The sequence below is a fragment of the Corvus moneduloides genome, chromosome 3 (genome assembly GCF_009650955.1).
Source record: "Corvus moneduloides isolate bCorMon1 chromosome 3, bCorMon1.pri, whole genome shotgun sequence".
NCBI lineage: Eukaryota > Metazoa > Chordata > Aves > Passeriformes > Corvidae > Corvus > Corvus moneduloides.
The window spans coordinates 119,727,498-119,871,676 of NC_045478.1; the positions used below are offsets into that span (position 1 = coordinate 119,727,498).

At 40.2% G+C, this 144,179-nt stretch overlaps 2 protein-coding genes across 5 annotated transcripts; one reads left to right on the forward strand and one right to left on the reverse strand.

Moving 5' to 3' along the window:
• The first annotated feature begins 33,054 nt into the window (after positions 1–33,054).
• FANCL (FA complementation group L) lies at positions 33,055–54,844 on the forward strand. Its single transcript, XM_032103781.1, has 14 exons — positions 33,055–33,188; positions 34,928–34,986; positions 35,980–36,040; positions 36,800–36,856; positions 38,456–38,553; positions 42,018–42,114; positions 44,731–44,799; positions 50,235–50,385; positions 52,109–52,192; positions 52,309–52,354; positions 52,444–52,525; positions 53,304–53,420; positions 53,714–53,785; positions 54,173–54,844. The coding sequence occupies exons 1-14, from the start codon at positions 33,096–33,098 to the stop codon at positions 54,206–54,208; spliced, it is 1,122 nt and encodes a 373-aa protein (XP_031959672.1). The 5' UTR covers positions 33,055–33,095; the 3' UTR covers positions 54,209–54,844.
• VRK2 (VRK serine/threonine kinase 2) lies at positions 54,009–91,403 on the reverse strand. 4 transcript variants are annotated; one of them, XM_032103779.1, is made up of 15 exons: positions 91,214–91,403; positions 90,938–91,078; positions 81,836–81,933; positions 81,279–81,348; positions 80,826–80,913; positions 80,581–80,689; positions 79,270–79,362; positions 72,583–72,715; positions 63,155–63,275; positions 61,285–61,343; positions 59,918–60,102; positions 56,809–56,982; positions 56,328–56,504; positions 55,553–55,644; positions 54,421–54,508 (listed from the first exon to the last, which is right to left on the reverse strand). In XM_032103779.1, exons 2-14 carry the CDS (start codon positions 91,071–91,073, stop codon positions 55,573–55,575), a joined length of 1,515 nt encoding a protein of 504 aa, XP_031959670.1. In that variant the 5' UTR covers positions 91,074–91,078; positions 91,214–91,403; the 3' UTR covers positions 54,421–54,508; positions 55,553–55,572. The 4 variants fall into 4 exon arrangements, with proteins under 4 accessions (XP_031959667.1, XP_031959668.1, XP_031959670.1 ...); XM_032103778.1 differs by having other exon boundaries at positions 55,553–55,647; XM_032103776.1 differs by lacking the exon at positions 55,553–55,644 and having other exon boundaries at positions 54,009–54,508; positions 91,214–91,400.
• Positions 91,404–144,179: the final 52,776 nt, after the last annotated feature.

Sequence of the window (144,179 nt, forward strand, 5' to 3'; positions counted from 1 at the left end):
TTTTACTATTTTACTATTACCATCTAGGGGCTTTTTACTATCACTTTTTTTTCCTACAATTACTATCTACTATTTTACTATTACTATATAGTTTTACTATTACTGTTATTTACTATCGAGTTTTACTGTACCATTTTACTACATAAAATGCTGCAACAAAGAGAGTGTGAGATGAAGATGGAACCTCTGCATTAAACCATGTGTGTACATGATGTAGAACCAGTGTCATCGTTCTGGAATATCCCTTTCTCACATTTGGGACTTACCCACCGACCTCTGGAACTCTCATCTACACACATGTTTACCTATGGGTAGTGCTGATAAGATCCAGTAGGGTCAAATAAGCACTAAATACAATCTAAACTGCCTTGTTTAATATATGTAATTGTCAGGACTCATTGTAAGTTTTTATGGTACTGCGACCTGACAATATTGAAAACAAAAGGATAAAAATGCCTCAAAGACAAACTGTTTGTGGAGAAAGGAGTCAACAGTGGAGAGAGTAAAACAAGGTAGATTAATCTGAGGGAGTAAATTCTTAAAGTCAATAGAAAAACAACTTTAAAACATGTAATTGTTTCATTATGCTGCATAAAAATCATCCTTAAACCACACAATTATACAACTATGTTCCACACAAGAACCATGTAAATATATTTAAATCCAGTTTATGGAAAACAGATAGAAAGAGTACTTGTAATGGTCAAATAGCTTTTATGTTTTAAACCCAACATAATGGTTTAAAGTTTCGTAAGCTTGCTTAGAGTTTGGAAAATTTGGAATAAGGTTTTCATATAGCAAAAAATGTTTTCCTCATATGCAATGTATTAGTCTGCACTATTTGTATGTGTGTTTTAATGATACATTTACCTTAAATAATAATAGTAACCAATCTGATTTTGAAACTTCAGGAGCCCTTAGGAGATATATCCAGTGTTTATCAATCTGCAAGTAGCAGATGCAATTTCAGATGGAATACAATGGAGAAAATGAATGATGAAGCTAAGTGCAAGGATCAGCACTTCCAGAAAGCCTCATGAATAATGACAACTAAGTTGGAAGCATAGCTTTAGAAAAGTATATCCAGGGAGACCAGCTGGACTGAGTTAACAAATACTTTACAAGAAACTTTCTAAGTCTCTGGGTTGAATTCAGCTGTAGTTAGCAGTGACCAAAAGGAGTTACTATCCAACAACTCTGTCTGTGGCCCAGATTAAGTGAGTTTTCTGGGTTTGATCCAATTCCTATCTCCCCAGTGTTCACACAGCAGGAATTACCACTGGAGTGGTCCGGGTTAGCATCCTTGCTGGAAGTCTCACACACGTATGGACTGACTGGGCACAGGGAATGAGCAGTGTTGGCAGCCGCATGTGGGCTCCTCTGGGTTGTGCTGGAGGCTCTGCAGAAGTGAGCAAACGGAGTTCCTGCCTATGCTCTACACTTACAGATAAATGGAGGTCATCAGCCTCCAGGATGCCAATCAGTGCCTTTTCTCAGCCTAGATTTCCCATTTACAGCTGGGATTCCTGGCTCCTAAAAGCCATGGACTGTTGGAGGGCTTCAGGTATTCATAGGAGCAAAGTACCAGAGAAATACAGGCAGTACGGAATGAGAAAACACTTAATATCTGTTTCCTTGAAAAAGGCTTTGTGACACTGTTGAACAGCCTTTGCTGCAATTGCTGAATTCAATACAGCCCGCATAGGGGTTTCTGCTGCGAAAGCCTCAGATCTCTGCCTGTTATGGGGCACAAATGACGCTGCATTGAAACTGTTTTTACAGCAAGGATGTAAAGTAAGTGAAGGTCACTTTAGTATAGTTTCAGAACAGTGTTTTTAAAACTTCATCCTTCAAACGAGTCCTCAGAGAAGTTCAGGCCCTTCTTTAATACACACTTGCACCAGTCCAAGCTACTGATTCTGTGGCATTGGCAAAGATTTTTCTTGGAAGATGTTCCACCCCCGATCACCACTTATGCAGGCCTGAGAGTTCTCCTGTGACAGCTGAGGATCAGGGCCATTGTGTGGTGCTGGGTTTTAGATTCTTCCCCAAAAAGTACAATTAAATGTATTAGAATAGATATAGAAAGAAAATCTCATATAAGGAACCTGAAAATGCACTGTATAAGATTCTATTAAAAAAGTAGTCCCATAAAGACTCATTGCTACAGCATATTTTCTTCATTATTTCTGCCTCATTGTATGTGAAACTATATTAGTATAATGAAGTGAGAAATAGTAGACTATTGGATATTATATTTCCTGCCTAGCAGTTTTAGAGAATTTAGCTCAAGGCAAGAGAAAATGCACCCTTTCTGCCCTGAAGAATAAACAAAAACCTGTTACAGAAATAAAAGTGTCAGTAAGAAATCAGGTGGTCTCTCCACATGCATCAGCACATTTCTTACCATGGCTTTAGAGAGACCTGCTTAGGGTTGGGTTTGGTTTGGTTTGGTTTGGTTAGTTTAGACACACTCAGGTCTGTCACACACTTATGTGTATCTTTCTCTTCATAAAGAATGGGGACATTTGGGATGTGGAATAACCAAGCTGCCATTTATCAAACTTGAATGTCAGAGGAATGTTGCAAAGCTCCCTGCTTTAGGACTTCAGGTCTCCTAGATCCCAATTAAGAAAAAAATTATTTCTTTTCCTCTCTTTTAGCCCCCATTCTTTATTTTTCTTTTTCTCTATGTAAGATGTCTGATATTTCAAAAATTGCTGTTTCTTTGGTGTGCCATTAGTCAGTCTTCAAACACAGAGTTCTTCCTCCACATAAATAGTAAATCCATCACAGTTTCATTTGTCAGCTATTTCACTTGCTTAAGTACACAAAGAAATCGTATGCAATCTGGGAGAGGAAGACCCCAAAGCCACAGATACCAACATTTGCATTTAACAGTAGAAAAATACAGCTATCCAAAATACAGGAACCAAATCACCAAATTACTGATAATTGCATAATTCTAGAAAATTACATACAAAAAACCAATTAAAGTTACAAAATAGCAGAGGATCAATGCTGTTGGATGAATATTAGTGGACAAAAGTCCTGTTTCTAGGAAACATACCTTGCACTCTTTTACATAAGCTATTTTTAATGTATAGCACTGGTAGACTCTCTCTTCAGCAGACTTATTCACTTAATAGGTTTAGGTCAGAGAGTTTCAACAGCTGGTGTTCAGAGATTTCATAACTTAGGAAGCTTATTAATTTACCAAATATTTGTTTAAAATGTCTCTTTTCCCTTTACCAGGCCTTAACAATAAAACAAAAATGTATTCTCAAAGCAGTGGATCTTCTACATTCCATTTCTACAGTGGAACTTTCTACATTATTAAAAAAAAGTAAAATGTCCAAAAAATGATACTCTTAAATTCTGATATTCTTAAATGTTAAATGCACTGACTTTCTGCTGAATCTTGGGCTTGGCCAAGTAAAGGCAGTGCACCTAGAAGAACACACAGACCTAAGCAGCCCTTTGGCTTGAAAGCTCACAGTTTATATAAATAAGTATATGAAACAAATTTATAGTATTCAGAAGCCAGCAAGGCAAGTAGCCCATGTCAGAGGTTGAAGTGAGGTGATTTTATTCCACTTCCAGGGTTATGTCTTTGGACCATGATGTCCACCCGAGCTGCTTTGGGAACCTGGACTCCCTTGAAATTGCTTGCTGATCTCTGGAAGCTCATCGTCTTTCCGGCCCCCTTTTTGCCTTTCAAAGAGAGATCCAAGAGTTACTGAACCTGGATCTCCTCCACTCCACTCTCCTACTGCTGGATATTTGCCCCCCTTACTCCAGTTCAGACTGCTGCAGTAAGACAGAAGGCCAACAAGAGCTCCCTTTGCATGAAACTGCAATCACTGGCATAGCTTTGGGCAACTTAAAATATAAAAAAATGGCTGTTCCTGCAGATGGAAACCACAAAGAATAAGGAAATGGCTGTTCCTGCAGATGGAAACCACAAAGAATAAGGAGTGCTCTTGTGACCTTGTTTTTCCCCTGCCATTTATTCTAGTGAAGCAACACCAAGATACCCTCATCCAAGGACTTCCCACTTATTGCTGCTTGAGGACATGTTTGGAGAAAAGGAAAATTACCCTAATGAAAGGCAGCTTCCAGCTCTGCACATCAAACTTCATTAACTGACATTTAAACATTTGCCTCTTTACTACAAACTGCCATTAATTTTCATCCTCTTACAGTTTGCTCTGTATTACAGCACAGTTAGCAGTTACTTCACTGCTTGGATCTGTCACTTGCAGTTTCTTGGTGAATTCACAACACATGTTGTACCAAAATTCCTTTGTTTTACCTTACAGCCCAAACTAAACCACTTTTAACAATATTTCCCAGTACAGATGCCAGTCTATTCTATTTCTCAATTGTGACCAAAGAATAGTACTTCAGCAGTTGCCTCCAAACTCCATGCTTTGCATATATCCCAGAAAGCAAACTTATCCTAGGAGTCAGATGATCAGTTTTGCAGGAAAAACTGTTTCAGCCTTCAGCTAAGGCTTCCTTTCTATCCAGAGCTCTGCTGTGAACTGAGTTTTCTTTCTGGTAACTTTTCAAATTGTTCTATATGACATTTCTGTATTTTCTCCTAACTCAATCATCCTATCTTTGTTGCAGGGATAAGAGCTGTAATATATTCTCATATTTGCCACAGAGCAAGCACAGATTCATCTAAGATGTGACAACCAGCAGGTTTTCTTATCTATAGAGAGGGTCATCTGTTGTGGTTAAGAATATGGTGCAAATGATTATACCAGTATATTGCTAATGCTTAAATCTACATTTCTATGTAAAATTAATTTTCTCTTTTGTCTGTAGTTGCAACTTGGAACGCCTTCCTTATATGCACTATAAAATGTTAATAGTAAAATTTAGTGTGACTTTATGACTGTGGTGTCATTTTTCTCAGCTTGATCAGCTCTTTCAAATGGCATCATTATGATCAAAGTTGTTTACAGTAATAAAACAAGAATAGTTCCAATAAAATAGTAGGTGCCTTTACAGTTAAAGAGTAGCTGGCATTTAAGAACACAGCAGCTCCTCATTCTGTGGGTGCAGAATCATACAAGTTCACAATATAGTAGAGTTAATGCATGTAATTACGAGATTGCCCCCCTCAGGATTTGAGGGCATTGAAAGAGACAACAGGAAATACATTATGAATCTGAAAGAGGGAAAAGTACCAAAATTACATATATATATTGACTGTGGAAGGAGAAACAACTGCATTGAAGCTTTGAAATCTCCAAAATTGTGGATTACTCTAATACAACATTATTGTTCACCAGTAATTTGTCACCAGTTATTGACTTCTGAGAATAAAGTGGTGACACTTAAAGGTGCATTTATAAATATTTCATCAATGTTACAAGATTAACAGAATACTTCAAAACTAAGTTATTGTAGGCATGTTTTAATATGTAGGAACACATATGAGTGATGTTTCAAAAGATGTTTCAGGAATGACGGTGTAACTACCAGCTGTAAACATTAATGCTCTGGGACATAGGAAGTAATTTATAAAGCATGGGTCTCTATAAAATCTTTAAAGAAACTTTGTAGTGGTAAGAACATAATCAGTGATGGTGCTTTACACCACTTCCCTCCTTGTCCAGAGTCAGCTTGGATATGGTGCAGCTCCGTAATCTGCTGGAAAAAGAGCTCAGGTGGGAGAAAAAGCTACAAGAGACCTCACAGGGGGGTTGAAAGCTGCTCAGGACAGTAATAGTGATATTTTCTTGGTTAACAGTGATAAGTGGTGAAGTTGGGATCAAGGTTAAACAAGTGAAACCTCACTTGGAGCGTTCATATCCTTGGCAGTAATTTATTAGCAAAGGTTTTACCTGGGACAGTAACAAGTAAATCCCAGAGTGATGGTTGCTCTCCTACAATTAAATCTAGTAGCAGTACTGATTCCATTTGAAGGCTGTACTTCAAGATTGCACTTCCCTGACAGAGAACTGAGGATGTGATTGATTTACATGACAGTGTTTTAACTGAGAACACCATCAAATAATTCAAAACCAGTTTGACATCTTGGAAGACAACCTTATATTAAGAAACGTCAAGATTGTAGAGCACTGAAAGAGAAGCCCATGATGTATTTTTTCAATGAATACCAGAAGTGGTAGGGATGCCTACCTATAAAACTCCTGAACAATGTGTTGCAGCACATTGTATCCTTGGAAAGGCCAATCAAGTAGCACATTATATGGTACTTGTGAAATGTTGCAAGTCTTGGAATGAGGAACAAAAATTTGAAACAGGCATATAAATCTGAGTCACGCTGTTAGGGCTGAAGAATTTTCTTTTATCTGGATTACCCTGCTGCTCTTATTTGATGTTGAAAGGTGTTTATAACTGTTAAACTGGGAATGAAAAATATAAGCCAAGATAATGTGATGTCACATTCACCCAGGAAGAAGGCTCATTGAGGAAATCAAAGTTATATTTGACTCACGGGATAAGAGAAGGAGATCTATGCCTGGAGAGGAGCAGATTCACATGTTTTAACCGGAAGAACAGCCTTGCTAAAATGATTGCCTCATGTTTTCTGGTGGTAAACTACATCCTTATTACATAATTGATTTTTGAAAATGTACAGTGCTGCCTTCTCTTTTAATCTTACAGATGTTGAGTGACTTTCCCTGCCTTTTAAAGCACTTTTAATCACTAGAGACTCATGTCTACAGGGTACGTAACACTGTGGTTACAACACATGGTGCCAGACAAACAGAATTATTCCTGTGCAAAGAGAGAACAAGTTCAGTTCTGAGCCTTTAGATGCTCATTATCAGATAGACTTAAACATATTATTGTCTATACACATGGCTGGCAGTTCCACCAAAATCAAGAGAGTTGCAATGCAGGGAGGTAAATATTTGCGTAAATCTTTGCAAGATCTGGGTCATAATAGCAAACTCACACTTAAGTATTGTTTTGAATAAAACAGCCTCATTTCATACAGAAGAGTTTTCTTCACAGAAAAAAACCCATCCAATCTGGTGGACTTCCCAGGTGGGACCTGATGTAGTTACACAGAGCAGTGAGAAACACACAGCTCCAAGAGCCAGTTTTCCTTCTCCTTTGCCCTGCTGTATTCTCTCTCTTTTTTTCCTTCATCCCCCTTCCCCTTCTTCTGGCTTGTGCAAGGGTGGGACAAAGGAACTTAAACTGATTAATCCTTTTCAGACTGGAAGGCTTTGCAGTTCTATTACAGGACAAAATTATTATGAACAGCTGAAACTGGAAATACTCTTTGATAGGGGGAAAAGTATTTAAAAGTTTGCCTGCCATGCCTGGTAAGGCCAGAGCTGGACTATTTGAATAAGCCCTTTGAAGCTTGCAGTTGCCTGAGTTCATTGTCATCCACAGCTACAGTCCAAGATGACTGGAGCTGCTCCAGGCTTTGCAAACTTATTACAAGCATAGGTGAGTTGCTGTCATCCAATTGGAGTGTCCATTAAAACTTCAAAGGAGAAGCTTGATCTAGTTTTCCTTCTCATAATGTGTAATACTTATTACAGAGAGATTTATTAAGCTGCTCTCATTTTCTATGTTGAATCTAGTGTAGGGCCATGGAACATATTAAGGTTTTGACCAACAGTAAAGAGATGAAATTTTCATATTTTGCTACTCATGACCTTGGGACTACCTAAAATGGCAGCCACCTTTAATTCAATGCAATCGTGCCTAAGCACATCCGTACTTTTCCTCTATTGATGTTTCAAGAGACAAAAAACCCATAAAAAGATGAATGTTGAGTGGGTTTAGAAGGCATTTTAAAAGCCAGGCACTATGCTAGGCCAAAAATGAGAGACCCTACCATGTAAAATAGTCTTACACTCATCTGGTAATGCTATAAATTGAGGAGAAAAAAATACATAATTCAGTAAATTAAGTTTGAGTGCTCTGTCCTACCCTGAACTAAGTCTGTCTCAGCGCTGCACATTAAAGACGTAGTGTGTGCCTGAGAAATCAATGTTAAAACAGTGAGGTTTTGTACATCCTTTAATGCTGCATTGGTATCTGCTCTAACATTACCAACCAGCTCAGCACAGCAAATCATCTCAGTTTTCCTGATGGCACTGACCAGAACTGCAGAGCAGAGGAGAGAAGTGCTTATATTGCTTACACTGGTGTAATCTATAAAAAACCAACCAACCAAAACAGAACCAACTGGATTTCTTCCCTTCTTTGGTTCTTTATGGTACCTAACAAAAACTCAGTAACAAGGTTGTTTCTGCTTATAAAAACTAAAACATTTGCAAGGGTTGCAAACCCCATCAAGTTTATGGGATAACCAGTCTATTTGACTTGAGCTGCTCCATTCAGAGAAGTTCTTACTTATGGTCACAGAAGATTCTACTCTCACCTCCCATAGCATAGGATAATTCTTCTTTAAACTAAGGAGTTATTGTGGATTTACAATAATGTAATACTCTATGAGCAGAGTATGAGCATGAATTTGTGTCTTACTCCACTATTTACATGCAGTTTTCAAAGTTTTGTTTTCACATGATTTGCTACATTGGGAGGGCCAGTGGTATGAATGTGGCAGGCCAACAGGGAAATACTCATCCTCCTGATATTTGGCAATAGCTGAGAATGTTGTCCCAGTGAGGAGGTCATTCTCCCAAAGCTTCCTGTAAAATCCATGTGGAAAGACAGGCTCCTCTGGAGAGTGTCAGAGAGCACCTGAATTAGGCTTCTGCTCTGAGCTGCTCAGTGAAGGGTCCTTTCACTCTGCTCATGTATAGGAAGAGTGCCTTCCCCCCCCCATATACATCAGGTGCCTAAATTTGCAGGGAGGGAATGACCTCCCTGGAAAATCTATTTTGTGGATGGATTTTTGTGCATAGACTACATGAGTAGTGGAAGAAAGCTTTTCATTTGGGGGGGTTAATTTGGACTGCAGTACAACTGTATTTAAATCTTTTTGCAAAGAACAACCTTTTGCCTACTGTCCTAAAGAATTTATTTGTTTTCATGAGTTTGTCTCAACCTTCAAGTTATTGTAACAGTTTTGTGTATTTAATATACAGTGTGTGTTAATATCACAGACAGTTTTATAACAGCATTATAACTTACACCATTCCCTCCAGCTTTTTATGGACATCTACGCTTCTGCATTAAACTACTGTAGCTTGTGGAATTTACAGTAGAAATCAAGAATGAAACCTGATGAAAAGCCTTTTAAATTGTGGTGTAGACATCCACTGCATCCACCTTGCAAAAGGACTAAAATGAAGAGAACTCTTATGTGATAATTTCTAGCAAGAGTACAGGATTACCATCCTGCTAGACAAACCATAAAGGAAAAATGATTGTGGTACAGTAGGAAGGCTAACTTCATCTTTTTATTTGAAGTCAAGTTTAATTATTTATGTTTTCTGAGGAAAATAAAAGCAGAATGGTAACTATGCATTCTTAGTTTAATGGAGGGCTCATTTTAGATTCTGCAGCATTAAAATATAACCAGTATATCCTATCTAGAAAAATAAAAGCAGAAAGGACCAAACAGATAGGCAGAAAAACAGACAGACAAATACCCTACTTCTGCAAAAAATTGAGCTAAACAGTGAGGAATTGTATAATTACAGAGTGGTCTAATTACTTACTGTACTTTGAAGATATATTAATTCTTAATTGAGAACTGCTATATAATTTTTAGTGTAAGCTACATGCAAGTGATTGAAGTTCTTATTATAGTACCAAGCAAAAAGAAAAGACACAAAAAAAGCTGGGATGTTCTTTTAATGTTAGAAATACTCTGAATTTCTACTGAAAAATATAATGGATGACACAATTTATACTTCACATTATCAGTAGATACTACCATAACCTCACCATGAGGCAGCACAGGTTGTCATATCCAGTTACTATTTTGTTAGGAAATAAATGACTTCTGGTTATCGTGGGCCGATGTGACATGACACTGTAAAATCATATTGCAGTCTATGGTGAGCAAGATGATAACATATGTCACCACTCCACTAAACCTGTGAAAATCCCTTGGAATTTCTATTTATTAAACCTCATGTTCACCACTCTGTACAGTGTAGGGCTTCTTCCCTGGTTACAGTGCAGCACTGCTGACTCTTAATTGCTTCTGCAGATTCCATTTCAATAGCAATCAACCTTAAACAGAGCAGTGAAAACTCTCCTTAAAGAAATGCTATGAGCATTCTTCAGGAGGGCTGGCATGCTGCTGAATTACCTCAAGGACAGCTCTTTAGCCACCTGTGTTGCTGCTTGCAGGCTACGGATTCAGCTGTATTTAGCTCACAATTAAAGCACAGCTGACCCATACTAGAAGTCCATTACCTGCATTTAGACTCTATTTACCTAGCAGTTCTTCTCCTCTCTATCACTCTTGCTCTCAGTTTAGTCTTCTCTGTCTTACTACAGATGTCCTTAATCATGAATTCCTTAATCAGGAATTATCCTGAAGGAATACTTTGAGGAAAATTATGATTAAAGAATCTCAATGTACTAGATAAAAGCAATTCCTGCAGAACTGTCTTTGTAACACAAAGCAAAGAAGCAAACTGAAAAATTTATCTCCAGAGTTTAGGACCTTTGAGTTCATATAAATGTCCAATCTCTTTTTTTACTTTTGCCAAACTAACATCCCACAGCAACAAGCTCCACATCGTTTGAGGAGTATGTCTTCTGCCTTAAATTTCCCTGAGTGTTCTTTATATGACAAGATCCTAACTCTCCTTATCAAAGTATTATTTCATGACATTTTATCATATCTACCATGAAGCCCTTCTGTGAAGCTGGTGATGCCAATTGTTCCAGTCTTTCCTCCTTATCCTTTGTATTCTTGCCAGAGAGAACTGAGCTGCTTCTGTTTCTGCAAACCTTGTGTTTGCAGCTGGTGACCATGATTGCACACAATATTTGAAATGCAGAGGACAACCAATCTAATGACATTAAAAATGAGTTTTTCATACTGTTCTTCCTTCCTGTACCAAAATTTTCTACTATAGCTGCATGCCAAGTGGAGGAGTTTATTGCATTCTTGACAATGCTCTCTAGGTCCTTTTCCTTTGATACAATTAATTTAGAACTTGCTAAGGTGTAAAAATAGATTTTAAAAACCCCAACCTTGTAAATTACCTTAATTTGTAATATCAACATGGAACTTAATCTGCCATCAAATTGATCATTCACCTAACTTGTTTATTTTCTTCTGAAGTTTCTTATTACCCTCTCCAGATTTGATTAACCTGAATAATTTTGTGTCACCTGCAAATTTTATCACCTCAATGCTCATCCCTTTTTCCAGTTCATTAAAAAATATATTAAACTATGCCACTCTTGACGCAGAATAGCACAGACTTGATGTCAAATTCTACTATGGTGAAAACTGAGAATTCATTCCTTCCTCCTTTTTATAGCTCCTACTTGGATTAATCCATGACAAAAATTAAGTGAAATCTTTTTTGACTGATACAGGAAGTTTGTTGGACATGAAATTTCTGGTTTTGTTTCCAGCTTTCTGACTGCTTAATTTCTTCAAATTTCCTGGGGGTTTGAAAGGTTAGACTTAAATGATTAGGCAGTTTACTTTTATCCATATTTTTATGACATTTTCAATGAGTTCTAATAGGTAAAGTGGTACAGGAATGTCTTGGTGCATATGGAAAATCAGAAAGACAATTTTTATTTACCAGACCAGGTTCATTTAAAAGTAGAGCTCTTTGAACACCCGAGAGCTCAATATGAAGAATGGAAATATTTTTACACGAAGGAGTCCTGTGTCTCTACCTCCTTGCTGGATTATCTGCTGTATATAAAATACTGTCAGAAAAATTCTTATGAAATGGCAGCACATGCCATTTCTTTGGTTCTAAATTCCTTGAAAATGTATATTGCATTATCCAATGGTTTCACAATATGTGCAAATATGTGCAGTGATTTTTTTTTTTTTTTTTTTTTTTTTTTGGTGATCTGATGATTTAAAATCATCCATTCATATGAGGACAGGCTGAGAGAGCTGGGGCTGCAGCCAGGAGAGAAGGCTGATGGGAGAATCTCAATGTGCATCAATATCTCAGGAGAGGGAATGAAGAATTAAGGAGCCAGACTTCTCTTGGTAGTGCCACTGACAGCACATAAGACAATGGTCACAAATTAGAAAATGTAAAATAGAGTCTGAACACAAGAGAACTCTTTTACTGTGAGGATGGTGAAACACTAGAACAGGATGCCCAGAGAGGCTGTGGAGGCCCTTTGTGGAGATGAACTTGATGGGAACAGTCCTGGGCAACCAGGTCCTCCTGACTCTGCTGGAGCGAGGGGGTTGGACTAGATGATTCAAGAGGTCCCTTCCAACCATAACAATTCTGTCTGAATGCATACAGAATATTTAATTATCATTATTTGAAATTATTTAATGTTACCCATGACTAGTAATAGTCTAAACACAGGAATTAATTAACAAGTCAAACAGAATCCAAAACCAGACAAACCAAACAACAGATGGGAGTGGCTGCATCTTTGGTGAAGCTCTGAATTTCCAAATCACTGAACTAACTCCATTTCAAGACAATCTTTCAAAACCTCTGAGATGCTTTGGTACATTTACAAAATGTATACCAACTGCCTCTTCTTCGTGCATAGATTTAGTCCAGTCATATATGTCCAGTGATAAATGTAAACTGTCAGAATTTCAAAACATCATGAACTGAATGCACTTCATGAAGAAGTGAGAGAAGTGATAAATCCACCCTTAACTGATTTGACCTGAAACAATTCAGTTCTTTGTGTCAGTGTAGTTAAATCCCCAAGACATGATTTTGTGGGTGAGAATGTGAGAAATGCTTTAATAGGAACTAATGCCTCATTATTTTTTCCAGTAAATTCGCAGAATGAAGTACTAATTAAATCATTAAACCCTTGTGCTCTTTTGTACAGACTACCTTTTTTCATAATACAAATGATGAAAATGTTTCAACAATGGGACTTGAAATACATTTTAAGGAATCTTTCTCCCATTGTTGCACGTTAGACATGTTTTGTGGTCTGTTAGTGTTTAGAGTATGAAGAAGAGACTTCTCACTTCTTCCAAAGCAACAGAAGGGACATCTTGAAACAGAACACAACAGAGAAAGGAAATGTTTATGACCAAGAGGAGCAGGTGCTACCAGCACCAATTTTAAGAGGTGTCAGATATTTCTGGTGATGAAAATCTTCTTTGTCTAAGGTGAAATGGGCTACATTCTGTTTCTTTTATTCCAAAGATGAGATGGATTTGAAAAACCTACCTGGCTCCTTGATGCAAGGATTCGCCACATGAGATAATCTCCAGCACATTACTATTGGCAAGCAGATCTTTCACCCTTTTTTCTCCATGCATTACAGAAAATATTAAATCAGTTTGGTGTCCATAAAACTTTTGATCCTAGGAACAGCCTAGGGTACTATCATTATCTTCAGGAGAACCATTTGTAGATCTTCAGTAGGTAGCACTAATTTAATTTCTTTGCTAGAGAAAAAGTGGCTGATTTTCTAGATCAATATTTGATTGAATATGTTTGAAATGTCAGCAGATAAAGGCCCCTTTTTCTGGCCCAAAGAGTTTTTGAACCACAGAGGTATACTGTTCTAGCTCCCCTGGGATCTGACTGCAAGGAGGTCTCAAAGATCTGTTAGAAACCTTCCCGCTGTTCCTTGTGTTCTTCCAGCAAGACTTTCTAAAGGTTGAGATGAGAAGAAAGAAGATCAAGAACCAGAATGTCTTTATATCCATTTTTTAATCTTTCCTGGTGCTTCTCTTAACTAAAAATAATCGTTTATAACACCAGTTTACAAAAAAACTCCTGTAATAGGATCATGTGAAAGAAAGAAAAAAACAGTGAGGGCCAGGCCTTCAGATTTGCTTTAAGAAGATGCTCCACCAACTTTTGCAAGCCGTTGACATTTGAAGGGCTTTTTCTCTTTCATGACACTAATTAAAGCAGAATATCAATGTATCATCATCTTGAAAGTGATCTATTAAAGAGATTTGCTCAAGGCTGGAAAACTAGGGCAATGGACACATGTTTTAGAACTTCAGAAGAAAAGTTGCCCAGTTATGTTAAATAACTAGAGAAAAGCATGAAAGTGAAAAGATATTCTTAAACAATGATAAGAGATGCTGTTAGAAAAGTGGCATGATGTGAGAGCCTGCATCCATATATTCCATAGAAATTCATGCCAAATACACACACACACAGAACTCCCCCCCCCGAGCCCCACACAGAACAGGGCACGTGTTCGTGCTGTGCAAATGAGGAGGTTTCTTTAAATCTTCAGGGCCTAGAGGTCCATTTCTCAGAATGAGACAATGAAATATTGTCAATGGAAACTTTTCATACAACTGAGATAAGAAATGCATCTGAAGAGTAAACCATATTGTCTATCTTGACTACATGTATAGCTTGATGTTACATGATTTACAGCACATGTGCTTCTGCATAATAAAATCCATTCATCTGAACATTAAAACATGATTTTTCCCTCATAATATATTACTTAGAGCTTTGATTTTATCTTTAAAATAAGTATGTTTAACTTGCTAATTATGTACATGCACTTTGTTAACATACAAATTAGGAAAACTGTATCGAAGATAGTGAAAGCATGTGGTACCCAATCAGTCCTGATGATAGCAGTTCTTACTCATCTGCTGCAGAGTCTAATATCAGTTTTCTGCCAGCTTTATAAATATTGTATCATCTGCAGAGATTCAAAGTCTCTGCTTTAAAAATGGCTTTTCAATTACTCACTATTTGAACAACATTGCATTCTACTTTATTTCACTGTGAAGTAAAACATATCCCTCTTAAGTCAAAACTGTGTAAGATACAGCAGTAGTTGGTTTGTCATTTCAGTGACCCTGGCAAAGACTTTCAGTCTTTTAATTTCTTTTAGAAGCCACAAAAATGCACCAACATTTCCGTTAATCTCTTGGGAAATAAAGAAAAAAAAATCACTCCCACTCTTGTATCTACCATAATTTAGAAAGGTCCCCTAGTAACTGCAGTGCCTTGTATGTAAATAAATTGTTGGTTGCTCATTACTTCATAAAAAAAAAATTAGCAGCTTTGCCACCCACTATTTCTGCATCACACCTAAATGAATAAATTATATCAAAAACACCTCATCCAGTTGCTGTACCAGGTTCTGCTAACCGAAACCATAAGCCTCCAACAGCGAAGTCAGATACCCAATAGTCTCTGCATGGATCAAAGTAAGCCAAACAAAATCTATGTTTTGTACCTGCTCCCAATACATCTGGGAAGCACTGTTAATGAAAAATGAGGTTGAGGTACCTATTGCACACTTTTGGATTATTGTTCACTACCATCAATCTGAAACCTAATGAAACAGAGACCACCTACAGTGGAGGGATATTGTGTCCATCTGACAAACTGCATCCAATTTACGAACTGATGGGATGGCATAAGCTGCCACTGGTCATATGATTTTCAGCTTCTGATTGGTCATACATTAAGTATTAGTAATGGGGCAATGCCATTTCCACTATCATTCTCTGGCAAGAGTAAAAGTATTACATAGTGCACCATAATTCTGTGATAATGATAGCATGCAATGTGCTGGTTTCTTCCCACTGTGGACACAAAAATTGTAGGAGACTTGGCTTCTCCAAACTGTCTTTATGGAATTAACAAAGAAATATGCTTGCCATGACATATATTGAACCTTTTCAGTGCCTTTCTGGGTAACTTTATGGGCACATGTGTTACGTATGTCACAACCAAACTCTGCAGGAAGACATAAAATAGTGCACACATCACACAATGGGTATAAGCAATGGGCAACCCAGGCTCCAACCTGCACAGTGCACAGAGGTTTTTTCAAAGAAAAATGCTGACTCTCTAAATGGAAGATGCTTTAGTTTCTGCACCTGTTTTGCTCAGTATCTTGTTAGGCTGCTTCTACTTCTACTATATGTCATACTAATAGGGAGAAGCAAAACAGGGAGAAATTATGATGGATATTAGTTGATCCTCTTGTTATTGCTAGAAGTGATTATTGCTTTTTCCTGCTTGGGCTCCCTCAGTGTACTCCTAACAGAGTGCAGCTTATTAAAAAGCTCTGCTGTTTAAGTTTTACTGACATAATAACCAGCTCTCTCTTTATGGTTGTTCTGAAGTCGATTCACTAGCCACCTGTCAGTTTGTGAAACAAATGTTAGATTTTCCTAATGACTATTAAGATTTTCCATGGATTTTTCTCCCATCATATCTCCCTGAACTTGTCCAGCGCTGTGTTTGTGTTTGTGATTTATGCTTAGCAGGTGTTTGTTTGCTATGGGTTTCTAAATGTTGGCTTCCTACTGTAAGGAAAGAATGGGAAGGTGGGAATGGGTTTATAATATTCTGTATATTGTTCTACAACTACAAAATGGATTTCCAGCTGACACCCTATGTGCTGCCACAAATTAAGCCACAAAACCCTATCTGTATCAGCAATATACCAAGTAATGCAAGTGAATTCACAGTTAAGACTGAAGCTCCATTATTAACTCACTATATTGTGCCTGGATATTGCTGTACATATTGTTTGGTACATTCCAGGATCACTGCAATAGGTAATCAAAAGCAGGTGAACTTACAATACAACTCCAGTCTTCCCTATGAGATTCTGTGCCTCATTGTTTTAACCAGACCTCGTTTTGTTTTTTGCTGAATTTTGGAAACATGAATTGTATCTTCTGCTATTTCAGTTGTTCAACTTTAAAATTTTTGTCGAGGCTATACAGGACCCAGTATAAAATATCCTTAGTGATCTCCTCTGCAACTGCGTTAAATATTTTTAAAATGTTTTAAATAACATTAAAAATAATTCTTTAGATCTACGATGCTAAAAAAAAAAAAATCATTGAAATTAGCTAGATTAGAGCAACCCAATTTTAAAATGCTTATTCCTTACTTGATACACTGTCCAAGATCTTATCAGAAACATTGCAGTGTTTGTTATAAATACTTTTTGCCCCTAATTCTCACAGCTGTTATTCACTTTAGAGAGGATAACTACTGCTGTGAAGTTGTGGACTGTTCAGTGTTATTACCAGCACTGAGATTTTCAATCCTGTAGCTGTACGAACACTGGAATCCTGTAGAAATCTTACCTTTTCTTGTGCTGCAGCTGTACAAATGGTGCAATCCTGGAGAAATCTTACCTTTCCTTAGTCCACAAAAGCTTCTGAGGCTGCTCCTGTCACCTGTGGGATCATTACCCAAAGTCTCCCAAGTCGCCAGAAAAAAAATGTATAGCCTTGGCAGGGCTTTGGATTATTCTACATTTTAACACACCTTTCCCAGCTGGGTTCACACATACACAGCTCCCCTTTTTCCCCAAAGACAGCTCCTACGCAGCATAGGAGTCATCATTTACTTCTGTCCTTCAGGGACTCCATTGCATTTTGGTCACCTTTTCCTCCCAAGTTAGGTCTTGTTTTTTTCCAGTGCTGCTGTCTGAGCATGATATGGAGTTTTCTTTTATTGTTACTTTCTCATCTTATCTCTCATGTTTACCCAAGTAGTCACTGGCATGATCTGTAGATTACTCTTATGGTTGTATAAAATTTTGACCTTTTCCTGGTGACTTACGATGGCATTGCTATACCATAAAGGTGAAGGAAGTTATTGCTCAGCTTTCTGGAAAAAAATTGAACTAACTCAACAAAAGATACTGCAAAAAGCTGCAAGTACTTTAGTACTGTGGGCTGGTTTTGATTCACCTTAAAATCATGAATCTAAAGGTTTAAATCAGCATTTCACTTGAAATTAGAGCCTTCTATAAAGAATTAAATCTTAACAACAAGCCAATACACTTCTTGGTGTTTGCAGGATTCTACAAAAAATTTTCTTTTAAACCATAAAAACTTTTTATCTGTCCTTTGCATGAATTTAGTTACTGGTCTTTATTCCTCAGCTATTCAGTGCGTTCAGAAATTACAATGCATACAATTTTATTTATCATATAACTTTCCTTTGGATCATTGAGATATGCACTAGAGCCAAGATTGGCTGTCATTTACCAACAAAAGGTTGTTATTTTTGTTGTTAAGTGTCTGTGTGCTGTTTTGACAATAACTCTTCTGTTTCCTTGTCTCCTCTGCTTAAACTTCATAGCACTTACTAGATAATTTAGAAGTTCTTCTGAAGACTGCTGCTTATCAATATTTGTTAGCTCCATTTTGTAATTCTCATTTGAGGAAGGTGTCATTTGATTTATTTCTTTATTTGGATATTTACTACCCTATAATAAGAGTACCCAGACAGTGCTCTGGGCTCTACTGACAACCTTTTAAATACACACATAAATAAATACAATTTCCAGTTGTCACAAGATCCATCAGAGCCCAACAACAAAATGTATATAACAAAAATAATTTGTCCCTACAAAGTGACTGATAGTTCTGGTGACCTCACTGGAACAGGAGCTGTACATCATTACCATAGAACCATAATGACTTCACCAATCCCTTCCACCTGTATTCTTGTAGGATAGGGACTCAAAATGGGCTGAAGGTGATAAAACACGATTTTATAATGCGAGGGAACGCACCTTGTAACAGTTATAAGAGAGGTGCTTCTAATATCTGTAAGGCAACCTAAGAGAAAAAAATCTGGCTGTAAGAGATCCTGATTACATCACTTTAATCATTAGTCTTAATCTTGTGCACCAATTCCTATGGGTTTTTCCATAATTTTATTGGTTTTTAAAAGGACACAGCCAAGCTTATAATAGGCCTAGTTAGCATTTAAAGAATACTGATGCAAACTATCTGCCAGACAGAATCACACATACATGTGTGGGGATGTAAAATCTGAGTTCTGGTATTGTACCAGTGGAATCCTTTTTATCTCACAAAGTCTGCAACAGTGCTCTGCAGCTCTTGAGAGAGGGACTTTTTTATATAGTATTTGAATCGCCTTCCTTTTAAAATGCTGCTAACTGTGAAATTAGTGTTGTCCCTCAAAGTGCATAAGAATAATTGTCAGTAATTGAACACAGTTTGGGGGCTAATTATATAGAAATTGATATTAAAAGAATACTACAGGATTGATCGAGTTTTGCAGTTCATATTTAGTTTTCAAATTACTGGAGTTGAAAGGCTGTGGTAAGAAACAATAAAAATCCATTCAAAGCTGCTAAAGCAAATTAAGGTTTACTAGTCCTCTGAAAGACAAGTGATCCAAGTGAGGTAATGTAGGGAGAACATTAAAAGTGTTCTTGAAATTTGCCATAAATTTAAAATATCAGGTGTTTTAGGATGATGTTATGTTGAACACATTTAATTTTTCCACCGAATTTCCATTTAAATGCTTGAGGTTTCTGGTTTGGGTTGTCTCAAAAAGGGAAGAAATGCCTTCTTTAGGTGCATAAGCTCCAGAATTTTGTTGAGGATCCATGTGAGTCAGAACATGCTGAGTTGTGAGAGGAGCATAGGCTGTCAGGACCTTGATCTCTGCTTTTGAATGGGAGCAGGAAATTGGTTTTGGGGAGAACTTTTTCAAACCCACTTGTTCTAATCATAAAGTCTCATAAGTAAATGGGATCTTGACAAAAGTAGAGAATATGAACTTACCATTGTTCCTCATGCTGGAAATAATCCTGTAACCCCAGGAGCAGTTGAAGCACTTCCAAATTTTCCAGGAAGAAGAACTTTAAAGCAATAAGAGAAAAGAAAGAGAAATCATGTACACTGTTGCATGTCATAAACTCAGAGGATTTCAAATCTATTGCATATTTCCCTGCAACCAGAAATTGCTGGAAATTGCTGGACAGTTAGGGGAAAAAACCAGTCAAATAAATATTTATCTTCCCCCCAAATTTATTGGAGTAGTAATATTTCCTTTTTAAAGTAGTAGCATGGAAAGAACACTAAGGGATATTTTAAACATACATGTGACAATGCAGAATGTCCAAGATGTGAATATCCTATTCATGAAACATTCCAAAGGCAGGCCTAAAACAATTTAATTCAGGGTTTGTTTTTTAATTGAAGCTTATAAGTATTGTGAGGAAGACTAAATCCTTTTCTGATTTGTCTGTTTTTCTATAAAAATGTCATTCTTTCTTTATAAAAAAATCTAGAGGAGGTTTGTAAGAATAATTGCTGATATTTTTCTCTTAAAATTACTATAAAAAACGATTACAACAAAATTTTAAATAAATACAATCTAGATAAGTATAAAACAAATATTCTCTTAAAATATATTTTTTTAAATCTGCGACATTTTGGGTTCCATATAATTGTTTGGAGGGTGATTATCTTGCTATAAATTTTAAGGATTATTGTATCAAGTAATTTGGATATTACAAAAACAGTGAATATTTACATTGATAACAAAAATGTTTCTAAAATGAAATAGCAAGCTTTGGAAAATAACTGAAATATATCTCAGTAAAAAAAAACCCAAAACAGTTTCCCTCAATTAAGACAAAATTTAAGGCTAAACGTTTAAAAAAAAATTCCAGAATGAAAAGCTATAGGGAAAGACTGCATAATACTTGCAATCTCTAAAAGATCATTAAGTAAGGAACTCAGAAATAGTTTATGATATTGGAAGAAGCAATAGTTTTGCAAGTCGTGTGAAATGCCACAGTGGTAAATATGTGCAGAAAAACTAACAGCCACCCAGTGCTCAGATACCAAACATGATTCATTAGTGAGCAATTAAAATGTTATGGGGATGAAGCATAAGTGTTCTTTCTTGGAGGAGATGCCACTGGCTAAAGTTACAGGCAGTGGAAAAGGAAGCACACTTAGATATAACAACCCACTGCAAATGCATATGATTAAACAAATTTATCTACCAAAATGGATGTACAAACTACAGTTAATGAGTCTGATGAAGGCTTTAATGGATAGGGGTGCATTAAATCTGTATCACATTGCTATAGGTCCCAATGAGCTTTCTGAAGCAGCTCTGCCACATAAAACCCAATTAACTCTCAGAGTTAAATACAAACTGAACTTCTCCAGATGGCCCAATCATTTGGAGTTAATTCAGACACTTCTGACTGGGTTAATAGTATGGTCACTGTGCTAAAATAACAAACAAACTTGTAAGAACTTTAGAGATAAGAAAGACAGGAATAAAGCAAACAAGCTACAGTGGTTCCCTAGAACAGGAGGTGAAGGGATCACGTTTAGACTCCAGAACACAAGACAGCTTTCAGTTTGGGCTATCAGCCAAGGAGCCTGGCAAGTCTAACTCTATAAAGAATTTATTCCTTCAGCTCTTTTCAGAAGAGGTTTGCAAGAATTAATATTTTTCACAATTCCATCCACATCTAATCTTTAGGAATATCTTGTTGCAGATTTTGAAGGGTATGGACAGCATGGAATCAAGTAATTACTACTCACCTGCTGGGCAGTGAGGTAGTTCAGCTCCCAAATTGGAATGTGGAATTTCTGTAAAGGAGAAAGAACATTAGACTCAACAGAAATGCACTTTTTCTTCAGCCTGGAAGAATTTGTTTATACAGAAGAAAATAGTGACAGAAAGCTAGAGTTGACCCTGTACAAATGGGTCTAAGTGTGTGCATGGAATACCCCATACTTGAACATATTCATCCATGACTTCTTATGGTTCGGTACTTCCTTCAAACAATACATAATGACAGCAGGCTGAATGGCAGAAGGAAAAGTCTTTGGAATACAGAAGACACGATTCTGCAGGTACTGCAATGCTTTGAGATTAAGCGTGGTCTGCAATCTCAACTGCGTTATGGACTATTTGAATATTTACTGACATGTGCTTCTAACCCTAAAAATGTAACAGAATGATCACACTTCTTTTAGTTCAGAAAGTCTCTTGCCCAATGCCTAAGAAATCAGTATTACTTTAAAATAAAAATATCCCATATACAAATGATGTTTTGATAAATCCTGCTGTCCTTGCTGAAAATTTATTGTATATTAACTCCTCTGTTTTGAAAAACTGGTGAATTATTGTGCTTTTTCTCTCTATCACTATCACTGCCATTTTAAAACATGTTAACAGAGATTTGAATGTTACATTCCTGGCAGGAATTTTCACTGCTGGGAATGTTGCCTTTGCTTTAGCTGCCTTAGAAATACGAATCCAAGGTCAATATGAAAACAGATTTTCCTTAAAAATAATCCTTCCTTACAAACAGCTCCCACATATTACTGAATAGTACAACATAACTGTAACATTGCAGTTTCACCAGAAAAATCTTTCAAGCTTTCAATAGCTTTGAGGCCATGTAGTTTGAAGAAGAAAACTTCAAAGATCAGCCCTAAATCCTAGTCCTTCTGTATGACTGCACTCTTAGCAAAGTTCCTCCCTATTTTCTTTGTAATCTTTCATGATTTAATTAGAAAAATCTTTAAAAAAACCTTTTTTTTTACTGTAGTAGTATAACATCTGCATTTTCAGCAGTATGCTGTTTAATCACACTGGGTTATAAAGTGAAATTCTTACTACTCAGTGTAATATCTTGTAGAACCATGTGTTTGGTCTTTTAGTGTCCCTGACTCATCATCTTATATTCTTCCATCAACATTTTAATAGCCACTCTTAAAAATGTAATTTGATGAATAATTCTCTAAACCTGTTTCAGTTTTGCTGTTTCTTTAAAAAGTTATGTCTCTGCACATGTTTTTTTTCTGTGATTACTGCACCTGAAACTAATTTCAAGCACTCAAACACAGCCCAGGGCCAGCATAAGCTCAGAAGTTGATAGAGCTATACCAGGTCTGTGTGTTTTGATTCTCAGGTAGGACAATTTTTTCAGTGTCAACTATTTCACTTTTAGCTCTATTGTATGTGAGCTAAATGTGTATTTATAATGTATATTTAATATCATATATCTAGTGTGTGGTATGTAGTGTCATTTGAGTGTAGGCAACTAAATCCTGGTTTAACCCTGTGTTCAGTTCATAAGTGCTTTATCCACAGCTCTTACAGTCAAGAGTTTCTGTCTTTGTTCCTTCCTAGTCTAAGCCAGTAAGTCTAAAATTGGGAATACTTATTCTTTCATTTTCAATTTGTAAATAGCTACCACAGAAACCAGGGTACCAGACTGACTGAGAAAGCCCAGAAGAGTATCAGTCATATTCTTCCTTTGACAGAGTTTGTCTTGTCTTCAAATTTTTTGGCTTTTTTTCCCCCCTAGGAAATAGGGAGATATGAACTACTCCCCTACATAAAGTGTTAAAAAAACCCCAAAACTATCACAAAATCAAAACCCTGAACAGAATAAAAAACTTTAAGTTGTCGGTGATTGTTACGGAAATTCCAGAAAGATAAATAACTTGAAAAACCAGAGGGGAAAAAAGGTGTAGATGCTAAATATATGATGGAGAGTCTAGACCTAAAACTTGAAGACATACTTTGAGTTCTGATTTGGAAAATGACTATGCAGTACTGTGCATTATGGAAGCCATATGCGCCTACTTGGGTTTTAAACCACATGCTGCAGAGTGGCCAAAAAATGAGAGTATTTTTTCCTCTGTGTTTAAAAAAACCCAGCCCAAACTGTACACAGATTTCAGCCAGATATTTAATGATGCACCAGAAAACTACTATGTTTCCATAAGGGAATGAACAGGGGGCAGGGCGGAAATCACAATTTTTTCCTTATTTTCAGGTGGTGCTGCTGAAATCCTCATGTCTTGCTATGCCCACCTTGTGCTTTCTTAAGCAAAATCTTTAAAGCACTTTGGTCCTTGAATCCGTGTTGGACTGGATGTATGCTTTTGACCCACAGGTGATAATTATGAAGCCTTGTTCCAAAAGTGGAAGGACTCTGTATTGCAACTTATATTACTAGTTAATTCTTTAAAATGTAATAATCAGAGCCATTGTCTGAACTCAATTTCATTACACATGAGCAAATCTGGAATAAAGTTACTGCAGTCAGGTTAAAGGCAATGAACTAGATCAGATTTATATTGGCTCGACTGAGATCATAAATTGGTCTTGTAATTGGACCTTTGGTTTTAAATAAAACATTTGCAATTGGCTATTCTGCCCAGGGAACAGACAACTGTATCTTGACAGAGTTCTGAACCTATTAGAATTAGTTGGGAGAGAGTGACTAGATGATGAACATCAAATTCCATAAAAGAGAGAGAAGTAAAACTGAAAATAGGAAAGCGCTGAATTTGAAGTAGATTATCCTTAAACTTCCATCTGCATTAGCAGACCAGGAGAAATGTGAATTTAAAGTAAAATATTGGTCGTGAGGGTATGATATCCGTGGCACTTTCTACTTTTTTCTATAGCTGGGTTTAAATGACTGAATGGGCATTTACAGCTGGAGTGCATTAGATGCATTTCAGCATTTTCCACTTGAGTTTAATCCAAAAGGAATTCGGTTCATGTGCTTCAATACCACATCACGATGTGAATCAAAGCACAGAACATCAGGACAATCGGAGATTCACTTCAAAAGCACAAATGCTGATCTGAACTAAAATGGCACTAAAATAAGAAGTACTCCCAGGTACAGAGAGTGATTTGTAGGCTTTGCTGAAGATTGTTTATACTCTCAGTGGAAACTCTCTTACAAAAAGGCCCTGAGTGAATTTTCAATGTTCTTTAGAAGAAGAAGACATGGCAAGAAGGCCTGTGAATCAACTGCTTTAAACAAAGAGATAAAATTATCTTGTCAAGATCAAACTATCCTTGCTGAGTTTTATCCAGCTAATATAAGAATGGTATATAAGACAACTTTTAGGACTGAATTTCTCCTAAATGAAATTATTCAGCAAGGAACAAGGATGTACTGAGATAACATCAACTTTCCTGCTGACCTTTAAGAGAAAACGTCAATTGCAGGGTAGATGCTTTTAGCCCAAACCAGTTAACCTGGCAAGGCTAAGGGCTGAAATACAGCTTTTGCTTCGTTTTACAGAACATCTTCCATGCTCAGTGCAGATGAAATCCCTAACGTGTTGATGCTGCCTTTATATCCTTTCCACAACAAGGTGTCTTACAAGTCAACTTGCAGAAGAATCCCACATTACTTGATAACAGAGCATCTTCAGGGCAAGGCAGGAACTGAGGAATCCTTCAAACAGATAAGGTTTGGTAGTGTGAGGATGCTCACACAGTGATAGACTGCCTTGCTTATGCACCTGCAGCAGCCACCTCAGCTCTGGATTTGTGCTTCCAGAGCTTTTCTGCAAAAGACAATGTGATCTGCTTTCAGTGCAGCTTTTCATGAGCAGGGTGTCTGTCTGTCTGTCCATGGCCTGAGAGAGGGGCACAAATCTGGGAGTTAACTGTGCACTGCAGAGACAGCCCAATGGGAATTAGTTCTTTTGTTTAAGAATAAACTGACTCTGACTGCTGCTTGGGCATGTGGTTCCTTCAAGACAAAAAGGCAAATAACTGGGTTACAGTTAGAAAAATGGCTTTAATGAACAGGAAAATGGCGTTTAATCTTTTGGTGCATTCTGCATTTTATGACTAAATTTCATGGGAAACTGTGTAAATGGAACATAATTATTTTTAAAATAGAATCCTTTGTTATTAGCTGTATAACTGTCGTGTGTACATAAAGCACCCTGCTGTACAGACAAAAGACTGGAAAAGTTTCCTGGAGAGTTTCTGCTATTGAAAGAATAAAAATTGAAGCAGTGGGATGAACTTTTGGTTCACAGACTCAAATACTGAATGTTAAACCTGGCTGAGAGAAAATCACTTTATTCTGATAACCGGATTAGTTAGAACAAAAATAGAGAAAATTAAGAACTGAAGAGCAGAAAATTAAGGTGGAATGCAATTTAAAGAGTAAGTAGATGATGTAGGCTTTCATTTTCATCCCCCCCAGTGTCCAGCTAATTAAAATTACAATCAAAATGAAAGTCTAAACTTGTAAATATCTTTAGCTAATGATTTTGTCTTTTTAATCATCTTCACATTCAAAGACTTTATTTTATTCATTTAGAGCCTTACAATAAAATGAAATTGTTTTCCTCTAGTAAAATCCTTTTAATTTTCGTTATCTGTTTCTTTTTACATCATACATTATGTATTTTCCTCTTTTCTTTCTAATTTCTGCACAGCATTCTCGACTCTTATAGTCTGTGCTCCTCTTAGGCATTTACTTAAAACTGTTATAAAGTTAAATGGAATAAAGTGCTATAATGTAAACTTTTTGCTTTGTGCAAAATCCCTGGAGTTGCATCTTCTGTCTTGAAAACTAATGTAGACAAACAGCAACTTTCTTCGTAAGGTACATCTACAATGAATTTTTAAGCCACTGATCACATAATACTTATTGTTCTGTCTAAATTTAAAATTTTATCTCCTTTGTTTCTAAGACAAATAATGGATTTGCCCCAATTTATTGACTGCTACTTGTGGATAATAGCTGGGTTTTTTCTGTGATTTGTTAGGTCCTTTTTGGTTTGCATGCTTATTTCACTGTGACATTTATAAAAGAACATACTTAGTTTTGCTTCAAAATTTGTTTTTATTATGCAACTTTTCTAAAGTGTGCTGAAGAAACCTTGAAACTGGTGGTTGGTGATACAGTTCTGTCTTAATGACTTCCCTCATTTTGGATAATACAAATTTCATTTTATTTTGCTAGACAACACTGCTTTAAAATGGGCACTAGGGTTATAACTCAGCCGTAACAATGTAACACCATACAGATACATTTATTTTGGAAATGACCTCATTTCAACCTTGGTGTTACTTGCATGATCCAGCTACACTGTAAAATCTGAGGATTCTGCACTGGATTCTGGGTGTCAGACTGGATTCTGAGCTATGCTGCAGAGATGGGTTTGTATTTTGTGTCTTGTAGTCAGAAAATCCCACAAACAGGTGATGCCTTAGGTTTTAACTTTCATATTTTTCAAATCCTGTACTGCTTAGTATGTAACTCTGAAACTTCGTACAGCCTGTTAGCTACTGTTCTCTCATGATGGTTAGACATAACAAACCCTCTCTGGGCTTGAACTCAAGGACACCTTGTTTCCCCAGGCCCCAAAATATGTAAACTAAAGTCTCTGATAGGAGGAGCAAACTTGGGGTGATTACATCACTACCTGAAATTATAATTGGAGAATTAACCCTGATATGCAAATGGACCAAACTTATAAAAGCGTGAAAAAATCTGTGACCCAGGGTCCATCTTGGGTAGAGTCCCTTAGAGGCTTTTGACTGCCCAAGGTGTACCTTTGAAGGCCCTTCAAATAAATACCTGCTTTTATTCTCTTAATCTTATCTAGCCTCTGTTTCCAGGTAGCCACTTGGAGGCATCACAGGCAGTGCCAACACCCAGGTGAAACACCAGAAGTTCAAAATACTCAGATTTGGTAGCTTCTGATGGACAAAAATGCAGTGTGAATGCATCTAAAGGTGCTCAACCTTTAGCTTTACAGAAGGGTGTTTCTCATCTGTAGTGGCTCTTCTGGATGCTTCAAGCCATGTGTCTACAGGAGGTTCATGGGTGGGTTTGCAATTTCTAACCTACCTTTTTTGACCTACCTGAGACAATTTACACGTCAATCATCACTCTGGTATCTGAATTATCCTCAGGTAAAACCTATTAGCAGCACAAAAGATCCTAAAACCTATCATAAAGCGTCTGACATGTTTTAGATGTTCTAAAACCTCTAGCTGGAAGAAAACATTTTCATTTGTTGATCTTTGCTTTTCTTGGACATTAAGAGGAAAGCATGCTAGCATTATACACTTTTTTGTAAGATAATGATCAGTTTTATACTGGTGGACATATACAGCTCCTGAAATAGTCCCATTTTACACAGGTAAAAGCAAGGCCAGATTTTGGCCCAGCATGTTTTGGAATCTCTAACAGCACACAGCCCCTGGTTCTGAAAGGCAACTTTCATCTGGCTGCTTGGAAGATCTCCAAGAGCTTGTGCTCTGCAAGGTTTGAAAGGGATTAACTGCATACTCTTGTGCCTTTAGAATCAATATAACATATGGATTGGCCTCATCTTCCTGGGCTGCCACTGACTGCAAAGGGAGTGTTTGTACAATTGGGGAAGATGTAATCGGGCTTAAAGGCTCTGTGTTTTTTATGTGCAGAGTTAATTTATGTGAATGCATTAATGTTCATACATCAGTCATTTTGCTGGGTCATCTGCCAAAAAGAGTGCCAAGACTTTGCCTATATATACAAAGATGAACATGAGCTTTGAGAGTCCTCTAGTCCCAAGACATTTTTAAAATAGCCCATGCTTACTTAATCATTTTATACTGTTACTAGATCAATCACTGCTCTTGGTTTGGGTATGATATTAAAGTTCTTTAAATACACAAGAATAATTGCATTCAAAATCATCAGAACAGAGGTGTTTGCTGCTTAGACACTCGTGTGAACAGCTGCACTGCTTTGCACTGAGGTGTTATGAGGGAGGTGTCCAGAGTCTCTGTCTGAGTTTGTGAGCTGTTAACAATGAAAAATGTTTTAATATAGCCAGAAATGAAAGTAGAGTGTAAGACAGCTCTATGCAAATAGGATCACAGAATGGCTTGGGTTCAAAAGGACCTTAAATACCATCTAGTTTCAAAACCTGTCATGGCTAGGGACACCTTCTACTATCCCAGGTTGTTCCAAGCCTTGTCCAACCTGGCCTTGAACAATTCTGGGGATGGGGCAGCCACAGATTCTCTGGGTAACCTGTGTCCAGGCCTCATTACACTCACAGGGAAGCATTTCTTCCTAACACCTAATCTAAACCTCCTCTGTCCCACTTTGAAGCCATTCTCCTTTGTGCTATCACTACAATTCCTGATGAAGAGTCCTTGTAGGCCCCTTCAGATACTGGAAGGCTACTATGGGGTCTCCACATGACCTCATCAAGAAGTATTTTGTAGCAAGAATTGCTTGGATAAACAAAGCAAGCAGTGTCTGTAAAAACTGTGCCAGTAACAGGTTGTGGCCTAGGAGGATGGTGGTAAAAAGGAAAGCCTGGTGGTTCTCACCTGTGTACTCTTCCACTGTCTGATCTAACATCTTGCTTCCAAAAAAGGGAGGTTTGGCTTGTGGATGTGCCATCCTGATGCTGTCTTCATGTCATCTCTTATGCTTCTGTCACAGCTTCAGCAAGCCAAGCCAGCCTAAAAAGGATTAAAAAAAACACATTAGCTTTTGGTCAGTGAACAAACTGGCCCATTGTACAAGGGCATTGATTGGGAACCAGAGCTGGCAGAAGGGAGAAGAGGCTGCAGGGACAGGAATGCCAGGAACATGGGGAAGGGGAGAGCACAACTGTCCTTGACAGCAGCAGGGAGCCTTTCGGGGGAGCAGCAGTCCAGTAAAAGCCTTTCCAGGTAACAACCATGGCCTCCTGCTTTACACACAGAAAACTTTAGCTAGTCCCAAAAATGGCTATTGGTGAGTCTGAGGTGTGCTTTAAAACAGTGGAAAACTGAAGCTCAAGAGAGGAAAACTCTGTAACTGGCTGAGGACAAGGCTGGAGTGTTTTTTTGGGATGGTCTTTTTTTTTTTTTTTTTTGCCTAGGGCCTCAGTTAAGTTTCAGTGGTTTTCTATACATACAACTTTGTAGCTTTTAGGCATGAGGAAGCAAATTTACCTTTATTAAAGAAACCTACAACTGCACAGTACTCAAAGTAGCATTTTGATATATTTAGTTATGAGTTCTTACATACTGTTTTACCTTTAAGAATTAATAAGGGCTGGAAATTTTAAACTGTGGTCTATAGTGTATTTTGGAGAGGCCTGTGATGTTGTTCCCTGGTTTTTAGGTCTACTTAAAAGATAAAGCCAGACTAGGAAAATAGTTGTTTGTAGGAAAAATATACTAAACACTGTTTATAACACCAGATTGTGTGACTGCTAGGTAGATGAGGAATCACCTCAGGAGAGAGGTGCTGCTCTCTGAAATAGAGATGCTTTGTATCAAAAAATAATCTAAACTAGAAAAGTTTGAGAACACTTGATTGATGGCTTTTTGCTCTTAGTAACATTGACCTTCAGTGGCTTGAGATACTATTGTAATTTTTCAATTTGCTATTCTAAAATCCAGATTTCATAAACATATTATTATCTTTCCATTATGATTACTTATTGCCTCCAAGGTCTACAATACTTTCCTGTAACATCTAAATGGAAATGGGATTAGGATGAGATTCTGTCACTCAGGGGATTTGTGGAAAAAGGTGGGGATGTGCACAGAAAAGGTCATTTCTTAGGGGTGAGATGAATGAAATGACACTGAGTTATGAAAAAGGACAGCAATAACAGTATTAGCCATTTTGCATGGGTTTAAATGGATTGTTTTATGTTGGAGACACCAATGCTGGAGAACAATGCACTGTTATTTTCTTGCCTTTCATAACATCCTTAAATAAATAAAAAAATCAGCTCTTAGAAAATCCACATTATTTCAGTTTGGTTCCATGTGCATTCTGAGTGATGAATGTACTTTCTTTCTGACTGTTTTTGGGATTACTTAACTAACAAAATTTAGACCAGAAATTGATGCTTTCAAGTGTTTGCTCTGTACACTGCTTGTTTTGCCAGCAGAGTCATGATTTTATTGATGACTTAACTGGCTGAATATGATATTTGAATGGACAAGTAATTAATAACATACTCCATTATGATTCTTCTGGCAAACAATAATTGTAATTAAATTGGTATATGTGGCCTGTGCCTGAAAGATCAGATCAGTACTCCTTTCCCTTGAGGAGCAGCTCTGTCCAACTTCTGACTGATTTTGTTTTTTAATTTTTCTGCTTTAAAAGTGCTGGTCTGGTGCCAGATCAAAGTAACATGATGCTTCAAGTAACTGTGGTTTTTTACAAAGTTTAAAAGTGTGCAGTATATACAGTATAAGATAATGATTAATGTTTTCTGGGCCCCAGTAGCAGAATATTTTATGCTTCTGGTCTTACAGTATTTTTATTAGATACATTACTTCGTAACTGCACTTGGCTAAAGTGACTTGACTTTTTTTTAATGCCAGAGACTCAGATAAACATGGCCAAAAAAAGAAGAAAAAACCCGCTGCCTTCAGTTTTGCACTTGATGCAATTAAGAAATAATCAGTGGACCTGGTAAAGTACAGAGCTACTTCACAATTAAATAAGGTAATTTCTAGTGCAATACATACTGAGAGAAAACAGCTCAAGAGGAGAAATGTTTGGTCAAAATTAAATTAATAGATAACATGAGGGATACAAATTACTATGAAGCATTGGATTAACTGCTCGTGGTGAGCCATGCTGGGTAGTGAAAGGCACAGGAACAGCTTCAGGGGGGCAAGCTATGGAGGGGCTGAACATGGTGTTATTTAAAACCTGTTCCTCCATATATTTCGAAAATGTTTCTTGCATTGCTAACAATCTTGCATTGTCCAAGGTTTTCTGGAGCAGAAAAGGGTGAGCGAAGCAACATTCTTGCAGAGAACCGAATCTGTCTTTCTCAGGTACATTGATAGTTTGCTGGAAGTCTGGGAATCACTAGTGACATTCCAAGGTATAAAAAAACGTTTAACAGTGGTGAGAATATATACTTAGTAGCACATATTCCTGAAAATCTTATGATGAGTTTACATGTCAAATCTTGGGATTCTCACCTATCTATTGCCTCCTAGTGCATTGTATATTATATTTCCAACAGCCTCTACAACAATATAAATCTGCAAAGGGTTTGACTGCTTTTGACTCTTCTATTTCCACACAATCCCCGTGTATAGCTCTCCCAAGCTAAGGGAACAGGATTTAGCTGCAGGTGTAAACATTTGTACTGTTTTCTTCATTTCTTTCAACCCACCTCCTGTCTCACAGGTATAGTTGCTTGTGCCACACACCTCCAAGGTGACTGCAGTGAGTCACCTATCTCTTCATAAAACTGTATTTTCTTCCTCAAATATATCTAATTAGGCAAAAAGCTGTGTTTTCTTTCTTAAACATGCCTATTTGGGTAGAAATTGAGTCTTGCATGATGCTCAGCCTCAGCGATATGCAAAGTTTTAATGCCTTCTGAAACATATGCAAAAAGCCCCCAAGCTTGAAGTTTCTCTCCTGCTGCTTTCCCACATACTGCGGCTGTCAGGTTCTGGCAGCAACCCGCCCAGAAAAGAGAGGAAGGTTTTATCCCAACACCTGTGTGAGAGGGCAGGAGGGCTTTCATGACCCTAAAAGCGTTATAGCAGGAACTTTTCTAGTGACTCCTAGAAAAGAATGCATAAATCGAGTAACCCTGGGCCCGGGTGGCAAGAAAATCTCCATGACACAGTCAGCTGAGCCTTACTTAATAGTTATCCTTACTTAATAGCTAGTCCTTACTCAATCCAGTCCCCTCACGACGTGCTGAAGAGCAAGGAAACCCCGTTTCTGCTCTAGAGAAGCCGTGCTCCTTCAGCGCTCTGGAAAAGCCGCTCCCCAAAGTAGAGGGAGCCCCTCCTTGCTGTGGAGAAGCCAGGGCTGCTCCTTGGGATTCTGGAAGCTGCTCCTCCAGAGCTCTGGAAGCCGCGGGGCGTCTCCCTCAGAGTTTCCCGCCTTCGAGACGCGCGCGCCTCCCCCGAGGGTGCGCATCCCTCAGCGCGGTGCGCTCCTCCCCTCAGGTGTTCTCCTCTCCATAGGTGCGCTTCCCTCAGTGGCACGCACCTCACCCCTCAGGTGCGTTCCTCCCCTCAGGTGAGCTTCCCCCTCCTCGAGTGTACTCCCTTCAGCGACACAACCCTCACCTCAGGTGTGCTCCCCTCATCGACACAACCCTCACCTCAGGTGTGCTCCCCTCAACGACACAACCCTCCCCTCAGGTGCTCTCCCCTCCCCACACGTGTGCTCCCCCCTCACGTGTGCTCCTCTGCTTGGGTGCGCTCCCCTCAGCGACACAACCCTCCTCTCAGGTGTACTCTCCCCTCAGGTGTGGTCCTCTCCTCGAGTGCGCTTCTCTCGGGCGCGCTTCTCCCCTCAGGTGCGCGCCCGCCTCAGCGTCGCGCGCCGCCCCTCACGAGCCCGCCTCTCCCGCCCTTCCCCTCAGGCGCGTGCGCCGCCCGCCGGCGGGGGCGGGGCTTCGCGTTCGAACTGCGGCGGCGGCGCCGGGCGGGAACATGGCGGGAGCGCGGGGTCTGCTGCGGCACTGCCCGCTGCTGCTGCCTCAGGACCGCCACGGCACCGCCTACGAGGGCTTTGTCACCGCCCAGGTACCGCGGCCCGGGCGTCGTTTGGCCGGCGGACCTTACTCCGAGGCGGAGGGGGGGGGGGGGGGGATGCTTCCCGCCCTGCAGGGTCTGGGGAGGGACCGCTTCCCGCTGTGCCGCGGCTGGGTCTGAGGGGGAAGCGCTTCCCGCCTTGCCGGGGTTCCTGACTCAGCCACCGGGAATGTGAATTAGGGAATGCCGTTTCCCTGCTCTGAGGGATCCCGCCGCCGTCCCGCGGGTTTGCCCAAGGAATGGCTTCCTGCTAACTTCTGGGCTGGGTTAGTTGTGCTGGCAAAAGTGGTTTGGGGGCAAGGTTGAATGTGCCCGCGTTCGTGGCCTGTGGTAAAAGTTGACATAAATGACTGATGGTGGGTGTGTCCTTCCATTTAGTTGTGAAGCTTCAGCTGAAGCGGCTGCATCGTCCCTCGGGATGAGGAAGGCGCGGTGCAGGGGGCAGAACATCGCCTGAGGCGATGCTCCCAACCCAGCTTTGCCATCGCTGACACTGTGCAGCTGTGGCTCTTTAAAATATCACATACATAGAGCTCTGAACGGGTGTATTCTAATCTAGAAATAGCGTGGGACTTTATTCTGCTAAGTAGAAGGCAAAAGACATGGGCTGTGTCCACTAGCTTTGTCAAAAATGTAGTTGACATTGAGATTGAAAGGGACTAGGTTGCTTTAGACCATTTGCAATTGGGTTGTGAATATCTCCATGCATGGAGAGTGTGCAACCTCTTAGATGGCCTGTTCCATTCTCTGACCCCCCTTCACTATTAATGAGGGGTTTTTTCATTCCGTTTAGGTGGTATTTCCTGTATTTCTGTCAGATCGGGCTGTACTTTTTATAGTCCTTCCCTGATCCTTTTCTCTAGACTAAACAGTCCCAGCTTCCTCAGACTCTCCTGGCATGAGAGATGCTTTGAGCTCTTGATCACCTTCAGAGCTCCTCCCTGGACTAACTCCAGTATGTCCATGCCTTGCTTGTGCTGGGGACCAGTGCTGCCTACTTCAAGGTGTGCTGAGCTGGGATGGGGTCTGGAATAAAAGCTTTAAGATAAGTTATCTGCCCCGTTTGCTTCACGGCTTCACAGACTTTCTTCATTTCAGTTCTATTTTGATCATCTCATAAGAAAGTAGAAGGAGGACCTCAGTAAGGGCTGAAAATACAAGTAGGTGGGATTTTGAAGCTGCCCCATGTGGATTGCACTAACAGGAAAAAAAATTCAATTTATATACTTGGGACTGTTTTTGTTTACAGTTGGTAAAACTCTGCTGAAATGTGCTGTGGATTAGTGCCCAAGGTTCTTTTTAGTGTAGTTACTTTGATGATAAGCGTCTGTTTTGACTTCTACTGGAGTTAAAGACAGACTTTCTTGTGCAGTAGCATGACTTGGATTAAATTATGTGTTTTAGTCTTGTCCAGATTTGGATAATGTTTATTTTTCTCCTGAAAGGTGTTATGTTTTCTTTATGAAATGTGATGTATGGAAGAGTTTTTACTGAATATTGTGAATTAAAGGTCAAGAGTATTTCAACTTCAGAATTAAGATCAACATTATTTGTACCTGTCACTGATGCTGCTTTTTATCCCTAAGGAAAGAGATTCTGAATAATATTCCTGAAAGACAGAAAAGACAAAGTTTCTTTCTTAGTAGCCGATCTGATGGGGAACCATTCCCACAAGTGTCTTAATATTTTTATTTTCTGATTCGCCTATTAACTAAATACTTCTTTTCAAGGGTAGAGACTTCCACATCAGGATACTGGTACCGGTGGATTTTCAACTGAAAAATGCAAGGTAAGAGAGTTTTATGACAGCAATTTCTGAGTCTGATGTAGCAAAGTTTGTTTTGATAAAAGCAATAATGGATATGAAAATGAATTATTGGGGTTTTTTTTTTCAATATCAGTGTTACTAATTAATTCTCACTGGTTTTAGCTTAACCTTGCAACAAAATTGCACAGCATCAGTGTTAATAAATGCTGACAATAAGCATTGCCTATATCAAAATATTTTGTTGTTAATTAACTTTGAAACATGTTGTAATTAATTGGTTGTATTTATATATATGAAGCAATGTACTTGGGAAAATATTATATTTTTTATATAATTTATAGATCATTTATATGTCACCATTTGGGAAACAGAAAATTCAGTGCAAAGTTGTAAATTTAGGCAATTATGTACTTGATGGTTAACCGAGCTTTTTAACTTCATTTTCTGTTCGCTGTTTCTGTGTAGTAATTTGTATTACCCAACTTTTCTTTGAAAGCTCTTTTCTTATTCCTGTATTTATCCCAGCAATCTGTGGGAAGTGGGGTGAAAGGGGCTAATCCACATATGTGGATGAGCCTTTAACTTTGTGTTCCATAATTCTGCCTAGGCCAGCCCACCCCAAACTGGGAGCAGATGTGATATTCCATAGCTTTATTACATTCTGGGTTGGGTAATTAAAACTGCATTACAGGTAACTTTGACATTTTCAGGTTATCACTTTTAAATATTAGTGAATTTTATGAAGTCACACTTGCTCGCAAGAGTTATGTTGTTGTTTTCAGCACAGAGCAGGCTTTTTGCAGGTAAATGCTTAATTTTTAATGGGCTTCAGCATAGTGACATTTGGAAGTTTTAAGTAACTTTGAACATGGAACTCAAAGAAGTTTTGAAGTACTGTTTCCTTCCTTTGTTTTTTTCCAAGAAAAGCTGTTGTGCTTTTGCTGTAGAAGGCTTTCTGCTGTCTTTTAAAAATCATGTACTGGGCATTTAAAACTTGTACAAAACACTGTCTAGGATAGAGTGCAGCTGGCATCTGAAGAAGATCCTGCACGGATATCGGCACATTTTAAAGCAGGTATACAAGTTTAAAACCACTTATTTTAATATTGTTACTAAACATTCTTAAATCTTTGTTCATGATTCTGAAAAGCTTGTGCTCATACACCTGTTCTTAAAGGGTTAAAGAACCCTCCTTTCATTGTAGCCAAGATTTATTTTTAAATGCCTGAGGTTTTACAAGTAAATATAATGAGAAATGGATAGAATTTAGTAAATAATTATTTTTATTCAGCCTTTATTCTTTTTTTGGAGATCAGGCTAGAACAATTTTTAATAAATGACTGATGACATTTTACTGGAATTTTTCTTTACTCTCTCAATTGGAAACAGATTTTGCCTTTTCTTTTAGCATATTTACTTTTTTAAAAGTTGTTCATAATGCAAAGAAGAGAATTCACATTAATTCTTGAGAGACTTAGTTCATTCTTGGGATCTAAATTGTATCTCAGTATCCAAAGGAAGCTTTGGAGTGAGGATACAGCAGCCTTAGAATACTTTGTTTCTAAGGAGGGGTCTTTGCCACATGTGTTGGTTGAGACACTGTATCTCATGGACCGGATTCATAAATATATAAATGAGTGATGTCATGTGGTGTGACCGAGGGGATGGTTCCTTATCAGTAAAGTTTCCTGGGAGTTCTCTTCTGTAATTGAAAAGTATATACACTTGGTCTTTTTAATGTTTGGTTTGACAATACAATACCAGAAAAACACTTGAACTGAACCACCAGAAGTTATGAGTTACAGAAGATTAACTAATCCTGTCTTTCCTTCAGAGGCTGCACAGCTGCCCAGATCTTGTCAGCTTTATGGTGGAGCTGAAAACTGTTTTGGTGAGTGGCAGAATATATGTGTGGCACATGGGATGTTCTCAGAGCTTTGGGTTTCACTTTCAGTTTTTTACAGGTTACTGTTCCATAGATTTATGGCTGGGGTTTTTTAAGAAAAGCTGATTTTGAATGTATGCTGTTCATGTAATAGCTGCATAAATATTCTTTAGGATTTTAAGTGACTGTTTCTCCGGAAGTTGGAGTGCTGCAAAAATTTAAGATCCCAGCAAGGAATCTCAGTGTAGAGCCATCCTCTTTACAGTGATTTTCTTGGAATTCCTGTTATTGTCCAGATGCTAAAGCAGGCTTGTAATCATACAAAGGGTTGCAGAGTCAGTGGATTGCTGAAGGTGCTTTCACCTGTCTGACAATTTGACAAATAAAAGCAGAAAGCTTTTTTTTCCCTAATAGTTCAGAGGCTGCTGTTTATTCTTCTTTTAAAAGTTTTTCAAGTCTGGGGTTGAAGAGTAGCAAACCCTTTAAAAAACTTGAAACTGGCAATTCTTATCTCTTAGTAAGACATTGTTCTATGAGCATTCTTGCTGATGAATACTTCACCCAACCTACTTAACTCTAGGAATAAAACACAGGAAGTATTCTTCAGAACAACAGCAGAAGTTCCTCCTGGTATTACACTGCTGCTCTGCTATGCTTGGAATAGGCCTGAATAAGAATATCTGTTTTGGAATATTGCACAATAGTTATTTCAATCTATTTGCCTACATACACAGGCACTCAGAAAATGAGAATGCAGTGAGTGTCTAATTCATTCAAAATAGCAAAATAGTGATCCTCAGTTAGTGCAGAGAGTGAAAACACAGAAGGTGGTGTGGGAGAACTGGGCAGAAATGATTGTTAAACTTGTCTTATTATAGATTATATTTTCCCATAAATTTATATTTTATTTTAAATTATTAATACTTTTATTCTAAATGTCATAAATTTATGTGTTCTGTAAGCATAATTTTAGCTTAAATGCACTTTTAAAGAACGTGTAGCACAACGCAACTGAAACACATGGTTTGGGCTTATTTTTCACAGTAACATTAACTTCTTGATAAAAACTTCTTTTTGAGACGTTACTACATGCTTGATGAGTGTCTGTACCAAAACTTGCTCTAAGGGATCATGTGATGTTACAACTGAGAAATGGATTTTGTTTTTTGATTGCTATATAAAGTTTATATATATATAAAATATGGGAGATTTCATAGATGTGTTGTCTTTGTGGCAGTGGAGCCCAGGAGACAGCTGTGGGCTTAATAGAACCTTCTTTTGAAATGTTCTTTCAGTCAAGATGCTTGACTTCAAATTTATTAGCTGAAAAAGAGGCACATTTGATATTTGCATCTGAAGACTCCGTTGTCAACATCTGTGGGGTTTTTTTAAATTGCAGATGTTTTCATTACCAGTATCTGAAGTAATTTACCAAACAGCTTCTTTGTCTGCTTTAGCTGGAGGCTATAACAAAACAAATGCAGTGTACAGTTAATTTTACATAAGCTTAATATTTTCAAATGAATTGCAAAAAATCACATGGCTAAATAGATGCAAAAATATTGAAATTGCTCTTAACGATGTTTTTAATGTTCTTTTAAACAGGAAATTGCTTTAAAGAACACACAAGACCTGCACATACCACGGCCTCCAGAATACTACTCCTGTCTTGTCAGAGATCTAGAAATACTGGGCTGGAATAAGTATGATTATTTTAGTTCTTAACAAACATCGTCTTTAGAATATCTGTTCCTCTTTTGTATTTGTGAGTTGAACATATCAAATGTACTTGTTCTGTTCATTTACCCTATTCAGAAACTGATTTTGCTTTGTTTTTAAATTAAAAGAACCCAACAAACCTGTGTCAACTGAAGGGATATTTTCTGTCTCAAATAACTGAGCTGAAAGGTGATACACTACTAAGCTTTGTACAGCTGGTTGTGACTATTCCTATAGATTATGGTTGATCATTGTGTACCTTTATGCTTTCAAAAAACATTTCATACTTTTTCAGAATTAGAATAATAATTTTTAAAGAACCTGCTGTTTACAGCACAAGGATCTTCTTACAGGAATTTAATATTTAGTCCACAGAAAAGTAAATCTACCCAAAAAAAATGCATGAGTGGAGGGGAGATTTGGAAAACTCTCAATCCAAACCTTTAGCAAATGTGTATTTTGTTAAATGAAATATAGAAGCCTTAGGTGTAAGAACAGTTTTGAGTTTTCCACCTGATTTCTATATATATGAACGACATGTGATTAACATTAAGTGGGAATTTGCTTTGAAGGCCCACTTTTATTTTAAGATTTAAAACACCCTTGTGAAACCAGCTGAAGTTTTTGTCAGTGGTTGCCGTTGTTAATATGTAATTGGGCCATACTCTATTTAAATTTCACAGGCTCACATCTCAGAATATTAGTTAAAATTTCTTAAACACGTGGGAAACAAATTTCCAATTATGCTTGCTCTCCCAAAATGGATAAAAAACAAAACACCAACCAAACAAAACAAACAAAAAAACTCCAAACCCCCAAAATCTTGAAAAAGGTTTGGGGAAGTCATTCATTAATCAAAGGACTATGCTGCACATAGGAAAAATCACATCGGGTTTACTCTGACTTGGAAGGAGAATAACCTAGATAGGCAATTTGAAGTCCCTTAGCGAGTCACACCTCTGATTTTAGAGTGCTTTTAACACTAAAGGGACTCTCTAAGAAAGCCTCTTAACTGAGACTGATTTTGAGTTATAGGTGATGCTTCTTTGCGTGTCAGTGAAGAACCTCCTGCAATGATGCTGAAAGGCAGAACTCCCTTGGTTTGGTGCTGGCAGTGAGGAGCCATCACTGCTCAGGCCTTGAGCAGCCTCCAGCTTTATTTAGCAGGATTTTTCTTAGGAAAACCCCTTGTTTGTTGTGTACCCCAGATTTACTCGTTTCTAGCAGGTTTGGGGTCATGCTGGAAGCTGACTGCACCCAAATCCTACTGAAAAATGGAAGGATATGGGTGGGAAAGAGAGATACACCTGCAGGAGTAAAGTTACAGGAAAGGCTCTTCTAATACTATCTCTTAATCAAGCTGGTTGATTCAGTGACAGTGTCTTGGGAAGGCAAATTATCATCTATAAAACACATGTAGGACTCTTATCACCCTCATGAGGATTCATAAAGGCTGCCAGTATCTCTTAAGTCCGTGGTCTTTCAAATCTCAAAGCTCTTCTGCTTGATATTTTCCCATTTTTTTCATAGAAAGTATCTTCTCCTCTTGCCTTCTCCATTTCCAGAGAATCCTGCCTGGGCCTGTGCTCTCAGTCATTTGTGTGTCATGCTGGACTTCAGAGATTTTCCTAAGGCTTTCCATCTTTATGCTGATTCCGTTTTTTTGTTGTGGTGATAAAATGATGGAGCCTACAGAGGAATAAAAGTCTGTAGAAGTGAAATATCACCTACAATTCCTTATGTGTTTATACAAATATGTGATTTTAAACTAAAATAATCCATACTTTTCTTATAAATCAAGATTGAAGTGGTCCAAACAAAGTGAATGTCAGAACAGGTAATTTAAGATCCCAGACACCTTGGCAGCATTCCTTTAGTTTTTCTGTTCTCCTTTGGTATGGAACCTCCCAGCATAGTGCTGCAGGCACCAGTTGTGCTTTGGTGTGGACACTGCTGCATGTTTCACTGCAGTATCCATGCAGTGCCTTAGCTGCTGCTCTAGGAATTCCCCAGCCCAGGAAGCAGTAGATGGAGGGGTGGTATAGAGGTAGTTTCTCACCTTTACAAAACTGACACATTTTTGAGGTAAAGTTGGAGCAAAGCAGGAGTAATGATTTTTTTTCCCCCAATTAGAGGAGGAATGCTCTAATTCTTTCTAAGTATATCAAGTTTAATGGACTTCAGTTGAATTATACTTTCATCAAGACTTGTCTTTCTTTCAGCTGTTGTGGAGAAATACTCCCAGAAATCTGCAGGTCTCTTTAATGTTGCATTAATCAGCATTAAACATGAAATAATCTCTCTCTCTCCCTTCTTACTACCCCTATCTGTATTTTTCAGTTCCCTCATATTGAGGCTATTTCATTTATGTAGGTAATTTTCTTTTTTTCACTTCCTTCCTAGGGATGTGCCACCCTTTGGTGTACATCTACTTTTTCTTCCAAAAGCCTCTACAACTCTGTTGCCAGTTTCACTTGAGAGAACCACGTGACTTTTTCTAGTATGTAATGGTTTAAAAAAATAAATGTTACTTAGGCCAGCAAGCAGATGCTCTCTCTGAACTCTGTTAGGCCTTTCCATCAGTCTGGGTGATAAGTCGTGCAATTATCTTGGACTGCTTTTTATCTTTACACAGGAATGACATAGTAAAAATGCCAAAATATCCACATGCCCGGTTTACTGGTAAATATATGGGGAAGTTTGAACCTTTTTGGCGATTGTTGAAGCTACTAAGCAAAATCCATCTTTAGAGAACAGTATATTTTACAATTGTATCCATCTTCATTGTGGTGGGAGGCATGCACCAGTGCCATCTTAAGCTAAGAGGCAGTGATTATGTCAGAAGTTTTAAAACTTATTCACATTTAGTATGTGCTTTCTGCTTGCTCAGGTGCATGAATACAGTGTAAAACTGTCATGAAATGGAGGCAAATCATCATAAATAACTCATTTTGTACCTGTTTGGGTACTATTTTCTGCAGAAAATCAATTTCAGAATATGAACCAATATGCACTGAATTTCCCACAATAATAGTATTGATAATAAAAGAGAACTTCATTGAAGAGAAAAGCAAATCAAGAGCATAAAAGTCTCATAGAGTAAGAAAGTGCAGAAATGGATCAAAGATTTGACAGGAAGTTTAATGTGTACATAAGTAGAGGCTGACAGGAACATGCTGTGTGTGTCAAAGGTTCCAGTGATGGAAAACTGCAACACGGTGCTCACTGACCACAGCGTGAGCCCTGACACACGTTGTAAATAACCCAGAGATATATGACTGCATTAAGCACTAGGCTGGTGTATTAACAGCAGTAAATCTGGAGCAGCAGAAATGCTTGGCATATAGGACTTCCTCTGATTAATATTTGTAACAGACTAATCAGAGTATTGCAAACCTTTCAATCTGCACTTCTTGCAGGGCTCTAAGAGTTTTCTTTTCTCTTCCAGAGTGGCCTATGTGGACACTGGGCTGACCACAGTCAGGTTAAAAGCTGAAGACTCGTGTGGTCGACAGCATCTCATCACTCTCAAGTTAAATGCAAAGGTAAATTGATGTGGGACAAAATACCTTGAGGCTTCCTTGAAATAAAACAAATTTTCTTAATTCGTTAGGATTTTAGAGTGTTGTTTTGTTTGCTGCTACGTCTGTTCTGCAAGGTAATAGGGCAGTTAAAAAAATTTTTTGGAGAGTTTTCAGACTAACTATATTTAAAATTAATACTGGATTATGGTTATCTGTAAGATGCAACTCTGCACCACATGAAAAACACTTTGATATTGCACTCATTTTACTGGATTACAGACAAAGCCATCTGGGAGACTTTCCTTCATTATCACTCTGTCCAGAGACTGTGCATAGAACAAGAATTAGAGGATGTTGGGTTGGTTATTAACAAGTCTTACTGTTAAAGTCAGAGATGTAGAGATTTATGAAAAACTGAAGTCAGTCAGAAAAATTATTTCTTTTTAGTCTAAATAAATGTCTAATTTTGACAGTACTTGCAAATCAAACCCATGGCATTTGCAGAAACAGAAAAATTTTAATTCTTCCTGGTACTTATCACTGAACTCAAATTGCAATGTTTCTTCATAGAATGTCTCGTTTCAAGGCATAAATCTCTCATCAGAGACTGTGGATATCCAGGCTGTGTGGTGACAATTGCATGGCAATAACTGTTGTCTTCAGAAAATCAGTCGAGGGAGAAAGGGATCTAAAAGTGTCTGAGTGTTGTTGTTTGGGACTATCTGTGGTCCATCATTTGGAGTTATAATCTTGAAAGCATGAGGCGTTGGCACAGTATTGTAAGATTAAATCCCACCTTCACAGGCATCCTATATTCCTTTAGAAACCAGGAGCTTTCTAGTCTTACATAACATGAACAAGCTTTACCTTTGAGGGGGAAAAGGAGGGGAAGAATACTGTTTGGGAATGAGTTGCTCAAGTGGATTTTAAAAAGAGTAAAACTGTTCTATGTGCAGCGAGTAATGAGTGCATAATTAATTTGCTAGTCAGTCCATTATTAAATACACTGATGGAAAAAATCCATCAGGAAGTACAATTATGGTCTATTTAATGTGCAAGGAGAGGAACCAGGTTGTGTTGTTTATAAGGGATAAATACAATACTTTGTATGACACCAGAAATTACATGCAGCCTGTTGCCCTAAGGTTTTCTTGCTCTTAGGACAACAGAAGTAAAGCATTTTAACTGTTTGAAAGTATAAAAATGCAGAAAAAATTACAGTGCAATATTCATTTTTCCCAAGCAGCTCCCATGGTCAAACAATGACGCTTGTGCATTGGCTGGTTCTGTTCAGCCTTAACTTTGCATTGTCCTGAGGGAATGGAGATTCCAATTTTCTGTCCTTGTACAAACTTGTGTGGTTTTCTTAAAGCAATAAAATAGCTGAATATTCCTCATAGCAGAAGAAAGCACCATCTAACAACAAAAGATGTACAAAATTAAAAGATGAGATTATCAGTCTTGTCTGATTTAACAAGTAATCATCTTTTTTTCTTTTTTTTCATTTTGTTTTCAACTGTTTGTTATGATGAAGGATCAATTGCTTGTCCTTTTTAAGCCATGTCTGGCATTTAAACTTGCCAGACAAAATTTGTGTGTGAAACATTGTTTTGGTGACATGGGGATTTGATTTGCCTTCATACACGCAGCCACTACATTTGGAAAGACTTGGCTGAAGTATTTTTTGGGAAGGCATTTCTTTTGATAACCTGCTTTAATAAAAGTGTGTTTATTTTTGTTATGCTGTTTCTTTGATTGAGATCAGTGCAGGAGCATTTCAGACCCCAAGGCTTCAAATAGGCCACTGCAAGGATTTGCCTGTTGTGTAGTAATTAAGACACTTTGGTAATTATCTGAATGATCTGGCAAGGGGTATGAAAATGCTTTCTCTAGATAAAGTTAGCTGCATGCTCAGAAAACCAACATAAATGTTGTATTTAATAATTGCTTAAATGGTCCTCAAGAATAATAGGATGATTTCTGACATACACTTTTGATTGTAACTGTAATAACTGAAGGTGTCATGGAGTTAGAAAACCTTTTATAGCTTCATTTTTTTTTAATACAGCCCTTTTAAAAATTTTTCTTATTGATGTCTCTTAATTTGGAATGAGGGTTTGTTTTAATTTTGGGTCTATGTTCACTCATCTCTTTCTAAATAGTTCTGTACTCTAGATTACTTTCAGTTTCAAAGCACAAAATGTTGCCAATCAAAACAAATAGTTTCACTCAAATGAAAATTAGCTCTTGACTCATGGAAAGGTTGTTTGATTTTTAAACTTTGCTATCCAGTATGTGTAATTGAGGAGAAATTTTTAAAAAATATTTCATGCTTTGTGTCTTACGGTTTCTTTAATGTGCCTCTGTGACCACTGAACACAGAAAATTGTGATTCTCCTGCCTTTACTAAATACTGATATAGAAAACATTTACATGTAGCTTTCTTCTTTAAATGATAATTAACACTCATAACTATTCCTGAAAATGCTTTACATACTGTTTCCTCTCAGAGCCAAGTTCTCAAGATGCTTGAAGTGCTCATATTTTGTTATTAAATTTGGCAGCTGAGTATCAGTCTGACTTTAAATCACTAAGAAAAAAAACCCAGAAAAACTGTATTTCCTTTCCCTCCCTCAGTATCCTACAGAACCACCAGATTGCCTTGTGGATTTTCCTGTTCCTTTTGCTGTTTCCTGGATGCCACAGGTAACTGCTGGACTAGGCAGCTTTTTTTAATAAAAAATACATATGCAGTGGAGGGGTGGAAACAAGGGGTTTGGTTTGCTTTTTAACTCCAGCTTTTCTCCCTGTGTGCATTTTATTTCTGTATGTGCTCATGAAAATGTAATAACACTGAACTCCATATTCCTTATTATAGTACCTTAAATATCTTCCTTGCCATGAGATGTTCCTTGCATGCTGTGCTTGTACTGGTTGAGTTTTTTCTAAGTTGTTTACATGACTGAAAATTCTCTAGGAGTTATGGTGGAAAAGTGAAAATGAAACGAAATGTATAAAAAATTATTGTCTTCTAGAAAAGAAACACCCTTTCAAGTTGACAGACACTGAAAAAAGGAGTTGGTTATCCTATAGAGTTTCCCCCAGTTTCTTATCCTATAGAGTATTCATAACTTAATAAAACTTTTCCAGTTATAATCCATACAGGAAAGTATTTAATGAAATTCAGATTTCTTAGTTTAACTGATATTGCTACTGTAAAGAACCACATTGTCTCTTGTTGGTCTCTCACATTATTTCATATACCTTTCTTCCTGAATACAGCATGTGTGCTTTTTAAAATGAATTTAAATATGACCACTTAGATACAAGTTAATTTGAAGTATATGTAGCAAATAATTGATATTTAATTTCTTTTGAATCAGGAAAATAGATTTTGCATAAATGATTGCTTCTGGTATTTCTCTCATAAAGGTTTCTACCCAGCAATAAATACTAAATTTACATAGGGAACGTGGCTGGGAGGTTGCAGCAGGATGAGTTTAAGCTGGGCATATAATTTTTCTGCAGAGCTCAAGGTTCTGTGTGTCACCTCAGATACTCTAATATTGAGAGGGAATAACTGCAAGAATCAACCACTGCAAATGAAAAATGTATTTATTTATGTAATTTTTAGGTTTTGATTTTCTGGTGTGGTTTGGAACAGTTTAAATAAATGTTTTTCCCTTAAATTCTGCTGGAGTCCCTACACTCTGGCCGGGATTTCAAGTGCTGTTTCCAACCTCAAACTTAATACATACTTTCAACAGTGTTTTATTAGTTTTACAGCCTTGCAATTCTTGTTGCCTCAAATTAACAACATTTCAAACATCCCTGACAGTGACTGCTTCTCTGTGTTTACTGATAGTAATTTTAAAGATGGACTTGTGTTTTAATAAAACGTTCTGGAAAAACAAGACATGGAGCAGCCTTCGACAAGTTAAAAATGGGGGTGGATATACTGATATTGGCACTACATCCAAGGAAAAATCCACTGTTAAAAATACAACACTCTGATGCTTAAAATCTTTTTACAGTTAGAATTACCTGGGGCCTGTTTGAAAACATGAACAAAAGGTGTTTGTGTGTAACTGAAGAGCCGCTTTTGAAATCGTGAGACACTAACTCCAGCTGCAGAGAGCCTGCTCTAATCCTGAACCAAATACCAGCAGACAGAAATGCTTTAGCCATACAGTAGCTTTTGCAAATTGACCTTGTGTGCGTGGGTGACATGAACCCAACACTTGTGGGGACAAATGGCTTTGGTAATTGTGTAAATTGTGTTTATTTTCCAAATGCGTGGAAATCACTGCGGCGAGCAGCCCTCACACCGTGATAAAATATGGATTAAACTTAAATAATGCTGCAGCACCACTGGTAGCAGAATTCAGCAGGTACTCAAGTGCATGAAAATTTTGGTTCCTAAAAGGGAAAAAGAGCATGCTGGACCTCTTCTCTAGTGAAACAACATGATGTTTTGGTACCAATTGGTCTTAAACTTTTAATATTACCTCTTTAAAGTATAAATTGACAAGGCTTAACTAAATTGGTGCAATGGCACCATTAGAATATAAACTCCTATGAGAGAAAACATAAATAGATTGCAGGTAATTGATTTTTCTTTCCCACCCCGTGTGTGCTGCTGCCTATTTCAGGCTCATGGATTTTAAACTTGAGGGGTTGTTGGGTTTTTTTTCCCTTCTTCTTTTTTTTTTTTTTTTCCCTTCCGTATAATAATAGACACGGCTTTATGGCATCCATATTAAAAATGGGTAATTTTCCTTATGGTCCCTGTCTTCCTGCTGGGTTGATAATGTTTTGATGTATTTTTCTTTTGCTCTGATGAGAGGTCTGCTGCTGCTGCTCTGACATATTCATTTGGATGAATAATTATAACTTGCACAATGTCAAGCTGAAGATGGTGGGGTTTTGTGCGTCATGACAAGCCCAGTAGCCAGTGCAGGTGTCTCACAGCATGAGCAGCAACAGCCAGTGGATTCTGGCTCAGAGGAGACGTTTTAGAGTAGTAAGAAATCAGCACCAAGGGCAATGCTGCTGCTGCTGCTCCTGTTCTAAGTGCCAAATAAATGCAGAGTGCTTCTCAATGACAAGTGCAAGAACATCTACTTATTTCTGTTATAGCCTTTTTCTAAAGAACCAGATAAATGTGCTGTCTCCAATTTTAGCACATGCTGTAAGTGCAGTTCTGCAGAATCAGGGTGTCTCACATCAGGGTAAGGTTTCCATACTGACCACTGCCCACCTGGCTGGCTACATGAAGGTCATGAGAGTGGAAATTAATGACTAATGAGGTCGTGCAGCAGCCGGCAAGGAAACAGGAATGCAAGGTGCAGAAGGTGGAGTGGTGGGAATGAGATTATTTTTCAGTTATTTAGATGAAAACACAATAAAAAGCATCGTAATTGTGCTTCTTTCTTGGCAAAGGAACTTCACAGACACCAGCTGTAAATACAGAAAATGGAGATGGTTGGCAAGACACTTTATAAAGATTTCAGTCTTGTGTCTTGGCTTAATTTCTGTTAAGGAGAGGGGAATCGTTAAACTACTGCTGATGAGAAACTGTTTCCAAACAAATCTAAGGAATCATAAATTCTTTAGGTGACCCCTTTTCTGTTTGATGAGTGTTTGCTTTATTAAATTGTATTTTATTTATGAATTCATGAAGGGCAAGAAGGTAATGGCATCTCTAGTTTAGGCTATTTCACCTTTCCTACTGGGGGCTTTGCAGGTGTTTTAATTTTGGATAAGCAAAGTTTGTGTTAGGAAGAATTTTAGCCAAAAAATCTCAGAATAAAGATTTTATTTTTATCTTGGTTTGAAAAATGATTTGCAGTAAATTTTTCTGTATTTACCTTAATTAGAATGTTTACTGCCATTTGATCACTATTTAGTTCATCCAGGATTTGGAGCAGATGCTTGAAATTTGGCAGAACAGCCATATAGGTTACAGCACTTCTTAGAAGTTCCTGAAAGGCTTCATTGGTTTTTTGGCAGGCACAGGCTTGAGATTTTCTCTTTATTCTTCCCGGCCTCTGTGGCTCTAGAAGTAAGAATCAAGAGTAGAGTGACATTTTTTCCCATTCCTTCTTATTCCTTTGATTGGAGGAAATGGTGTATGGGCAATAAGGCTGGACTTGGGAGAATGTTTGAATTGAAGGAAGAAAGGTATTGGCATGAGGAGGTCCCGATGATGAGGTGGAGATGAGGGTGCAGAGGATAGAAATGGAAATAAAAAGGTTGAGAAACCACATGAGACTTCCCTGGCAGAAGAGAAGGCGTGTTCCCCTTGGAGACAGGGAGGTCCAGAGTATCTGATTTTCCTGGGACAAAGCCAGTGGTGTAAATGGATGAGGGATCCATGGAGTCTGTTAACACAGAGTTGACATCGGGGCCACCGTTTCTGGGGACCCATCAGAGCCAGTGTGTTTCTAGAGGATGGAGGAACCAGTTTGGCTTTGTGAGTGCTTTTAGAGTTGGGGTGAGCAGCACTGATAGTCTGAAAGATGAAATTCTTATTTTCCAAAGACGTTTGACATATTTCACACAAATTCTAACTCCTTTGTGCAAGGGGAACCATGAAAAAGAGTTTGTGCTGTTTGACATAATCAACAATGGTCTTGGTCTGATTTAGACCAAAGAAAAGTGTGATCTCAGGCTGTTCTAAAAGTGCTGGGCAGTGACCAAAAATTAGTTGGTCAATCTAATAAAAAGGAATCTTGAAGTTTTCATGGTTTGCATGACAAGCAGGTGATGTATTTAAATCGCTATAGATGCATTTATGTATATAGCAGGAGACAGCTGGCAACATCAGTGAAGCATGCAAATAAGATCAAATGAACAGTGTATAAAAAAAAAGATTTAACTACCTTTTTAAGGAACATCATTGAAAAATTACAATTAGTATTAAAATTAATTGGATTTTAAAACTTATCTGTGGGTTATAATCCCTTGATGTTTCTTTTTTCTAGTGAAACCCTTTGAATTCCCAGAAGATAAAGATAAAAATGATTATTAGAGGATTTATCTGTATGTGATACAGAAAAATGTAAAAAAATCAAAATGGAAAGCAACTGTTGCAAGTACCAGAAAATTATGCTATTAATTTAAGTGTCATCAGAGCACAAAAGATCACATTTCAGGACTGTGTGAAAATTATTAAAATACTGGAAATAATAGTACTTAAGATGAAGATACTATACTCTAAGATGTGGTTAAGTGACTGACACTATTATATCACTTCAGGTATTATAAAAGTAACAAAATGCTTTTAAAGATAATAAGCGTTACATTTTGAGATTGGCAGAATTCACACTTCTCTGCTTAGGTGCTTTCCTACTTTAATATAATTTAACAACAGCAGGAAAAAATGTAGCATTTTATTTCCAAGCTACGCCGTTTCTTCCTAAAATACACATGCACAAAATATAAAAAGTGATTACATAGAAAAATTCTATTTCTTCATCTGAGAATGCTCAGATAATTTGTTGCTCTTTGTCCAGGTGAGAAAGGAAGAATATAATTACTGTGGATTAAAGGAAACTATTCCTTCTGTATTTTGTTTAATTCATAGAAGAATACCTGTCTGAGAACAGAACATTTAATTTGCTTCTTCTTTTGGACCTCAGGAGATCCGAAATCTGTCCCTCTCTGGGCATCTGCACCTGCAAAGAGTTCCCTTGACCACCAAGTGTTTTCTGCTCTTGCAGAAGTCTTTTCCTGGGGAAATAGTGACTTCTTTTTGCCCACTGATGATTTCAAAAGATTTCTTTTGCATTGCTGTCCTGTATATTGTCCTGTCCAATGAAAGATATTTCTGATTCTGTGTAATCCACTCTCAAATATTGAAATCCCCCACGTGTAATCCTCTGCTTATTAGATGGTTTCTCCTTCTCTTGCCTTATATACAGGGCTTGAACACTGATCTTAAGCACCTGTTTTTGTACTGCTTAATTTTGAGATAATGATGATGATGTTAGGTGCTATTCCATGGTTTTTGCTATCATGATACACTGGGACACACACATGGATTTTAACACTCCTTAAATGAAAAATTGTTTTTTAATTATTCTCTTGGGCCATTGGTGGAAACTCTTATATAATCTGTTTAAATGTCTTCTTTTTAGAACTCCTTAATAGACATTTACAATCAGTTCCTGGCAGCACTGGAGTCGCTGAAGGAATTCTGGGATGCCCTGGATGAAATTGATGGGAAGACATGGGTGCTTGAGCCAGAAAATCCCACACGGAGTGCTACAACCAGAAGAATTGCAATAGGTAGGAAAAGCTTTAGAGGGATACAGTGGATTTGAGAAGTAAAACTCCAGGAGCTGTTTTGTTTTCCTTGTCTCATCAGAAGATGCTTCTTTGAGTTTGGGAAAGGAAAGGCAGCACTTAAAGACACAACTCTTCTTTTGGGTTGTAAAAAAATAACTTTCCACAGAATACTGATCCTGTTTGGGAAATTCATTACAACTTTCTGGTGTCAGATAAATGAAAATTTCTGCAGGAAAACCTTGTGTGTTTGTAAATTATGAACATGGAACTGTCAACAGCTGAGCACTTGCATGGTAACTCGAAAAATCAGTATTTGTAAAAAATCAGCTTAGGTGAAGCCCTTACCTCAGTCACAAAATCCAGATTTTTAAACTTTAGATTCATCCTATCCTGGAGGGGAAGGAATATTACAGTGCAGTCCAAAGGGAGAAGAGGGGGTTAAAGAAGGCAAGTGGGAAGGACAAAGAAATAAAAGAGAGGAAATGAGGCCTCCCTGTTAACCACCTGAAAATGTACCTCAGTTTATATGCTCATGTCTGGCATTTTAAGGTCTTAATATACATAGGGTAAGGAATTTTGTAATGGTATGTATAAGATAAGAAGTTGGAATTGCCACTGTCAGAGGCTGGAAATGGTGGGGGGATGTTATCTTTGTCAGAAATGTGCTGATTTTTAGCTGAAGTCCACATCACCAATAGCAAATTGTAGAAATGTGAGCACACAGAGTGAACCTACATTGTCCATGACAGCTGTGGAGGGAGGGAGGGAAGGAGAAAGGGAGGAAGGAGCTGGAGGGGAGCTACTCCATGGGAGTGGAGGGAAGGACAGGAAAAGTTCAGCAAGTGGCTGGAATGAGGTGGGTCAGACACCACTTTGTGTGCTGTCAGGGGGGCTTTGTCCTGGTCCTGCTGCCCTTTGTCACAGGCCAAGGAAAAGGGAAGAAAAGCCTCCCAATGAGCCTTGGAGCAGCTGAGCAGAGGCAGGATAGGGCTTTGAGCCCTTTGTTGTCTGGCACAGAGGACCTTCAGCTACCACTGAACTTTGATTTCATTCATTCCCACCTCTTCCAGGAGGGAAAGCCTAACACAAGCTTTAGCTACAGAAAAGGTTGGGCTTCGCCTGGGCTTGTTCAGAAGAGACTTTGCTGTGAGCTCTTGGAGCTGGATCCAGAGCACCACTGAGCTGCTTCCCCCTGAGGAACTGAGCCCTTCCAGGGATGGTGGGGTGTCTTGCAAAACCAAATGTTTGCTGTTTCAAAAATACAGCATTGTCGTCTCAGGCCTGCAGTTTGCTGGGGAGGGGACTGACTTCTGCTGCTTAGTATTGGGTTTGGGCTTCTCTTTTTGACTATAAAGATGAATTAGTAAGTTACACGTCTACTACCTTTAAAGTTTCACCAAGATTTTGGATGGATTTTGTCATCTAGCTTGAGTTGATTAGGTTTATTTCTGAATAAGTGTTAACCTTAAGACAAGTCTAAAAGAAATGCAAGCCTGGCAGGTTTTTTTAATCAGTTGCTATTTTTAATTACAGTCTGTGGAAATGTAAATATTTAATATATACTGATATTTTGTACAATCATTTGGATACCTCCAAACTTTGTTATTATTTATCCCACTGAAACCCAGCCAGAATTAGCCAATTTAAAACTGCTTTTAAAAATGGTTCCTTTTCCAAATCCTTGACTGCAAAGCTTCCCCATGGCCTTGCTTTCTCCTTGCAGGGAACAATGTCTCAGTGAACGTAGAGGTAGATCCTCGCCATCCAAACATGCTGCCAGAGTGTTATTTCCTTGGAGCAGATCACGGTAAGGCAGCAAATTCCACTTGTCTCTCATCTGGACTCAGATCTCCCATCCAATCCCTACCTGAAACCTGGGAGGTTCACTGGGGTGATGCCATGATTCCTGTCTGTTGTTTGCAGCAGTGAACCCGCTGAGAACTAAACTCAACAACAACATGCACTTGTGGTGAGTGTCTCCAGTAAAGCAGGCTGGAAACCCAAATGGTGTTTGCCATTCCCGCTGTGGACTTTTCTCTCCCCCTCTCCCATCCGCAGGGATCCGGAAATCAGTTTGTTACGAAACTTGAGAGAGCTCCTAGAAATTGATTTTCCATCTCGTGCCGTGTTGGAAAAAAGCGTAAGTTAGTTTTGGTTAATGATCAGTTGTTATTGCTGAACAAGGAACATTTAAATGGTCACTTTCTAAGAGCCAGGGACAATTAGAGACTTAGAAGAGAGGTGATTGGATTAATACATTGTCACAAGGACTTCTGAACTTCAAGCAACAGTTGTCAGAGCTTGTTAACCTTTGCTTAGAGGTGCACACTTCCCTGTGGCCTTCATAGCAGTGAGGCCATTAATAACAGGCTCCACTTTAAAAGGAAAAGAGGAAGTTCCAGAGTAGCTAATGAGATGTGGAAACTCCAAACATTCTGTTATGGATGTTGATGACTTCAGTTCTAATTAGGTAGAGCTGCTTGGAGGGGACAAGAGGCCATCCCAATACTGGTGCATTTCAAACAAACTGGGAATTAATTTTTGACAATGCTGTAACACTGGATTACAAGCTTTGCTTTCACTCGTGAAGCTTCTAAATTAAGATCTGACTGAGGGTTTGTGTTTAATGTCAAATCATTATTAACCACTATGATTTGTCATTAACAAAAAGTTGCCAAAAGTATGAAAATGTTTGTTGAATGAGATGTAGTTCAGTGAGGGGGTGAAATATAACCCAGTCAAGTCTTGCACACCTGGAACCCAGTGTCACTCTATGCCATTATGGCCTAAACAGATAGGTATTAAAGGCAAAAAATAGTAATTCCAGCTAACAAAAACTGCAAAAGCAAAGACACAGGTGAACCTGTTTGTGTGTTAGCAGCCCATCCCTTCCTTTCAGCTGTGCTGTTGTGTTCCAGGACTTTGCCAAGGACTGTGGCATCTGCTACGCTTATCGGCTTGATGGCAGCACACCCGACCAAGTGTGCGACGATCCTCACTGCGGGCAGCCCTTCCACCAGGCCTGTCTCTATGAGGTAAAGTGACCAGCAGGACAAACTGCTCATTAGCTGGCACATTCTGGAAAACAAGCACTGTCCACTTAAATTCTGGAAAGAAGCAAGCACCTGTAAGGAACATTATGGCAGTCACTCTGCTTCAGCTTGTCCTGACACCCCCAATTCCTACATGAGCTCTCTGGGAAACGGATCCACCCTCTTACTTTCAGTGTACCCTGTCAGGTGTTCATCAGCTGAACTCTGATTGATAGGTGGTTCTTGAATTGGATATGAAACCAATGTGACTTTTAACCCATTTCATTGTGTTGCAGTGGCTACAAGGCCTTCCTACCAGCAGACAGAGTTTTAATGTCATCTTTGGTGAATGTCCCTATTGTAATAAGGTAAGGAAATCCAATGAGTAGGATTAAATTAGAGTGAAGAAGGCAAAGCTGGTAACAATGCCTTTTCCAAAATAGAATTGGTGGCTACTAACTTCTCATTAACCTGCTGGAGTAAACTGTAAATTCCTCTGCATTTAATGCATCAGTGTTTAACTAAAGGTTTTCTGACACAATATAAAGACAGTCCCACACTCGTGCCAGAGTAAATAAAGATCACACTCCATTGTATTTAACAATACTTTTTTAATGGTGCTGTAACAAAAGGTTCGGCTAAAAAAAACTCCAACAAAAATAATCCAAAAGAGAATCCGTAACTATAGAGTGCAGATGAGAACTTGTCTGTACAAGGTATGTACTGACAGGATTATTCAAAACTTCTTTTTCAAGCCCCTGACACTGAAATCTTCAATGAAGAAGCTCTAGGAAAAAACTGCATAGTGGGAACACCAGTGCACTCCCACTGAAGACACGGGAGCAGCAACATCAAAGCCAATACAAGGACAGTACAATGAGCAGCAGAAGCACCAGAACAGCTGCAGTGTAGGGGTAGGTTTCATCAGCAAATGCCAGCCTAAACACAACAGCGAGAGAGGGACGAGTGGTGTCAGCACCAGCCGGGGATGCTGCTGGAGGAACTGCAGTTACAAGGTGATTGTGTTTCTTTCTGCATTCTGAGAGTATTCTGTAGGGGTCAAATGGTGGCAGCTCTCTTGCAGTGTCTTCCTGCAGGGGAAAAAAAAGCTGTAATTATAAAGCTAGTATTAAGTGAGATGTGAATCAAAAAAATGAAGATGCCATTGAGGTATTTAAGTTATCCTAGAGAAAGCAATACAATTCTTATGGAGGCTTACCTCTGGAATATGCATGCATATGGCTATTGTATGGTAAGTGTGTAACATAAGACACAGTTAAACGCCTCCTAAAGAGACCTACCTATATATACTATTGAAATCTACAGCTAAAATTCTTATCTTTGACTTGTTTCCAACAAAGTTGAATATATTCAGTCTTTCCCATGTTCCTGCTAATAAAGGTTTGTCCTGGACACTCAAGACATGATTTTAAGTGTGAATTTGCTGGTTTGATTTCTATAAGTTCTGCCTTTTTTTTCAGTGAAGCTGAACTTCTCCTGCCCATCACAGGGAACATAAACTGATAGAGTGGGGCTTGTTCTGGCTGGCCAGGGGCGCCTGGGCTGTTTTACATCTCCAGCAGCAATGCTGTCCTTGGCCAGCCTCCACCTCTGAAAGGATCCCCAAACACCACCATCCCACTTCTCACTTAGCCAAGACTTAAGAATCTTTTCCACTGTCCCTTAGAACCAGGGACAGCTCTGGTTTCCTACAGAGCTTTCCATTACCAAGCTCCTAAATTATGTGAGAGGAATTCTGCAAAATGAAGCTAAGAGAACCCTGCCTTTTTTCCTTCTCCAGTTTCTCACTTGAATGGCTTAAATGTTGCCTGACACCCATTTAAAGTCCCTCCTATTGTGCAGAATATTCAGTGAGTACCACGGAATGGTTCTACATAGAGACAGCACGTTTAATCCTACTGGAATAGCAGCTTTTCCATTAGAAAAACTAAATCCAAACACAAATATAATCTAAACACCAGCCCAGTGATTGGTCCCTTTTCTGCAAAAACTCCACCATTTGAGGACTAGGAAGTAACACTGGAGTGTTTTCCTGTTCAAAAGTTGTGTTTGACTTGTCAGACTCCATCTCCCCTGCTGGCAGCCAAAACATCTCCCAGGATGGTTCTGCTCACCACTGTCCTGCCTGGTGCTCTCAGGTACAGCTGTGCTTTTGCTGCTTCCCTCTCCCAGCTTGTACCGGAGTCTCCAGGCAGTGATGATCAGACTGCTTGAAGCAAAGAATTTTGGATTAATCATAAAGCTACCTTAAAAGTTGCATTTTTGTGCTCATTAGAAACTGTCCTCATTTAACCAAGTTATTTGTTTCTATGAAAGAAAACCAGGGTGCAATCTCCTCACTAAAATACACCAAAGCTCCAGAGAACAGGAGCACAGGGTGATCACCGCCAGGGATGTGGTGCTGCATTACTTGTACTAAAGCTGATTCATTTTTTCATTTTTTTTTCCTGTACAGTTGAAGAGTAAGACTGAAACTATTCATTCAGCCCTTTTATGCACTAAATTACCAATAATAGTCAAGGTGAGTTTGTTAACTGCTAAAATCCTCTGATGTAAAACTCTGAAGTTTTCCACTACACAGAGAAGGAAACTCCTGAACTTACTTTCTACCATGCAAACAGCAGGGTCCACAAAGGGATATGAGTTGGGAAATCACAATCTGCATCCAAGTGCAGGGCTTTGCTCTGCAGCTGCACTGCACACTGCAGTGGCAGCAGGCCAATAGTACAGGCAATTACCCACAAACCTTTAGTGTTCGCGGCGAACACCGAGTTTGCATACACATCGTTGAGGCTTTCTTGGAGGGGTTTTTGGAACTCTTCTTAGAAAAGCTGATCTTTCCTTCTCAAGGCACTTGTGACTGTTCTGTGGTAACACCAAACCCCTCACCTTTTTTGGGTGCTCAGGCTCCTGACGAGTAGTGTAAAATCTAAGTGGCTTCTCTTCCACCTGGAATTGTTGGTGTGTTCCCCGAGTGTGGGGCCTGCTCAGGCAGCTGGAATGCTCCTCGTGGTCCCTGTTTGCCTTCTGCTGCACTGGTTTTGGGGAAGGCCTGGGCAAGGGAGCCTGTTGAGGTAAGACAGTAACTGTGTGCTGAAAGGAATCCAGTACGTTCAACTTATTCCAGATCCTGATCTGGCACTTGGAGGCGCCAGGTTTGGGGCAGATCAGGCCCTCCTGGCACTTATCCCCTGGGCCCTCAAGTTCCTGTTTGGAATACTGGAAACCAGCAAGCATCTGCCAGCTCCTGGAGTTTGTGACAGAGCCCTTGGCTCTTTTCCAGCCCTATTCTTCCTTGCCCTCCCCAAAAGCTGGACATGGAGCTAATGAACAGGGAGATCTGGTGCTACTGCAGGGTCCAAATCCTCACCTGCTGCAGCTCTGCCTTGGGAGGCCTCCTGTTCAGTTTACTTGGCTTTTCTTCTCCCAGGAGCTGTGTGCCTGACCCTCCCACACACACTTTGTTTTGACAGGCAGGTTCTTCACCTTCCAGCTTTTTTCCCTTCTTCTGAGCTGGTTTTGGTGGAGGCTTTGGGAGGCGAACCTGGGATGAACAACAGTGAGCATTTTGTACAGTGAAAAAAGCCCAGAATTCACACAGAAAAATAATGATCTTCACTGTACATACACACCTTAAACAACAGCATCATTTTCCAAAGAGGACTTAAAGCAAAACTTTTAAGATTTCACTTAAAAGTTCCAACAGGACTAGAAGTGAAAATAAGTGGTTTTACACCTAAAAATTACCGTATTTCATCCTAACGAGATTACAGCTTGGTATTGATGCAATTATTTTTAGTCTGATTTCTACAAGATAAGTAAGCAGGGAGCTGGCCTCACCCCACTTTCCCTTTGCCACAACGTCAGCACTTCCACTGTAGGGGGAAAAGCTGAAAATATTTATTCAGGGCCAAAAACTGTGGTAAATAAATTTCAGAATTAATGCAATTAATCTTTTATCACCTATCTCCGATGTGCAATTGGAACCAAGAACCACCTCAAGATTAGATTATGATACTATACAGGGAGTAATATCCTAAAATCCTTGCTCTGTAGCAATCCACCTCATCAAGGAGCTGGTGCTACAGGATCCTCTGTTACAGGTGTCTGCTGCTCTTCAGAAGGGAATTAACCCCAGATCCCCTCATTTCCTGTGTACCAAACTGGTACAGGTGCAACCAGACAGATCAGCTGGAGTCAGATCCTGCTCACAAGCAACAAGTGAGGAAACAGTGGCTTGTATGCAGTGGCTCCCACTATTCCTAGGTTGTCTCTTCAATGGGAGAAGTGTTTGGTGAAGAAAAGGAGAGTGAGAAAGGGAACGCTGAGATGAAAAGTCAGGCCTAGGATCACTAGAGGCATTGCCATGAAGACAGGCAGTAGGAAGAGCCTACCTGTCATCCAGCACTGTCAGGGCTGCAGCACCAGGAGCACCAGGCCACTGAAACATTGCATTTTCTGAAAACAGCAATAAATTTCGAGAGAGTTCAGTTAGCTGCCCTCTCTACTTGTATTTAAGTACTCCTTACATCCTTTGAATAACCCTAACATTGCCTTTCTGCAGCTGTTTTGCAGCGAGTGTTTAGAGGAAACTGGCTCATGTCAGCAGCAGAACTGGCTGAAGGAACAGGCTGCAGTAATACACAGGCGATCCTGGTGCTCTCACTGTTCCAAGAAGTGAGACACTTGGCATTACAGACTTCGCTGAAAAAGTGCTGACAGGTGCCAAGATTTAGTAACACACAGGCATTCCCTCTGATCCTGTTCCTGGCCATCAAACCCAATCCCACTGAGTCCTGCAGCACAGGAATGGTGATAACTGACACTCCTCAGCCAGGGATTTTCCAGGGGGGTGTGACTTGCAAATAGCCAGTGCTGCAGCAGTTCCTGCAGCCTGCAAGGTTGGGATCATCTTTTATGCCACAGACTGTCGAGTCTTAGGCCAGGCTTAAGAAGGAAACAGAATTACTATTTAGTGTCTGACTCTGAGAAATCAAAGATTCCTGTGAAACAGAGATCCAGCAAGATCAGCTGGAGATCAGTTAACAGCTACCTGATGCTGAGTCAGTTCACAAAACAGTGCAAACTTAAAAAAACTTCTCAAATAAGTGAGGACACAGTAGTCACCGTCACAGCCACAGAAGTCCTGTCACCAAAATAGCTTTTGGTTTTGTTAAAATTAGAAAAAAAAAGGGGTAAAACCAGAAAAGTCAATAAAGTGCTAAACTAAGTATCTGTAATTACCAAGATCAAAACCCAGTGCCTTTTCATTAAATGTGAACTTTTGTTCTGCCTTCCACAATACGTAAATAGTGCTGACAATTGGTTTGTGAGGCACTTGCTACAATAAAATCTAATTGTATCATGAGAGAAAGGTGACAATCAGGAGATCATGAAAAAATTACATATTCTCACTGGTGGTTAATTAGCCATGCAAAACCCCCTCAAACAGATATTCTCTTCTATTAGGAATGATTACTGTGCAGGCCTACAGATGTCAATACCACAGTCATTCAAATACTTCTTTCCCTACTAATTGAAGGTTGTAAAGCTCTGGTGCCAAGGTTTTGCTTCCAAAGAGCTAATTTATGACTAGAAGGATATTTTATGTCTTCAGTTGCAGCAGCTACAAAACTCAGCAAATCAGAACCATCTGTGCACTGATACTTGAATCACCATTCATCTCGCAGCCTATCAGTCACATTAGTTTGCATCCTGCATTCTTGGCTCACGTACACTTGTGATGGTCCAAAGTTCACCAGGAATATTAAAAATGGATGGGACCCTGACCCTGCCTTATTGCACACGCCCCAGAGCACCGCACGGGGCTGGTGCACATGGGGACTTTCATAGGAACAACGGGACTGACATTTCTCAGGAAAACTGCTAATTACCTCCCTCTCTGCTTAGGGAAGCTGGGCTTTATTAACTCAGAGCACTGGAGGAAAATAGCACAGGAGAGCTGTCACTTGGAAAATCCTGTGCCAGTGCACACCAGCAGCACAGCTAAAGCCACAGGAACATCTCCTCCACACTGGGGCTGCGGGAGGATAAAGGCAAATGACAAAGAACAGCCTGAAAGCAAGAAAATGAATTAAATGCTGTCACTAATAAAGGTAACTTTGCTTTTAATCTGGGACGAAGGAAAAACCTGGCATTCAGGCTTGTCTTCAAGATGTTAGTGAACAAAGTCCTTGACTTCCCCATTATCCTGAAAGTAAATCATTCTCCACAGACCTACTGCTTTGAAGTGAGAGCCTGTAGGTCAAAAGGACTCATGGCAGTTCTTCCTCCTTGAGGGTTGACATTCCACTTTTTAGCAAAGCCAGGGGAAACAGGAATTAACAAACATGGTGTATTTAAGGCAGAAGAACTGCTGTGTCAGTCTCATCTTGAGAGCTTTAACTATTTCCTCCTCTACAAAAGGAAAGGCAACAGGCAGGAGCTATTAGAAATAATCCCAGAGCTGTCCCACTCACTTTGGACACCTTAGCAGCGCAGTGATTCCGTGTGCACGCTGCTGCTGCGGAAAATTCCAGCGGGCCGTCGTAGCGCATCCCACTTGACTCCAGGCCATCCAGCAGGATTTTCTTCAGCACTTGATACTTCGGCTTCTCATCATAAGCTAAGCCAGAAACAGAGGCCAGAAACTTGGCTATTTCACCTGTAGAGCAGATTTGACTGTGAATTTCACTGAATGTAACCCCAGAAGTTCAGAAAGGATTTCATTCCAACACGGATGCCAATCCTCCACTGCCAAACGAGACAACACAATTTCAGCTGAAGACACACTCAAAACACAGAACTGACAATGTCTTGTCTTTTTGGGAGGAGAAAAGGAAAAGACCGACTTGGATAAACAAGCCAGACCTTAAGTGCTCCATCTCGTTATGCTCATGCCCTAATTCCCACAGCACTGACAGGTATCCAAGGATAAAAATTAAAATATTTTATTGACAAGTATTGATAGTTCTGTGTAAAAGAGAAAAGTCTTTGATAGATTACAATATCCCTTTAAATATTAATTACTCTGAACAGTATTATTTTAATCTGCATAAATACTATACTGGGAATGCTTTGGAAAAACACTTTTTTTTTTTTTTTTTTAACTTCAAATGCTACTATTGTTTTTCTGATTGCATCCCAAAACAGTCCAACAGCAGCAACATTTTTCCATCAAGCGGTTCAAAAAACAGGGAAACCACTCAATGGGCAGGAATAATGCTAGTAAGAAAAACATATGGGGGGTTCAAACTTTTCTTTCAGTTGAAGACCCAAGTGTATCCTAAAACTGGAGTGCTACACCAGATATTAGCATCTGGTCAAATCCCAGCAGGAAAGATTTATTAAATATGTATACACATCATGAATAAATTTTGCCTAATACACAATGCATTCCAATAATTCCAATACAAAAGCACTAGGAAAATAAGGGAATAAATCAAAAATAGATACTGACCTTTGGTGTTTTCCCTGGGTTACTTTTGTATTTCAGGGAAGGAAGAAACAAGACAAGACAAAGTGTCCATCCATTTGCTTTTTTAAACTCTGAGCACCGAGCAATAAACCTTTGGTAGACAGTTGCTTACTATTTCCATACTAACAGCTACTTCTGTTTCCAAGATAGTCACTGCTTCCCAACACCTTGGATTACATATGGCCAAGATCCCTTCTGTCACTCCATGGGATACATCACAGACTGAGCAAGATTCTTTTTCTTTTTGAAGACTTTGTTAAATTTGTGTTACTTCCACTTCTCTTTTGCTCTCCCCACCCCGAGTCAGACATTGAACTGTGTTTAGGAACAGGCTGAAGAGCCATGGGGTACAAGTGCAAGTACACTTACTGCAGCTGCTTCCAGGAGAATCCCACCTCAGCACTGAATCTGGGAGCTCATCCATAAGTCTGAAACAACACCAGAGTGCAACAATTTAATGCAGCTTTGGAGCAGGTGATTCCTCATTTGGGATTTAGGAAGACAGCAAGTCTCAGTTCCAAAGGGAGTAGACCTCCAGGATAGCTAATGATTCACAGGACTGCTTTTGAACCCAGATCTCCCCTCACCAGCTCCATTTTTAACTCTTTGCATGCTGCTGGTTTCATCAAGACCAGGCTGATACCTAAAACTGCACTTTAAGTTTTTCTTCACAGCTATTTTAAGCCTTCTACAAGGAAAAACAAAAGCCCTTTAAGCAAAATGGTTTGTTCTGATTTCAGATTGATGATTCCCATTTCTAATTTGGAATTTAAGCAGCAGTTCTGCTTTGCCTTCCCATCATTTAGCATGAGGTCCTCTCTGCCATGGAGCACAGGGCTGTCAAAATTACACCAGGCATGGCAGGGCCAGAAGGGAACAGGGAGGTCACATCACCTAGAGTCCCACACGCTTCATTAGCGGCAGGGCCACAGGTGTAATTCCTGTGCATCCAGAAACAGGAACAGCAAAGAAGCTCAGGATCAATTCCTAAAAACAGGAAAAACACCAGCCCTCATCTTGGGCAGTCCAGCACCCACAGGAACCTGAAAATTAAGACAGTTAAGAGGAACAACCTGGACAAGATACCTAATTCCAGGAAAGTAATTTATTAGAGTAAGAGGATATTTCTGATGAGTGGAATCTGTGTAATTTTCTGTGCATTACCTTGAAGCCTCTGTTTGCTCAGCATCCTGGAAACACGAGCCATCCAAGGGTTAATGGCAAGGGAGGAATCAGCGGAGCAGCTTGATTGATTAAATTGATTTCCCATTGAATTGTATAAGTGTTACCTTGCAGGGGGCTGTGTAATGATCAGAACTTCTAAAGGAGAAATATTAAATGTAGCAGAGGGTGTCAATATTTCCAGCTGCACTCGGCCCCGTGCACAGGCTGCAGCCACCCTTCCCGGTGCCAGGAGCCGCTGCCCCACGGAACCTGAGCATTGATTTCCAGGGATCAGCCAGCCCCAGTGGGTACCTCTGGTGTGACTTGCCCTACTAAAAAGTTTGCTGCCTCCTGCACTTGTGAGGTTACTTCTGGGTAACTCCTCTGCTGTGCAGTCTGCTACAGGTACCACGTGCAATTAAATCCCCCAGTCTCAGCTGTGAGGGCAGAGGAAGCAAACACTGATCCACTGTTGCTTTAGTGAGCTCCAAGTAAGTCATGCTGAGAAAAAGGAAAGATTTTCACCAAGCTCCTTAGTGTTTTGGTATTTAATTGTTTGTAATGGCAGTAGGCTTATGTAACATTAAAAACCTACAGAAAAACATCTGAAAAACAGTATCGTATAGAAAGTTAAATAAATTGAGTGCACATGTGGAAAAACCTCCACGAGATGTTTGTACTACGGTCGCTACAAAGCGCCCGTGCAGTTTAACGGAACCACACAACAACCTTCTGTATGTACACTAAGGCCTGTGCTAATTTACAAATGTTTTCTTTGAAAAAAAAGAGTATTGGAAAAATACACAGCAGACAAAATGCCTGTGTACTGTGCACTGGAATTCCTCCTCTCCACAGCAGCACAGACATAAACATGCAAAGGAGGGTAGACGTGCACATAAAGTTCCCATTTTAACTGCTTCCAACATCTCTCTTAATTAAGGAAAATTGTTTTAGCTTTCTCCTAAGGTGCTGTTCTATAGCATGGAAAGCTGTGTTTCCCAGAGCTGGGAAATGGTGAGGATGCTGCAGGGTTCCAGGCTGGTGTGTCCATGTCGGGGGGGGGGTTTGTCCTTACTTTGTTTTCGCAGTCTGGACAGCTACAGGGTCCTTGAGGTTCTGCTCCCAGGGCAGCTTCCCACACAACCACTGCAGCATGCAGTAGCCAAGGATCTCAAGGTCACCTCGTCTGGATGGGGCTAAAATGTGGGAAAGGGGGAGGGGGAAAGAAAAAAAAATACAATTAAGAATAGGAACCTCTTCTTAGGAAATAGAAAAGACTTTGATTGAACTGGTGCTGATGAAATATGAAGAAGCCAAATGGGCAAAGTGTTTTGTTTGTTCAGCTGTATTAGACCTGAACCGCCCCGGCATTTGGCCACAGGCCACAGACAGGCAGTGACTTGTTCCTGCTCAAGTGAGGGTCAGCTTCCTCACCTCCTCCAACTCCATCCTTCCTCAGTCTGGCCTGTCACATGGACTTGATCCCCATGGCCTCTGACATGATCCAGACAGCCCATAACTGAGTACCAACACTTTCTCAAAGAGCCAAGCAGTAAAACAAAGAAATAAATGTCTGCTGCTAAATTGCTAACACATGTTCCAGGAAGTCCATGGGGTCCACATTGGTCATGCAGGGACTCTGTGAGAGCAGACTAAACACTGATGGCCTTTCCTGTTCTCCCGCAGAGCCGTTTGAACTCGGATGCTGGGACAAAACTGCCATCTAGTGTGCACTGCCTCACCAGAGCCTGCTCCCGGCTCCAGCCGTTTCTGTGGAGCTGTGCACAACCCAAAATACACTCGCTCTTTAGCAAAGTCCCGGGTAAACTGCCCACTGCTGCTTCCAAAAAGGAAGTTATTTCAGGAACAACTTACTCTTGCTCTGCACACTGCAGGCAGAACACAAATACAGGAGACAAAATTAAATCAAAAATTAACCCCATCCCCGAGCATCATCTGCACAGAGAAACTGAAGTTAACCTATAGATTGGCTTTTCCTAGAGAAAGAGGGAGGGGAAAAGTGCAATACCAACAGGATTGCTATTGCTTGCTGCTACCCAGAGGAAACCACACTTGCTAAAACTGAACAAGCAGGAGCACTGCAGGATTTCTTTGACTTCCAGCCTACAAGTTTGCACGTCAAAACCACATGGAATCTGCAAAACCAGAAACTGTTTGTTGTGATTAAAGACAGACAGACGTAGAAGTTAAATTTATGCTTTTCCAAAATTAATTTTTGCTTTCCAGGAAGGAAAGAAGAGTTCAGACTTGCTTGGCACTTTTTATCCAGCATAAAGACCAGTAGCTGAGCACTGTGCTGTTAATCCCGCTGTAAACAGATATCCTATTTTATGGGCCCTCATTAAATAAATTCCAGAAAGTCACTCAGCAAACTTATCTTTTAATTTAAGAAGTCATCTGCTAAAAGCCACGGTGCCAACACATCATAACTGTTGCTTGTTCCTGTACACACATTACTGTAAAAGCAGCCGATTAGTTTTTATACATTCCCTATCTTAACTGCTCTTAGGCTCGGGATTATTAAAGGCCCCTGGATCCAACACCGCTGCGCTGTCCCTCGGGCGTCGTTTATTTTCCGCCCTGGATTCAGCAACGTCCTAATGCAAGACTTGGCTCCCATATTAAAATAAAAACACAATCTCCACCACTTGCTGTTCTGTAGTGATTTCTCTGGCCATAAATCTCCCGGTAACTGTGGAACAATTCCATTCACACACATGTGTTCACAACTCCTTTTTCCATTATGGCAATTCCAGATTAGATCCATGTAAACCAGCGTTTTTGACTGCAGATCCTCCAATTTTCACAACGCCTTCCTGGCACCTGTTTGTGTGAGAGAGGCTACAGAAAGTGGCCTTTTGAGGAAAATTGTCAGAATTCCAATGGACAGCTTTTTTCTGGGGGGGATTCATTGATGTGCATCTATAAGTAACAGCAAACCAATCAGATTTCAGAAGTTACCCCAAGATAAGTCATTTTCTGACAAAACAGACCCAGAGATCAAAGGTTTTTCACAGTTTGGCCATGACTAATGACCTTCCCTCTCACCTGCAGCTCTTGCAGCCACTTCCTGACTAATCCTGGGACAAAGCCATGACAAACCAGGAGCCTTGGCTGACACCTGCCCAAAGCCACAGCGGGCACAGGGACAAAAAGGTACATGGAGCTAAAGCACCCCTGCCCAGCAGTAACAGGAAATGTTTCACAGGACACAGTAACTCCCCTATCCCTTCATCTCCCAGGTCACCACAAGTGCTGCTAAATACAGACTTTTACCTGGGTTTCTGTAGAACCACACGAAAATCTCAGTGTTTGATCCTTTGGCTATACTTGCTTATTTCTCTCTGCTCCATGTAAGCTAAATCCCTCAACTTTTTAAATCCTTTAGATTCTTGTTAAAAAGTATTTGATTAATCTTTAATGAGTTAGTATTGTCCATGGACAATGGAATTATTAGATTTTCATGCCAAATAGAGCACTAATAGAAACATTTCAATGATATGTTTACTTGCAAAAATAAATCTGCTCACACAATTGAAGATTACAGGAATTCTTGATAAACATCAACGGCGAGAAATCAATCTGCTTTCACTTTAAATACGACAGCCAGGTGAAAATAAAACAATTCTGCTTGATAACTTGTCACAGTTACAAGAGTGCACACTCCAACCAGTACTTATTTAAATCAAATCCTTACTTCTCTCCTAAAAAATCTTTCTGGTTCTTATTTTTCTTTTTTAATAGATATTTGATTTCTGCTTTTCGACTCACAGGATTTTTTTACTACTATTTTAGTCTCATATGAAGTAGTATGTAATGGGAACACATTGGTCATGTTTTATTTCACAATATCTTTAATTTTTTTAATTTGGAGATTTAAGGCCTGAGTCTGTTCTCAGTCCTGCCAAGATAAATCAGGAACAACTCCACTGAAATTGATGAACTCACAAGCACATCAATGAAATCAGAGTTTTAAATATACCACAAACATACTCAACATGCAGGCACAGGGTCCAATAACTCAGAATAACCGAAGCAATTCACCTGAGGAGAAAATAGGTGATGTATCTCCGTACACTGGATTTGGCAGCTTTCTCAACTCTAATTTATATTCAGATTATTATTTCCAAATAGATCAGTGATATCACAACAGCCACAATATACTCTCAAAACTCCACTGCTCCCAAGAACTCCTCTGAAACTGAAGTAAAAATAGGAGTTTTCTCTATGGCCTCTGTTGAGCTGATTTTCTCCAGCCTTTTGTAAAGATCTAACAAGTGACAGATTAAATATTCTCTTATTTTTAATTAGCACTGTTACATGATAATTTCACTATTGGTGATTTTTTGGATTAGAAGCTTTTCACAAACAGGAGCATTTTGGTTGCTCATATTGCATGGACATGCAGTGGCACCTCCAACTCTCGCTGGCATTACAGAACACGAATTCCCAGTAACTCACAAATAGAACTCACACCACAGCAGTAATCCAAAAGCCCATAAAGGAAAGGAGGGTTAACATGACCATGGGGAAATACAATTATGACAAAAATGTATCATCACAAAGTGATATAACTTAATTCAAGGCTGAGATGATTAAAAACCAGACAAATACAAGACTTGCCAACAATCAGTGCTTCTATTAGGGGTAGGAGAAGTGAAAAGACAAGAAAAGGAAAACCCAAACCGAAACAAGCAGATAATGAAGTATTGCTTTCCCCAGGTCCCCGTCAGTCTGAGGAGCTCCCTGCAGCAGGACAACGACCAACGGAATAGAGTGAGGCTCCAGGGAAAAGGTAAGAGAAGTACATTAAATTTATGATACAGTTTAGTGCTTGGAGGTCATTCCACAGAGTTATCCAGCCTCAGACAGGGCAAATTCCAGCCAGGAACCACCTCCTCTCATGCCCAGCCCTGCACCATCAGCTTGGCACATTGCTCAAGTACTCCCTGACAATAACCACCAACTCGGAATGCTGGAAAGAAAAATCCATGGCACCACCACAGCTGGAGTACAGCTCTTCCAGAGAACTCAGTCTGTGACATGGCAGAGAGGGACACTTCCTGTGCCAGCCACGGTCTCTCTCCAAACTGGGATCCTACAGATACACACTTGATGGGTTGAACAGCTCATGGGCATGGAACACACAGCAGAGCTGCCAGGAGGGAACAATCAGGACTGGTGGAATGGCATGTGCTGAAAGGAAGAGGGCTGGGGTCCTGATCTGGTGGGGACAAGTTTATGCAGTGGGAAGGTTGGAAGGTGCAAGGGAACTTCACCACGAGATGTGGGTGGGAGATAAAATGGTGGTGGCAGGAGATGCCGGTACCTGGTGGGAAGCAAAAGGTTCCAAGCTTGCAGTAAGGAGAACATGTGGCAGGAGAGTGGGGACAGGAAGTTTTACTCTTCTTTCATATCTGTGTGGCAGAAAAAAAGAATCAAAAAGGTAAGGGCCTTATAATAAGTAGGGGTGGGCAAGCAGCTGAGATTCACTGCCTTTCTGAACGCCTGGTGTAGAGAACAACAGCCAAAATTAAACAGCCCATTCCCAGGCACAGTCCTCAGTTGTGACAAAGTTGTAAATGCTCCTCATCTTATTCTTGCTGCTTCTGGACATACCTGGCAGGACAGAATAAGCTTCCAGAGGTGGCTGTAGGAGCCTATCCAATCTTTTCCTTGCTAGTGACTCTTCTTTCACTTATAACCACTTCCTGCTCCCTCTTCTGCTGGGTACACATTTCTAATCCAACTCTCAGGAACTAAACCATCTTTTTATTTATGTCCCATTACAAAGTTCCACCCATTTTTTGCCACACTAGTTATATTTTCCTTTTATTATTTAGGATTTACAGTTTGTCCTGTACACAGTCTTTGGGAAACACATATCAAACTACAGCAGATCAATAATTCATTTGACCGACAAAAAAGAGAAAAAAATCCTGCAGGCTCCCGCTGAATCCTAACTATGCATGGGCAGATGCCAAATCAACCTCTTGATCCAGAGGCACTCAGAGCTCTGTTCTCTGGAAGCAGGCTCCCAAAGAATGTGTTTCCAGGCATAGGTGTTTATATTCCTGCACATCCTTCCTCACAAAATGAACCCTGCACATATTTTACTCAACAGAACAGGAAAAATGGCCAAGCACTGAGCTGTGTTTTTAATACCACAGACCAGCTGTCAGAGCAGTGGGGAAAACCAGCACAAGGGCTGCAGGGCTTTCCCTGCCGTCAGCCCAACGCTGGCGTTGCCCTGGACAAACCCAGTGTCCCAGCGTTCTGACAGAGCTCACGGAGCACACACGTGCACTAACCCCGTGTGAGGGGCACAGAGATGCCTGTCCAAAGTCCCCACTCCTGTGGAAAGCAGCATTTACTACTCCAGGTGTAGATATCAGTCCTGCACGGACTTCAGTGGGGCCTCCACTGATGCAAGAGATGGCAACACTGCTCAGAGTTACTGTGGAACGCTGGGAGAAGGGACAGGACTCATCTTGGAATCGATGGCAAACACAAATATATGCTGGAGGGAATTCAGCATAGACAGTTCATACTCTTATGCTCATCAATGATAGCAAATTAAAACTGGGCTAACACACTCAGTGCACAGGACTGGAGTATTTAAAAGAACCTCAATATGTTAAGTGCAGTAAATCTCCAGAGAAATTAGGTATTGACTGCATGCCTCACTGAGGAGAAAATCTACAAAAATCCATAGGAGGCACTGATCCAAATATTACTTTTTAACACTAACTATGTAACAATTTTTTAAACGTACACTGAGTACAGATATAATTCTCTTTAATTATCAATCAACAAACCAAAATGCAGTACTGTTTATGCAGGCTGATCTTTAAAAGTGAACACAGTGAGCACACTCCAATGCGACACTAAAACCAATGACGCAGTTGTGCCCTGTGAAATTTGCATCAAAATAAAAAGGGTTTCAATTTCAAATACCCACATGCTGGTTGGGATGGGATCCTGCCACAAACCCAGGAATGCCAGTGGTACGGGTTGGATCCTGTGGCAGAGGCCAAGTTGGGCCCTACTTGGTTCCAGGCGAACTCCAAACACAGCTCATAGGAACAGCACATCCCACTCTGCCTTACCAGAGACTGTCAGAAGAACACGGACTTATCCCACCACCCAAAAGTGTTTCCCCGTAGTGGCCACTGGAAGGAACCTTTCTGGATCTCAGTGGACTGCACAACTCTACACCTGGTGAGCTCCACAGAGAGCTTGGGGAATAAGCCAGCACGCAGCTGGGTTAAGCTCTGCATTCAGCTACGGAAACTCTGGCGTTGACTTAAATTACTGGGAAGGGAATGCATTTGACTGGCTCTGTGCAAGGAGGGTATCAGCTCCAAGCATTGCCAAGAGGCACTTTTGAAAGCTACAAATTCCTAATTTGGTTAAAGCTTCAGCACGTCCCTCGAATCACTGCATGTATTCAGTAGCTGCTTCATGAGCAAGTCAAAATGTTCTCATCTGTCCAGCTCAGCATAGCCACTGATGCTGTTCAGGGGGCTGAGATATTTATGTTGCTACACACATGCAGCAAATGCCCTCTGGAAAGGATCTCATTTATATAAAACAGCATTTAAAAATTAGAATTATATTCCTAGAGCATTGAAATAACAAAATACTCCACTCTAAAAAGCTGGAATGTGACACCAGAATAAAGATTGTCTCTGCACCTTCCATTTGCCAACATTAAGACTTTTCACAACACCCCACCTCACTTTATACATGAGACTGTGCTGAGACTCCACCACAAGTGGGGAATCCAGGAGACTGCTGAACACAGAAGCCTTTTGCCCCAGCTACTGGAAGTCTTTCAGCACCCTGAGACATCTCTGTGACTCAACCTCACACCAAGAGAGCAGGGAAACCCATCGCTGTGTTCTGCCAGCTGGACCCGTGCAGTCCAGCTGCACATACAGATTTTCCCTGGGACCTTGAGAGCTCTGCTGGCAAGTGGGAAACTCTGGCAATTTGACCTTAATGGATTCAGGTTGTCTGCCATGGTTTAACCCCAGCCAGCAAATAAAGTACCACACAGCCACTCATCCCCTGCCCCTCCCTGGAGGGGCAAGAAGGAGAACCAGGGAAAAAAATTAAAACCCATGGGTTGAGATAACAACAGTTTAATACTCTCAATAAAATTTTAAAAATACTAATAATGAAAAGGAAGGTAAAAGAAAGGAACAGAAGGAACAAACCCCCTGGCACTAAGTGATGCACAATAGAGCTGCTCAGCACCACCTGAGCAGTGATCGGCCCCTCCCAGCCAACCCCCCCAGTTTATCCACTGCCCCTGTTATCCTGGGATATGGAACATCCCTTTGGCCAGGTCAGCTGTGCTGGCCACGCTCCCCCACAGCTCCTTGTGCAGCTCCTCACTGCCAGAGCACGGGAAACTCAACAGTCCTTGACTCAAGGTAAGCACTGCTCAGCAACAACGAAAACATCCCTGTGTTATCAGTGTTATTCTCATCCTAAATCCAAACCACAGCACTGCACCAGCTACTGGGAAGAAAATTAACTCTGTCCCAGCTGAAACCAGGACATCATCACACAATGTCAGAGCTGGCATTCCATGTGAAGAGTTTGGATGCTCTGCAACATACCAGATCCCACATCATGTTCTGTAGGCTCTTCTAGAAGAAGCACCAGAAAAATCTGTGGATTTTCTGTTTGCAGCTACTAAGCAAACACTTTTCAAGTGTAAAAGGGGGGGTAAGCTCCCTCAAACTATCTTTCTAAATATTTTGTTTTGTGGTGTCCTCTGCTTTTAACCAATTCTATCATGACTTTAGCTACTTGAGGAGGTTATCCAAGACACAGATTACAAAACTTACCTCACACTTCCTCTGCACACCTTTTGCCACCCAAACCTGTAAAATTTCCCTGCACTTTCAAATAAAAGGAAATATCTGTCCTGTAATCACATACCCATCCACAAACACTACCAAACTGGCTGCTATAACTACCCAACTGCCAAATCCCAAATACTCCAGCTTCCACCCACCCTTCAAAGAGCATCCACATCAAATACTACTGCACAGCCACACCGCTCACACCACCAGGCAAAGCAGGCAGAGTCAGGTCTCCAGAAAACACTCGGCATGCTTGGGAGGGCCAGAAGCCTCCAAAACAGATGCTCTCCTCACCACAAAATATTTTCTAGCAGGTGAAGTGGTGCAGTTGTCTTAGCAGGAAATACTTGCTGGTCTTATTTCATTTTTCCTAATGACCAGAGTTAAACGACTGCAGGTTTTAACAGCTCCAGCAAATTATCAAGACCCTCTACATTACATGGTCAATGGTCCTTTTAATAGAAAAAGCAATAATATACAGTTGTTTGTGCCAACTAAAACTCGTTAGAAAGTATTAGTTTAAGGTAACAGTTCAGCAGCTATTAACAAGCACAAATTCCTGCAGTTATCACTCATGACACTGATCCTCACCAAGCTGGCAGCAGCAAACCATCCCTCCTGTTTGAGATGATCTTGGGGGTGAAGGAGGGGAAAGGGGAAGGAAAAGTTAACAAAAACACTCTTTTGTAGCAAGAGTCAAAGTTTTTCAATAATCGCCATTTTTTCCACTAGCATAACATTAGAATTGACTTTTTGTCTTGCTGACATAGCAACTAAGAAAGTTGTGTTGCATTGACCATATTGATTGTGAACAATGCAGCCATCAGTGGGACTTTACACCATATATTTTCAATATTGACCTCCCAGTCCCTTTTCCATGGCTCTCTGGGTCTGCTATTGGATTTGGACTGCAGTGTAATAAACAGCTAAGGTTTAATTAATGGTAAATGAATACAAGACATAGGTTATGACTTTAACTAATTAGGGAATTGTTGAATTAAGTCTGCCTTGGAATGCAAGGCAGTACAATCAATATCCAATAAAAGGACTATGTATGTAATTTACCTGCAAATGTGTTTCCAATACCATCAAAGTGAGTTTAAATAAGTAAGATATATGAAAGGCTACTGGAAAAAGATTTCAAAAAGTTAACACTTTATGACTTCAAAAAAGGTTTTTCTCCTTGCAGAAGGAATGTCATCTTGAAATATCCTCCCATAACACAGATGGTGACACTCAGACACAGCTCTCCCTAAAGGACAGTGCAGACTCCAAACCCTTTTCCTTGACAATGCAGCATTAGCAAATCCTGCCTCTGCAGGGTACAGCAGGCACAAACCAGTCCTCCCAACATGAACCAATTAAGTTGATGTTGAGCTCTTCTCAGGGTGTCCTGGGCTGCAGTGCTGTGCGTGCAGAGCCTCTCAGGGTTCCTCATGCTGCCCCTTCCTCCAGCCCTGGGGAAGCATTCCCAGGCACACAAGGAGGTCACCCCACGAGGGGCTGAGCAATCCCCAACACTGCTTCTCCTGTGTACAGCAGCTCTCACAGCCTGATTACTCATTCTGTAATCACTCATCTGAAATAAAAAAAAGAAACCTACCTACTCCCTTGTGGGCATCTATGCTGGTAAACTCTATTGTCCCATTATGGCCCTTCCTAGGATTTTCCTGATACTGTTTGTGGTTCCCATTGGGACAATATCTGTAGGAAAGTCCGTAATCTGCAAGATAAACCTGGAAGACATGAACAGACAAATGAATAATGCTTTTGTCCTTTGAAAGTATAACCTTTATAATTAAGTCTTAAGAAACTGATAGGTTAAGGACAGCCTTAGATCTAAATTTTATTAAACCAAATGGTGCCTCAGGATAAAATATGTACAACTGGGGGCTATAACAGCTGCCCTCCCCATTTAAATCCTTCCACTACTATACTCTTATCTTATTTCAGAGTCGAGCAGAATTTCAGTCATTTTATTTTGTTCCTAAGCTCTCTGCTCTCCAGGTGGGCATCCAGACATCATAAACTGCAATACGCCTTTTATGCAGTCCCACGTTGCTTATGGGACCCCTTCCTCCCCCAACTTAAGCAGGCACACACACATCCCCCTGTTTGGATTTTCCAGCAGCTGAGACTCTTCAAATTCAATTCTACTGTGCAGCTTCAAAACCAGAGGAAGAGGCAGCAGCTTCCCCCAGCTGGACTGGACACAGGGCTCCAGGGCCCCAGGGACAGTGGCCACAGGACTGCTGGGCATCGGCCCAACCGTAATCCCACACTGTGGAATGCCACTGTCACTAACGTCCTACATAAACTATTGAAAGTGTAGGATAAAACAAAGTGAAACAAACCAGCTCTTCCCAACCCAGGAAACCATCTAGTAAACCACTCCTGAATTTATAATACATTTTTTAAAAGACGCAGAACCAAACTCACTCTCAGCTACTCTGAAGCAAATACACTGAGTTACATCAACGTAAGAGAAAAAAAATTGGGCCTAAATTGCATATACTGCAATAGTGCCACATTCACCATTCCAGCCACAGATTTTTGGGGCAAAACCTCCATCATCTGAAGGCACAGAGATCACTTCTACTAAACCTTATTATATGATAAAGAAAAACATCTTATTCGAACCTTAGTTTAGTTTCCTCTTTAGCTACAAAACAGTTTATACTGAAAAAGTCTAAAATGAACTTTTCTGGCACTCACTTGCAATTTAATTATGTCACTGCTGGTAAAGGCAAAAACAAACAAAAAACCCTCAAGAAAACTTAATGCATTACTGTGGAGCACATTCTGTTGAACTACTGATTCCTGCTTGTGCTGCAGGCAACTTCAGATCCCGGGATTGCTGGTCTCTTGGTTTTGCCATTTCTGCTGCAGGATCTGAGCCTATCTGGAGCGTGTAAGCCGGGCTGCAGCACTCGCTTCCTGCACAGGAGTGGCTGTTAACATTATCGATGGTGTTTCTCACCTGACAGACCAGCCAAACTGGGATACAAGATTAAACACCAGAGGCATGGATGGCTACAAAAGCTGAGACAGGGCATCAGCTGGCTTGGGCTGACCACTTGGATTTCCTCCTGCATCTGTTCTGCAGCGTATTCCTGATGCTCTGGTGCTGCCCGAACTGAGCCCATAGTCAGTCAGAGAACTCACTCAAACTACCCTAAACACCAAGTTTTGTGAGTCTTCTGGATCCTTTGTGGGCTGGCAAGGAGGGAGGACCCCAGAAGGTGCATTCTTCCCAGACTCAGTGGTGCACTTTGGATTTTGCTTGACTACAGGTCTCTGACATGGACAGGAAGATAAAATACCTTTAAAAATTAAGGCTATGCCTTACATTAAAATGAGGTTTTAACTGTTAGGAAAAAAGATAGACCTGCAGCACCTCTGGCAGCTCTCTGGTTTGGGCTGGCCATACCAGTTTATGTGATAGAGACTCCCATGTGACAGCCCAGCCTCTTTCAAACTACATCAACAACAGGCCACCTACAAAGTAGCCAGGAATATTTGTTAGTCAAACTTGAAGTAAGTTAAAAAAAAACCCAAAACCACATATCCTATCACAGTAACTATGTTCTTTTTAAGTTTTAAGCAGCTCCATTAATGCAGTCCATTTTTAACCAACGGATTTGCTTACAATATCTCCAGTAGCCGCATCAGCAGAGCAGTTTTCAATTTATATGGAAAACCCCCTAGAAGTGAGAAGCAGCTTTAAGTTATCCTGCACTGACTGATGATGGAAAGACCTGGAAATAAAGAGGCAACTGTTTCTAAAGCCACTCATGCAGGGTGATCCTAACATCTGATCACAGCACTCTTCCTCAAAAGCTGGCTATGAGTGTCCCAGTTCAGCTTGTTTCTAGCTGGGCCATTTATCACTTCCCTAATTTTCACACCACATTTTTTCCATAAACATGGCAGCCTCTTGGCCACCAACAACAATCAATCCCCTTCAGCTTGTACAAAACCAGCAATGCACTGTTACAACCTTGCCACAACCATTATCAGAATGACTATGTTATTTTAAATTACCATTAATTTCATTTCATCAATTCTCATTATAACCCTTTCATCATTAAAAAGATATATAGTTCTTTATAGCTAGTTGTCACTTTTTGATAATGTAACACTGCATGCCCTTCCAAATTTGCTCAGAATATGGTAGAGGTAGTTAATTTAGAGTTTATAGTTGTTGTGGATTTTTTAAGGGTATAGGGAAGGGGAAAAGCAGACGAATATTAAAGAATACTGAGAAAAATTATGGCAGTTTTCATCTACATGTTCTTTTCTTAGGAGCAACAAAACAAATAAGAACAAAAAAAAAGAACAAAACAGAGCAGAGCAATAAAGACAAACAAGACACTGGAATAAGAAATGGTGCCATGGGTGATGAAGGAGCAGCAGGGACATAAGCCCAGAACAGCTGGGCTTGGCTGTGGTACACTGTGCACTCCTTCCCACTCACCTACTTATTTTAACTCGTGTTTTTGTTCAGGTTTCTCTTCTTTACACATCCCAGTCTGCACAGACTCTGCAATGCTAGGCATGGTCTGTTTTTAATAGACTTTTGGTTTAGACCATGAGCCAGATTTCTGAAGTCTTCACCTTTAATTTCATGCACATGTGAATGTGCCCATCTTGGCCAAGTGAATTATCACAGGCACAAATAATTACCTGTGAGCACAGGCAGCCAGCCACAGTTTCAGCCATCCTCTTCCCTTTTTGTGCATGACTCCCTCACAGTGCTTGGTGTCTGAAGTGCTAAATATCTCCTAAACATGTAATTCTTACAACTTGTACACATGATGATATTTAATTGCACTGAGCTGGGTAGTTATCAGCCTGGCCCTTTGGATTCTTGTGGTATTTCCTTTATCTTTGAAGGACAGAGCAGGAGATTTTCTTTGTGTTTCCATTCCTAGGCTTATGTCATGCCTGTAAATAAGTAAGTTGATACCTACTAATAAGAGGCAGATTGGTTGCCAATGGCCAGAGTGCTGCCAGGTTTGCTTGGACACTGGACTACAAAAAGGATAAGGGCAGACTGAGGTCCATTTCAGGACAGGAAGTGTGAAGTTTGTAATTGGGACAGAAAGAGCATCTTTCACAAACAAAAGCCAAGGAAGGAGGGAAGCAGGTTACCAACAGAGAGAGGGGAAGGGGCACAGGGCATCTCTGCCTACTGGAGCCTTCCTAAAAACACCTGAAGGAGAACAGAAAATATTTGAATTTTTCTCAATTCATCTGCACTTCAGCAAGTCTGTCCCAGTGGGCTAAAAAGCAGGAATCACAACGATTCATCTCACAATGAAAAACAGCTTGAAGTCAGAATTGCTTTCACACAACTTTTTCCCATAAGATCAATGCATGATTTCTGTATCTTTTGAAACAATTTTGTATTTTTCATCTCCGATAATCAAGTCAGAGTTCTATTGTGTAACTACCTTGTCTAAGAAACACTTAAAACCAGGACTGAGGTGTAAATGCAATTAAAATTTACAGCTTTAAGACCCAAACAGACTTGAGTCTGCAACACTGCAGCAAGTCTGCCCATAGAATCCATGGGGAAAAACTACTACAAGGTGGTTGTGTGGAAGAGGTGCTCCCCCAAACCTAACTTATTTAAAATACAGATTTTAAGCTCTTGTCTCGTGACCACTTGTCCCTCTTAATAGTATCACCATTTAAATGAGATTAATAGATTTGAATTTCTTTCAGAGTCTCTATCAATGCTGCTTGTTCTGCTTTATGATACAAACAGTTAGAACCATGCACCGAATTATCTTTAACTCTCCACAGCCCTGAGACTGTGCTTCACCTGTAATTTATAGGTCTGATCACTTCAAGTTTCCTTTGAGGCCTCTGTGAGATTCATGGGCTGTGCACTCCCCTCAGTCCATCACTGCTGCTTTGTCAGTCCCTCTGCAGGTCCGTGTTCAGAAACATTGACTGCAGAATTGATCCTGTGACCTGTAACTCAGGGAATGGCCTCGCTGCCTCCTGCTGAGCACATCTGCAGCTCTTTGAGGTCACTCGATTGGGAGCTTCTCCCCATTTCTAACCATCATTTGGAGGTCACACAGTGACAGAACCTTTACTTTATTTGTGTCTCTGCTGTGCCACAGGAAGTAGGGGATAGCAGTATGGATTCCACACGCCCTTTCAGAAAGGGGACTGTTATTTATTGGCTGTGGTGTAAATTCACCAGGTTAATTTACAGGAGAGAGAGAGAGACCAGCAGCAAAAATTGCATTTTTTCCTGTCATTTAGTAATTTTTGATGTGTATTCTTACGTGCAAATTTGTCACTAGCTTTCTGCAGTTGCAAAAACCATAAAGTTTAGTATAAAGTACACATGCTTTTCTGAACAGAGGTTTATGCCTCTTCATCACAACAGAATATGGAATTATATTTTGAGTAGAGATATAGATTATTTTTAAGAGATGAGTTTTGGTTTCTTTTAAAAACAATTTCTTTAATTCTAGAATGCTTACAATTTATTTTCTCTTAAAATCCTAGACCCTAAACAGAAAGAACCCACCGGCATAAAATTCCTGAAAAACCTCACCACAGAATTTGTTAGGTCAGGCAGTTTTATTATGCCAACTCCCCCTGGAGCTACAGAAGCCCTGGGCTTGTATTCCTGAGTTGGAGTTTGCCACAGGCTAGATGCTCTCACTCCCTATATATGAGATTAGGTTGATCATTTTACCTTTTTTAAGAAAACAAAAACAACCAAGACAATCAAGTTATTCACTGTGTTGGCAGAGAGAAAGGTGGCACAAACACTTCACACTTACAGGAATGGAAGTTTAACTCATACCATAGAAATGCAAGCAAATATTAGAATCTCCCCATTAGCACTTCTGAACTAGAATGTGAACTTTTTAAAATGTTTTATAGAATAATTGCAGTGGAAGACAAGTTTTGCTGAAACAAAATTCTACAGAAAATCTCCCAGCAGTGACATACACTTTGTACTGTTGAGTTAGGAGCTACTGGACTACCTATTGATTTCTTTTATTTAATAAACCCTAAAACATCTACCCAGTAACTCACAAGTACCTTACTTCTAACCCATCAATGAGTTTACTATCATTAAAGCAAATTACAAGTACAGCACAATCTTCATACAAATAACACCGGAAACAAATCAGAAAATCACCCAGCTATCTGCCCAATGCCAAGTCAGCTACAAGTATGAACATTTTATGATTACTCCAAGTGGACACTTCCAAAGTGATTGCAATGTGAAAAACTGCAGCATTTCTTGCTGTCATAAAAATACACAACAGCCAAGACAAAAGCAAAGTCATTTGAGTTGTGCTAATGGTTGCAGATTGTCTTGGCTCTAAAGAGCCTCCTCCTCTGGATTCGGCAGAACACCATAAACTGTGCAGCACTAGCTGCTACCACTGTATAAACCCAGGGTTGTCCTAAACAGCCATGCTGCTTTTTAAATGATGTCTTTCAGAAAGCTGACAAGTTAAATTTGACTCAGCCATTTAACTTGAAGCTTTTAAAAAGAGCAGATATACTTGAATGGTTCACCTCCAATGGCAGTGAGCTGCTTTGCAAGATCTGTTTATCACTGCAGCAGAGAAACCACAATTGAAGGAAGTATTGCTTACAGCTAATTATATTTAAGTGAAGTTGGAGACGTCCTTTTCTCCTAAAGGATTTTTTTCCAATTAAAAAAGCATACTTAGATTTTATTACCTGAAGAAAGAAAAAAAGACATCAGAAGAGCATGTGGAATGTGGCAGGACCAAAAGATTTGTTTCAAAATATTCCACCCAAGCACTTCCATTTCAAGGCTGGCTTTAGAGAACAGCAACTTTAATCCTACTTACCTGTTATATCCACTACAATGAGCAGGACAGGAGAGTAAGGGCATGGAAACAATTCAAGGCAATACTAGAAATCTAGAACTTCCAAGAATGAAAATACAATGGGGCACATCCTTAATCTTTACTGATACCCTTTAACTGGCATAACCTAGAGCAGCAATTAGGTCCTCTTCATTAGTTTACCCATCCATACTGGTATCCCAGTCAGCAGAACACAGGGAGAGCCAGCAAAGCATAGCTGTGTCCTGCTTCTTTCTCAGCCCTCAAGCGCCACAGAGCCACTCTCAGATCGGTTGTGAGGGGATGTGAATGTTCATGCATAAACTCCTTTTAATATATGAATTATTGCAGCAGAACATACTAACTTAAAACTTTCCAATGGTTATAAACACAGTAGAGTAGAAGTGCAGATAAGTAAACACACTTACCTCATGTGGATTGCTGTAGCCCAGAAGAAGATTTGCTGCTTTAATGTCACCATGGACATATTCATTTTCATGTATGTATTCCAAAGTATCCAACTAGGAAAGAGTTTAGAACAGAGCAGAAAACATCATCATCTTCTCCATTCTGCCCCTAACCCTGCTACCAAATATTTCTCAGTTGGACAGGGGAATCAAGGGCTACACAGACTGAGCTGACACATTTGGCTTGGACTAATGATGGCAGAGCATGAACAAGCCATACTTTGCATGAGATATCCCAACTGCCTGTGAGTACCAGCTTCTAAATCACAGAGCAAAAATGAAACCAGGACTTTATAAACACCAGAGGAGATGATGAGAACACCAAGAAACACTTAGAAACATCAGATTCAATCAGTTCTAAAGGTCTGGCATAAATTTAATCCAGCCAGTTATTACATGGCATGCATTTCATGTCACAACCCCCCCCTGCATCAACACCTCCAGCTCCTTACTGAGGCACAAATAGCTCTAATTATTAGTAAAAAACACATTTGCACTTGGCAACTCATATAAACAACAACCCAATCCTGACCTTGGGAGAGCACAAAGAGTATTACAAGTTTATCAATTACGTGACTATGAAAGCCCTTCATTTTTTAAAATATATTATTGTTTAGATTAAAAGGATGCTTTGGATGCATCCAGTCTAAGAGTTCCTCTTCTCTTAAAGAAGACCATTAGAAGAACTTAAAGACCATTGCCTCTACTCCATTTTCTGTGTACCTCTGCTCAGCAATAGCAGTATTCCACAACACAAACCATGTTACAATGGAGCACATATGTAATCTTCTGTTGGAATGTGCCAGTCTACACCCATTTGAAAACAAAACTGGTATTTGCAGACTGGCCAAATCCTGGCCTGTATGATCAGTGTGTTCAGCAAACACACTGAAAATTTGGCATTCAGGCATGCAGTTGTGAACTTTGACAAATATGGATGTCTAATACAATACCCTTCAGACACTGGAAAAAAAAAATCAATACATGTTGAAACATGAGAATAGGCTTACGCATCTCAGTCTAGACACACACGTTGAAGTGGATGGTCTGTGTTTTAACCTATTAGGAAAAGAATTGGTTTGACCAAATTTCAGTCTATAGGGGGTCTCAACACTGTTTTTTTCTAAAAAAACCCAGAGAAGTAAGAAAATACATAGCATTTACACGTTTAATTCTAAACTCAGCAGCCACCTAAAGGATGTATTAGCAAGATAATTCTCTAGCTGAACTCTGCAAATTTGAGCCACAGTAATTTCCTCTCTCTGTGCGTACCATTCGTGCCCCAAGTTGCAGAACAATCTCCTTCTTAAATCTGCTTCCACAATCTTCAAAGATTCTTTGAAGGTCTTGCCCCAGTCTCTCCATGACCATGAACCTGTAGCTATCAGGAATATGGAAAAGGGAAGAATCCTTTAAGACATGACTGCAAGTTTGTGTCAGATTGAAAAGACTTCATCTCCATTTTTGAAAATGGGTCATCAGTCAAATTGAGGCTTAATTACCATTCATCTTATTACCTTTTTCCCTTGTACTCAGCCAGGCCTGATCCCCAAAACACTGGAATTCCTAAACACCTTATTTTTTTGAGATTCATCCATTTTCTTACTGTAATAGTAAGAAGAACATAACATTGGGTTAAAGGCAGCTGAGAACTCCAGGTCTGGGGTGTTTTCTCTGTCCTAAGGCTGGCCTGTCTCTGGAGTCCAGTCATTGCTGTGCACACAATAAATGGGGCCCTGTTCTGGCTGTTTGGCTTCTGGTCTCCCTCCTGATCAGGAAGGACAAGGACAGCACCCAAGTAACAAAACCTTTCCTACAGCTATCCAGAATTACCACAGCACCAACTGGGACTGGTTCAGGGTATATAAATGAGCTGGCTTTCAAGCTCTAAAGCAACAGTTCTTAACAGAAGTAGTTAAACCCAAACTTGTCCTTACATCTACCTGAATCAGAGTTGAGACATTACTTACTATGCTCTTGTTTTGCAGCCCTCTGGTAAAACTTCAGCTCAGAAAATAAGGGGCCATTTTCAAGATATTCCTGTTGAGAAAGAAATAAAACTGGTATCATAAAAGGCATTGAAAGACAACCGTTTCTTAAGAAAAGCATGTAAGAAATACCAAGAGAATTAAACCCTTTTTTCCCCATCTCACATATTCCATGTCACCTGAAATTTAATTTTAGTAGGTAGCTAAAAAGAAAAGTTGCTTGGCAATGCATTTTCATAAACAACACAGATTCTTTCAGATACTATTTAAGACACTATTTTCAGAAATATCATAGATCAGGTGTGTTTCAGGTCATAGTCTAATTTTCCTTACTAAACCATTGAGGGGCTGTAATCAAGGGAAAAATGTGTGTCATGGAAATGCCAAATATATCCCCAAGCAGGGAAAGGATATAAAAAACCCAAAGAACCAAAAGCCACAAGCATGCAATAGAGACCCAATGCTGAAAATAAGGATAGATAATTTAGAGGAAGAACTGCATGCAAGTCAATAATTTAGAAATGAGATCTACACATTACCACTTTAATGACGTGCACTGCATCATCTTCTACAGGAACCTGAGTTTGAGAGGATGCTGCAAAGAGATGGAGATCAAGCTGTATGCAGCAAAATGCAACTGCAAATAAAGACTGTGTTAACACTGAGTCAGGCAACCAAAAAACACACAACAAAAGATAGTCTGAATTCCTGCTTTTAAAGGTCAGAGCTTCGCCAAGCTCAAAGAAATATAAAACAAAAGCAACACACACAGAAGTTTTAATCAACAAGTAGAGAAGCAATTTTAAGCCACGTTTTCAGAAGCCTCCCCCTGCATGTTCATTAAGGAGTAAGCAGGATGTCCTCAGTGCACGTTTGCACCACAATGAACTATTCCATTAGGACAGATGCTGTTTAAGTCATTCCAGCCAATTGGAAAACCACTGTATTTGGTTGCTGTCAATCTACTGTCGTGACAAAGACACCACTTAAAAGTTCTGACCTACATTATGCCTCTAGACAGGATTGTCTGCTTTCCTCTATTACAACTAATTTGGCCCTAGAACTTGATTTCTATTCTGGCACTATTTAGACACTGGCCTAAGTTAGGGATAGCACAGCCACCACCTGCCTAAAGGGGAGCTGAGGGATTGTGCCTCTCAGTGCAAGTAGAGATTTCAAAACAATAATTGACCACATGTGCCAATTACAGCCCAGGAGACAGAACCTCTGTGCACAGACAATGCAATCCTATTTTCTTCTGACCCTGAGAGAACTATCAGCTCTCTCTGATACTACTGAAGCTACATGGAGCTACACTGGGATTAAAATTTAATGAGACTAAATCATCTTTCAGAATCATCACTGAAAAAAGGTAAAAAGAATACAGTTCCTAGGAAATAAGTGTCCCTTTCAAAGTTCTGATAATGATCAAATACCAACAACAGTCCAGGTGTGAAACACTTCAACCATCAGCACACACAAAAATAGACCACTTTTATCCACATAATAAAAATCAAGTAAACTTGGATCTAATCAAACCATCCAAGCTTACTTTTTTTGATGGTCAGGGCATAAAAATACTTCTACAATGAACAGACTCCTTCAGCTGCCATCTTCCTTCAATTCTGTTCAGCATGTGGGTTGAATCTGGCAGTGTACATACCCCAAACACCCACAGGCTCCCCACTGACACTTCCCCATGTGAATGCTGCTGTGCCAATAACACATTAAAATAAAATTTAAATATTAAAACAGTAGCTCTGGAAGGTGTGAAGAACTATCCATAAACTCACACAAGTAACAGTCACATTCAGAACACAAAACTACTAGAAGGGAAATTTTGGTACACTTCGAGATTCTTACCATATTGTTGTACTGAAGTGGGAATTAAGGCACAGGCGTTTATGTCTTTTATTTTTCTCTGCCACATATAGAATATGTGTTAATAGAAGACATTAGTTGAAAGGAGAACATCCCATATGTTTTCACTGCATTCAACAACATTACCCAAACAGCATTTTATGTGCTCCCTTTACTAGCAGAGATCAGAAAAGAACCTCTGGATAAGAAAATGTAATTCAATACCAAGTTACTGAATAGAGGGGGTTGATAGGTGTAGAGAAGTATCAAATTTAAATGTATTTGAAAGAGTCTGATCTAACTTCCCTGTAGACTTCTTGACATTTTATAAAGAGAGGCCTCATTCATGATAATCTGGAACACAGTAACAGCTGTCAGGGTAATGAAGAGCAATTAACAGGAGGTAGCCCAGCGAAAGGGCTTCGCCCCTGTGGCTCTTACACTGTGCTGGCTTGGATGCTTTTGGAGTCACACAGAAAGAACATCCTGAAGGAAAATAAACCCAAACGTAACTGGCAATGGTTACAAAGTGAAAAGGGAGAAAAATCAAAGCTCAGCAAGATACTGAAACAGGTGCCCCACAAAACGAGTTACAATCAAGACTACAAAAGAAGAAAAGGTATTCGTTTTATGGCACATACATGGAACAAGGCACATCAGTCCCAGTGAATAACACGAACTTCTTACACAGGTAATGCTGGGACAATCAGTGTCATCCATACAGATAAGCAGAAGTTTTATGTGCACCTTTTGTTACATCACTTTAATTACCATTCAGATCTCTACCAGCAATACTCCAGTCGCAGCTCAGAAAAAAGACAGACAATTTTTTTGTCCATAAATAAACATAAATGGTTTTTTAAAAATTGTCTCATTACTATGTATAGCTACTTAACAGACTGGAAAGGCTCCCAAGGTTTAACAAACAGTCTGATTACATACCTCATAGACCACCACCACATACTCTCCTGCGAGTTTAGCTCATAGTTAATTACTGTATACTCGTAATTAGCCATGTGCTAGCCTCGTTCTGTGTGGTAGCACATGGCTATTTATAATATTACAATCAGTTAAATGCTAGACTGCAGGACAGTGAGCAGAGACTCTGCAGGAGAGCACTGCTGATAGGCAGGAGGTCTCTGATGGCAGATAAGTACTCACAGAGAGTACCAGGAGCACTATATGGTGAGATTATGTTTGCAAAAAAACCTTAAAATAGCATAACAAGGGTATGAGTTCCCAGGTTATGCTGCTTTTACCAACTAGAGATGCACAACTCCTGATATTTGGGGAGGGGGGTGTTGATGCAGGCACACAACCAAAACCATTGGCTGCATAACTGGGAGCGCTGGTGCAGGATGAAGCTGTGGAGCAGGCTGTGGCAGTTTTCACCTCGTGCCAAGAGGAGTCTCACAAAACATTTGCAGAGGGCAAAGGGCACAGCTCTGCTTTCCCTTCCTCCCCTTCATCCCACAGTCACAGCTACCATACCAGTGAGGAGCACACAGCTTCAAAATGCCCTCCGAAATGAAGCAGTGCAGTAAGATTCACATCCTAGGCCATAATTTCCAAGTGCAGTGCCTGCACAAGTAACTTACCTTACCATGTCCAGAATTCCCTGGTTTCACCCAGCACAGCAGTTAAGGCCTCATCATCCACTTTAACCATGAATTTCATCCCTTTTGTTGCTGAGTGCCACCACTTTAATTAAAGGAGCTCTCTAAATGTTAACAAGCCATGGTAACAAAAGGGTGTTTGTGGCTGAACTGCCATTTCCTACAACCACACAGCACAACTGCAGCCTGACAGAGGAACGTGCCAATTCCCTTTGCCAGTTCAAACGTGCTTGTTGTAGTTTTAGCAGTTAATTTGTGGCAGCCACATTTGGAATATGGTGAAATATTTTCAATGGCTCTCACAGAACCAGTTTTGTTGACAAAGTTTACACAGTGGAAAAGAAAACAGCATTAATTTGGCAGTTTGGAAGAACATCCCTGTTCCTGTCCACAGCTGGTGTCTTTGCCACTGCTGGATATTTTGAGGATATATTTGTTGGGGAAACATGAATAAAAGTATTTTCAGAAGTTCTTTAGCTGCTACTATTTTATTTTTGCTTTGTTCCACTCATTAGCTAATCCTGAAAAGTGATATATCAACTTAGTTTTTGCAGAAATCAAAACTAATCTCAAAAATATCACATTTTTGAGGTCACAGGCTACCTATAAAAAAAGCTGGAAAAGTTCTGACCCTGTTTAAGTCAAGGCAAGACCTGTTAAATACAATGGGTAACAAATGGGAGAAATGTTGCTCAGAGCATCTAGCAATACAAAAAGGATCCAAGCTGCAGCAATAGAACTACTGAAAACAAAATGTACACAAGTAAATAAAAAGTAGCATTTGCTATTAAACACAACTTCAACCATTTCCTACATCAGGAAGGTGCTAAGGCAAATGTTTACAGGCAAATAAAGCACACTGCCTTCCCCTCCCACTGCAATATCCAATTATTTCCCAAAAACTGAAACATTCAGTGTTTGAAGGGTGTTCACACTCCACTTTTGATGCAGCCAAAGGACAATCTGCTTCTATTACTTTATAGATGCAGCATCATTTCCTGGACAGACTTTTCTGAGCAGTATATTTGAACAAGTTTTATTCTAGATTCTTCTTCCAAGTAGCTCTAAGAATGTAGAGGGGTTTTATACAGATAACAGGTACATAACCCTCCATAAGGCCCATCTTCCACCAGACCAAACCAAACTGATTTTGGGACAAAATAGTGTTCAACTGCTCCACTGCTTCGCAGGTAACTCCAAATGCCTCCAACTTAAGAACAGGTAGGAAATTTCACTACATTTCTTACTCATGTTTCCGTGAAACCTTAATCGTGACTCACCAGAGCCAAAGTTGTTGTATTCCACAGCAATGGAAGCCAATTGTTTGACTTTCAAAGTTAATTACGCTAAGCTGGAATAAGGATGACACATCCTTTAACCCCAGGCAGAAAAGCTTTGCATGGCCTGCTCTTACAGCACTCTCAGATGGGAGCCCAGGCCTCTAATATTTAAAACTTGATGCACAGACTGTTTTCTGGCAAGATTCTGCTGCAGCCCATCTGCTGGTCTGACATGGTGCCCACTTAGAAGATACAATGCCAGTTTCAGTAGGGTACAGGTGCCAAAGACAACTGAAGGAGTGCCCTCTGCAAGGCAACAGGTACCTTAGCCGTCCTCCAAAGCTCCTCCTACATCCCCCACTGAAAATAAATAAAAAATAAAGGTTTTTGCTCTCCCGACCCCCAGCATTACTCAGAATATATGGAAAGAGAATCCCCAACACATGATGTGGCAGAACTCTACAGTGTAACAGTAATGATCTCTGCAGGCTTTTTAACAGGCTTTAGACTACTGCGCAAAATGAATTACACTTTCCAAGTTAAGACTTTCAGCTTACAGACGACCAAAAAAGAAAGAGGGAGGATTGCAGAGGAAACACTCATCAGCAAGAACTAGCAAAGGTAAGCAGTATTTTCTCTTTGACTGATGGTGCAGATCCTGCACCATGCAGTCAGCCCTAAGTAACCTCTGAGTAGCAAAATCAGGCTAAACATGTAATTTAGTTTGCCTACAAACAGGGTGCTTGCAGTATCTCTATTTGTACAGTTTAATGTCAGTGACTAGACAAAAAGACCCTTCCTGAAGAGGTGTTTTGTCTACCAACAAATTTATTTTCACACTAAGGTTCACTCACACCTGCAAGTACAATGCATTTTAATATCTTGAAGTTAAGGAAAATCCATCCCTATCCTGAGTTACCTGCTAGTGCTTTTAGTTATAGGGCTTCCTTAATTAAAATCCTTCTTTCCATTGAACTAATAAAAATCATGCTGCATTTATATTTCAGTATCATTTTACTGCATTTTTAATTCGTTTGCTGCATTATTTTAATTTAAGCAACTCCTGGAGGACTTTGTTTCTCCAGAACCAATTGCTAAAGCAGATTCCTAAGCAAACCAAGGAATGAACAGTAGGACCAAGTGCGCTTCCATCAGTGCTTCTCTTCCCTTGACACAGGTACCCCCCTGCTCACAACTACACAAATTATCTATGAAAATTAGTCTGAAACAGAAACAAACTCTTTCACACCTCAGCCTGATTCCCTGAATACCAACAGTTAGATTGCACTATGATCCAAGCTTAAAAGAACAGGCCACGCCAGACTTTGTCCTTACCTCCACCAGTAGCAGGGCTCACTGTACTGCTAGTATTAAAAGACAATATTCACCCATTTAATCACTATTTACTGCTCAGGAAGAAATTCTTTCCCTCTTCCTTGAAAATGTGAGGAAAAATTCAAAAGGATAGTGCACTGGCTATGCTGATCCCCAAGCAGGGCAGAATTCAATGACGACTTTATCGATACTTATTTTCCTGAGCTTCATAAAATTAAAACACATTTACAATGTGCTAAGTTCTACTGTAAAAGACACCATCTAACAAACATTTGTACGTAAATGTAAAAAAAATTTCTGTTTTTCAGAACCATCCCTTTCCATGAGAAAGAAGCCAGCAAGTGGATAGTGCTGTATGTAGCAGTTCTCACTGTGACAGAGGAATCTTAACAAAACATTGTGTGACCTTTCTGTATTTAAATTTTCAGTCCAAATTGTACATTAATAGAGTGCTTGCAGCAGGACTGGAGAATGATTTATACAAAGACTGGTGTTAATTACTGGCTGTGATCAGAGAGATAAATGAGAGAACGTAAGGCTCCTCAACTCGGTTCATTTTCCACTGTTCTCCACAGGGCTACAAACCAGTTGTGAGAGCACCAATGTTACAGCCTTCCTCAGCTGCTCTTCACTCTGCTCCCCTTATCAAAGGGATAACGGCTCTACCTGAGGTGCCTGAGAGCAAATCAGCACCAGTAACACAAAAATAAAACTTCCAATGTACAATAGCATAGTTAATTCCTATTTATGAGCCACGTTGCTCTTGCTATGGCAAAAACAGTGCTTGAGAGGACATCTCTATAGGGCTTCTGTGACTTTTTCCTTAGCTGGGAGGAATCAGTGTTTGCAAGCCTTCTGCTGCTGGATTTGCTCTGGCTGAGACCAAAGTGAAAAGGCAAGGGAAGGAACAAGTCAACAAAGAAGTAAATAAGTTGGCACAGATTGGAAAGACTAAGACTAACCAGAAAACAAGGGAAAGCATTTGTGAGGCAGGACAGAACATGAAGATGGTGGTAACTTTCATGCACATAATCAGAAGTTCAGAAGCCCTATATTTGCATCCCAGGACTCAGGGTCAGTAAATGGCTTTCAGCAGCTTGGATTTAGCGAACAGAACCTTATTCCACAAAATGCACCCCTAGTAAATATATTTTGCAGAGATGCCGTAAAATTTCTCAAGAACATTGTTATAGATTAATGGAGTATGGAATACCCTTAATGGGAAATTAAGCTATAACAACCACATCAAAATCTTTACACTGCTACTGTAAAAATACTTATTAAAAGATATAGCTGGCAAAGTTAACCTTTACTTTCATAAAAGGGCTGTGCTCTTCATACCTGGCAGGCAATCGAACCTGTCTCCACTCTCCAGTCTCCCACCTCTCTACAGCTCCTTCTGGGTGAGCTCCTCTCTGAAAGTCAGTGGTCCTCTCACACCTTTTTCTAGATGTTCTAAACCCAAGTCTGAACAGCTCAGAGAAAACAGGTGTCTACAAGCACCTGTACCTTAATCTCAAAAACTTGTCATCTACTTCACTCCCCTTGGTTCTCAAAGACAGCTGAATTTTGTAGCATCAAGCCCCCAAAAAGTTGCTGAATATAAAAACATCAGAGATCAAGAGGTGGACCAAAAAAAAAGCAAGCTTCAGTGTCAATACTCAGGGATAAATGTCCCTTTTCTCTTTAACTGATGAGCTACAAGGGGAATTGAGCCTTCAGTTCAGTGCTGCAGGTAGCATTCACTGTTCCTCCTGAAAGAAGGGATTAAATGAACACACAAATACCACTACAAAAGTGGCAGCTGCCTTTCCTCAGCCATGCTGTCACTTACAAAAAAACAGAGAATAGCAACACCAACAGTCCCTGACTGTATTCTCATTCTAATCCACTGACTGCTCTCCACCTCAGTTCAGTGGGAGCCAAACTGCAACAAACACCTCAATATAAGAAACCACCTTGGTGGTCTCTGTGATCAGGCAGAAAACTCAAATCTGCATGGAACTCTCTGAATCCCACATCCTAAACCACCCTCAAGGTCCAGCGTGATTTGGCTGCAGCAGGAAATGACAGAGCTGTATTCTGAGTGATTCAGGAACACAACATTACTTGTCTTACACTTGGAGAGCTACACCCACTACAGCCTTGCTTTCTGCACTCCATCCCCAGCTCCCTCACACCCTTCTGTCTGTGGGAGACTTCTGCAGGTTCCCATCTTCCTGTCCTTTACCTTTGAATGGCAGTACCCAGAGACACCTTCACTTTTTAGCTCATGCTAAGGTCTATTTTCTCATGGTAACATCTCTCATGTGCCCAACACACAGCATCTCTCAAATGTAACCAACTAATGGTTCATAATAAGGTAATCAGATATATCAAAAGGATGTATCATAATACTAAGATATATCAAAAGGAAAAAGAAGGTAAATACTCCAATACGTGTCCTGCCCTTCCACTCCTCTGTATCTGCAGTTAGCTGAAACCCCTATCATTGCCACTGGCTCTGTCTGCAGAGCAGTGAGGAAGTGTGAACTACTGAAATTCCAGAGAAAACCAAACCAGAAACTTCACTACAGGAAGCTCTTGGATGTACTGCTACTGGATGTATAGCTGATTTCTGCATCAAAGGAAGCTGGTCTGTGTATAGGAACGACTTGCTTAAGTTTTATGCCTTAATATTCCAGAGTTAATACTACTCTAACTTAAAAAGATCATGTTAGGCTCCAGAGACAATGTAGTAAACTGCTCCTAGATAATTCTTTACTCCTCAATACAAGCTCAGTTTAGTTCCAACCAGACACTTTGTGCCATGAAAAAAAGAAAAACCAAACCACCCGAGCTCATATTGCCTTGAACACAGGATTTGCTCTTTCACAGAGCCCAGCAACACTAACATACATTACACCCTCTGCAGTGACCCAGAATGCTTTACAAACTGCCTTTCAGAACTATTCACTCCTCACAGAGCACAGACTGACTGAAATGCAGCAGCTTCTTTTGAAGGAAACACAGAAACTTATCTAGGCCAGAGCAAATACCGAACACCACTTCCACCTCTGCTGAAAAGACGTGAATTCAGAGGCAGCACCCAGCTAAGTACTGTTACTGTTTTGTTTCCTGGATGAAAACTGATTTACTCTTGGCCAGAAAATAATACTTACAATAACCAGAAACTGAAAGAGGGCTACAGAGCATTAGGCTGGCATAAGGCCAAAACCGTGGCTAAGAAAAGCACTTTTCCTTTGAAAAGGATCACCTGGCAGTGCTCTTCGGTGGTCTTTGACACAGTGGCACCTTGGTTGCCCCCCCACTCAAGATCCACAGAAAAGTGCATTAGTATCCAGCAAAATGAGCTGGACAGGCCATGGAGAACACGCTGCATCGTGAGCAGGAACGGAACGGGAACACCAGCTCAGAAAACCACTCCTGGACAAGGATCACCACCGGCATGTAAACAAGAGTAACTTTTTTTAAAGTTACTGCCTTATCCAGCTCAGAAAGTTACAAAGCAATTTGCAAGTCACCGTCTTAATTATCAGTGGTATTTTACCTAAATAGATCAAGCCAAATCCTCCCTGGCCGATCTGACTGCCCAGCCTCCAGGTTTTTCCTTCGGTGTCTTTCAGGATCATGTCTTTAGGGAGCGGGACTGGCAGCTTGCCTCTGCCGGGACCTTTGGGCGGCATCGTACCTTGAGCGAGCAGAAAACGAAAGAGAGTTTGTTGAAAAATAGTTACCGGCAGGTACAATACCCCTCTATGTGCTTTGCCCACAGGCACGGAACAGGGACGGGGCGATGCCCCTCAGCCCGCTCCCCCTCACCCACCTCCACAGAGCCCCCTCGGCCTCCCCCCGCCGCCGGCCGCAAACTTCCCAGCCGGGCACTTCCGCAGCAGCAGGAGGAGGAGGAGGAGGAGAACGCGGCTGGACGCCGTCTTCCCGCGGGGAAACCCGGGGCGGGGACCGGGGCAGGGCCGGGACAAGGGACTCCCGCGGCGGCCGCCTCCTCACGGCCCTCAGCGCGGGGGGGGCGGGGCGCGCGCCCTTTCCCGCCTCCCCTCAGCCCCGCCCTGAGGCGCCGCCGCCACCGCCCCCCCTCAGAGGCGCGTAGCGGGAAGATGGCACCCGGGGAGTGGCTGTGTCTCGGGCGCTCCGGCTCCTCGCTTCGGGGGCAGGGAGAGGGGAGACGGAGCAGCAGGGCGATTACGGAGAACGGAGGAGGAGGAGGGAGATGGAGCAGGGAGATCATGAGGGACGGAAGAGCAGGGGGAGAGGTGTTCCCGCTCTCCCGCTTCTGAGGCTGCGCTTTGCAAGGGAGGAACTTTTTAAAATTATCTAGTGCATAGAGAAGTAGGAGATCAGACGGTCTCCTGCCTGAGGTAAAAAAGAGAACAAAATCTCAGATGACAGGATTTGAGGTGCAGCAGGCGCTTTCAGGAGGCGCAGCAAAGTCACAGAGCTGTCATGGTGCCACGCCTCAGTCAGGCCACTTCAGTTTTCCCTCAGGATCTTCCTGGCAGAAGTCAAAGGTAACAATTTGCACCAAGAAACACAGGTACTCACTCCAAAACAGCACAGCGGAAGAGGCTATGGCCACCTCAGGCTGGTTCCAGGCAGGGACAGACGAGAGATGCAGCTGACCCAAGAGCTAATCAGCCTCATCACCTTATAAATTGGCAGTGAAGGACACTGTGAGGTGAGTTTTAATTCCCCAGGATCCCAGGGCACAGCTTTGATCACAAGCCACCATTTTATGCAAGCTTTGCTTTATCAATAGGGTCCGTTCACCCAGGTACGAAACACCTAGGCAGAGCTCCCGGGGGACCACCACACCATGGCCACAAGCCCTTTTCCGAAAAAGGGGGTATAAAACTTAAAAGTTTAAGCCCATTTTTTAAAAAAAGTACTCATCTCTTTTTTAAAAGAAAATCAAAACCCAAAACATCAGCAACCACATAATTTGCAAGTGAACTTAAAAGTAGTAACACGGATTACGACTGCAAAGCTTATGTATTGCCATCAGTAAATGAAGTCTTTATGTAAGAACCCTTTCTGCTTTGTCAGCCTTGCAGGCTCTGTGGTTTTATCATTACTGAAAAGACCAGCTGAAGAATTGCCAGCAGAAAGCTCACCCATAAAGGGAACAAAGTCAAAATTTCCATAAAGCATTTTGTAGAGTTTTTCCCCTTTGCAACAGTTGTCAAAACAGACTCTAGGAGGGTGGTGTTGGGGTTGTTTGGTTTATTTAAGAAAGCAACCACAGATGCCCAGTTCAGCGTCAAAGAAACCATCACCATTATCAGTGTTATGTGTTACCTGGGTAAAGGATCTTTCCAGGAGAAAGTTACCTCTAAACAGTTGCCTGGGAATCAGAGGCATCTATTTAAGGAGAAAACTTTTTTGCTCAGCTGTTGCAAAGAGGTATCCACATGATTAAACTGAAATGAAAGCATGATCAAAGGGCTTCCTGCTTCCAAGCTCTTTCCCTGCCCACAAAGTTTCACCAGAATAAGGAAGTGAAACAAATCAGATGATTTGTGCAGGAAAAAAGAAACCAAACAGGTTAAGTATGAATAAATAGTAAAAGACATGATCCTGAAGGAGCAAAACGGATTAGATATTCCTATTTTTGTTTTGTTTTCAGTTATGTAAGAGCTGGAGCTCCTTTTGTCCCCACAAAACCACTGAGAACACTTTAACATCAGGAAGTTAGTGGGATACATTGATCTCATTAAAGGCTGGGGCTCAATACAAAACTTTGCAGCTCATAAATATGAGTTGTTTTGACCTCATTTCACACATTTTATTCATGAGCAAAGATAAGATCACAAAAAAGAGAACAAGTTCATGGAGTTCTGAGGAATAATGAAGTAATCAGGAAAATGCTATTTCAAAAATAGCCATTACAAGCTAATAGCCAAACTAAAAGTGAAAATAGATGCACAAGCACCTGTTAATGAATACAGCCACAAAATGCAATCAGTTACTGGTTTTGAAAATAAATTGGGCTATGTGACCTATCCCTTTGACTCCTACAACACAGACACCTGCAGAGGTAACTGGGGTTTAAGATCCTCAGTTTTTAAATGAAAATTTCCTTTTGCTAATTAAAAAAAAAAAAAAAAACCAAAACAAGCAACTTTACCGCTTTAACTTCATCCAGGTCCAAGAGTATCCCAAGTCTGAGCCATCCTTAATATCTTGCAGCTCTATCACAACTTTTGCAATTCAATATTATCCTGTGTTATGGGAGGGTTTAAGGCTTATCTCCTACAAGTCATGGAAAATACCTGTGGGTTTGTGTGGCTGTTTTGTTTGGATTTTTTTTTTTTTTTTATGAGAGAATAGATGCAAAGTTAAAGATTTTCAAGCTTTTATCAATCATTAAAAGAGTTAAAACCCTCAAAGACAACCCCTCAGGAAGGTAAGAGAAACTAGTCATATGACTAATACAAAAAAAATCCAAACCCTACTAAAAAGAGAAGTTCCTGCACACACCAGGCCATTCCTGAAGAATGAGTTTATACTTTAAATCCAGATCTTAACAAATATTAATAAACAACCATAAGTAGTAGGCCCACAAAAAAAGTGTGTAAATGTCACCAGCAATTTTTTTATCACTTGGTTCCAGACACTTTAAAACACAAAATTCACACACACACATATTTTTAAAAATTAATGAAGACCAAGAGCTTTACCCAAGAAAAACTCTAAGCAGATTAGAACTTGGGTCTAGAGCCTTTGGCCCTATAAATAGCACATTCACGTGTTTTGTGGGTGGGACTAAGAAATGCTCTTTTCCTGTTGGGCTGAACTGGAGATGGGGCTTTTTTTCTTTTTCCCGGCTTATCATCACCCAGTTAGCAACCCTCCCAAAAAACTGAGCTTCATTTAGACAGGTTAAATAAAGCCTAGTGGCCTCTTCACAGTTCTACAAATTAGCAGTTTGGGGAGGTGATAAAGGGATGAATGGCCAAAATAACTACACGTGTGAGGGTGGTTTTGTGGTTTGGGTTTGGGTTTTTCCAGGAAAGCCTAATTATGACAAGCAATTTCCCTTCAAGGTGATACTGCTACTGCCAAATTAAAAAGTCCTAGTAGGAGAAAGGTGAGTATGCTCATAAGAGTGAAAATGTACAAATCCTGCCATTATCACCCTCTTTCTAGGATATGTTCTGGAGAGTAACAATCAGCTGTGCTGGTTTACCATGGGCTGCATTTAAAGAGTGTGGTGAGATTCTCATGGAGTCAGTGCTTTCTTTAATTGTTTAATAAGACAGCAAACCTGTCCTGAGGCTGTATTTGTTTGTGTCTTTGTCTTAAAGCACTGTACATTAAACTTTGGTCCATCTTCCATTTATTTTAATTTTTTTCTTCTCCTTGCTCAAACCTCAGCTTGAATATAAAAGATTGCAGTCAATTATATGAAATCTTGCAGTGTCACATGCACAAAGCCCCTTAAATTTGCTACAGTAGGTGAGCACTTGTAGCTTCTCTCACCACTGCATTGTGATGCTTTTGTGGTATTTAACGCTGACATTTTAGCACTTCCACATTCAATTCTCGTGCTTTGCTCCAGATCTCACTGATGCTTAAAATATCATGGCTAAATTTACTCCGGAGATGTAACATCTCTGTATTAAGAGCATTGACAACAAGGCATCAAGTTTCAGACTGCTTCCCAGTTTGTGCTGAGAAATCTATTTGTGTCCCTGCATCTGTGCAGCTCCTGTGCTCCTGCCGTGCTCATTCCATTGTCGCCCTGCTCACTGCTGGTTCCTCAGAACTTTGGGAGTAATTACTTCTTGCAGTATCCAGGGAGCTCCAACATCCAGGGGCCATGTTGCTCAGCTCAGTCATTGTCTGGGTGCACTGACACCCATTTCAGAGCCTCCTGACTATTTTGTGTGACTGGCCCCGTGATTGAGATCACGTAATTACAATAATTAGGAAGCTGACCTCAGGATATTATCAGAGCAACCCACCCAAACCTAAGTCCATATGGTTTGAAATAGCTAATGAGTCAGTTAATGTGCTATGTCCAGGAGTAATGGACACTCAATATGGATGGCATGGAGACATCATTTACCAAATTCATGACTGATTAAGGTTTTTCATATAGGCAGTTCTTGTATTTTGCATCTCACAGTGAGTTCAACCTATTAAAGGTGTTTACATGTTAAACAGAACAGGGGAAAGCAGCTGAGACTTGTAAAAGGCAGGTAAGAAATTAGTCCTCTCTTTAAAGGAAATGTGAAAGATTGGAGATCTGGGAACTTCCATTTGAAATAGATTATTTGAAAAGTGCTGTTAAGGTATGGGAGATGACAGTGGCAATAGGTGACATTTGCTTTAGTGTAAAGTAGCCTGAATGAATGACTCACACTTCCAGAGGGGCTGCTTTAGCCTCTGGAACTTTTAACACTCACCTTGCTACCGATCCCATGGAATTGTGCAGCCAGTTCTACACCCTGAACTCACCAGAATAGGAAATGAATACAAGGAAGGCAAACTTCCTGGCAGCAAAAGCACCAAAAGCCCTGAAAAAGGTAAGAAGGGATGTCTGGCTTTTGAATGAGCTACAGAATCTGCCCAATCAGGGTCAGGATTCTTCTCACTGAGGAATTATTTTAATTTTAAAATGCTGCTCTCTCATCATTTTCATGGCTGTTGGGATGAGATGTTACTCCCTGGTCCTATCGCTGTAACTGCAAAGATGGTCAGACCCTGGGTGTGTTCCTCATCTCTTGGATGTCAGAGGTTTTATTGCTCCTGCCTTTAGAAAGCAATTATTGCTGAGCACTGAAGAAAAAGTGTTTTCTTATCCATTTTTATTTCCTTTCAGAAATGTGTGAAGAGGTAATGTAAGTTTATTGCTGTTGTGGGAATGGATTGTATTTGCAGGGAGAGCAGCATGTCTAGTGCTCAGAGCAGAGAAGGGGATCAGGAGGATTCCCTTTATGGGAGTAATTCCTGGAATCCTAATCCCGGTTCTGCTACTGCCTGACCTTGTAGGAATAATTTCATATTGTTTCATTTTATCCATGTGGAGCAGTCTGGGTGGCTTGGTTTGAGGCACTGACATTCTCAGGTGTGTGTATTTTTGCCACGGCTGTTACCTGATGAGAAGGTGCATATACATCACTCCAGTCTTTCCATTTCTGAGATTGTCCACATGAAGTTGTTGAAGAGGGGAAGCTCGTCTGTCATGGCATTCATTATTCACATATCAATGCTACTTTTTATGTATAAACTTAATTATGTTGATAGGATATATTAAATATGACTCATTTTACTGCAAGATTGATTTTTTTTTTCCCTGGCCTCAGAATAAATATTGATCTTCATGATCTTTAAATGTAGTGCAAAGGTTGTTATATTAATGGCATATGAACAGAAAGTAGCCCTGACCATGCAATATTAATATATTTGCGTTGTTATTTCTCAGATCCCATCCAGAAAAAAAGAGGCAGGATGCCAATGCCTTCTTTCCCAGGAGAAATCAGGGAGCCATTGACTTTCCTGATTGTTGAGACTCCTTTCTATTTGTTGTTGTGTTTTGGTTTTTTGGTTTGAGGTGTGTTTCGGGAGTTTTTTTAATTAAAAAATTAAGACCAGTGATGAAGTGGCAGATAGTTTGTATAATAAATATAATAAAATAGGGATGGGATGTCTTTGCAGCATGCCCAGGAAAGCGAGGCACTGTCCTAACCTGACAGTGCTCCGCTTTCCACTGCCACGCAGTCAATTCCTAGTGCAGAACTGCAGTTCTGGGAGGAGAAATGGGATAGTTTGGTGCTTTGGGGCTCTGATTTCAATAATCAGGCCAGTAATTTTCTTAACAGCTCGTTTTTAAAAGCTGTTGTCTTATTCAAGTGAGGTTTTGCCCTGCTTATGTGACTTCTTTTTTTTTTTTCCCCCCTTCTCTTCTGTATTTGTAGTGACTCTTGTAAATCCAGGCTTGGAACTGCTGTTCTAATGGTTGGCTGAACCAAGACAGTCTGTTGGTTTTTAATACTCCTCACAGAGTAATCGTATGTGAATTTTCCATACATTTTGATTTATAAGGACAGGGATAGAAGGTTGCACATTGAAATAACCTTTAAATAATACTGTATAGTTTCTGTAGGTCCTGAGAAAACAGTGTCCTGTTTAATTCATTACTAATTTCATGAGCAACAAAACCAAAATAGAAGTGCCCTTAAACAATTTGCTGAAGAATATAAAGTTGTGAGGCACTAAAGTATTGATGTAAGAGAAAAAAACCCCAGAATTTCATGATACAAAATATAAGTCTGTGCTTTTGGAAACTGCTGGTTTGAAGGAAAAAGAGGAGAAGCACAGAAGGACCATGGGCTGGTAATGTGACTTTAGAAGTGAGGAAAAGTCAGGTTTGATTCTAGGTTGTATCAAATCAAGTGGTTTTATTATGAAATTCAGAATACTTGTTTGGTAGTCTTTCACTGAGAATTCATCTTTACAGTCCTTGAGTGTTAATCATGGAAGTTACCTCAAACAATGCAGAGGGCAATGCTCATATCCAGTTTTTCTATGGGAAGCAGAGCTAGATTATGACTGAACTGAGTGGAAGAGGAACCCATCTGCTGGGAAGCAGTTCTTTTAAGAAACAGATTTGATAAGAAGTTGTGAAGAAATTTCTTGCCAGAGGCAGAGTAAGCAAAATTATGTGTTTTCAGGTGTTAGGTGTGCTAGGGATAGGAACATGCTCCTTTGCATAAACGGTAAATAGTAGGGAATTAATTAACTTGATAGTTGAATTAAGAGCTGAGCAGAGGACAGAAACAGGATATTTGTTTTGTACCTTCAGAAATACCGTGAAAGGTAACCACGAGGCTGAATTTATTGTAATGCGAATTATTTTATGATATGCAGGGCTACATTTTGCAATCAACCTATCTCTCTCTGCTTCGTGTTTTGAAGACCTATTGCTTCCGCATACTTTCATCCCTTGCACAGGAAAAAATGGAGGCAAGAACTGATGCGTTTGGAGATAATTTTGTCTTTTCCCCATAGGATTTTCTAGGAAAAGGAGAGATTTCAGCTCATTTAAACACTGTTATTAGTTTGGTGCTTCCAAAGCATAGAGATGCAATAATGGTTTTGTACTATTCAAGTAAATTAAGACAATGGCATTTAACAAGTGTTTCAGGAGCATCCTGGGCTGTTTGTCCCAGAAGTTTTCAAGGGAAAATCGAATTTGTTTACTTGTTGACTTAATCTGTTGGATGAAAATGCATCTTTCTGCACTTTTCTGTGACTTCAGGAATTAGTAACTACATTTATCTATTAGGGATATCAAAAGAAACAGTTAATGTCTGTTCCTGCATATGGTACTGTTAATTTGCTTGTTTGTGTGTCTGTCTGCTCTTTGCTTGTCTGCTTCTGTGTGTGATATTTTATTGGAGCACATGATTTGAAGAAGCTGACTGCCTGCTGTGGTGTTTATCCGATATAAATTCTACATTAAATGGCAAATTTTAGACCTATCAGAGACAGAAGACTAAGTCCATCCTTTGAAATCCTATTTGTATTATTACTTTCTAATGAATTCTGTACTACAGCAGGTGTCAAATCATATCTGTTGTTTTGCAATCGAGTATGAATAGAAGATGTATTGCTATTGCAAATGAATCTAATATGAATCTAATGAGCAGTAATGAGCAACTGTTTTGTCATTATTGAGGCAACCACTGTGATGCTAATAAACTCTCATTTCTGCTCCTTAGAAAAAAGCACTGACCAGGATTTATAACATGGCCTTAATGTCCCAAAAGCCTGAGGCAAAAGAGAAGAGTGGAACCCCTAAACTGAGCATAATTTAGTAATTTTCTGTGTGGCAGGCTTCTTATTTTCTCTTATTAAATGCAACCTGGTTTAAGTCTTTCAAGCTTTCTTACATTTGAAAGGAAAAAGATGAAGAACGAGTGTCTATTAAAGAAACATAAAGTTAAGAAGATGGGCATTCTGCCTTAATTTTCTTTAACATAAGTAGACTAATTCCATACTTCTGTACTTGGCAGTGCTTTTGTAACGATAAAGGCAACTGTGTGCAACACTTTTAAAAGTAGTCACTTTAAAAGTAACAGGCCATTAAATCGATGTTGAACTATAGTATATTTTGGGGGAACTATCACAACTCTAATTGGAACTTCATTTTTTATATTTTTTTAAATTTATTTTCGCTGTGTGTGGCTCATAGGACTGCTGAATAAACAGAAATACTTTTGATGCAATAGAGTCAATAGCTTACTCCATAACTGAAATGTAACCGAGCTCTGACTCCTGTGTGGCTCTGCCTTTTCCAAGAATAAATAATACATAGAACGATACTTAGAGCTGTGTAAGAGGGACAGCTGGGTCTATGGTGCTTACAAGTGGAGCCCAGGAAAACCAGTCAGCACTGCTTTTCTAAAAGCTGAGTACTATCCTTCCATCAAAAAGTAATGCTTCTGTGTATAGAGTCTTCCTGGAGCCATCTCCCTGTGCAATAAAGATGCACTGTGGAGATTCATTTCAGTGCTTCATTTGGAGGCCTGAACTGTTCTGTGTAGGGTGCAGCTGTTTGGTTTACTACAGTACACTCCAGACTTGCTTTAACTGCTGGATGGAGACTGGATTGCCAATATTTAAGGTATTATATAGACCCAGCAGTGAAACTGTGAATTCCTGAGCAAGCCAGGGGGTGGGCATTAGGACAAGTTACAGCAGTCATCTCTCAAAGTTGCAAATAGGATGTCAGAGGTTGTAGGAAAGCCATAAACTGTTCCTTCTGTGCTGGGGCATTCAAAGGACTTATGGTCCCCTGAGCAGGAGCTCGCAATAGTTCTCATTTACTGACATTCCAGTTCCATCTCGATGCCTAAGGAGGGAGGGGAGAAGGGAGTTGGGCTATCAGCCGCTCTGCCAATGCTCTGCTGTTACCTGGGTGGGCCATCACATTCAGCTTCTCCTCCTATCATCGGCAATGTATGGATCAGAGTTACTCATCTTTAGGTAAATCACAGGATTATTTTTCAGTAATGCGTGATGTGCAGAGTTGAAAAAGGCAACTCAGCTTTACAGCATCAGTGTTCTAGAACTCACCAGGAAATACCTTTCTAGATACATTCACTCCAAAATTCACATGGCTTCATTCACTCCAAGTGGAATTACATCTACTACTCCACACCTTGTTTGTACCACAAACCAAGGCATGATAAGGGGAGACAATCAGGAGCTTTGCTTTGAAAGTAGAACCCAAATACTGGTGGAGATGCATCTCTAGTTTAGAAGGAAAGAGGAAGCAAGAACAAGTCCAGACACAAGAATTACTATTAAACCACCGTCTCCAGACAGTAGAGTCTGTGAGTTGCACATGATGGTAAAAGGACTGTGGTTATAAAGATTTTGGATGAAATATCTGATTTCTTTGTGCATTAGGGTGTAATGTTCAATGTTAGTGTCTTTATTGGGGATTTGATTCCTTAGATGATGCATAAATTTTTGTGACACATCTAATGAAGGCTTTTACATCGCTCATGGAATTAATTGTATCATACATACAAGTAACAGTTCTAAGGAGTAAATTAATATTGCATTAAAGTTCAAGACTATTTATATTTCACTTTGGTAACATTTGGTACAATTTCACAAAATCATAAAAGTTAAGCCAAAACAAATCTCTTGAGGTCATCTGGTCCAACACCAGTACACAAAGCAGGACCAGTTCTGAAGCGTTATTAGTCTTCAAAGCTAAATCAGATTGCTCAAGGTCAGAGCTTTCCTGTCATTTGAAAGCTGTAACAGTTTGTTATTGAATGTCTGGCAGTTTTATAACAATTTACATTTTTCCTGATTGCTTTCATCTGCACTAACAACAGACATATGTTACAGTGGCATCCACAGGTCTTTGCTAGGGCTGGATCTTTCCTAGAGCAAACATGGCAGAAACAGGGAGGTGGAAGCGTCAGCTTTTGGAGATGTATTTTACGACCACAAGGTAGGGATGTTTTGTGGTGGTAGAAGCCATCTTTCTGATACTTTTTTGGTGTAGTGCCTCATAGACAATCTCTGCATTCTGGATTCATGACTCATCTGTGTGTGCTAATGAATGGGCTACAAAATTTAGTGCCAGAGGCAGTAAGTATTGAGGGGCTGTTTGTCTGACAGTCTTTTTTTTGTGCTAATAAATTTTGCTCCCACAGAAAAGCAAAGCAGTTATTAACTGTGAAGCCAGCTTGTCATGGAATTGCTGAGTAGGAGAAAGTTGGGCTGAATGTTTCCTTAGACACTGCCACATGTTTGAGGGTCAGTAAGGAGCTGTGCAGTAGCCATTCTCATGCTCTCTGGCCATAATTCTGGCAGCTCTGGACATTTCTTTGAGGTGTCCCTTACCTTCTGAAGTGCTGGAATAAAGTAGAGATGTTTGATGTGTGAGGCCAAAGGGGGCTTGAGCAGTCAAATACTCAGAAGAGAGTCCATGTGGCAGCAACATTCGCAGAGATGAGAAGATTAGATGAGAATGGAGAGAGTTGGCAGCAAGGGAGCAAAGGAGAGCTTGTAATTTGTACAGACTACGCACAAATCACAAGAGGCATCATCATGAGTGTGTGGATTACACAACTTTCTCCTGGGCTGGGGCTGAGAGAGAGAGAGCAGATGTTCAAGGCTTTGTGTTGTTCACCTTGCAGCCAGGGTCACAGAGTGGCCTCTGGGGCGTACCCAGAGTGGGTTGGGTAGGAAGGGGCTTGCTGTTGACAATGGGAACAGACAGGTTTGGGAAGCAGATGTTGTTTAGATCATCTTGGAATTCTTTAGCGATGCAGGGAACTTTCCTGAAGCACTACCAGTGGTGCACAGACCATGGTGCTGACTGCTCTGTTTGCAACAGTGTCATGCTCCACCTAGAAAACTTCACTGAGAGGATACAAGCAACTGCAAAATAAAGCCCTGTAACTGAAATAACTAGAAATTCAGCTGAGATGACTATGATTTTTCTACTTGTCTGAGATGAAACTGCCTCATGTAAGTGTCTGTCCCTGACATTGTCATTACATCACTACAATGACCTACTGTAATTGAGTGGTTCATCAGATCGAGCCTTTATGGAAAGTAGATTGCCATGGGAAGGCATTTGAGGAAATCCCTTAAGGATATAAATATCACTTGCAGGAATCCAGAGGCATGTCTTTAGGAAAAGAAAAAAGATTTCCTTCCAAGAATCCGAGTCGTCATATGCTACTACTTTTTACATAAATAATGAAACAGCTGTTTAGCGCAACCATTGAAAGCTTGTACTAGCTTTGTTTATGCACACCAAACCCCAGAGAGTCTCCAGAGACATCCTTCCCCTTGATTATGGCTCTCTTCTCTGTTCTGCTACTTCCTCTGAGTAAATGTCAACAACAAATTAATCAAAGGGTCATTAAGCTCTAATAATCTATCCCAGTCCATTCCCTTGTTCACAAAGAATAGAATCACAGAATCATTTAGGTTGGAGAAGACCCTGAAGATCATGAAGTCCAACCATTCCCCCAGTACTGCCATGTCCACCACTAAACCCTGTCCCTGAGCTCCACATTTACAGGGTCTTTCAAATTCCTCCAGGGATGGTGAATCCATCCCTTCCCTGGGCAGCCTGTTCAGTGCTTGACAATCCTTTCAGTGATGAAATTTTTCCTAACATCCAATTGAAATCTCTCCTGGTGCAGCCTAGATCTTATCCAGTCTGGATTGAGAAGTAGAGTCTTGCACTTTTTCTGTGTTAAAGAGCTGACCCTACTCTTTCAGAGTGAAGGGCACCTGAATCCAAATGAGAGAGACAATATGCATAAAGAAAAGGGAGTTACATTCCCTATTCTAATAGGTGGCAGAAAATCTATAAAGGAGCTCTTTGTAAATGTGTTCCCAAGGCAAGTAAAGGAGCAATAATGCAGCCAAGGTAAATGTTACCCACACAGCAGAGGAGCCTGCAGTGTACTAACATTAGGGAAGGACTATGTGTACTGTGCAGCATGCTGAGAACATATGGATATGGAGCACCACAACCAAAAGAAGGCCATTCCAGATGAATTGCAAGTCCCAGGATAGGGAGAGAGGAAGCAAATCTATACCTCAGCATTCCAAAACTGGGGTGACTTTAAAATGTCTAGAAACCATTTTGGTTTGCTTTGTGTACTGACTGTGAAATATGAATTATAGAAGATTTGCAGGGATCTTGTGAAAGGAATGTCTTTCTTAGGGGCTATAAAAGTAATCTTTGTTTCAAGTCAATTCCTATCAGTTCTTCCATCCTACCAAGTTTTGACAGGCCACAAATTTGGCCCCATTAAGTAGGTTGGGTGTGGAAATTAGAGGGTTTTGTAGCTTGTGATTATTAGAATGGATGATCACAGTGGCTGTCACAACCTTCACACAACTCTCTGGAATTTCTAGACCTTTCAACTGTACACACTGTATTGTTAATCAGAAATATGCATTGTTTTTGGTTTCACAGCAGTTCTGCTCAGTAGTTTAACATAGTTTTGTAATCCAAAAAGAAATGGTTCAGTCTGTATTGCTGCCCTGCAGAAGGTACTTGTTCCATACGATTAGATGAATTGGAATTGCTTAATTTTCACAGCACTTTCTTTCTGTTTCTAAGTTTTCAAGGTTTCCCTCAAGCTATCAATGATCTTGTCATTCTCTAGCTCTCATGTGCTTTGTTCCTTGACTCTGTGGTGGAGTTTCACTGTGGCTTTTAAATCTCTTTTTTAATAGCTAAATGCACAAGGGAGTGAGGTTCATTCCTAGTTCTTGCAAGGTATTTATTGTCCCCAGTTATCCTGTACTAGTACTGGCTTATTTTTTCGGCAAAAGGAAGAGTAAGATAGTTCCAAGCACTCTTTCTGAGCACTCCTGTATTTGTTGACTCCTCAATACTGTGATGCTTTTGTATTTGTCTAATGCAAGGCTTTAATTTCATCAGTGTTCCTGTGCATCCTTCCTGATGAAATAAGAGTGAGTGCTTGGTAAGTGCCCAGATCACCTTTGATCTGTTTTGAGAACGGCCTCTCTGGAGGGTCTTGGCAGTGCTGAGCAAAAACTTGGTGTCAGCCTGTGGCAGAAAAGTTGCCTTGACCTGTGGAAACCCTCCTGCTCCCGTGGCTGTGCTCATCTCCTTTAGCAAGCAGTTGCTGTCAGTGCAGAGAGCCTTAATGGAGCTGTGCCTGGGATTCCTGATGAGCCTCACCAGGGACTGCACTGCAGCTCTCCAAGGAATTGGCTTCCTCAGCTGAGCTCTGTCCTTCTGGAGCATGAGACATGAGACAGCGGGTGTGTGGCGCTGTAATGCAGCTCTCCGAGGCAGAATGGTGGGAAAGTCATTATCATTTCCAGTTGGGAAAGGCACAACTCAAGTGTCTGAGTGTTAAAAGATTTATGTTCTTTTCATCAGCCAGCCCGGGATGTTTTGTACAAGGCCATTTGGGAAAGTTCAAGGGTAACTCAATTTTTAAAGTTTTGTTGTTACAGCAAGGAGAGATCTTTTTCCTGATGGAAAAAGAAAAATTACTGGCATAATAATAGCCTTTTAAAAAAAAAGAACTTTTAAGGGAAGGAGGAGTCTTATGGATTAGACAAGAGGTCATTTCTAAAGAGAGAAAGCATAAAAGCCACCTTCCAACTGAACTCTGTAGTTGGGGACAAAACAGCTTAATGAGACTATTACAAGCAATAATCATGGGGATAAAGACACAGGCTGAGCCTCTGGAGAAGGTTCTGGTGACAATCATCCACTTCCTCATTCCTGCAGTGAAATCCAGGGAACAAAAGGCAAAGGACATCCAAGTGTAGTAAGTGGAAAAAGGGTAATAGATATTTTACATCCCAGGTTTAGAGAGATTGTAAAAAGAGGAATAAAAGAGAATCAGGAAAGAACCTACCTGCTTATACGTTTTGGGGCAGGAATGTTTGAGAGTTCTGTAATTTCAAGGAGCTTTATTTTCAATGTCTTGGGATGATTTTTCATTTATTTTCCTGAGGGCTCCCCAAGATGTGTTTTTAAGGTGCAATGGATAAACAAAATCTTACTTGCAGTTTCTCTTTCCAGCTTTAAAGTGAAAACATTGTCATAAATGCAGAATGCATGCAAAACATCTGTCAGAAACTGGCATTATTTCCTCTTTATAGCTCAGAGTGGGCTTTCATTAATTGGTTGTAAAATGAAAATATCAAAAAGCTTGTTCAAAATGCACAGTAAAACCCATAAATGCTTAAAGAAAGGGCTGTGTTTAAAAGTGTGGTTTTCATGCTGATATTTGAATGAGTCAAGGAACACAAGCAGATGAAACAGAAATGCAGGCAAAGTATTGAAAAGTCCAAGCTCAGTGCATTATTCTTCTGCTGCTCTTCAGAGTTTTATTCTTCTGTTAAAATGCACAACAAGACTTCCAAGTTTGGGGGTTTTTATTTTTAAAAAACAACTCCTGTGTTACAATGTGCTATGAACTGGCATGAGATGGACTGTCCCAAGTGACACACGATGCTCATCTATGAAGTCATTTGAAGGTTTTGCAGCTTTGCAAAAGCTTTGTAGTTTATGCATCAAACTACTGAGGTGCAAGTCTTTGTCTGCAGCAGGCTGAAGATTATGGATTATCATAAAAAGGAGGGGAAAAAACCTGGTAAAGGACTTTTGCAAGGGGAAGCAGTTAAAAGGAGAGTACAAGCATGTGCTTTTCCTGGTATGATCACAGTCTTGAATTTACTCCCAGGGTTTAAGCGTAATTCAAACAAATCTCAGGTCTCTGCTTTGTTGAGGTACCAGAGACAATTACTCTCATGACATAATTAATTAATGTTTGGCAGTGTGAGGTAGCAAAGGGAACCAAACAAACTCACCTTTACTAGTATTTAGATTTCCATCTGTTCCACAGATGCCTGTCCAAGATATATAATAACCATTCCTAAGAATGTGGTTTTTTCCACAGGACATCTGTATGTGTGGGGTTTTGTTGTTGTAGTTGCATTTTTGTTTTGTTTTGTTTAAATTAAACCATTGATCTTCAAGAAAGGCAGCAAACCAGAAGCCTGTCTTAAAGTGCATTTGTTTTGTGTTTTTGAAATAGTCAGTGCTGTCGGTAGCTCAAGAAAGTAGTGACAAATCACATGATTTCTAGATAAGAAAGAAAGTGTTTAAAACATATTTAAATATTATATTTTTATATCTTAATTCGTGGAAGTGTATCTTCTGTGACAGATATATAATATTCCAATCCACTACAAAAACAGCTTTTCACAGATAGAGTTGTTGTTTTTTTTTTTTTTAATTCAAGTGAAGGTTCTTTCAACTATTTTGCTTTCTCCTCTGGTTTTTACCCCTTGTTAAATTGTCGTGTAAGGATTATAATTATTAATGATTTGTCATTTCTGTATAATTCTGAACAAACCCACTGAGTAAATTGTAACATATAGAACAGAACATCTAGAATAATTTGAGTTTAGTTAAGGTTTGTGTAACAGCTAAAGAATCTGTTCATTCTAGTATTATGAAAGCTTAGTTTATTAAACAAAGGGAATCTTTCCTGCACAACTTATTCTTGTGAAAGATTTCAAAGATTCTTCCAAGCATTTATGCCAACAAGACCTTTTATTATACATTCACATGATAGGCAGTTACCCACAACTGCGTGTTTGAAAATTAGAATTTGCAAATTCTAATCCTAACAGAAGCACAGGCTGAAGGTATCCACAGCTTCTTGCTATGTTCAAATGTCTTAGTATATTTGTTAGTCTAAAGGTCTTCTGTGACCATGTCATAAAACTTACTGCCTATTTTGTGGACCTACGGAATTTGAGGAAAAATGGTGCTTCGTGTTGAGTCCTGCTGTCTTCATGGACATGGAGCATCCTGTGCTCTTTGCAGATGAACAGAATTTCTTGGAGAGGGAACACAGCTCCATTGCCAGTTCTGCCTTCTAACCAGAATAAACTCTTAAGACTCTTGAGCTTTTGGGTAACTGCTCAGAGAAGAAAAGACAGGATTTTGTGTATTTTTCCTCAGCCTGGCTTGCCACAATTACCTATTTAAACTTCTGCATTGATTACTTTCACTACCTGCTTTTAGCACAGAAACATTGGGGTTTGTGCCCATGTAAGCAGCCATGTTTCCGTCAAAGGAGATGAAATTCCTGCCAGTGCCTTGTGGGGCAGAAGTATCTCTGTCTTCACTTTCCATGTGCACATGGAGTCCTGTTCTTCCAGAGTCCCACAGGAAACCAGTATCAAAGACCAGAACAGATGTGTATGGACAGTCATAAATGTATGGACCTTCCCTTCCCTGTGTGTTTTTCTGCCAGTATTTTCACCCTCTGCTTCCCTTGCTTTTCCCTTCCCATTGCACTCCCCTCTTCTTGGAAAAGCCCCACCTTGCCCCTCAGTTATTCATTTTTAGACCACTCCACACTCTTCATTTCTTTGCAGGAAAGCTCTTCAGTTCCATCTCGTGCTGAGCTTTAGTTCTTCTGTTAGTTGCAGTGCTGCTTTGTTGTGCTGTGAGATCCAGCTGGGGACAGCTGTGCTGCTTCTCCTCTGCTTCCAAATGCAGAGCATTGTCCCCTGTGGCTGGAGTAGAGCTGCAGGGAAATAGGATTCAGGCTTAGGAATGTTGGAGCAGCAGCAGGAGCAGAGTGACAGTGCTGGCACATGTTGGCTCTCGCCAGGTGTAACACTGCAGCATGAAGGCTTTACGTGGTGTAAAGACACCAATAATATGCTGAAGTTTAGGGCTTTTCTGAACTTAGAAAGCAAAACACAAATAAAAACTCAGCTGAACAAAAGCTCAGTGTATTAAAGAAGTGTGTTAGTTCCAGGTTCTGTAAAAAAGAAGCTGCTTTGGAATAAATCTGACCTGACGGTGACCTTCAGAATAGACTGATCTTCCCAAAGGAGCTTCCTAATTTGTACCTGTAATGAACACATCATCTATATAACCCATTCCTGTATTTGAACTACGCCATGTTTGTTCCATTATATGATGAAATACAGATGTTTTTCCAGACACACCAGGAAGCTATTTCTAAATCATCTTTTGCCCCACTGCTGACTAAATAAAGTGATTCCAGGCTTTCAAGATTTAAAACAGGTTCCTCTCTAAACAGTTGTTGAGGGTTGCTTTATAGTCCCTGTAACCGCAGAGAGAGTCCTGCTATTTCACAGGATCCTTGCCCAGCACATGTAGAAAATTACAGAGTTAATAGCTAACAGTAACCATTTTCTCCCACAGCTTTCAGAAGCTTTATTCTGTACTGGAGTGTGCACAGTCCTCATGCTGACAAAGAATCTGAAGCCTGTCCCTTTCTAACCATATGGTCCTTATGCTCTTTCTAGCAAGGCAAAACCCCCCTCTTACATACGCTTGTTTCCCAGGATGGCTTTCACAGGGGCAGCCTTGAAAAATCTCAGAGAACAGAGCCACGACACCTCTAAAGAGAAAACTGGGACTAACTTCACCTGTGGGTGGTTACCTAGAGCAACAAATTTCTGTGGTTAGCAGAGACTTCTGGCTTTGTGAGCTGTTCTGTCCACACAGAAATGTGTTGGTGGCTTCTCCAGCTGAGTGTTGGTAATCTCATTCTCATTATTTTTTCTTCCTTCACTCTTCTGTCGGAGGCTGCCTGAGCCAGCCAGTTGCAATGAAGGGATGCCTAAAGACAACTTTATGTTATGCCATTCCACTTCTCAGGAATATCTTGGTATACCTTGGTGAAATTTGAAAAGCAGATTAGTTCTCCTGGATTGTTTAGGCCGGATCTCCTAAACTGCTACAAAGGGCAGTTGTTCCTTTCAAAAGTACCAAAACTCTCCTCTCTCTCTCTCTCTCTGGCAGCAAAAGGAGCACTAGGGTGAATTTTGCTGACCTGAATTTGTGCTAATTCTGTACCATTCGTCTATGTCTCCCCATTTTGGGATAGAGCAATGGCTGTCAGTTTCCATGGCTCTGGTGATCTTCCTTTTGGCTTTCCAAAATCATTTGGCCTTATGTGGATGATAGTGGTGAGAGGTGAGAAGAGTTAAATCACTAAACCTAAAAAAGACAAAACTTAAAGGGAGTGAATTTGTGACTTGATAAGCTTGTATTTTGCATGATTTTTATGTGATACATCAGGGAAATAAATTAATGAAATACTAAAAATCTAATTAGATCAAATCCAAAAGGTTATACAAAGATTTTCAAAGTTTGTTCCCTAAAAGGGTATCTGAAAAAGTCACACTTAAAATAAGTGATATCCCTATCAACACTTTCTTAGACTTAAGTTTTGTGCAAGCACAGCCTCAAATGACCCATTTTTGGTGCTAGCCAAGTTTCCTCTTGGAAAGTATCACAGTAGGAATTTTCTCTTCAAGTACTCTTTTCATCTGAACTTCTAAGTTATTTCACCCTGACTGCACTGACAGGTTGGAGATCTTTTAAACCACATTTATTATTGAGACAATTACTGTTCAGAACATTTTACTGATTAATACACAATAAATAGATGTCCTATTCTACATAGATAAGACTGTACAAGGTCTTTATTTTTAAAGAGGTTTTTTTGTGGTAGCATTGCCCCCCCAGAAATCACAGGCATGTTAAAGTGGAAAAAGAGGAGCCGAGGTACTGGACTGTAAATGACTCTTTCAAACTGCCAATTCCAAAGCTCTCAGTAAAAACAAACAGATCCCAGTGCATGGAGCATGAAAAAAGCCTGCCTTTTATATATAATCTAACACTTTGAGCTTAAACAGCATTAAGGCTCAAGTTTGCTGTCTCCTGATAAGGCTGACACCACATGCCCTGAGCTGAGACAACCCCTCACCAAATTGTTGCGGGGAATAACGAAGCGTATGGTCATCAGCTCCTACCATATTTTCCTCACAACACCATCAGCAAGCAGATGCTTTATGTAATCAGAAATTCCTGCTTACTAACAGAGAAATCACAAATATGACACATTGCCCAACATTTGGGCTTTTTTTTTGCTTTTTTTTTTTTTTTTATTATGGGATGGCTGCAGGAATTTTAAATGTGTCATATAAAACTAATGAGTGAGTCTGTCTTCTGTAACTTTCTTAAAAACACTGAGTCTCCCCAGTCACCATTTCCAGGCCTTTTCTCCCGTCTCATTAAGCCAAGAATTCATATATGTAACTTGCTTTTTAAAAACAATATTTTAGTTGTATTTACCCCACATGATAAAATATGTCTTTGCAGAGGTTTTTCCATCACTAATAATATCAGCTCAGTTGGTTTCTGGAATTCCTTTGGAGGACCTAATGCAAACTGCCACCAGGCACAGAGTAGGTTAATATCAGACATCCTCTTGTACTCTCCAACTTATTTTAGAGTTGGCCAGTGAGGTGGGAGCCATTGATTTCAGAATCCTGATGTTCTATAGTCTGTTAGGATCAAGAAGTTAGACACTTCCCTGTTCAGGGTGATAAATGTTGAATGTTAAGAGCATTTAAACATTGTATAGAGCTGTGGTTTGATCCACTAAGGATATGGAAGAATAGGAAAAAAACCAGTTTATCAGAATTTTATCACTTAGAAAAAGCTGCTTTTTCAAGCATATCTTGAAAAGCCCAGGCAAACGTGACCCTCAGCATATGACTCTCACCTTCCCTTGAGTCCCCATGAGACACACCAAATTTCAAGGCAATTTGAGCAAGTATGTGGATTTTAGAGCACTTAAAGTGTCGACCTTTAAACAGAAATAGGTACTCAACCTTGGAGAGCCTGCACTCCCTGATAATTAACAGGAGGATTTAGTTTTTAAATTGTATTGTGGGAATGTAAAAGCTCTTTGTTGATATTATTAAAATTGAATTCTTGAGTTATGTGAGATTTAAATTTTGCTCTTACAGATCCTAATGAGTAACACTGCTTAGAATATATCAGAGCAGAGCTCTCCTTAAGGATCTTTACCTCCTATATTCTGGAACTGTCAGAAATTGCTAAGATGCACTTCATGGTGTTTCCTCAGAAATCATTTGTATTTCCTGAAGGAAGTGTTTCCAACATGTTGGTTTTGTTGCTTTGTTCTCCCACACACCCCATCTGGTCAGATGTTGCTGTGTGTTATGGTGGCACCAAGGAGTTCCAGTAGATGTCAGGTCCTTACAGTGGTAATATTGCAAAAAAAACCTCAACCCCAAACCAGTAAGAACAAAAGTATAAGTGCAGATAAAAATAAAAATATATAGTGACAGGAAAAACAGAAACAGCAAGAGAATTGGTGACAGTGGTAGAAGAATTCAGCTCTGGTTTTCATACCTGTGTACCTCAACATATTTCCATGGATATGCACGAGTGCTCTGGAGTCAGAAAGGTTGACTTATTTAACTGATATTCTAGCAGTAATCACAACTCCTTCCCTTATTACCATCTAGTATCTTGAACATTTTTAGTCCAGTTTCAAGCCTTCCTGAGAATTGGGACAAGGTATTTAGCAATGCTTCTTTTATCCTGCTCGATCTCACAAATCAGAGATAGCCAGCTGGATTCTGTGGTCTTTTCAAGAATGTGCTGGTTGTAGTCCAAACTGTAAGACTTTTAAACAGGACGTTGTTTTTTCCAGTTCTGGAGACAGACTCACAGTTGGTGTAAGCGACCATAGAACTTCTTTTCCGTCACCTACTTTTGTCTTTTTTCGTTGCCAATTCATCTGCAAAGCCCTCTTCTTGTGGAGAATTCAATGTGCCTGTATTTAAGATGCTCATGTGAAACTACCCTTTGCATGAGTGAGCACAAGTTCTTCCCCTGCAATGGATCTCCTGCTTTTGTGCACTTATGTTGGGTGCAGCCCAGCCCTTTCTTACTCCTGCATTTGTCATTCCAGCACTGGTTTATTTTTTCTTGCTTGTCATTAATACAAATGTGGATGAGTGTGGGCCCACCTCAGAACCTTCTGGCTCCCCAGTAGGTAGCAATATGCCAGGTTGAAGTGTGTCAAGTAGCTGTCATTCCCCTTTGCTTGCAGACCTCTGGCAGAGTGTTTCCTACAAGCTATCCTGAAAAATTAGTATCTGGTTTCTTGGACAGGGGGACTGTGACATAGATGTATTAAATAATTCTATCAAGTGCTTTTCTATCAGTGTGCCATTTTTGTGGGTGTGTTAATACAACCATCACAGATACAGTCTGGGTTGCTTTTGTTTTTTTTAGAATCCTTGTTGCTTGTTGTTCATCATTTTTTTGTTTCATCATAAATTCCCATGTCTTTAATGGTTATTGAAGATGAAAATATGGATTCCAAATTGCATTGTTAATGCCACAAGTCTCTGTGCGAGTGTATGTGATGATCCATGTGCACTCATGTAAAAAACCTCAAATTTCTAATATGATTTTATCTCCTTCATCCTACTCAATTCATGTAGTGTTTTACCATCAGAAACAGGAACAAACCAGTAGAAAGAAAGTGATGTCTACCTTGTTTTCTCCAGTGAGAGTTCACTGTTCCAGAACAAAAGCAGCAGGTTTTCATTCATTAAAGGAAGTAAATATAAACTGAACAAGATACATTTACATTATTTAATTGAAATTATACACATTAAACCCACAAATAATCAAAGCATAGTGCATGTTTAAAAGTAGTTAATATTATAAGTAATTTAACTGAATTCACAAGGCAGATTTCTGTGTTAAACTTGCCCAGCTTCAGTAACTTGAGTATTTTTTCATAGTTGTTCTAAGCATGTCTTAGAAGATTTCCTTAGCGTGAAAAGAACTGTGGAAGGAAATCCCTTCAGCTTTTGGCTTGACATTGGAGACACAAATTTGAATATCACATCAGACAAGCTGACTTCTTACTGGTCTGTCACCCCTGGCAAGTTCTTTGTCTTCTAAAATGTAGGTGTTTTGGGATGTGGAAAATTACCTTGTCTGTACTTTTCATGGCCATGTGGTATTAAAAGACAGTAAAAGTAGACAACTAACAAGGGAACATCTTTACAAGAGGGCAGAGAAGCATTTAGACCTGTGGGAGATGACTCTTTCCCCCTCTCTCTTTTTTTCTTGCACACACACGGCCACACACAACCCAAGACGTGAGTGATCAATGCTCCTGCTGGGCCAGGCTCCTGCTGCAATCACAAGCGAGTTCTAACAAAGCAGCTGCTTCCGTGGCCTCCTGCAGCAGCTCCTCAGGACAGGGCGAACACTTCCTCCTAAAACCATGGCTTGTTTGCATTCTAACTGAACAGCATTAAAGGGGGAAATGGGAATTCAGAGCTGCCAGCTACGGTATCTCCGCTAGCAGCTCACCAATAAGGCCCAGTACAGACCCGCAGAGCCTCTGGATAAATTGTATTTTCCAAGGGTTAATTAAGCTGTCTTGAGCTTCTGCATGAAGGGGAACAAACTGGCACTTGCAGCGTTTTCTGAAACCTGCTGTCGACATTACAGTCCCTGCTGCTTTTAGCTGTATCGATCCAATGCCTGACCTGTGAAATCCTTGATGGCTGCTAACACTGGAAGCTTACTGGAGCTTTCCAAGGGAGCTTCAGGACAGCTTGTGTAGTCAAGTACAATTACCTGTCCCTCCAGGAGAGCCAATTAGTTCACAAAGAGCTGGAGCAGAACAAATGTTTTGTGTGTGATTTAGAATCTTTTAAAAAAAAAAAAAAAAAAAAAAGCTTTGTTCTGTCTCATTCTTTTGTTTCTAATTTTATGATTATTGCTCCGTTCATGACAATCCACACTGCGTTTCCTCACATGTCTCATCAAGGACTACTTGGGCATGAGAAAACAGATTTATAGTTATTATTTTTTTAACAGAAAAAAGCCTTATGTGCAGTGCAAAAACCAGCCTTGGCCATTTTATGTACCACAGACCTAAAAGTAGAATGCTCACATACTGGATATTTTCAGAGCCTCAGATTAATGTGTTTAAAACACACAGCATATGTAGATATTTGTGCTGTAATTTTTATAGCACATCTATACATATATGTATATATAGTTATACACAGATCTCGCTTTAAATTCTGGGGCTTGATTTTCTGAAAGTGACAAGGCAGCAAGTGTTGTACCAAAAAACCAACCAAAACCAGACCATAAGGAGTGGAAATTAAAGCGATCACTATCTATATTATAATCCAGTTAATGCAACATTTATAGCTTTTAAAAGAAAAAATAGAAGACATTAAAAAAAAACAAACTAAAATGTCATCTCTGCGATTCCAAACAACCTTACCACTTGACTCAAGTTGTACAGGGCTAACAGAGCAGCATTGGCTCAGGAACAAACCTTTTCAATTAATTTGAACTAATAATTCAAATAAATAAGGACCCAATCATTTAGGTGGTCAGTTACAGTGGACCAATTCCAAAATCTGCAATGTTCTACATATAAATCAGAATGTAGCAAAGGTGGTTGCCATAGGAAAATGTTGGATGTTATCAGCTGGTGGTGAGAGATGCCCTGAGGTCAGTGATGATGAGTTTCATAGGTATTGCTCAGCTCCTGACCTGTTGCTGAAAATGAAATCCTTGGAGTTTTGATTTTTTTGGGACAGTTGGTTGTTTTTAATCTTCCTTTAGAAGAGTGGTAGGGAATAGTTCCCATTGGCTTCCTGTTTAGAGCTCAAGGTTCAATGACATACCCATTACATCTGGATTCCTTCCAATCCTAAGAACTCTTGTTGCTGTTCTACTTGAGAAATGGAAGGAAGGGGAGTGAGATGAGACCTTTTCATTTCAAGGTCGCTGCTTTGATGGGGTCTGGGTCAGCAGTGACCAGAAGTTATTACTGCATGATGAGTGTTTTGGTTTGCAGTGTGAAATGAGAGGATGGGTTTGCAGTCCAATTCCCGGCTGAAGAATGTTCAGAGTGCAGAATCCACCATTACAACTGACACTAATGGACACTGCTTAGCGGTGAGAGCCATAGACCAGGCATGGAATGGGCATTGCAGGGGATTTATATCCTAGTTCTTTGTGCTTGTCCTTCCAAAGGAGCCTTGAAACACTGTGACATAACTTGCTGTTCCATTTACTGTACAAGTGTGTCTTGTATGGTATTCAGACTTCCATGCTGTCAGCTTGGCAGTTTTCACGGGTAGGAGACAAACCCCAAGTTGATCCACTGGGCTGGTAACTGTAACTATTTTTCTTTTTTTTTTTTTTTAACCAGAGTAAACAGTAAAAAATCCTTCCCTTTTTTAACCATAGTAAATTCTCATGTTGGTTGAGATGGAGAATCTTAAAAAATAAATCCAAGTGTGTCTCATGTTGAGGAACATTGTTCTTCCAATATGAAAACAGAAATTCATGGGTTGGATTGACCATGTGACATTGGATAGAATCAAGGTGAGACAAGGTGTTCATCATTCGAAGGGACATTCACTGAGTTCAAAAGACTTCCAAGGTGGGTTTTGATTGAACTGGCAGTTCCCACAACCGCACTGAGCCTGTGCTCTGAACAAATGGTTGTTTGGGAAAGGAACCACGGGAACAAATTTCATCTGGCTTCCACTGGATTGCCAGCAAACTACACTTAAGTGCCAACAAATGCCAGTTCCTCTCTGCGTTAGGGCTTGTACAGTAGCTGTGCTGAGCTATGAAATGATCAATTATTTATTTGGGAAGCTTAGCAAGTCTGAGTGGCATTTCTGTAACCTGGAGCTTCACAATTAAGAAATAAAACCATTTCTTCTACTGTCAGTGGCCTGTAGCCTTGCTTGCTGAGCTGCATGCTGGGCAGCCAGAAGAGGAATTGTAAGGGCACAATGCCATACATTTTCTTTGTTGGTGTAATTACTTGGCAACACTGTCAATATTATCTGCCTCAGATGAAAAAGGATATTACTGTGAAAATCTCGACAATAACATTTAATGAAGCCTTACTCAGTTATTTGCTAAGGAGGCATCACAAATTCTATTGCAGCAAACCTTCAGAACAATTCCTTTACTTGGGTTTCTCCCTCTCTTCTTTGGTACTTCACAGAAAAGCTCCATGATGTGGTAGGCAGAAGTAAGGAATAAGGAGGAAGTGAGCACAAGTGCTGCAGCTTTCTTGCAGTTCAGTGATTTTTGTCCTTTGGGTCAGGGTTAAGCACAGGACAGCAGCACTCTCAAACTGACTTGTGATAGGAGAAGCTGCAAAGAAGATGATCTTGTGAAGAAGGGTTAGCAAAAGTAAAGTGTTACTGTTATCTGTGTGTGGGAGGGAAATGTTTCATGTGTTGCTGCTACCAAGGGAAATATTCTGCAGAGGAACATTCAGGGTCCAGTCCTGGGGAGGTTCATTTGTGCCTCTTTAAGTTTCTGATTCACATCTGCCTTAGAAAAGGACAACCTGTTAAGGAACAATAAGAAGCAATTGATACCATCAAAAGTTTGCACATTTTCTCTGGTTAGGTTTTGTTCCCTGATGCCTTTCTGCAGGGCAGTCTCAGATGTCTGGTCCATGAAAATTGAGTCATCCTACCCAGCCTGGCTGTATGCAGGGAGGAAGAAGAGCTGGCATTGTGCCTGGAGAAGCAGCAGAAGGATGTGCAGAAAGGATCTCTGTGGCTTCCAGATGGAAAAGGCTGCCTGTGCCCCACTGTGCTCCAGGACAGTGGCTAAACCAGACTGGTTTTATTCAGGAGCACAGAGTGCTGAGCCTGTGTCCTTTCCCCCTGTATTGGAAGAGTCACTCAAGAAGACCTTGCATTCCTATGAAATTGAGCACTTGCTTGTCTACAGAGTGGAACTGAAGAATTCTGGTACTGAGAGGTGCAAAAAGTCAAATTTGGGTTGGTTGTCTGATTGAGGCCTTTTGTGGTGTGCTTATTCCCACACCAAGTCATGGGAAATCAGCAGGCAGCCTAGCCTGGAGGCTGAGCACTTCATCTTTTGGACTTGTTCTTTTCTTTCTCTTTTCCCCAGACTGGGTTTCTACCTGCAGGTCATACTTTCTTTTTCTAACATTTAAGCACTTAAGTCATCTTTTTATTCTTTTACTACAAGAAAGACACAAACCCCCCCCAACCAACTCCAAACTCCTGTTTTTCTCTAATTGCAGCAGCAGCTTTCATTTTAATATTCCAACTGACTGAGGAAATTTAACATGGTGCTGAGTTGCTCCTATGGAAGAAAAGTGTCTGTGAGCCACTGTCCAGTGAGCCACTAGAAGGGGTATTTGGGGGATGTACACTTGGTACAGGCTTGCATTAAATTTGTAAAGCCTGTGCTAAGTTAGAAAGAAAAACCCCACTTAAGGTATAAATGTAATATAAGCCAAAATACTTACTAATTAAAAATTTTTGTTCATCCTTTTGCATTAAAATACTTCGGGCTTTTGGAGTGCAGAGAATACTTCATTCCACCTATCCACAACAATCACGTGCTTCATGGCCAGAGAGGTAGTCACATTAAACAAAATAAAAATTCCTGTTGTGTAGCTTACAGTGTTCCTACCCATTATTGCAACTATCCAGTGGTCTTCATAAAAAAATGGATTTGGGCAGATTATAACCATTCTTCAAATATGTCTGAAATATCACTATTCACAAAACACTTGGCCTTTAATTGTTTGCAATGCCTGTCATGAAATGAACCTTCTAAAAGTGAGTTTGGATTTCCCTTTTCGATGCAAGCAACATTTTTATGTTCTAAAAATAATAAAAAAAAAAAGCTGCAGCTTTGTCAGAAGTGCTGTGTTCCACTTTATGAACCCTGAAGTAATGGCTCTGCACAAGTGTGTGCAGAAGTCTGTTAGTGACTGTGAAGACATTTGGTACCAATTGACTGGGAACTAAAGCATCGTTTTCCCTCTCATACCAGCATAAAGATAATATTCTATTTGAACCTCTGATTTGATTGATACATCTCAGCAGCAGGACACTGAGACTTTTATGCCAGAAAATGAAAATGAAATATTTTATGTCACTGAGCACAACAGCCTGGTATGCAGTAGTTAAAATCCAATGAAGTTCCAATCAGTCCTGTAGTTACTAAAATACCTAGAATGTTGCATTTTTGTTCTGAGAGGGCTTCCAGGAAAATGTCATAAAGTTAAAATGGTGACTAGTCAGTATTCGTTCTTTTAAAGCTCTAGAATTTCCCAGCCTGCAAAGCTGCTAAATATAGACAAGCAGTTGCATAAAATGCGGCTTGGAATACAGGATATCCAACTCACTCACTCTTCAGACTAAAAACTCTGTATTTTGCAAATATATTTGACCTACTGATATTCAGGCAGAAACATTTTGCCCCTTGCTCAATCAGGGCATCTAGTTTTAAAAAGTCTTTCCTAAAAATTCTATTAATCCATAAAATATTTAACTTGAATAAATCCTCTCAGTAATCTTGGGTAATCTTGGATTTTTTTTTTAAAAAAGAAAAAAAAAGTAAAGGTTGTTTCAACTTTTTATATGAGCTGCCTGTCTTGACAAGTTCTTAACTTCATTATATTGTGCCTCATTAGTACTTTAAAACCTGCTGAAGCTAAACTGCATCTTACTTGCCTATTAGTTCAACCTTAGGCCCATCAGTAGAGCATTACCCAATGTCTTGGGAACAATTAAGGCATGCCTTCCCTACCAAACAGTTTCTAAGTGGACAAAACATATTTAACTGTAGAGTTTGTGGCACACAGAATGGAAATGCAGTGAAAACTACTGGGAATATGCATTAATCCTAATGCTGAACAAGTTCCTAATAACTCACTTGAAACTCCTGGGGATATAGTATCAAGTATGTACTCTCTAAATGCTACTAATGAAACATTTACAGTCTACAATGATAAAAAGGAAATAGAGGAGTCTGTGGCCAGTTAAAGGGCTTCTTGAACAACACCCAGAATGCAAATGTAAGATGTATGTGATTATTGATCTTTTCAGCAAAAAGACTTTATGAATAATATTCATACCATACCATTAGAAGCTAAAGTAGCCTGGGAATGAAGCATCAGCAGGAGAGCAATTGATGGATTTAGACAGGTCAGACAATGTCATTCTAAAAGCAGCTAATCAATATGGACAAATGTGTCAGAAAGGTGATTTGAAAAATGACTTTATAATAAGGGAAGGAAAAAAAGCCAGGTTCCTTAGGTCCCAATTTTTCCTCCCTCAGAATTGCATATTATTGAAACAAGGTTGTTAACTGTTTCACATTTCCACGAGCAGCAGAAAGAAATGAAACTAAAAACCCACAAGGACAAAGCTACAGCTTTACCCATTGACAAGGAGTAAATAGGCTGACACCGGAGGGATTTTGCCCAATGTAGCTACTGGGGAGTCCCTGCTGCCCAATTTCACAGCTGGGCCATGCACAATCCCACCTCATTTTGAATCCTCTTTGACTGGGTAAACTGAGCACCAGGATCTGTGTAGCATTTTTGTGGAAAACAGCTGTTCCAGCACTCCTAAGGAGGCAGAACCTTTCTGAGCTGGATTCTTTTTGGTCTGATGGCTTTGTCTTGTTGGCTTGGGTAGCTTTGTTCTTGTTCAAGTGGTGGAAAGTGGTCAGAGAGATGTCACTCATTTTCCAGTTGGACCTGAGGAGTTGACTGCCATCCACTGGATGTTGTGAAGCTTTTGTCTGCCAGATTAAAAAAGTGCACATCCCATTGAAGTGTGATGATGTTGCTCCTGTGGTTCACCATGGCCTATCAGCATGTGCTTATCAGGGCTTGTTTAATTCTAGACTCCCTTGGCTAAACTTCTACTGGCATCTGTTCTCTCCTAACCACAAACAACATTTGTGGTTAATGCAGAGGGCTCCAGGTTAATGTTAAGTAACTGTTTCTTCTTTTGACACAAACTTCCTGAGTGACCTATTGGACACATCACCAAACCTGTCCTTTGCTGCAATTTCCCCACCAGTAAAATCAGCTGAATTGTACTTCAGCACTTGAGAAGTTCATACTTAAGAAATCCCCTGAGATATTTCAATGGAAGGAATAAAATAAAAGGTTTATAAGTGCTTAGAGGATTGTTACTATTTCTGCTTTTATCAAAAGTATGGCTGCCTTCAATTTATTCGAATCTCAAAATGTAGGAAAAAATAGATCATTGAAAAGCAATGGATGTGAAAGTTTGGAAGCACTTTCTTGTTCCTTTTATTCTCTGCTGTCTCAGAAAGCACTATTAACTGCATCAGGCCCTCTGAAATTCTTCTTTATCATCTTTCCCTGTGTTACTCCCCTCTCTTTGATCCGGTATTTAAATGTGTCAGCTGAGAGATGATGTTTTCTTCCCCAGAATGGCTTTTCTTTTTGAGGCCCATCTGTGACATGTCTCCTGAGCAGGAATTTTGGTTTCAACATCCTGAAAGTATTGTTCCACATCTGAGCTGACTCTCACCGTGTCCCTGAAAGAGGAAATACTAACTTGGGTGTCATCAGTAACTTCTTGACAGAGTTTTTTATTACCCTTTGAAAACATTCTCACGTCAGGACAGTGGATGAATGTGATCAGGATGAATGTGGTCCCTTCCATGCCTGCAGAAAGGAGGGCTCTTGGGAAAGGTTGTCCATTGCCACCCTCTGGGCCTTCCAGGGAGGAATGAATGGAGCCATTGTAGCACGGGACCATCTGGAAGCAATCGCAGGCAGGGGAAATAATGAGGAACAATGCAGTCAGATGCGGTGTGCTCTGGCTTGTGTAGGTACCAGGTCAAGAGATAGCAAATACATTGCAGCGTAAAAAATAGCGCAGGGCTGAGAAGTCCAGTTGGGGATTATTGACTAACCAGGACTTTTGTAGAGTGCGCTGATGAGGAAAAGGATTTTGAGGGTTGCAGTGGGGCAGTAAATAAAACTCGGTCAAGACCTAATGAGTGTGGATGCTGGTGCCATTGGACTTAAAGGAGTGGAGATTTGCTCAAAGCTTTCTTTTTCTTTTTGCTGCTAGTTACCTGTTCACTCAGTTCCGAGTCTTGGTTTAAGGACTGAAAAGATTCACCTGTGGTGAGGTGCAGCTTATGCATGGCTTTGATTTTACCCTGGAGAACAGACCTTCAGCCTGGATCTGGGCTGGAGCTAAACCTCGGGGACAGTCCCACAGTTCATAACTGAAACCTGATCCTTCCCGTCCTCTTCTCTTCTCCTTCCTCCTGATGACAGAGTTCAAGAGGTTTGGCATCAAGGTTCCCATTTCTCCTGTTACTGTTGGTAATTATTTAAATAACACAAAATCCCCCAAATGTGAATTATGAGATTGTCAGTTGTTGGTTGCATTAGGTCTGTGATCAAGTTCAGAGGAAAAGCCTTTAGGAATATCAGTTTTTCCTTCCCTCTGTAGTCCTGCCTCTTTGGCATGGGTGCTCGCAGCAATTCCCACTAGGAGCAGCAGGTATTGAGTGGGGTTTTTTCCGTCCCTTAATGCCAATTCAGCAGCACAAGGTCAGTGCTGCTTTCCCTCTGGTTTTCCCACCTCAGGAGAATCACATTACTGAACACCAGTCCCCAGTGTTTAGAGCTACCAAGTCCCCCATCCTGAAGCTCATCTTTGCTACTGAGAACAAAACCATATTCTCCCCATAACCCACTGACCTCCTGTCACCATCTGCAAAACCAGACCTGGAGTCTGTCTACAAATCATAGTGGTATTCCCAGAAACACTGTGTTGTAAAACAACAGTTTGTCTTGAATGCATTTTGATTTTCAAACCAGTTTTATCTTGAAAGCAATCCTGTAAGCCTTATCAAGCAAAGCCCTGGTTCCACTATAGCCGTTTGCTGAATTAAACAGCGCTAAACATTTAACATTCTAAATGAATTAGGCTGGGAGATGTGAAGAAAGCTGAGCTTTAAGACGAAATGTAGGACAAACTCAAAAGGATGTTTTGCCTGTTTCATTCAGCATTAGTATCTTGCCTATAGGCCTTCCTTTGAAATAATCTGTGAACATGGCTCCCATATAATTAGCTGAGCTGTAAGTTAGGTGTTTAAAAATATTTTTTCAGGTGCTTTTTTGTATTCATGATAGCTTCTCAACACCAAAAATCAATCTCAATCAAAGCTGCTACTGAGTTTATCATAAATTATCATGAAAAGGTTTTCTACTGAGTAGATGGTTAATTACTATCTAATTTGAATAATTTTGCATATTAATGAGACATGAATGAAAATCATTTTTAGATTTTTAACTTCAGCTGAGAAACCCATGGAGATAATGGCCCCCTTTTAAGATGCATGTGATCCTCTTACTAAAGGAGACTGAGAATTTTTTTCATTTACCAACTTGTTTTAAATTGATTAATGGATTAGTGTTTTTGTCATTAATAAACTATATCCAAATGAAAGACAAGTTCATTATTTGACTGTGTGGCCTTATATCTGCTGCCAGGAGGAAAAAAAGTGACTGACTGAAAACAGATTAAGGCTTTGCTTAGCAAGGATGTAGCCTCACACAATCCTTTGTAAATGCCAGAAGGCCAGAAAACAGTGGAGTTATGCAGAGCCAGTTGGAGGTAGGTAGCAATTCCTGTGCTTTGCTATTTAAAACATGGAAAGGTATTCCAAACAAAGCCCCCTTTCTTCTCTTCAGCCCCTACACCTGACTGTGAATGGGTGAGAGCCCCGCCTGTGGAAAATGAGGGTGAAGCCTCAGCTTTTGTACTCCCAGTGGGCTCCTGCGAAAGTGGGAGGGACCAGAGGAGCCTTGCTGGAAGCTCATCCTGCACTCCTCTGCCTTCAGGCTTCCTTGCACACCAGTGCAAGCCAAATTTAGCCAAGTAACAGCTGCCTTGTTGCCTCACTGAATCAAAGCAGTTCAGCATCTGCAGGGAGAGAAGTGAGACTCAGGATATAAATTCACACACCAACGGAAGCATAAGGCCATTGGAAGGGGAGCTGTAAATGACAACACATCTGGCCAACCTCTTGTATTTCCCGTTGTCCTGTACTGCACCAAGGCCCTTAGGAAGATGACAGCCTCTTTGCAGAGTACCTGGAACAACGTAGCCCCGATCCACAGTTGTGTGGTTCTCTGCATGCTGCAGCTGTACAAATAGTAAATAGGGATAAAATACACACACCACTGTATGAAATCACATGCTTGTTCAGGGATGTCTAGTTAATATTGCATCTATTAGGATTTGGGTTTCTGGGATTCTTCCCTGCTGATTTTCAACCACGCAGTGTTTATAATATGAGCAAAAGGAACTTGCAATGGAATTGAAGGGTTGTACATTAAAAACGAGTATACAGTGCGCTCGTAGAATAAATAATTCATTGCCAGAAGATATCCGTGAAGTCTAAGGACTGGCATTTATATAAATATAACAAGACTATCCGGATTTCTAATGGCAAATATTTAAAGACAGGAGGAAAAAATTTTGTAGGGAAATAAACCATCCTGCTTCAAAGCATATGCCAGACATTACCTAACGTGGGCTGGAGAGAAACTGTGCATGCTCACCCTGGGAGGGGTCTGACTGCTGCTCTGCCTGCAGCAATTGGTGATAACCTTGATCAGCAACAGATTAGGAAATACTAAATACACCAGAACCCTTGGTCTGCCCAGCCCTACATACATATTTTTTCATTTTTCTTCACTTTGGTAAATGGAAAGGAAAAAATTACAGAATCATAGAATGAATTAGGTTGGAAAAGACCTCTGAGATCACCAAGTCCAACCTTTGACTGATCACCACCTTGTCAACTAGACCATGTTCCATTGTTTCTTGACCACAAGAATTTTATGCATGTATTTCTATGCATTATATAAAAAATCCTGGGTCTTTGTAGGCTGTGATCCTTGCTCGTGATTGCAAGGCAAGTGGTGCCATGTTTGAGGGGAATCTGAACTTTCCTGAGAAGAAGTTTGTTAAAATACAATGTTGTGATTGCTGAATTTGCACGAAATAAAAGGTTGAAGTTCTCAAAGTGGAGCAGGGTATTTAGCACACATTTTTCTTTCAGGATAATGATAAACATACAGCTAAATCTGTGGAAGGTATAGATTAATGTGAAATGTAACGAAAACTGTAGGGAGGTTATAGATAATTTTGTAGTCAGTGCTGACCCCTTCAGTTATCCTCTCCTTAACATCAACTGTTTTTTGAAGAACTTTAATTGTTGCTTCTAACATCTAAAATGTTTTGGGAATTGGCATTTTTCTGTGTCGGCAAAGGCTTCCTGACTTCCATTCCACTCCATTGTGTCTTCCTTCCTTTTACTTTGGGAAGAACTACCTTGTGCAAGGCTCAACCAGCATTTGGTTGGGTTTGTCTAGGAAGAACCCTAAGGATGTTTTGGACCACAGGCTGTACCACAAATAAAGTGGCACATATGTGTGTCAGAACACTGGAAAAGTCATGATGGGAACTGTGTATTGGAAGCAGCTGCTTCATTGACAAAATTTCTTTAGTATGACAGTGTTTTCTCAGGACTTGGAATGAGATACCTGTAGAATACAGATGTTGAAATGACCAGTGTGAGAATTCAGTAATGATCTCTGTGCTTCTCTTGCTCACCAGCAGGGAATGGTGAAGTCCACCCAACCAAAATGCTTTTTTTTGTTCAGAACATCATTGCGATCTGTGCTAGTGCTGATAAAAGAGAGCTTAACAGTTGTAACTCTAAGAATGTGTGAAAACTCCTACAGTTTATCAGTATAAAGTGAACAAGCATGTGACTGGCATTATTTTCTGGCATTAAGCCATATATTACAGATACTTATATTAATATATCTCTCAAAAAACCAGTTTTCATTCAATACTTTGATTTTAATATTCTGATTTTAAAAGAGATTCTGCCTATATTCTGGCTGCCTGTTTGAGTCAGTAATTTTATCCCTAGGATGTCAACAAAAATAGCCTCTATTTGCAGACGATCTGCAGGTGCGGTTTGCAAATCGTACTGATGGATTGGGTCCATAGGTCATAAGAAATAATGAAGCCGTGAGGTCATGGGATGTGTTGGCACCTTGAAGTCACCATGCACAGGTCCCCAGGACCTGCCACTGGTACTGAAGTATCTCCTGAACAATTATGTTCAGGTTTTCTGGCTTCTTACATTGTAGAGGAGGCTCTACAGGTCTTACATTTTCTGGTGAGTAAAGTATTTGCCATCAGCAGAAGGTCAGACTGACTGCATGAGATTGTGTGAATATTTTTGCAGCTTTCATTAGCAAAATTATTTTAATTAGTGAAGACCAAAGTAATTGAAGGAGAAGGTCATTTTATTTGTTTGGGATCAATGCCTCCATCACCAGCCTGGTAGAATAGATTTTTCCAGTTGTGAGGACTAATTCTAAACTGGTGCAAATGAAGAATAACTCCACTGAGTTATAGGGCCCTTCCACTCTAACACTTGAGTCCTAAACCCTGCTTTAATGGTGAGGAGTGAAGCTGGGTGCCTGTTTATAGCTGATCCTTTCCACAAGCACTTTGTCTCTCAAATAGTCTTTGGACTAATTTAGACTTAGAGGATCACCTGCAAAAGTATAGTAGACTCTTAAGTACATAATGTTGAGAGCTGTCTGTCCATTATATCCAAGTTATTACATGAATGCAGGAAGGCACTGACCTTATTCCAGATGTAACTGCCCACCCTGTGGTCGCAAGCTGGCAAATCATCCTAACAAGTTGTAGTAAGGGAGAAGGGTATTGCAGGTTCCTTCATGCTGCACCTGAAAGTAAATGTTTGCTCATATATTTTTCAAATATCTAGTTATTTTTCCAGGAAGACCACACATAGGTAGAATGAGAAGAATAAAGGCAGCCAAAAGTTAAGACCTCTGTTGGCATTACATTTTCTTGAATTTTGTGATGTTTTTGCCTATGTACATAGTTCCATGCACAAATTTCCAGCACACCTTTTTCTGAACTTCTCTTTTGAATGGCACAGCTCTAACTTCAGAATGAGCCAGAGGAAAGGTGATATTCCTAGAAGTCAGTGAAAATTTTAAGATCCAAATGCTTCAAACACCATTCCAAATGATCAAGGGCAGGGACCACTCATGAAAATAAGCATGCGCCAAGAAGCAGGCATTTAAAATAAAAACACCACCAATAATTGCTGGGCTTGTTCTGTATCATATGAATTCACAGAGTAGTGACCAAACTGTGGCACAGCTCCACTGTCACTTATATTGAGTGTAAATTTATAGCAGTTGCAGTGAAGTCAATAGCATTTCTTTGGACTTACAGAGGTTACTGAATGTCAAATTCTGCTTTCAGGCTGAGAACAAAATAATTTTAAAGATATACCAAGAGCATGATCCTAATTTGGTTCAGCAGCCTTTGGTCTCTGAATCACACAGAAACCCAGGAAATTACAGAAGCTTCATGTTTGTGGTCCTTTTAAAGACTGGATGGTTTTTTAGAGGCCATGTGAGGAGGCAGAATCTGTACCAGTTAGGCACTGGCCTGGTTTTGAAGGCCTGGTGGATTTGCATGCCCTCATCTGGAACGAGGAGCAGTCCCTTGCTCGCCTGGAACTGGATGATCTTCATTTCCTTGAGTAGAACTGCCTTCCTCAGGGCAGGCAAAGCCCTCCCTCCGCTCCCCTCTGTGCCCTCAAGTGCATAGGCTTGACATACTTTAAAATGATAAAAACTTCCTGAACTCCAAACACGACTCAGCCCAGGGCAAGCTGTTGAGAAGCCATGGAGATGTTCCGCCTCATTTCAACAATTAGTGGATTATCCTTATGCCATTTGATTATCTTTGTTATAGCCTTGTGCACGTTACTGAAGCCTAATTCCCGCTGATTTCAAGGAGTAAGAAGTGCTTTTTGTTTTAATGATAACTCTGGAATCTGGAATTAACTGTGCCAAATGAGGTTGCATATGGAGGCCCAAGTTAATTTCTGTTTAATAGAAATAAATACAGGTGACTCTCCCTCAGGAAAACAGGGTCTGCAAGGTCATTTGGCTTGCTGAGCCGTGTGGATGTTTTTGTGCCAAGCCTAAATGGTGGGCACAATTAGAGAAGTTTCAGAAGGGCATTTGGAATTTGTATCTGTGCAGATCAGATACCCTAAACCAAAATGTCTTGAGAAATGAGAGTCATATAAAGGAATGGAGAGTGTGGGATGATGTCCTTGTGCCTCCTCAAGCTGAAGTGAAATATCATAGCTGTGCTCTTATGGCCAAAAACAGGCTGCTGTTTAAACCATACACGTGTAGGAGTGTGTTTTGGGATGAGCCTACTGAGTGGTCCCTCAGATGCCCCTACAGCTTTGACATTCCCTGTAGCACATCCCCTGTAGGCACATGTGCCCCTCCAGCTGTTCCCTCTGCAGCAATGTCAAGCAGGGAAGACCCTGTCCGCTGTCCCCTGCTGCAAGGACAGACAGGAGTGGACACTGCTGGAGGTCCTTAGCTGGTGTATCCTGCAGGAGGCAAGTGGATACCAGCAACAAGGTCCCTGTGGCAACTTCCACATGAGAACATTCCTTGGACAGCTGTGGCAAACCAAGGTACCCCACTCTATGTCCTGTACATGCACAAAGAATGTGGGTGTGTTTTAACACTTGCTTACAGAACGGATCCCAGAGCTGGAGCTGCAAAGCTTTGGGCTTTCAGCCCCAGCCTAATCCAGGAAGTCGCAGTTAAAAGAGCAGCCATTACTAAAGGGAGGCAGGATAGTCACCGTGCTCCTGAAATAAGGCTGCTTTTTGTGGAACTGCAGTGACCAATAACATGACTTTGGTGGATGAATTATGTCTTGACACTGGTCCAGGTAAAGCAGCGCAGATGACAGATAGTTTGGCAGAAGGGGTACAGTTAGCATATGAAAGTTTATCTATAACATATGGGCATCAGTATATATTTGTGGATTAATATATAGCTATTCTCCTGAAAAATAGGTTTTAAAATTGTCCTTTCTGCTTAAAATGTCAATGAAGATTTAATTATAAACCCAAACATACCTAATACATATGTAAGAGAGATCCTGGGAAAAAAATGTTAGAGGACACAGAAAGAAATTAAAGCCAAAACTTGTCAGTGTAATCATTAACTACAATGGATCAGTGCCAGCTTACACCACCTGAGAATCTGGCCAATAGTATCTATTTAGCACACACTGTCCTACATCTCTTGTGATATTTATTTTTAGTCATTAGAATACCTCTGGCAAAATAAGCTCCTGCTTTATTCCAGGGGCAAGTCTTAAATGAACTTTAATGCTTGATGTTTTTTCAGTTTTCTTCTATTTGTGTATGTAGAATAATCCAGCTATACACAGTACTCTTGAAACTCTGTATTTTCATGGGTTATAGATTTTCTTATATATTTATAGTCTAATTATATAACTAGTTTTGTAAACTTGTACTTCTTAGGTAAGATATTCCAGAAATCAAAATAGTCAACATTAAACACCACAAGTACAGCTGCAGTTTTAAATATTTTATAATCCAATCAAATTGTTTGAGTAGTAATGCATTTAAATGTTGTTATGGAATCCCCTCTAGACTTTTTAAAATGGTTACTCTGTTCTTGGCTTTGCTATTTATGAAATTCATATGGGATGACATTTTTAATAATAGAGCATTTGACTTACAGAGTAGCAATTCCTGGAGTGTCTCAGTATAATCTATAATTTTCTGACTGAACTTTCAGAGGGACACAAACACATATCACACTTTTATTAATGAACATATACATCTGTTGATGTTGCCATAATTGAAATGACCTTAAGTGAGAAGACCTACATAAGTCATTTAGCATTTTTTATGATGCTCGGGTGAAGATGCTGTACAGATGCAGCTTTGGGATGCTAAAGCAGGAGTACAAAAGCTGTGCTAAAATGATGAGGGGAGGTTTAATTTGGTAAAAGGCACAAAGCAAAGCACAGCCCACGTATAATTAGGCAACATCCAGTACTATGGAGTTGGACAGAAGAAAGCTATCAGGGAGTCTAAATTACCTCTCCTCCCTAGAGAGGATGGCACTGTCAGGTCAGGGCTATGCTAAATGCTGGGTAACAGGAGGGTATTTGCAGTTGCTTTTGCTATACAGAGGTTGTGGATAAACTGAGGACATCATTTTTGAGAGGCAAAAGTTCTTTGACCTCCTTGAGCACAAGTGTGTGTCAGAGGGGCATTTATAAAGCAACAGCCAGGGCTTTGTGAAGGGAAAAACAACCAAACAAAATGGCAAGCACCCGTTCCTTTGCAGTTTATCTTAGGCTCTCTTCCACTCAAAGGCATGGGCCAAACAGAAGCCAAACAATTGTGTGAAACTGGGGCAAAAAGTTGTGGAAAGACTGGTGGGAATCAGGACTCCTCTGGGCCCCCACCAGCAGTGCCCAGTTCCCCAGGCACCCTGTGCTGGTGACAGCAGTGAAGGAAGGGTCCAGGCTGGGAGCCTTCAGTCTCCCCTGCTCTGTGCCCGTGGAACCTGTGGTTTCAGGCAGAGGTGCTGATGGCAGCTCCCCTTCCCTAGAGGTTGTGATTTCTCCTTGCTGTGCTCTACAAGCTGTGCTGTGCCAGTGCCCACCAGGGCTGCAGTGATCCCAGGCCAGCCCCATGGCAAGGGAAGTGGGATCCAGGGCATTCACACAAACCTCCAGGAGGAACATCCTGAGATCCAATGAAATCTAGATGGAGTTCCCAGGGCTTTGTTTCTGCCCTTTCTCGATAATTCTTCGTCTACTTAAGTGCATGGAATAATTTTCTAATGATTGTGGTCAAAGCAGATGCTTACGTGGTGAAAATCAGCATATGTAGCTCCATGGGCTTCAGAAGCACAAGCTAAGATAGTGCTGCTGATGGTTTTAATTTGCTCAGTACTGTGGGAGACTTTGACTTGGAGTTTAGACCAGAAGAACTTTCAAGAAAGAGCCTACAGGTGAAGGGATCCTGCTCCCCTCTGAGTTGTAATTCTTGCTACATGAAAGCTCTGGAGCTACTCCAGGTTAACTTGACTGAAAATAAGCCCGAAATCAGGCCCCGTGGTGCCTGAGTTACCTCAGACGTTATTAATTTGAAGAGAGAAAATGAATTCTTGTTAAGGGGAAATAAGCAGTCTTTATTAATAATAATTAGAGAGGGAAGACATTAGTTTTGATATATTGGCTTAATTTCGTAAGTAGATCAGGAAAAACTGAATTAATAATTTTACAAACTAGTAAACATTTTCTGTAGTTTAATATTAATTGTGTTGAAATGTTTCCTTAAAACTGTGGCTGCTCCCACTGCAGCAGCTACCCTGGAGTTGAACACCTCTGCTCAGTGTCAGGCCCAGGCTGTGTGTGCCCACCTGGGTCCCTCTCCTGTCATTAAACTCCATCTCTGAAGCACCAATGGAATTGTTTATTCATGGCTAAAAGGGAGTGGTCACACCATCACTTCCACCCCTTCCAGAAGGATCTCACCCCTGCCCTGCCTTCCCATCTAATTACCCTAATCTTGCTTTGGAGTTTTGGTGGCATCACAGCACAGGGGAAGGAATGGCTGCCATCCAAAGGATTGTTTGACACAAGATAAGTGGAAAAAACACCAGTATCAAATTTCACCAGAAGCCATCCACTAATGTCCCAGGATTATTGTGTTCTTCAGAGTCAGAAGGATTGTATGTAATTTTACATGTAATGTTCTTTGAACATATGGTTCATAACATAAAAATCCCTTCATTTTAATTGACACAATAGGCTGGAATGGCTTTTTTTCCCTTGCCAAAGTACTTGTTATGGTCTGTATCACCTATAATGTGCATTCTGGAAAGCTCCTAACTAGGTATTTGGATGCTGGAATGCAAAAGATTGCTATTTATGAGACCATGAGACCACCTAGTGGGTCAATGATTTGCATTTTAAAAGTTCATTAATATGTACTAAGATCATAATAATGCCAGTGTTTCATCAGACCAACCTTCATCACATTCTAGTAATAAATGTCTTTTAAAAATATCTTTTAACATAAAACAGAGGAGCATACAAATGTCTATTTTGTGACCCTCAAGTTGCTCTAATTGAAAGTTTAAAGGGCAAAGCATTTTTCTCCCAACAGTGGATAAAATGATCTTTTCCTTCAGTTGTTTTTAAGAATCCACTAGAGGCTTGAAAGTGAAATCTATTTTTTTTTATCTATTCCCTTTTTCTTCCTTCATGGACATATATTGCTTTGCCATTGTAAGGCTGCTTATGAGCGCTTGTCTGCCTAGCATTGATTTTTTTTTTGTTTAGAAATAGCACTACTGTGTATTTGTTTAGGAGAAAATGCACATATATAGAATTATGTGGGTTTTCACACTTATCACAGAGAAATATAAACTTCCTTCTGACAGCTATGTAGCAGCCCTTGTGCTCTGTACCCCATCCAGATTTCGCATTGAACAGTTTTATGTCTCTGTCCCTATCTTCAGTTGAAGTAGCCTTTATTAAGCATAATCAGGAACACCTTTTCCTCTCAGCCCTGTGTTCATTCTGATCCATATTCTTTTATTTTTTGCAGATAAAATTCAGAATAATAATAATAATAATATTTCATCTGACAGAAGTATTATGTTTTGATTTTTTTGTGTGTCTGTTTCAGAACCACAGCATGGAGGAATTTACTTTAGACTCCCTTTCATTAAAGTTTAATCACAAAGGCATATACAGAGTTAGGTGAATGCCTGCATGACTTGTCTGAAATATAGGTTAATTAAGCAAGCTAAATATACTTTACAGAACAGAACAATAGAGCAAACCGTTCTGCAATTGAATTCAGAAGACTCTGAGACAAAAGTGATCATCCTAGCATTTGGAGCGAGTTTCCCCAGCCTGCTCGAACTTTATACAACAGCATAGACTAGTGGCAGGAGGAAAGATTGTAACCAGGGCGCCCTTAGAGAGTGGCTGTGGGGCTGGGACCCCTCAGACCTGAGCTCCAGCCACAGCCCGGTAACCTGGAACCCTTGAACAGCTCCCTTAGGGCTTTATAAAATCCCACTCTAAGTGGTAACTACCTCCATTATCTAACGCGACTGCCTGTTAACTAGGTTAAAAAAAGAGATCTCAGCTAGTGAATAATTAATGTGGCAGCACTTAGAGAAACTCAAAAAGCAGGTAGTGGCACTTCCTCCCTTTTGTTTCATCATGGAGCAGTTATCTTTAACATAGTCTTTCTCTTTTTTTTTACAATTTGGTGTTTTCCTGACTATATTGGTGTAGCTGTCCCTTTCTGGGATGTGAGATGTGAGGTGGGGAGCTGAGACTAAACATCTTATTCCTTAGTTCCATTGAATTTCATTTACCTCCACTTATTTTCATTTCTTGGTGGGTTCACTTTGTCAGTGCCTCCAAACCCCCGGGATAAGCAGATGAACAGAGAGGGCATTTGCCTGGTGTGAATGGGACTGGCTGCCTCTCCTCCAGCTCAGAAGGATCATGCTATTTACCTGTATTTAATTCAGCAGATTTTCTTTTAAATATCTGCCTAGGAAGAAACTCTGCAGGCCACTAAAGGAACAAAACCCCCTCTGATTTCAAGAGGGGGCTAGCTTAGTGCCTGAATGCAGCATTTGGCCACAGAAGCTGTAGCAAAAGCTTTGTTATCCCTAGTGCAGTGGAGATCCCAGTCAGATTCCCCCTGGAAATAAAGCAAGACCACACATAGGAGCCAGTCTCCTTAGCACCCTGTTTTGCAAAAGTCGACATTCTGGACTTTGGCATTCGGCTTCCCATTCCTGTCTACCCTGTACAGTCATTCACACTTCCACAGAGTGGATGTAAAACGTGAAGGAAAACTGACAGTCATTTTCCACACCTTTTCTGCTGTTACTGATGACTAAATGAGGTGCAAAACAATGAAAAACCTGCGTGTCAGAAAAGACCAACTTGTCAGATCAAATCACCCTAGGACAGATCCTGCATAAATCTGCTGGACTTTCCTCCTGCTCATTAGCTAAACCAGTTTCACACACAGGCCTGATGTTGTTGCCTGATGTTGTTACCTGATGCGCCTCTGGACTTCGGAAGAATTAATTCATTCTGGCCATTAGTGACATGTGTCTTGTCCTTAGTCGGGCCTGCGGTGGAGTGATGTCCCTCCCATGCAGGGAGCTGTGGGGACATTGCATGTGTGACATAGGGCACAGCTGAGCTCTGCTGGCCCTGGGAATGGGCAGTCATGTTTCTGGAATTGGGAGTGGATGGGTGGTACAGATAAATGTATTTACAGCTCTAAATGGTCTCCAGGTTTAACAACTTGGGCTCTGGCTGGTGCAGTTCAGCAAGAGTTTGATTGGTTTCATTTTGGTTGTTTTTTTCCCTGCTAATAGGAGTAGAATCTGAGTGCTTTAATTCAAAGGACTGTAACTGATTAGTGATAAATTAGGATCAACTGACAGAACTTCTGGTTTTACAGATTTGCTCTGAATTTAATGGTGATGAATCTGGCCCAGAAGGTAGGCGGTTGGTCCTGCTAAGGTGTTGGTCTCAGCCTTTCTAAGCAGTGAGGTCAAGACATTAAATGTTGGTCTCTGTGAGACAAGGCTGTGCTGAAACAGGCAGTGGTGTCTGCAGTCAGACGGGGGGAAGGCTATATTTGCAAAGAAAACAAGCAGGGAGCCTCTAAAATCTGGGTCCCCCAGCAGGTCTGCAGGGGGTTTATGGAATCCTACAGCTGAGCTGGTGACTTTATTCTGGGAGTGGCCAAGCAATGCCACTCCGCAAACGGAGCACTTAAAGCTCTGTGAGGCTGAAAGCTCCACAGCCCACAAAGCCCAGATTCCAGAGAAAAGGAGATGTCTGGAGTGGCTCTCAGGTGGCTCATGATAAGGATTCTCCGTACAGTAGGCAGGACATACCCATTAGTTGATATCTGCCCGGCTTCTCTGCCAGTGCAGGGGAGTAGCATTGGCCAAAATACCTCTTTCAAACAGTCTAAAAGCTGCATGTGACAAAAAGAGGCCATCTCTGCTCCCTCCTCACTATTTAGAGTATCACAAGAAGTTTGAGAGAAATCTTTTTTCTTAATTTGCTTTTTTATCCACTCTGATGCTTTGGGATATGGTCTGTAAATATTTGCAGAACATAAGTTTATGGTAAAGAATTTATTCAAAGTAAGTAAGAGTTCTATACTTACGTGATCAAATACTTTTACGTGAGCATGCTATTCTTTGCTCCAAAAAGCTGATCAGAATTTGAAAGATAACTCATAGAAAAAAATGTAGAACCTTCTGAATTGCAAAGAGAGAAAGAGGGTGAAGAAAATTGAGGGCAGAAGGACCACACAGCCAGGCATTCTGCCATTTGCTATTGCCAGAACTGGCCTGTGACTTTGGATTATATGAGATACTTGAATGGAGGACAAAAAATTGTGTTTGACTATTTAAGGATGACATTAAAGTGAGATTTGCAGCAATCCTTTTGATTAAGCTAACATTTTCCCTCCTAGTGTCAGGAACCTTGTCAAACTTCAGCTGCCTGTGCTGAGCACTGCTGGCTGTGCCACGGCACAGCTGCGTAACCTTGGACATGACTGCTGTGAAAGGAGCCATGTGAAAAGCGCTGTGGGGGCTGCCTGCTCTGGGCTCAGGAGCTGCTTTAAGCTCAGGCCTTGCAGGTGAGCCTGTGTGTGGCTGATCCTGGTCTGGCCCCCTGACCTGCTGGCTTCACTTCTGGATGCACCTGAGTGTTTCTCTAGGCGTTTGTCTCAATCACTGAGCTGGTCACTGTCGCAGGCCCTTTTTTGGGTGCTGAGACGCTGTGCCTTTGAGGAGCAGCCCGCCCTTGCTTCTCCCTGGCACTCAGATCCTTTGGTGCTGGGAATCCTTACCTGTGCTAACAGCTCTTTTACTGTCACCTGCTGCAGGGACAGGGCTTTGGAATTACTAATAAGTTCCTAAGAAATTCCTTACTGAGACAGAGCAGTGGCCCCTCCATACCCTGTGCCTGCAGTGCTGAGAGCAGCAGGGACCAGTGCGTCTGTTGCACAAAAAGCATTGAACCTGCCTCCATCAAGTCTATGGGATGCAGACTCCTAGAAGGTGTCCTCAGGTAGGCAGTTTGAGGATAAGAGTCTACTCTTCTAAACTGAGGAGTACTGTGATCATGCCTAGAAATAAAGAAGCAGCCAGAGTTAAAAAAAAAAGCATGTAAAAATGTGGAAAGCAGAAGTAAGATAAGGACTGCAGGGTTCATGAAAGGGATATAGGAGAAAAAACTGTCGTATTTTCTGCCCTTATATCTTTATTTCTGCTTCTTATCACTCCTAGTTTTGCACATTCTTTTTTCTTGCCCCTTCTATATCCTTCTCTTCTCTTGCTCCTTCCCTGGCATGATGTGATACTGTAGCTTAAAATCTTGGCACTCTTTTGAACTGCCAAGTTTAAAATTCTTTGAGTGGCTTTGAGTGGTAATAGCTGAAATATTTCATTTTAGTGAGAGGTTAAAGCTAGGTCACCAGTTCCCAAGTACATTTTGAGAGAAAATTAAAAATACTCAGATTTGCTTATTTCTTAGTTCACCAACTTGAGCAAACATGCAGAGTCAGTCTTTGGTACGCCTCTCAGAAGTGAAGAGCAGAAAGAAGGCAAGGTGCCTGTTTGCAACCCTAAATTTCCAGGACAGGGAGACTTGTGTGGGACTTCTGTACTTGGCCATGGATTGCCTTTTTCCTTATCCCAGTGCTGGCAAACAAGGTCATTTTTGTGTGTGCGTTTGGTTGTGAGGGTTGCCCAGTGAATTCTGAACAGAGGAAGCACTGTAGTTTTGGGGTTTTCCCCTTCCTTTGATTGGCTGTGTGTTCCTTACAGGGTCTGGGAGGTGAAATCACCTAGACATGAATTCTTTCATGAGTCAGAAAAAATCATGATGATGTCATTTTGTTCAGGACCAAGGGTTCGTCCACAGTCTCTTATGGAATATGAGCCTTCCTCCTCTTTTGGGAAATTTGGGAACAGTCTTCTTATTTTAGAACATTTTTCCATAGTATGATGGAAGAGAATGATCATACCGGTCTCCTAGTCACTAGGTTGTGTCAATTCAGTTTAGCAGAAATTTCAGGGTGGGGTTTTTTGCTTTCTTTACTTCTTTCCTTTACTTGCTTTACTTATTTACCCACCCATGTCTTTAAGTCAATTCATTTTCTCACTATTCAGATGTCAGCCAGGGAGTCACAAATCAATACGTGACGACGTAATTTTTTTGGTGTAGGAAATGAGGCATGTTTAGGGGGTTACAGGAAAAGAATGACAGAAAAGGGCACATTTTAAAGTGGAGTTAACGCTCTGGAACTGGACAGATTGACATCAATCAATAGAGCACAAGGAGCTGCTCAACGGCTGTTGCTTAAGCCTCTTCTAGAATGACCATTTACAAGGGAAGGTCATTCAGTTTTTGTGCTGTTGTGTGTCCCAATCCTGCCTCATGATACATGCAAACACTTCCCTAAGCAACTTCTCTGGTTCTCAAATTAACTATTAATGAAATGGCTATTGGATTACATTGGTATTTATTACCGCTGTGCTTCCCAGTTACTAGAATCTTGGAAATGATCCTTTCCATACTATCATCCAAGTCATTACTGTGAATAATTAGAAAGCTGGGCTGTACCCTACTGGTAACCTCTTTCCACCTTGAAATAATCCCATTTACTTCCACTGTTTGTTTCTTGCCCTTCAGCCAATTTTCAGTCGGTGTAGGCTGCCAGTTTTCTTCCTATTGTGTGAGTCTGCACCTTAGGCGCTAGTCTCCCATATGGAAATGTTTTCAGAAAATAGGAACTAAATTTCTTGTAGCCGGTCTCCCTTTAATCATTCTCTGTTACACTCTCATGCTTATATATTCAACATTCCTTTCCTTTCCCTTGTTGGAAACATTTGCCAAACTGTTTCATTGCTGGGTCCCTTTTTGGAGGGCTTGAATTGTCTCTCCATCTTTACCTTCCCATCTCGCTTCCAAATCCCATCCCTGGATAGGGATTCTAAGTCCTTTCTGAAATTGTCCATGGGCAGGGAACCTTCTGTATAGCTGTGAGAATTCCATGGGTAGAGGATGGGGGCTGTGGTCTCCATCTTGGTGTAAATCTTGGAAGGGGCACTAGTGTTGCACCACCAGTGTTTTTGTGGCATAAATGGGGGGATTTTGATTGTACAGGAAATTTAATTAGATTTAATGCTAATTAAATTCTTTTTTTTTTTCATATTAACATGTTCACAAATATTATTGCATCTCGTTAGATTTCATTTTTCTATCCTTACTGAACAATATTCAGTGGTAGTTTCAGATTACAATAAGTTCATTATGAAGATAAGGTGGAATTAGTGTAGGAAGCTCAGCTGGTTGAAGGGGTCTGTGCTTTAATTACTGCAGAGGGTGTGCATATTAATTACAACACAAGTGATATTTACTGTACCTCAGGAACATATGACAGGGTAAAGATACTGACAGCACCAGCTAATAAACTCAGTATGATAATGAGGAGAAAAGACCATAAAAATAGAAGGAAATAAAATTATTCATAAAGTATATTGATCCCAAAGTAAAGACATTAAGCTCTGATGAAGGGCAACAAAAGGGAAGCTCCTCACTTTATCAAACAAATAACCAAAGTAGAGAAATGTTAGCAGAGAGACAGATTGTCATTATCCTGGTCATGTGACCACACTCTAGAGAGTACATGTGAACAGTAAAATATAAGATTTTTCTTTTAATAAATCAGCAGAAAGCCAAGCCTTTACCTGCAGGACATCAGGTCGTGGTGGTTTTGATGAGCTGATGGGCTGGCCATGTTGCAAGGTAATGTTTGAAGAGGAGTGATGGGAACAGGCCGTTCTTTGGCTGAGGAGCCATCAGCAGCTCCACAAAGAAATAACACGGCTAATTGGTTTGGGCTGAGCTAATTGCTGCTGCGTTTCTGCAGGTTTGTTCTAATCCTAATGTTCAAGCAATTGTGTTAAATCATTTTTGAGCCGCCTTACAGGAAGCCTCCCTTTCAGCAGGCATTTAAGCAGATACCAAACATGAAATGCAGTGGAAGGATCTGTTGTACATCCCCAGCTGTGGGGTCAATCCCTTGGTGTGGAGTCCAGCTCCCCTGGCTGCACCTGTTAGAGCTCTGTGTTTCCCTGCTGGCATTTGTACCTCATTTACTACTTGGCAGCAGCTCACAGAGAAATGCATCAGGGGTGACCTGTTGGGATGACAAACCCTCAGGGGAGATCGGATGGACTCAGCCTGTTGTTTCTTAGCTTCCTTGGTGCTAGTTGCACACTTCCCTAGTACCTGTGCCAGGACAATCCTGTTCATCTGTCTCCTCTTTAGAACAAACTACGGCTGTGCAAGTGAGTTGGGGAAAAAAAAACCGTAATGTAAATAATTTCTTCCAGATGTAAATAATATCCTCCTTGATGTTTCAAACCCAAATGGAAAGGAAGAACATCTTCTTTTGCGTGTAGCTGCTGCACATGCCGATAACTCTGAAGTAATTACTTCGTAATCATTCACTGGTTATTTCAAAAGATTTTGCCTAAATAAAATCAACAGGAGCAGTTCAGTCCTTAGAGCCTCGCAGCCTAGGTCAGTGTCTCCATAAGACAGGAACCACAGAGTGTGAGAAAGTTTGAGTACATATAGTTCTTTTCAGTCTAGACACTGTGCTCCATAGGGTGTTTTCCTGTAAGGAGTTGTTGCAGGTTGGGTGACAGGACGTGAAGCTGGCAAGCAAAGAAATCCTTGCTACGCCATTCATCACTAAAGACCTGGTTCAAATCCCACTTATCGAGAGCCACACACACCCACGGTTTTGTGTCATCACAGCCTTGGCAGGCGTGTGTTACCTGTCACAAAGCTCCTCAGGTTGGGTACACGTGTCAGTCTTGGCTTCATAAACCTGGGTTGAAAACAGCCACTCCTGGTCAGGATCTCTGGACTCCACTGAAGTCTGAAGTGGATCCTCATTTAATTCAAATGATCCTTTCACTTTTTAGAGCACTGGTTGGCTTTTTTTTTTCTTCTTTCCATCCTGCAAGTAAGAATCAACATTTCCTCCTCTTCATTCTTGACAGGTTAAGGCAATAATGCAACACTTACATTTTCAGTACACTGGTTAGCATTAAATTCAACAGAACATATGAAAAAACTCTATTGTCATTAGTATTACCATAGAGCCCCTATGTTGAATGTTTATTTCCATCTTCTGTGCAAGTTTAGTTTACTGACTAGCGCAAAAGATCCTAAAATTTCCACTCTGTCTGTTGTTTGTTCTGTATTAATTTAGCTTTCTTTGTGGTTGTCCCTCTGACTGGTGCACTGTAAAGACATAAATTACAACTTTTTTTATAACTGATTTTTTTAAAAGTCAGATACTGGTTTTATGCATTAGGCAAACTAAACCGCACTTTAAATATCTAAGGCACTTGTATCTATAAAACTGATTGAAAGTACTGCAAGAGCAGTTGGTATCTTGACATTTCAGGTGCTTGTATCTAGAGGAGGAAGCTCAAGAATATACAAACCAGAAGAAATGGTAACAAAAGTATACAACCACTTTCAAAGCTTCAAGAAGGTCTGGTTTGTATCTGATAAAGTTTTGGATGGTTTGGGCTTTATTTTCTTTAAGTGAATTTGCCTATCCCTGGTTGTAATTCAGTGAGTAAAAGACTAATGACTTTCCAGTGGCTTTTGGGAAATGTGTTGGTGTTCTTGGTTCCTGCCCAACTTTGGTAGCAGTAAAACGCCTGCTGCTCTGGGCACTTGTGCTCCAGTGTTTGACAGAAGGATTGAGGTTTCCTTTACTCTCTCGCCCTTAGAGATGGTCCTTCCAGGATTAGGACTGAAGCAGATTTGAGGACATTGGGGAAGCATATGTTCTTTCTGTGCATGCTTCACATATCCTTAAATTTCACAGTTTCTGGGCTCTGATTCAGTGTCTTTCAGTGATGCATTTATCAACAGATTTTTAAAAGAGGAAAAAAATACAGAAAAGTTAACCTCTATCCTAGTTCATTGTGCAGTTGCTACTTGTGAGGAACAACAAGGAATAAAAAGCAAGACAGTGATGTCTTGATGTTTTTGATGAGCTGAACATTCAGAATTGCTGATCTAAATGCCAATACTTTAGGACTGATTGGAAAAATTTCACTGAAAATAGAATTTTAAACCTCTCCTTTTGTTTCCCACTGTAGATTTATTGTCTTTGCTGGAGACAGTCTTCACTTAGCCCTTTTGGGTCGTTAAGCCTGGGAAGTCATGCACGTGCTAAGTAAAGGCACTTACAGTGCAAACACTTAAATGCTTCCCTAAATCATAGTCTTAACCTAGGAGAGATTTTTAGGTAAACTTGTGTGTTTGACTGACTTCAAGCTGAGCACTGGGCTGGCCTGTGTTTGTGTGTCAGGGCTGGGAATAAGCTCAGTTTTGGCCATGTAGAACATACCAGTATTTCCAGGATCAGAAGGAACTGGGATTTGTGCAACAGCCAGGTTTATTTTATTTTAGAGGGCTCGCAAAGCCAGGCGGAAGAGGGTGTTAGTGCATTCAGCATATTTAGTCTTTCAAGGTCGTTTACAGGGTGCTGTGTAAAGACCTCATAAGGAATCTGAATCACTTCAGGGTAGATCCTGCTCCAAGTTTAACACCTGTTGAAAAGGAGGAAATCAAGCACAAGAATAAACTGGCCTAAACCATTCTTCCTTGCATCCTTTGCCTTTCCTTCCATACAAGACCCCACTAATTACTTTTTGTGGGAGCTGACATGATGGTAAATAACTTTGGCTAATCAGTGTTCCATAATATTTTGAGGAATTCCAGAGCTAACCCAACTGTGTACTTGGCAAATATAATGAAGTGGCCCACACTGAAATTCAGGTTCTCGGGTGTGTTTTTCCATTTTGAGTCAGTGCTCAGATAAGAGTCAATGAAGTCAGCTCAATTAAGAGGCTCTTTAGGAGGGGGCTGGTTGTTATTGCAAAAGAAACAGAACACAGTGTGAGGGTGGTCGAAGAGGATAAATCACAAAGAAGAAAATATTTTAATGCCATATATGTATAAATCAATGGCATGTCCTTATCTTGAATTCATGTTCACTTTTGGTCACCTTATCTCAAAGACGTAACGGAAATAGAAATGGTCCAGAGAAGGGCAAAGAAAATGAGTAGCATACTCTCAGAGTAGCACCTCTGAGAGCTTTTCATATAAAGCTACATTAAAAAGGGCAGGATTATTATTTAGTTTGGAAAGAAGAAGAGCAGGAGAAAATGTGGCAGAGGCATATAAAATAAAATAATGAAGGGCATAGATCAGGCCAGTCGGCTGCTTCTCATTACGTTTGTCTGTAACAAAAGGAAAAGAAGGAACTCAAAATAGAACAACAACAAGCCAAAGAGTGATTCATTAGTGAGTGACAAAGTACAGCACATGGTGCACGCCTTTAACTTGTGGAACTCAGAGCTGTAGGATGAAATAAAGCCCAAATTATTTACATTCTGAAAGCCCAACACAAATTCACCTTTAATACTCTGATTGTAGGTTATAGTCCTTGAACCAGGATTTAAATAAGAGCTACTGTTGCTCTTCATGCACATAAGGTATTTACCAGCTGGGATGGTGGGATACCTTTTTCCCCAAGGTTCTGTATTGCCCAGTTTAGGTACACAATGGGGCAGGAGAGGCTGGACACCCTTCCTTGCTGCAGTCACTATCAGTTGCTATCAGAGACAGGAGGTGTAAGTACAAGAGTTACTCAATGAAAATTCTGAAGTTATTGCCCAGTAACAATTTATCAGCTATGATTTTTCTGTGCAAAGGAGTATTACTTCTCTTTGGGGTCTGGGTGCTACTTGCAGTTTGTGTGCTTTCTTTCTGTCTTTGGTCTTGTCAGAGTTTGGTAACTTGGCTGGGATAGTTACTTATTCCTTCCAGTATTTCCCTTCCTTAGCTGCCTTCAGTCTCCAGGTGATTGTAGAGTAAGGATCAATGTCCTACATGGGCTTTTGACAGCCTGATCGTTATAAGGCAAGCATGATCATTAAATGATCCTCACTTTATTAATGCACTTTATTAAATATCTTTTCCTGTGTGTCTGGGAAATGCACTTGAGGTAAGTTAGGAACAATTACACTGAATAAATAAAAATATTACAGGTAAGTAACAGCAAAACATTAGTTAGGATATCCAGGGCACTCTGGAAAACAGACACACTCTATTGCACTTAAATATCCTATTTAGTCAACTGGGTTGCTGTTCTCCACTTACTTTTCATTTGTAAATAATACAAAAATTTACCAAGCTGCCTTGCTGCAGAGAAAGTTGGACTCAGTGCTTGTTCTTCTCTTAAATTCTCTCTTAGATGAATTAACATAATAGAAGGTTGTGAACATACTGAGAATCTTTCTTAGCCTCTTATTTAGTTAGTCAATAGTTACTTGTAAGCTTTCTGGGTTTTTTTTCAGAGAAAAGGCAGGATGTCTTTGTTGTTAGTAATGTATCTCTGATTTGTAGAACACAATTGCCTTTAAAGGTATTTGAGTACACAGATACACAGACATAGCTTCTACTGAAATGGAATGTAAGCACTTTCCTCCTAAGTGAATTTAGAGCTGAAGAGGACTGAGCAAAGTATGGAAAAAATACTCACCAGTATTTCCCATATGAAAATAGAACTGCAGCTGAAATACGCAGTGACCTTGTCATGTTTGCTTTAGCCGAACAATGAGAGGTCAAATCACATTAACACAGATCCTCACAAATACAGGATTTTATGCTTGTATTTCTGAATATTCACAGGGAAGGAAACTCTTCCTCATGCTGAGGGATAGCAGCATTCAGGCATCACCCGTCACCCCTGCTGGCCCTACCCCAGATTATACAGCAGGTTTGCGCTGTATGTGTTTCACCCTACACGACCTACACAACCCACCCCAACGAGAGATTTCTCCTTTTCCTGCAAACTGTCTCCCTGCTGCCCGTGGTTTGCCGGGGATGCTCCATTGTTTGCAGAGCTGGTGTTTGGCTCTTGTCTAGACCAATGTTCACTCATCACAATACCCCTGTCAACACCGTGCTCTGGATGTGTGAGCTGCACTGCATTACTGTTGTCGAATGGCTCTGCTGTCATGTAGTGTTTAAATGTAAAAGATATAGGTGACGATAGGAAGCTGCAGATTTGTGCTGAAAATCTGGATTTTAAGTTGTCTGCAGCACACAAGTTGAAAAGCTGAGACAGTTTTACAATAAATGTAAGCAGTTTAAGCAAGCTTGTAGCTATCAAGATGTGGATGTATGTTTTCCCCTCTGAAATGTGCTGCCTTTCAAGAACACAAGTGTGGCATTTAGGTGACACTGTACTGCTCATCTGTGTGCCCTTTCCAGGGATGACTCTGCTTCTGTCTCCTCCTGTCTGCACACACTGCTACTCTGAGGGTCTTCTGTGACCCTGCCACAGGCTACAAGACCAGCGAGCTGCAGAGGAGTTGAAGCTGTGAGTGACAGAGGAAGAGATGACAATGAATAAAATGCAGTGCACTCTTTCACTTCCATCAGTTTCATTGCAGATCTCTTTGGGGTTTTTTTTCCTATGTGCTAGAAGCACTTTATTTTTGATAATTTTCCCTGGTGTTACTTGCCTACCTGCTTCTATTTTCATTTCTGTTTTGGTCCAATATTCATAGATGTTCCTGGTCTTCCCCCAGACTGTGTTCTGGGTGAACTTTCTAAACTCCAGTGTTTGAGAATAATTCTGAGTTTCTAACTTAATCAGAAACAACAACAGCAAAAAAAGTCAGAGAAAAAGCTGCTTTCCTTCCTCTTTCTCTGTTGTACCTCAGAGGGAACTGGTGTCAGAAGACGCTGCTTTTTTTTGCTACCCTAAATTGGAGCATGGACCCTGGCCACATTCAGAGGCGTAAACAATGTCTCTTGGTCCATGTAGTTCTTGGCAGATTTAACTGGAAATGCAGCTTGATTAA

Coding starts and splice junctions, on each gene's coding strand:
- FANCL (XM_032103781.1), top strand. CDS start 33,096: ATGGCGGGAGCGCGGGGTCTGCTGCGGCACTGCCCGCTGCTGCTGCCT. Junction 36,857..38,455: donor TGGAGCTGAAAACTGTTTTG/GTGAGTGGCAGA, acceptor TCTTTTAAACAG/GAAATTGCTTTAAAGAACAC. Junction 53,421..53,713: donor ACCAGGCCTGTCTCTATGAG/GTAAAGTGACCA, acceptor ATTGTGTTGCAG/TGGCTACAAGGCCTTCCTAC.
- VRK2 (XM_032103776.1), bottom strand. CDS start 91,073: ATGCCGCCCAAAGGTCCCGGCAGAGGCAAGCTGCCAGTCCCGCTCCCT. Junction 63,276..72,582: donor AGATGCCCACAAGGGAGTAG/GTAGGTTTCTTT, acceptor CCCACATTTTAG/CCCCATCCAGACGAGGTGAC. Junction 56,505..56,808: donor CCAAGGCAGAGCTGCAGCAG/GTGAGGATTTGG, acceptor TTACCTCAACAG/GCTCCCTTGCCCAGGCCTTC.